The 144,179-nt window shown below is 39.9% G+C and overlaps 1 protein-coding gene and 1 long non-coding RNA gene across 2 annotated transcripts; one reads left to right on the forward strand and one right to left on the reverse strand.

The window, feature by feature from the left end:
* The first annotated feature begins 10,921 nt into the window (after positions 1-10,921).
* OXCT1 (3-oxoacid CoA-transferase 1) lies at positions 10,922-94,865 on the forward strand. Its single transcript, XM_054652687.2, has 17 exons — positions 10,922-11,167; positions 14,664-14,772; positions 16,102-16,192; positions 27,674-27,809; positions 31,953-32,102; positions 33,804-33,910; positions 39,911-39,971; positions 55,578-55,685; positions 58,248-58,359; positions 58,722-58,816; positions 59,477-59,525; positions 62,703-62,775; positions 63,544-63,619; positions 77,900-77,989; positions 82,710-82,790; positions 84,815-84,916; positions 91,114-94,865. Exons 1-17 carry the CDS (start codon positions 11,096-11,098, stop codon positions 91,147-91,149), a joined length of 1,548 nt encoding a protein of 515 aa, XP_054508662.1. The 5' UTR covers positions 10,922-11,095; the 3' UTR covers positions 91,150-94,865.
* Positions 94,866-137,814: 42,949 nt separating this feature from the next.
* Positions 137,815-143,993, reverse strand: LOC143692127 (uncharacterized). The gene is made up of 3 exons (XR_013179997.1): positions 143,974-143,993; positions 143,299-143,412; positions 137,815-137,949 (listed from the first exon to the last, which is right to left on the reverse strand). It is a non-coding gene; the product is annotated as an uncharacterized LOC143692127 (long non-coding RNA).
* Between the last annotated feature and the right edge of the window lie 186 nt (positions 143,994-144,179).

Genomic DNA, 144,179 nt, shown 5'->3' on the forward strand with positions numbered 1-144,179 from the left:
TATTTTTCTGAATATTTCTATGTTTAAAAAGAAACTCTGAGTGGCACCATAAATTACATTAAAGCAGAAAAATTGTTCACTTCATATTTTAGGGAACAGTAAAGATAAAATGATCTCTGGTGAGGGAATTCAGGTGGGATTTGTGCTCTTTTAGTGCCTAGCACTACCTGTTTTTAAGGGTACTGTTATCAATATGGATGGGGCAAGGTGTTTGCTATTTAGACATGCTCTGTTCCTAAATTGATGGAAGAACAACAAGAAGACACACTGTTGTTGTGTGTCAACAGTGTGGTTGATGGAAGAGGGAAAGCTAGCATGATTTTGTCCTTCAGGGGCAATTGCCGCTATAGTTCTGATATTTTGGGTTTGTATATAGATTAATCTTTATGTATATGCGCATATATGTATACATGGTGCAAATTAGAGTAGATTCTGTAGATTGCTACATAGGATTCTGTAGCTTCTTTCCTTCCAAACCACATGCTCTTGTCCTTCTGGTGTGTGTGTGTGTAAATGTGTATGGTGCTGGAGAACAGGCTGGTGGTAATGATACACTTGGGAATTATTTTTGTCCTGTGGTATTCCATCAACAATTGCTAACTGCCCTGATGTATGTAACTGTGAAACTGGGCTAGCCCAACATCTCCAAATACCTGAAAACTTGGAACATACTAGGATAAGTAATGTATTGGATATACATAGTTACTCTGCTTCAGTACCTCTAGGACATATATTATTTATATTGCAAGTTAAAGAAACAGTGCTTAAACACAAGAGAGTTGTTCCTTTGTGTATTTAATGTTATTTAAACTAGGGAAATGTCTTTAGCTTTAATAAAAAATACAGTATCATCTAAGAAATGCAGATTTGCAGAGCAGTAATTGATAAATTTTTATCATTATTAGCAGGTTCAAGATCTTTTCAATTGTGCAAATTTTCTTAAACTGTGACCCTTAAAATAGGTAATATTTATAATAACCTAAGGCTGGAAGGAACTCATAAGGATCAGCAAGTCCAGCTCCCTAATGTCCAACCTGAACTTCCCCTGGTGCAGCTTCATTCCATTTCCTCATGTCGTGATGCAGGTCACCAGAGAGGGGAGATCAGCACCTTCCCCTCCCTGGTTAGGAGGGAGCAGATTCCTGTGAGTCACCCCTTCTGACTGCTGACCGTTTTGCTCTCTGGAAAAAAAAGCCAATTTGTTTCCACAAACTAGTCCTCTGACCAGAGGTTACAAAGCCTGATGATCACTGGATTCCTTACTGCTTGCTGTGATCATGAATTGACCTGTGGAAACCCAGGGCACCAGGAGTATTTCTCTGTCTGCTCTGGGGTGCCCTGACCCCAGGGGAGCACTGACTTTGACCCTCATTCATGGAGAAAGTTTCCTAGACTTCAAGATAGATTAGAATCCACAAAAGTGTGAAATAGATTATAGAGAGTAGTGTAGGTCTATCACTTGGTGAGAAATTTAGGTTTTGGGATTTTTAGTACATTGTGGATGGAAGCAAGATGGAGGGCACAGGGTGTCGTCCTGGGTTTCTTCTTCATGCTTCTTATTCCTTCTTCTTCTTGGGTTTGGGTGGCATTTTGTAATTGGGCAGAAAAGTCTGCATTGTGGGCTCTGTGGGAGCAGTTATTGGGTTAAAAGGGAAAATAATCCAGGTGTCAGTTCTTAATTGGATAGTTTAGTCTTAAAAGACCTTGTAACAAGAGATTGTTAGCCATTTTGTGCCTTCTAATGAAAAGCTGCCAAACTCACAGTAGTGAGACTGTTTTACTGATAAGAAATAATAAACACCTGAGTCCGAACATGAATTACTGTCTCAAGTGCCTTCAATCCAGAAAAAGAGAAACCTACAGCTGGTACCGCCACAGACTCCTAATGTTAAGAAAAAAAAAAAAAAAAAAAAGAGAAAAGAGAAAAAAAAAGATTGTGTGGAGATGGATGTAATTAGAAAAAAAACAGTGGAATTAGAAAGATAGAAAGATTAGATCAGACCTGATCATACAAGACTCAGAAGTTTTAGATTTATTCCTTAACTAGCAGATTCCTGACAGTTTTAGAGTATGTGGTCAAAGATGTGTTTTAAACTATAAGGAGAGTATCATGGGTGTTAATACAGATGTATTTGGCTAGTTTGAGTTTGTAGCAAATAAAGCAGCATAGCATGCTTCAAGTCCTGTAGAAAATGGCAGAAGTTATAAGAGGGTACAGCATCTTAGAATGGCACGGAATTACTGTGATTTCAAAAATAAATATTTTCCCTTATTTTGCAAGCATGAATAATTAGTTGAGGAGTACAAGAAGATTTGGTTAGAAAAATACTTGAGTAAAGCTAAATTTATTAAAATGTGTTGCAGAATATTTGGTCCACCACTTGTCTTTCCTCACTGTATTATTTGAAGTAGATATTTCTCTTACTGAATATAAGCAAAATAAATATTTGCTTTTATGCCCAGAAAATATGAAACAGAGGTCTTTATTTACCGTATGTTATCTTCATGTGTTTCATGTAAATAATAATATCTCTAATAATATCTGATGGTCAATAGTACGGTAATTGCCTTTAACACTCTTCAAGTTCAAAAAAGAAACTTTTTTCCTTTTCAAAAAAGGAACTTTTGCTTCATGGCTTTGAAATCACCAGGGAAGGGGAGTAAAACTGGAATTTATTCAGAATAATGCTAAGGAAGTGGAAAATCATTACTAAATATTTCATGTTTGTGGGATTAAGGACTATGAAATGATTTCCAGAATCTAGAGTCATATGGAATAATATCATGGGATTATTCATAATGTCATTATTCATGACATTATAAAGGGCAGTATCAAATTCAGTCATCCCTCTTAAAACTAGGCTGTGTAGTCTGAAGTATATCCGGGTGAAAGCATTTGACATTCATATTGTCCATGCCAAACAAAAAATCAGAGAATAAGGGTGATCTATAATGGAATTTTACCTTTGTGTCAGTAGATGTGAAATATATTTATTTTGGACAGGCATATGAATGCCAATGATTAGAAATTGCAGGTGTGTCATATTTCTGTTTACCTGATCTTATATGGCTATTCTTTGTTCTACCTGCTTTCTATTTTATTTATAGTTCAGGTGGTGCCCTGACAAAATATGAACCCGCTGCTTTCTTACAGCCTGCCACTGGAGCAATGTGGTACTGGATTTGAAATAGGTTCTGAACATAGAAAGTAATTTATCAGTTTGATATCTGGTTGTTAGAGTGGCATGCACTGAACTTTGATGTTGGAACTGCTGTCTTTTAAAGTGACCTTCCTAGAAGAGGGCAGCATTAGAGACTGACATATAGGAACTTGCTGTTTGAGAGAGATCTGAAGAAATTTCTTTTTAAAAAGAAATCATAAATCTTCTGTACAAGAAGATCTATAAGTAATGAAATGGTTTATTTTCAGCAGGCAGGGAAACCTGGGTTTGTCTATTACATGGTTAATGAACAAAGAATGGTGTGTACACTGTAGGCCTTCATCCAGCAGAATGGTGTGCCTGCCACATCTCGTTTATTACCTTCTGTCTGTCAGTGTTGGCCTGGGAGAACTTGCTTACAACAGTCTTTGTCACAGTCTCCAAATGTTACAAATGTTTGTAATTTATGGTATTATTTCACAGTCAACTTAGAGCAAACTCAGAAGTAATGTTCTTTGGTCAAACAGACTCTTGTCAGTTACTACATGTTCCCATCTTTAATTGTATTAATTCTAGTGTGATGGTTTGGTTCAGAGCATCAACTCTCTTGTTTGACTGAATGCTGCCCATTTCTTGCACAGACCTAGTGTGCAGCTGATCTGAATATCTGTAAAATGAGACTGTAGCTTCGTTCTGAAACTGTTATGTGTAGCATCCACAGAGAGAATCTTTATTTGGCATTTACTGAAGTTTTTTTTGCCTTTGTAAGAGGTTTTATACAGTTAATTCCCTTGGATCATAGCAAAATTAAATCCACTAATTGGGGTGTTGTATTAATCTACGTAACACTTAGCACTAAAGCTTTTCTTTTCTTCTGGGGTTTGTCTTGAGGGCAAAAACCCAAACCAACCAATCAACATTTCTGAAAGGATCATGCAGTGGATAAGAATAAATGTACATGAGACAGATGTCATGCCTTAGTCTGGCAAGCATTACTCTTGGAAGAAAATTAGTTTCATCAGCTACTTGGGTCTCTTGACACGTCTTCTCACTTTATATGATACTGACTTTTAAATTGTGCTTACATGATTGCATCTTTCAGATTACTGTGGTTGGAAGGCTCATCCATGTTAAAAGCCTCCTGACCCCTCTTCCAGTACTACAGTTGGATGTTCAGCTATGCAAACTGATGCACTGCCCTTCCTGGTTGGTTTGCTGGAAATCTGCTACCTGTGAGTGGAACTGCCAAGAGTACCCTCTTGAGCCTATGCTCAACTAAATACCCCATCTTCCAAAGTCATGAGAAAATAAATACAAACATACTGAATTTGATGACCTAATCTTGTCAAAGGTAATTCCTCTGTTACAGTGTGCAACTGTTGAAGTGGCAAACTATGATAATGATAGTCAAGGTTTTACCCTGTGAGGTAAACAAAAAATTCAAGATTGTTAACAGATTTTCTGATTCCTGCTGTGCATAACTGGCAAGCTAAGTGAAATTCTTCAAGTGATTGCTTGAACTTATTAATAATACAAATATAGTACAATTGTGCTACAATATAAATGTACTAAACTATCATGTTTATCACTTGGATATATAATCTAGTCATGCGATGATGCATTCTAAAATTATATGGGAGTCTTGAGACCTTTTTGCCATTCCCAGAGCAATTAGTTTCAATCCAATCTTACTGGTTACCATTGCTACTTAATGTTCTCTATGCCAAATTTGCTACAGAAGTAGCACTTCATTGGTGCCTGCTACTGCTAGTCTTAAGTGAGAACTGGCATTGGTACTGAGAAGACAATGTCAAAGACCTCGAAGCCATTTGTGTCAGAGAGTTCAGCAGGATGCCACGGGGTGTCACCAACGCGCTCAGTACAGTCCAGGTTTTAACCAGGACATCTCATGGAATTGATGGCAATGTGAAATGATTGTGTTTACTGAAACTACAAAACTCAAAAACAAGAGCATGGACGTCTTCATCAAAGAAACAAACTGGCCCCAGAAAGAAACTATCTCTGATGAGATGGTCGGATATGCTGAAATTGAGAGCAAGAAGCCCAAGAGCTTCTCAACAAGCAACTGTGTGCTTGTAAATGCAGGGAATCTGCTGCTTAGGCTTAGCAGCCTTCAGAGTTCCTTCTGAGTGTGTACTTGTAGAACCAGTTTTAAGATCAGACAGATTTACTTTACCAAAACACGGGGGTGGCTGAATGAAAACATGGTATTCTAAGACTCAAGGAGTCTAAGAGGCCTTTTAAAAAGATAGAGAAGTGAATTGTAGGAGTTCATTTTAATTCACCTTCCAAAAAATTAACAGTAAAAGTTTCATATTTTTCCATTTATCTTGTGTGCAAGTTGTTATTTTTCTTACTAATTCTGTTAATTTGCTTGTGATGGAGAAATGGGATGTAAAGGGCTGCCTGTTTTTAGACATGCAAGTTTTGGACTGTTGAGAATATGAACCAAGCCATTGATAAGCTGCCCACTCTAAGGGGGAAGCTGTTCTGACCCCTAGACAGCTGCTCTTCTGCAGTTGGATGGACTAGAAGAATTAGGAAAAACAATTAGCATCCAAACCAGTTGGAAGATGGATTGGCGCTTGGTTTTTTCAGTGCATGCATTGAATTGTCTCCCTTGTCAGTAGATGATAAAGTTATTACAAGGGCTTAGACTACACGCGTGAGTTTTCAATATGCATGCTAGATTCTTGTAGACAAGAAATGGTGCTTTCTAATTTAGCTCCACACCCATGAAATAGATGTCAAAGTCCAAGTTTCAAAGAGGAAACCACGGTTGCAGGCAAAACCTGCTGACCAGGCAGGTGTTGCCTTTCTTAATTTACAGCCCTGGCAGCTTGGCCTTGTAGTCTTATTGTATAGCACTAGTGAGGCGTGGGATGGGGTGTGTGCATGTGATCTGTTTACTGTGTATAACCTCTGCAAAAGAGCACTTGCATAATCTTATTAAGGCTCTGTATTCATTTTATATGTTGTGTATCAAATGGAAGGAATAAATTGGTTTACTAGCAGTTTTACAAAGTCTACCTCAGTTCTGTTTATATAGTACATTCCATTGCTCTTGAAGTTTATTTGAAAGAACCCTTTGCAGCTTATTAATGTAACATTGCCTTGCAAAATGCAGAAAAGCCTGTTACAGTAGCACTACCAAACATGAACTGACTTGTCCTGTGAGAGCTGCTCAGGATTCCTGTTTACAGTTTCTTGTTTCTGCAGCTACTTTTGCTGTGTTTACCCTTATAGCACCATTGGTATGGAGCGTAAAAAACCCCATTGTTTCAGTTTGATCAGAGGGTGTGGGTGGAAAGACTTTCCAATTCTGTTGCATTCTGGCACCAGAAAATTCCTGACAAATGTGAAGAGTCAGAGGGTAGTAGCATTTTCTGAATAGGCATTTATACCATCCTCCATAAATATCAAATACACAAACGCACAGAACTTGTACAGCTGATGTCTGCAAATATCTGCTGAATAGACATTTTGAGGTTTCCTCACTCCTGTAAAGGAATGATAAGTCACTTATCCTGTTAGACATACTGACTGTCACGGTAAAAAGGTTATTGTGCTTAACTTATTTAGACAATATTAACACCAGTTACTAAATGAGCAATATATAATTGTGAATAGAAATGCCAAGGATCATGCTGAGTAACAGACTCTGTAGTTCTGTTTAAAGAAAAATGATACCTTAATTTTAAGTGCTGTATAATTAGACCTTGTAAGTACTGTGGTTTTGAATTGAGATGCAGCATTTGCAGTGGGGAGAAAGTTTGAAATTCTGCCATTTTTTAAGACTACCAAATTGCAGTAACTACTTAATTGTTGATTTAACTGCTGATATTTCAGTGGCTACTTCTCAAGTGCTGTCAAGGTTAATAATATGCTGTGGGAACTTAATTCTCAAATTTTGCTGAATATAAAATATTCAGTGGCTTCTAAAAAGTTCTGCATAATTGCTTCTCTTAGCTTGTGATAATGATATGATAGTCTGACAAAATATAGAAGCTTCCGTATAATTTATATGAAAGTAGGGCAAATTTTTACCCAAAATATGAGTCTGGTATAAGGAAATCTGGACAAATATGAAACCAGCAACAAAAAAAAAAAAACCAAAAACCCTAAGACTGCTTTTCATTGCATGGAACTCCTCATACAGTTAGTGGGGTTTTCTGTTTGGTTTGGATTTTTTTAGCTTTATTTTAAATTTTTTAAATTTAAAAAAAGAATCTTAATTAGATGAGCTCTAGTATTCTACTGCAATATTCACTGGAACAAAAATATTTGAGGACTTACTATAATCTGCTAAAGAAGTCCTTCATGGATAAAGAACTGCTCTTGCCCAAGGGGTGTTGGTTCTTCCTTGTTATGTAGTTTCACTATCCTTTAATTATTTGGTATCCCTCTCTACCTTAAGTTTAGGACTATAAAAGGAAAGTTAGCAAAGAGATTCCTCAGGAGGTTCAAGTATTGTTCCCTTCAAAAACCTTGGCTCTCTGCTTCTCTCATTTGCTTTACATTTCCACAACCATCTAGAAAATGCCTTTTAGGGTTTGGAGGGTTTTGTTATTGTTTGTTTGTTTTCCAGTTTAATTTTGTCTTTTGTATTTATCTTTAATTATGTTTGAACTTACATTTGTTTAATCCCTGCTAACTTTTAAAATATATAGTTTTTATTAGACTAGTAAATATTTTTGTATTGATCTTCCTTTCACTGAAATCTTGTAAATAAATTGAATATTTAAGTTCCCATGGCTTCCTAGTGTGATCATTAGTCATGCAGGTAGCAGCCCTTTTGTCTTCCCCTAGTCATATATTCTGTAAGTGCTATGAGTTGATCTTAAAATTGTTGAACGTATTACACAGAGCTCATAAGTATTTTCATATTCTCATCGTATTTGTTATTATTTAATGCTTTTAGGTCAGTATCATGCGGTTTTTTTTTCCTTTCTTTGTTTGTTTTCCCTGTAGCACTCCTTTCTCACAAGAATGTGAGGATGCCATGAAATAATGTTTTGATTTTGTTTACTTGCCATCCCAAGTCAAGGGAATCAAATGACTCAAAGATGAGTTGCAAGTGCTCTTTAATGAATAATATAAATAATACTTTAGTATTTTGAGAAATAATCAAAAGTACTGAAAAACTGAACTCTTGTTTCAGAACTGAGACCTGTTAACATGTTGAAGATAAGTTTAGGTTTTGTCTGTGTGTTCTAGTTGCAGCATAGTTAAATGAGCTTTCCCTTCTCTGTGGCTCCATATATGGCTTTCATGCCTCACTAACTGAATCTTCCTGTCAAGTTCCAGTGGGTCTAAAAGAAAGGTAAATCCCTAAATTTTAATTAACTAAAGCCTGGGTCAAGTATAAATTAATTTAAGAAAAAAAAAAAAAGAAAAATGAAGTTCTTTACCTCAGAATTCCAGTTCTTCCCCCTGTGCAGGTAAATCAAACTTCTGAACTACTTGCTCACTCTTTGATGGCTTCTTTGGACAATAATATTTCACTGTATTGGTATGCTGACTTTGACATCTTATGCTTGGTAGTAGTATAAGTAAGCTGGTGTTATACAGTGTATATAATGATTAACCTGTGGTAGCTCCAGAATGTCTACCTGCTGACTTGTTTTGGGCACCAAGGGTTCAAAACTCTCCTCATTTGTAAATGCTGTTGAATTTGGAAAGTGTTTTGACTCACATTTACTGCTGTCATGTGATTCACTTCACCAAACAAAAATAATATATTGAAAAATTCTTGATCCTTTCAGAGACTTGTTTCACACTGGCTGCTTAGTTGTAGTTCTCATTGTATGAAGAGCTTTCAAGACATCTTAAGTAAAGGTTGATCTACTGTCCTTTCTCAACTACTACAGAAAAAAGAAATTATTTTATCCACTCTTACAGTAATGTTTGGACCTTTTCTAAGCCAAAATAAAATGCTTGCAGTCCAAAGCATGTGAACTTTGCAATTTTTTAGAAAGTGGGTTAACAAAATCTGTATCATCTGATAAGGAAAATTTAGTTAATAAACTAATTTATGTAAGTAGAGCAAGGAGTTTTGCATAATAGATGTTCCAAGGAGGTATTAATACTCATCACTATACCTACTGCATACTGTTAGCCCCTTTCCTTCAATCTGCAAGGAGGAGCACTGTTGGAATCCCAAACAGTGCAAACTCCATGCAAAATAAATGCTAGTTGGGTATATAACAAATACTCAGTGCTGAACACTTTGATAAATTCTACAATGCGCTCTGTTGGTTTAAAGGAAGATTGCTTACTGAACTGAAGAGAATAAACTTTCTTTAGACAAGTTTTTCCATGCTTAGAGAAAGGAAACATGACTTAAGGAATTTACTTGCTTATGTAAGATTTAGGTAGAACCAAGGTTCAGAAATCCAGTGCAACTTTTATATTAATGCTTAGTCCCATAAGAATACAAGCCGTGCTGTTAACTTGGTTTTAGTTTATTATGTCCCTGTAATTTGTAGCTTTTTTCACCGGGCATCATCCCAAACTTAACTGACTAGCTAAATATGGTGAATAACTAGAAAGCTACTGAAAACCTTCACAATAGTGAAGGTGTCCCCACCACTTTTCACTGGTATCTGCAAGGTTTGCCTGTTATGTGAACTGTAAGTACAGGAACCAGCAATTTTCAAAATGCTTATATAAGAGAGTGGCAGGCCACAGGCTAGCAGCAGCAAGGGGAGACCAGTGTTCTGAATAAAATGGATGGGTTCTGCAGGAACATTTTGTAGACCAGCAGCACACTCTGAAGACCTTGTTTTCCTTGTAGCTTATCCTTCCGCATGTTGATTACCACAATGGCAAATTACAGTGACGCTGGCAGCTGCATTGGAAACTGCCTGGAAACAAGACAAGGGTCAGCATGACCTGCCAGAAGTGTGACCTCCCGTCATGTGTGTGAGGAGAATTTCTCTTTTCCTGCCTCTAAACAGCTTCTCACATTTTTTTCTGTGAATCCTTCTGTTGCATTGGACATCTTTAGGGCATGCACTGATCATTAGGGGTATTTTTAGGAAGTGTAAATAATAGCAGAGGCATATTTTGAACTTTCCTTCCAGCAGCAGCAAAAGGGCCAGCAGTTCACATCATGTGGCTGCTGCTTCAACAAGTATACATCTATTCTAGTAACATTTTCCCACCCAAATATAGCGTCCCGGGCTCTGTGAGACAGTGTGCTTTTTGGAGTCTGGGTCACCCTGACACTATGCCCAGGAAACTTAACCATTTAGACTCTGCCCTTTGCTTAAGTCTTGTGCTGCTAGTCCTTGGTCACACCACACAGAAATTTAATCCACCTTAACTTTATGGGGGAAACGGCTGAGATGGCACATCTGAGTTGTCCATCTGTAGTAATCGTGGAAAGGAAAACAGGAAAAGGAAAAGAAAACCAGGAAAAGCTCTTGTTTGCTGAAATGATTGTAGCATTGTAAGACTGGTGTGCCGCTGGCTGATAGAGTTTGCCCACTTGTGTTTTGCGCGGGTTCTGATGGTTTATATGAACAAACTCGCTGATGATGGAGCGGAGGTATCAGTGGAGCTACAGGAGTGGGGGCTGCTCCCTTCCCGTGGGACAGCGCCCGGGTCGGGCTGCCTGTGCTCGGCAGGCGCGGGGCGGCTGGACAGCTCTCCCGGGTCCCGCCGGAGCCGGCGGCAGAGGGGACAACGGAGGCACCCAACCCTCCGGCCCCCCTCGCTCGGCGGCCCCGCCTCGGGCGCACCGACGTCAGCACACGTCAGGGCCGAGCCCCTCGCCCTCCCTCCGCCGCGGGTTCCGCTGTCCCGCCGCTCCTGCTCCCCTCGTCCCGCCTTGGGCTCACGCAGCCGCCGCCCCAGCCCGGCCCGGCTCCCGACCCCGCTCCGCTCCTCGACAGCCGCGCAGCGTGAAGATGGCGGCGTTCAAATTCCTTCTGCCGCCCCTCGGCCGCCGCATCCTCCTCCCCGCCGCACGCAGGGCTGAGGTAAGGGCGAGGGGCGGTGGGGAAGGCGGGTCCGAGCCCCTCCGCCTCGCCCTGCCCGCCGGGTGACCTTGGCGGGCAACGCGCTCGCAGCCGCCCGCTCCGGGGCCGGCGTGTGTGGCGGGGATAGCCGAGTCGCGGGTGGGCGGCCGCCCTGCGGCCCCGGGGAGGCGCTTCCCACCCCGCGGGGGAGCGATGGCTTTGTTCGTGAGGAGCTTGTCCCGCGGCAGCCCCCGCGGGCGGCGGGAGCAGGCGGGAGGGCAGAGCGCGGCCCCGCCGCAGGCCCGGGCCCGGCGGCGGGTGGGGATGCGGTGACCTTGAGACGCTGGCAAGGAGAGTTGGTTTTTTAAGGGTTTTTTGGTCTTGTTTTTACATTTAATTTATTATTATTAATTCAGATCCCCATAATTTCAAAAGGCAGCACAGTTACAGTGTGTTGCTGTGTATTGCCATGTTGCTCTCACCGCCTCCCCTCCCGGAGGTGGGCAGCAGATGCGCACAGCTCGCTGGCAGCCCCGCCATCTACTGCTATCCAGAAACGTGTGCTGTGCAGCCGTGCAGCTCCCTTCCTATGGGAAGCTTCTGCCAAATCTCGCAGATTTAATGGTTTCCAACGCACATGTAACCATAGCAAAGTTATTTTTTTTTGTTTCTTCAGCCAGAACTGTCTCTGTGGCCTTTCTTAATTTATTTTATTTGAAAAAGCTCACCTTCTCATGTGTTTACTACTCCTGATATCCTAATGGACAAATCTTAGCATTTTCAGGTTTTGTTTTACTATGTCATATTTTTGCTTTTCCAGATAATTAAAATCTGATTATTCTAGGAAGGAGCTCATCAGTCCCCATGTTACTTCCTTAAACCTGCCAGAATTGCTGCCAGTTCCTGAGGTTTTAGCTTGCTGCCTCGGTGTGCTGGGAAGCATAGGTGATCGCTGGTGCCTCAAGTCCCTGAAAGCCCATTGCTCTCAAACACCGGGTGGGTAGGAAAGGGATGAGGAGAGGACCATATTTAGGATAGAATAGCAGATACACTCATTGGAGACATCCAACCTGCGAATGCACACTTGTGTAATACATACTTCTCTGTTCACCACTGTGGCACACAGTTGGGAAGATTAAAGAAAAGGTGCCACGTGGCCTCTGAACTACTTTCCTATGCGTGGGTACAGGGACACAGCAGAGGCCTGGCTTCCCTCCAGCCCTGGCCCTCAAGCCCTCTTGCAGCCCTGTTGTACTGGAATTCCTAAAGATGCCAGCTCTTCTTATTCCTCTGGACCTGCTCTGACAGGTCCCTGTTGTTCCTGTTCAGAGGACCCTAGAGCTGGATGCAGTGCTCCAGGTGGGTCTCAGCAGAGCAGAGCAGAGCAGAGCAGAGCAGAGCAGAGCAGAGGGGCAGAATCCCCTCCCTCCCTTGCTGCCTGCAGGGCTCTGCATGCAGCCCAGGACACGTTTGGCTCTCTGGGCTGTGAGTGCCATGGCTGGGCCATGTGCAGCCTCTCACCCACCAGCAGCACCAATTAGTCAATGAGTTCCTCTCCCAGTCTGTACTCAGGCCTGGGGTTTCCCTGATGCAGGTACAACACCAGCATCTGGCTTTTCCAGGTCCCTCTGGATGGCATCATATCCCTCAGGGTTATCAGCTGCGCTGGTTAGCTTGGTTTGCAAAACTGGCTGAGTGTGTAGTTGATCTCTCTTTGTCTTTGATGAAGATATTAAGCAGTCTTGGTCCCAGCATGAACCCCTGAGGAACACCATGTGTCACCAATATCCATCTAAGCCTTTGGCCACTCCCCTCTGGATGTGGCCATCCACCCAATTCCTCATCCCCCAAATCCATGCAATCAAATCCATCTCTCTCTAAATTAGAGACAAGGATGATGTGGGGGACTGTGTCAAAGGCTTTACAGAAGTGCAGATGAATCCATAGCCCTTTCCTTGTCCACTGATGTGGTCACTCCATCACAGAAGGTAACTAGTATGATCAGGCAGGACTTGCCCTCAGTGAAACTGTGCTGGCTGTGCTGAATCAAGTCCCTGTCCTCCTGTGCCTTAGCACAGCTTCCAGGAGGATCTGTGCCATGGCCCTCCCAGGCACAGAGGTGAGGTTGACAGGTTGGTAGCTCCTGGTGTCCTCCTTTTTTATCCTTTTTAAAGGTGGGCACAATGTTTCCGTCAGGGAAGTCTTAAGGGACTGCACCTGACGCTGTGACTTTTCAAGTACCATGGATCAGTGGAGAAACATTCATGGTTTAATTTGGCATGCAGAAGGCTCTTGCAGTTTTTCTCACATGACATTGTTTCTTATGACCCACATACTGATTTTTTTATTGAGCCCATCAAAGCAGAGGAACATCAGGGTCTCCACTGGGAAGGAGGTAAGCTTCCATTCAGATGGGTTTTCTTAATATTCAGTATAAATTCTTGCAGCTTTAATTATAAAAAGAGAACAGCTTGTGTAATATTGAAACTGAGCCAAAATTTGTTGCCCTTGTTATAACTGTAGGTAACTCTTAAGGTAAGAACTCTTCAGGGAAGAACTGGACTATTGTCTTCAAAGTGTTGAGATTACCTTGTTTATTTATTATTTTTTCTCTCTCTTTCACAATATATTTTTTTCACTCCTGCTATCAAGCTAGAATTTGAAACACCAGTAGGTACTACTTTAGCTTCCAGATTTTCTGAATTTATTGAGACTGTTTCAACATAGTGACTTAGGTATCAGTTTTTCTTCTGGTTCTTGAAGAAATACTTGAGTAGTATTAATGCATGGTATTAGTGGTAAATATTAAAGAAAAAGAAAAGGTAACTGTGGTCTTAGTACATAACAGTACATACATAAGTTATGATGACTACTATGTAATGGCTTTGCCCTGTGAGATCCAGGTTTGGGGGTGGGATTTATGTTGATTTCCCTCTTGCCCTCCATATTTCATGCATTTCTTGGAGTCTCCTTGATTATGGACTTATTCAACAACATGAGGATCTCTAAGACCACGTTAGAAAGTTCTAAGACTGCACAAGGAAACTGGGGGAAGGTTCACTCTGTGGAAGGGTGTCCCTGCTTAGCATACTGCTGGTACAGTGCTGTCCTTCCTATTGTTCTGTGGCTTCCACTCAAATTTTGTGGTGGTTTTGTCTTTCTTTCAGCAGTTTCTGATTATGTTTAGTGTCTGGATGCCTTTGAAGCTAATGTAGCAATATATAGGTTTAAGGAGTCTGGGGATGGCTCCAACTTGTGCTGAGGAATTGCATTTGTAAATCTGTTCTCAGAAAGGCACAATTTGTCAGTAGTTCAGGATGGAATTCTCTTGTTTTTGACACCTGCACTTCCCTTCCTTCTCACCCCTGCTCTCCCTCCCCCCCCCCACTCTGCTTTAGTATTTACAGCAGCAATATCTTTTTGTATCTATTTCCCCCTTATCTAGACAGAGGCATGGTCTTCGTTACAAAGCTAATGCCTTTTGTTCATTCACTTGTTTCTTTTATTGTTGTTGCAGATCTGTGGGTGCTATTTTTCTACCAGCTGTCATCGCAACACCAAATTTTACACTGATCCTGTTGAAGCTGTAAAAGATATACCCAATGGGGCAACTATACTTGTTGGTGGTAAATATTTAAATTCTTTATGGTTGCAAGCATCTTATGTTAATGAGATACTTTTTACTCATTTACCTTGTTTCTTTTACTATTAACTAATTTGAGAATCCATGGAATTGCATGATTTTTTAAACAAGTGTTTTCCTACTCTGCTCATGAAGGGCATACTCCTTCAGTGAGAAAATCCAGGTTGTGTCATAGGGAAGGGGAAAAAACCTCAGAAAAACAGGGTTTTTTTCTGACTAGCAAAAACCAAAAACTGGACTCTATTTATTTGGTTGAATCCAGAAAATGACCTTGAGAATTTTCAGGATAGCATTGTCATTGCATGTGGTTTGATTGTTTTATGTTTGCACTCTGTATCCTTTGTCTGCACAGTCTCTGGGTCTCTGTGACCTTCAACAAACTGCCTAACCTGTTTCTGTGTTAGGAAGTGAAGATAATACTTATCTACGTTACACTTAATGCTTATGTGTGGCATTTCCAGAAGAGTCAAGAAGTTGCATCATACTAACTTTCACTGTGACTTGATCTTTTAGATATTGTAGATGCTTTCCACAATTTCATGCTGTTCCATCTGCATTTTTAAAAAAATGATTTAACTATTTCTTAAGTTGTTTTGATATTGCAGAAGGAATGAATGTAAGATTGTAAAACACTTCAATGGAGAGATATAATGAGGCAAAATTCCTTCTGCAGGAATTATGTTTGTTTTTGTTGTTGTTGCTAATTCATGAAGGAAGGAAGATTTAAGGCCAAGATAGGTTGGCCTTGAAGATCTCAGGGGTCTTTTAGAACCTAATTGATTCCGTGATTCTGTGAAAAGGTAGTGCTTGTAGTGTGACATGGTATTTCATTTTAGAGGTGCTGGAGTCTCTCATAATAGGTGGGAATGTGAGGTTCTTGTGCCTTGGTGGAGATCTAGATTTTTGTGATTCCAGGCAGATATCCTCCCAAGGGTGTTCAAACTCCTAGACTTTTTTCACCTAATTACACAGGCTAAGCTATGGGATGTGCAGCAAAGATAGGAAGGTTGAATGGGTAGAAAGAGAAGGAGGAATAATGGGTACTGGGTTGAGGACATACATACGGAGAGCCATGGCCCTGGAGCACTTCCCTAAAAGCCCACTCTGATGGGTAGAGAGCTTTCTCCAAACTGGGAAGTGTCTGCTGAATGGGAGATTCCAGTACTAGAGGGCAAGTCGTCTGGAAATTTGATTTATTTAGTTGACTAAAGAGCTTCTCAGAAAAGATTTTTAATTCCCATACTTCTGACATTCTGTGTTCTTTCAGACACTTGTCACATAATCAATTATTTTTTTTTTTTATTTTGTGTAGGTTTTGGATTGTGTGGGATTCCTGAAAACCTCATTGGGGGTTTACTGAAGACTGGGGTAAAGGGAATAACAGCAGTCAGTAACAATGCAGGGTAGGTATTCATATGTCTGTGGTTTAATAAGTACAGACTAAAAATTCCAATTATGTGAAAAGGCTGATATATATTAAAAACATCTTTCTTTTCACCATCATAATTTTATATTAACCAGACAGCTTGGTTCGAAAGTGTTATTTTTGGAAGGAGCCCAGGAAGCTCAGTACTATGTATATACTTGACTTTGTCAAGGACCAATTGTCATGGTGTAGAGTTGCAGTTATGTTACTATAAATATTTTTTTTATTTAAATTTTTGTATATTTAACTGGTTGACTGTAACTGGAAAGTCTAACTGAGAGGCTTTAAATCTAGTATCAGTGATTTTGTGTGTATGTTTTTTTGTAAAGTTCCAAATAGGTATATATTTTTTAAACTCACTTCGGTGCTTTCTGACCCTCTTACTGTATTTGTTACTTTAAAAAAGATTCCAAGCAACACAAAACCAGCAGAGAATATCTATGATGAATGAATGGAGAGTCTCTTTAATGAGTCTTCAAATTTTTGATTTATTTTTTTAAATGCTTGCCCCTTAATAAATTCATGTGGGGTTGAAATTGAGAATACTTCTTTCTTGTATAATTTCTCATCTTCTCATTCAGGCTAATTTTTACACAAACTGTTCATTATAGTTATATAATAAGCTCCACAATACCTAATACCTTATACCTCCACAATATAGTTATATATAAGCTCCACAATACCTAATGATCCCCATATAGAGAAATAACTACAACCACTTCCGTTGAAGTGCATTGATGAAAATATAAATTAAATTAAATAAAAATATTAATATGTAAAATATTAATTGCACATTTATTGGATAGCAGATTTTTTTTTTGGTATTTGGTACATACACAGTCAAACTTAAGCTCCTTAGAATCTTGTGGGAAACAATTTCTGCTGGATGATAAGAAAGAAAGAAAGAAAGAGAAAGAAAGAAAGAAAGAAAGAAAGAAAGAAAGAAAGAAAGAAAGAAAGAAAGAAAGAAAGAAAGAGAGAGAGAAAGAAAAGAAAGAAAGAAAGAAAGAAAGAAAGAAAGAAAGAAAGAAAGAAAGAAAGAAAGAAAGAAAGAAAGAAAGAAAGAAAGAAAGAAAGAAAGAAAGAAAGAAAGAAAGAAAGAAAATAAATAATTTTGTGTGGAAAGGTCAAGCTCTAGAGTAGAGATCATTAACTTTCCTCATAGTCTTATATTTGAATAACACACATATATTTGCAGATAGAGAGGTTGAACAGATGTTCCTGAAGGGGAGGTGAAAGTCTGAATATGAGAAAAAGATGAGAAAAAGTAGAAAGAGGAACACTGTGCAATAGGATGAAAAGGAAGACATTTTGTATTGCATTCTGAATATAATTGCTGATATTATAGGTTAGAATTAATTTATGTTGAAATAATATTAACTTTCCTGAAAGTTCTTTGGATTTTGAGGTGGAAGTGATTTCTGTAAAAATTTCCACTGGCTGCTGGCAGGAAAGCAAAATTTAATTCCTGTTCTCTTGAAACTAGTTTTGTATAACATTCATGAAAGCCTGGAGAGTTCCTCACAGAGCAGTGTAACAATTTGAAAATTGTTACAAGGGCATCTAGAGTTTTTCTTAAAGTCTAGTTGGTAAAAATACAAGTTTTACTCTTCTGTTGGACAGTATAATTTACTTTGAAATTTAATCAATAATAAAATAACTGTTTAATCTATCTTTGTATTTACTGTATTCCTACTGTGTGGAATTTAGCCTGCTAAAGTATGGTAGTGTTTGGGAACCAGGTTAAAACACAGCTGTTGTCAGAAATGAAGTCAGACTTCTCATAACAGCAATTGATACAATTTCTAATCTTCTAATTAGCCGGTAAAAAAGCATGCTTTTCTAATATCATGCATCTTCTTAGCATCTTCTAATACCATGTCCAAAAGTTTAGTGGATTTATCTATGATCAAATATTGGAACACCAATAAATGCTTTTACAAATGAAGGAGCACAGCAGTCATATACCCTACAGCAGTTGGATTCAAAGGGTCAATTGTTCCTGTAATGTTGAGGTATCAGGCACTTTGTGGAATGAGTAATTTGCCACTTTCAAATTGACATATGGTTTGGTGACCTTGTGTTGCAGTTGATGCCTGGCTGTGTTTCAGTTTCTTGACTGCAGCTGCTTTCTTTTCTCCAGCTCTTCCAGCCAATAGGAGGTAATTGGTTGTGGTAAGGTTTTCTTGTCCTGCAGGGGTTAGCAGGCAGCTTGTAATTGGATCAGGGAAGGAGCCAAGTGCACGGGGACAGACAGCCTGTTCTGGAGAGCAGTGCAGCTGCATGGATTAAGTCACATGCCTTTCAATATGTGAGAACCATGGAATGTTACAGAGCTGTCTGTTTATAACTAAAATAGCAGCAGTAGAGACAGCGATTCGCTTACAGCTAAGGGAAAGCGGTAATTAGAAAGTCGTGAGGTGTTCTTGCCAACTTTTCTAGCTGCAAACAAGGTTCAGCAGAGCCTAGAAATGCTTGGCAATATCTGAAAACAACATTAAAGGAGTAGGATGTTCACAAGTTCACATACTACTTACTGTTCTGTACTGCAGTGTAATTGGGAGGAGATTCCTCCTGCAAAAACTTGTTCAAATCCTGTAATTGCTGGCAAGTGAACTCCTGTTTTTGGCCTCTTTAAAGCTTTTCAATGACAGGTTGTACAGTAGTGTGATGGGGTGCTTGGCTTTCTGTCTGCTGCTGCACATTATGCCCGTGCTCATGCTGTGTGCTGGCCAGCGAAACAGCACCTTTAAGAGCAGTTACTCTTTTGCCAAGCCAAACAAGGCAAAGTGTTTGAAAGTGAAGCAGTTCAAATATCCAGTACCTCTGGTATTTACACAACTTGCTGCAGGGGAAACTGAAGCTTGTGAACCCAGGGCAATAGTGCAAGATAACTGTGACAGATAGGTGTGCTTCTAAAATACATCCTCTCACACCTTCTCCTATAACTTGTTTTCTTTATGTTGTTCATACTGTAAATACTTTATTTACACTGTGTTTTTGTAAGACCTTTAAATTGAGTGTGTTCTGTCTCAGTAGGCTACCAAAATCCATTTTATTACAGATTTTCTTCATTCTTGTTTTAATTTGATTCATCCTACATTTGCCAGTATTAAAATTAATAAAAATATTTTAAAATAGTAAATAAATGAAAGTAAATGAATGGATAAATAAATAAATTTTAAAAATCTCATTTTAAACATTGATTCAGTAAATTCCCAACATAGCTGTGATTAGTATACCTTACCTTTTTGGTTGTTTTTCTCATCTCCATGTAACTTCGTGGTATCTTTTTGCATTCTGATTGGAAGTTGCTTGGAACCTGGGACTTGGATGTTTTGGCTCAGCCAAAATTAGGCTCAGCTTTGGCTCAGCTAAGACTTTCTAATGCAGGCTACCTGTTGTTTCAGGCCCTGTGTTGCAACAAAAACTATAAACATAGCCAAATATTTTAAATGAAAGTTAAAAAAAATGTGCATGAAATTATTATTTTTAATTAATTGTGCTTAATAAAATGGATAAATAATTTTGGCTATAATCACATACTAAAATCAGCATTGTATCTACCACCTGAATAGGCTGAATTTTGCAGATTGAAAATGAAGTCCATTATTTGTGATAACTGTGTGTGTGGTCTGATTGTTTTATCAAATTTTGGTTTTGTCTGTTTTTGAGACTTAAAAATGCATCCTTTTTGAATGCAGTTGTTTTGAATAAAAAAAAAATTTCACTTACACTAAAAATAGAGATGTCACAGTTAAGATCATAATTGCTTATCACCTGGGTGATCATCTGAAAGGAGATTGACAGCATGTGTCAGATTATCACTGGTGCAGATTGTGTTCTTATAAGGCATTATCAGTTTTTTGAACCTTTGGTCTCTGTATTCTTTTTGAAGGTCTTTTAATGTTACAATGTTAGGCATTAGGAAGGAAAAGATGACTTTGAGATAAGCATTTGCACTTTTGAGCATGGTGCCTGAGTGCCATTACTTAGCTCTGTTAAGCACAATACTCTTGTTTTCCTAATGGGTTGGGCTATTTGTGGTTCCCAAATCCTCAAAAGACAGTGTCTGTGGGATCAGATGCAGTGGTAAACTTACTGCACCCCATATTCTAAAGCACAAAATGTATCTTTAAATTCTTTGCAATTAAATAATTTGGATTTAAGACAGGTTTGATAAATGTTCTGTAAGGTAAAGTTTAAAGTTATCTCATTTTTCAGTTGTTGCTTTGAACGGTACATTTCTGTTAAAACCAGAATGTGTCTGTCATCTTCGCTGTGGATTCCCTGGTTTTTCTTGCATGTAACTCATGTGGCTTAATTCCACTGTTACTGTTACTAAAATATCTATCTATCTGTATGTATGTCTGTCTGTCTTAATATTACTTACGCTTATTAAAAACATATTCAAATGTAAATGTATGTAAAAAAATACCATCATGTGGAAATTGCATTTTAAATTCACAGAAGGTTGTGAAGTTTTTTCCATATAGTATTAAATATTGAGTGGTTTTAGTGGGACAAATTAGATAATCTCTTGCTTCAGAAAGTTAAAAGGTAACTGAAAATGTCTGAGGAACAGGCAAGGAGGCTTGTATGTACACAGAGATGGGAACAAGGTGATGCTCAGAGTGTCTTACAGTATGTGTGTCATTTTTGTATATTTATAAGAAATTCTTCAAATATCCCAAATTAGATATATTTTCAGAAATGAAAAAGAAGGCCACCTGTGATTCTTACTTCTCTTGGTAGAGAGAGAAGAGTGGAATTATGTAAAATCCTGCACATGGCAAATTGCCAAAATCAGGAGACTATATATTTTCAGGGAATTTGATTATTTGATTTTTTTTAATTGGCTGCATTCTTTAAAAAGAATCTTATCAGATGCTTTATTACAGCTGTTAAATTGCTGACACTGTTTGAACTGCAAATCCCTGAAAATCTGCCTTAAGTCATCTCGCTAATTTTAGTGTGGAGGTGATCTACGATTTTGGCAGGGCAGATTGTTCTAACTTTGTACTACTTGGAACTATTGAGAAATCAGCTGTGGAGATAGCTTTCTGGTTGTGATGACAAATGAGAAAAAGAATAGATATAGAACTCAGCATGGTTGAGGAATTGGTTGTAGAAATGACAATGAAAATTAAACCTATCTTTTGGCTAGGTGACTTTTGAAGTACGATGCCTCCATGATGAAATTTAAATATTTATCAGATTAATTCTATATGATATACCTTCTCTGTGAAGGAAAAATATGGTACATTTTAGACATTTTGAATAGGGTTGTTCGACTTGTTATTATAAAACACAGTACACCATTTCATACCAGAAAGGAATGTGGAGAGGAGAGACTGCTGCTGGTGTAACCATGCAATCTATGGTATTTCTCCCCTGGAGAAATTATCTCTGCCTTGTATGGACTTGGCCTATATGCCTGCACCCATCACTGTCACAGCAGAAGAGCATCATTTTTGGAGGAGGATGGTGGAGGAACAATACTGCCATTTTGCTGTGAGACTCAAAAGGAAGTTATGAGAGCAGAGAGGACAGAGTTCCCATGAGAATACTTCAGTAGCAGAACGACAAGGGTCCAATGCAGACACTGCAGAGAAGGAGTAGAGGGAGAGTAAGGCTCAGGAATGCCAGTTTGCACACAGGGCTTTGTGATTTTCTACAACCCTGGCCTCCCTCCCTCCTTCCCTCCCTCCTTCCCTCCCTCCTTCCCTCCCTCCTTCTCATAGGCTCCTGAGCAGGACTGCCATAGCATATGGCAGCGCCCGTACTTCTCTCTTCCACCTCTCTTTTCAGTCTACAGAGAGCTTCTTTTTTCTTTCTTCAGAGAGCTTTATCCTCTCTTTTTTGCTTTCCATTTAGCAGTTTGCAATCAGACATACGGGAAAATGTCCTAGGAAAACAAGGTTGCTGAAGACAGTGTGAAGATATTTGGCTAAAGTCAAGAAACAACAAGGCAAATAAGCCTTATATCTCTGAATATTTACCTTTCTGTGAGCTGAATCTGTTTTTCTCTGTCTGTTTGTTAACTCCTATTTCTCACCTTGTTCTCCTCATTCTTGGTACCCTTTGGGAAGTGAGGGATGGAGAAGGGGCCTTACAGATGGGGAAATTATGGTGGGACATAGTGTCATTGTGTCTTACAGTGCCAGCTGTAAGATTGGGGAAGATGAGCTATAAAGAACTGTTACATGATTATCTGCATTAATTTTGCCCTGTGTGCCTGCACTTTTGTTCAGTGTCTTCCAGCAAATACCATGTAGTATACATTTATTAATTTTCTGCACAAAGGCTGTTTAGGATCTTTCTGGTGCAGCCAGGATTATACTTTATTTTTGTGGACCTAAGAATGTGTGTCCCTAAGAATGCGAGTGGTACCTCTGTCCACATAACTTTCTTGTTGGTAAAGTTACATGCTATAGTCAGGCACCCCTGTAAGCCTGAAAGTAGTCTCTGCTACTAAGAAATGCGATGCAGGCAGTGATTGATGCATTCCTTTTAGTTGGGAAGCATATCTGGTCTTCCTTAGGAATTGTGGATCTGTCAGAAGGCATAATTGCATGTAGCTTGGAGCAAATCCTTTTGAAGACTGAAAAGGTGAAGTTGAAAATAAAGTCAGCCTCTCATCTTCTACATGGAGAATGTCAGAGGAAATTGGTTCCTTTCCTCACCCTTAGCCTATTGCCAAGAAAATTTCTAGCTCTAGAACAGGTCCGTCTGTTATCAAGTTTCATGCTTCATTATGTAACACTTGGAGCCGATGAGTACCTAAAAAGCCTGCCTGTCTGTCTCCAGAAGCTGACTGGTATCTTTACATAAAATGTTTTCCTGCAGTAGAAACAGCCATTTATGTGCATTTTTTGGCAGCAACACCTAGTTGCAGAAACTTTGGTTTCTGCCTGAGGTGGAGCCTTGCCACAGGATTCTTATTGCATGCTTTTCCTTCTCAATCTGTAGTTTTCAGGGGTGGTGTAGTTTTACCTTCCTATCTTTCCAGACACCAAATTACGAGAGGAGGAAGATCAGGGGGTGCATCATGTTAGTTCCTTGATCAACACATTTTAATTCTCCAAAACTCGATGTATTCATTTTAATATTTCATAAGTAACAATTTCTGGTCATGTGTAATCTCCCAGGAATATCAGCTTCTGGAGAATCTTTGAACAATTAGTAGAGGAAGCTATCTCTTTAAGAAATCTAGAAGGAGACCCTCATTCTAATTGATGCTGCTTTCCATCCAGTAAAGGCAGCTGGTCTGTTCTGACCACACCCACATGTTTTAGAAACAAATAAATATCTTTACAAAGCAGAGAGAGAGGAGAGTTGTAATTGTCTTGTGATGTTTCCTTTTACACAACCCCCCCAACAATAAGCCATTGTATGTTTTGTGCCAGAGTGTGTGACATTCCAAGTAGCCATTTTTTTTCTGCTTAAGAATGCAAATTTTTATTTCCTGCTTCATCAGGCTGTGTAGGGCTTGTTGGTGTGTGAGGCTTTTTATCAGTTTGGAAACTTAGGTAATGTCTTCTTCCTGTGATGCTGTAGAATGTGTTATGCTTGAGGCACCAAAGAAGAAGGGCTGAGAGCAGCAGATTATTGTTTATCTGCAGTGAAATACCGACATGTTGCCTTTGACTACTTCCAGTACACTGGAGATGTGTAGGCTAGATCTGTCTGGGTGTCATATTTGGTGAATTTTTTAAATTAGAAAAGGCAGACATAGCTTTTTTCAGGAAGTTTTTGTAGGTCTGAGAGGGACAAAACAACTGGAATGAACGCGTTGCTAGACAATCAGAGCTCCTTAATTTTCTTGTCTATATCAATAATTTGGGGTAACTTGGGTCACTGATATACTTAATGAATGCCTAGTTCTCTTTTCCTATATGCATTTCATGTATTCTATTGATTCGCTTTTCATCTTAATACAGAATGGGCAAACTTCTAGAAATCCAAACATATCTGAAGGTGAAAGAATGCATTCAGTGTCTAGCACTAATGTGTACTTTCCCTTTTCTGACTGCACTCATAACAACTGTGTCAACTTCTACCACACCTTCTTCCTTCCTATCTAGGGCAGCATATTTTTATTGCATTTGCCTTTGTTTTCATTTGCAAAGGACTGAATCCGGCTTGTGAAATAGGTGTATGGGGTATATTCTTTTCATGCACTCAGTAAAGATTCTTTTTTTTTTCTTTCTATGGTTGCTGTTTGATAGTGGAGTGTAGCCTGCAAGGCAAATTTTTATAAGGTAACATTTTGAGGGTAAACATAATCAAAGCTGAAAAGTTCAAAAGGCTCTTTGCTTAAAACAACATGATCAAGAAAGCAGCAAAAGACAGTAAGGGCGAACTAATAACTATTCCCATAGAACTGTTATATTGAAAGAAGTATCCATAAACCAGAGGATTTTTGAAAGTTGTAATCTTGGATAGAGATGTCACATGAAAATCAAAGGGAAAATAAGAGTGAGAACAGTGTTTTCTGTGTGAAATGTGTGTTTCTTGAGACATTGACATGTAAGAGAAAAACATAGGAAACATGAAATATGCTGAAGTCTTCAAAATGGGTTTTTGAAGGGACATGAAAACTGATGCATATGAAAGCAAAAGGGTTATTTTAGCTGGAAACCTAAATACAGATTGCATCCTCAAAAGAGATGGATGGCAGTGTATTTTCTTTCAAGAAATATACATCTAAAAAAACCCTATATGAGTAATGGCAACAGGATTTTGTGCTGTTGCTCTGAAGATTAAGTGCATGTGGGAGTTGAAGTAATTTTGTGTTACCAGGCAAGCAGAACCTCCTGGTGCATGACTTCTGAAAGGGGAAATTCCTGTTCTCATTGTGCTAGGGAAATATGATCTTGTTGTACGCTCAATAACAGATCCTCACAGCAATTTTGTTTTTGAACAAATTTGCTACATTTGAGGAGAAGAGTAAGAAAGAGTGACTTAAGAAGTGAAGAACAACTTGGCATGAGTGTGACAGGATAAGCTTTGTACAACTTTCTGTTTAATCTTCATAACTACAGAGTTTCATTTGATAGAAGATACCTCACAGTAGTAGATCAGGAAATCAAGTGTATCCACATGGAATCCTGCAAGATGATATGCAAAATCCTATTAAGGACAATATGCTTCAGTAGCTGCTTCTGAGAATGTAGGAGCAAGGATTATGGATCTTAGTGAAATAAAGGAGAAATTTCTTTAACCATTACAAATCTGCTCCTGGCCCTCTCTTGCCATCCTTTCTTACACCAATGCACACAGTATTTCATTGTCTTCATGCAGAATTTGTTTTTTCTATTTGGTAACTTCCAAGTTTTGTAATGAAAAGAGCAGTGTTAACCACCTGAATGATACACAGAGATTGCAAACTCTGGCTTGCAAGCAGTTCAGGAAGCTTCCTCTTGTTCTTGCACTAGAAAGCACTGTACAGTTTTGTTTCAATTCTGCACTTTTGCTACACAGTGCCATAATTACACCAACCTGTTTAACTGCCATCAGGTGTTGACTGGTCTTTTACATTTGTTTACTACCTTTTACAATGAGATGTAAGGGTTAGATAGTTTTCATGTGAGAGGAATTGTCCTGCTTTGAATTATTCTATACAGGAAATTCTGGCTTTTAAATTTTTTATTTTTTTTTATAATCTCTTTTGCCCACAAGACTCCTCTTTCCTCTCTATTCTTGGCTCTTCTAGTTTCAAGCTGGAGGATTTTTTTCTTGTGGTGGGTTAGAAACACGGGTTGTTTCTAGGCAACGCACATTTTAGTCCTGAGGCTTTGGCACCAGAACATTTTGGAAGTTGCATCATGGTTAGATTTTTAACTTTTTTTTAATCGGTCAGAGTTGGAGAGTGGAGCAAGCTTTTATAATAAATCACATTTTTTTGTATCTAGAGAACATAGAATAAATTCAGAGAACCAGGTCAGAGAAGCTTGTTTCACTTCCTCTCATCCAGTTTCTAAAGTGCTTGAGTATGCACTGAAGTGGGCCACCTCCTAAAATAGTCCTAACCTTAAAATAGTGTTCATGATGCATGCAGTTGCGAAGGCACTGGGGCTGCATGTCTGTCCATGCAGCTCTCTGAGTATTGTGGTGGGAGAGGAAGAGCTGGTGCTGGTCCTGCTCGCTCAGCCCCTCTCCCTTCACCTGCCGCACTGCAGCCTGTGCTATGGCTGGCAAGCATTTCCACTGTTATATTTGAAAATGAATACTGCATAATAGTAAAGTTTTTTAATCTGGTCTTAGTTTGGAGCTCTTCTTCTGGAAGGGTGTTTTCAACAGGATTCATATATTGTAAGCACATGTGTGTTAATAACAAAGTGCTGAATGATTGATAACTTAAAAGATTATTTTAATATTTTTCTGTATTTCTTATCCTGAAATGTCAAGCCATTGTGGATAATTAAGTCATACTGAATTGAGCCAGTTCAGGGCAGATATACATCATTTTTTGTGAAGTAATTCTGCATCATGGCATCTTTTTTGTAGAGGGACTGGAAGGTCTGAGTTCTCTGCTTATATCATTCAGAGACCAACATAAATGTGGAGGAGCTTCACACATGTACCAGTCAGCTGCCATCTTGCATAATGGGCTGGAAAAGTGAAAAAACCCTGTCTTTATAATATCATTTATGTTTATTTCCATATTTTTATGTTAACCTTGTATTTCCTTGAACTGAAGTAGCATTTTTTACAGAGAAACCCTGATTGCAAGAACTCCTGAAAAATGTCTCTATTCCAGAAGTACGCAGTATAGCATACAAACATAATGAAGGATATCAGAATTTTGGAACCACTGGCACAAGAAAAATGTATAGCATCTCTGGCATTCACTTTCAGTTGACATAGACAAGAAGATCTTGTTTTTAGTGCCAAAATCCTTTGATGGAGTAGGTGGTTATTCAGTAAGAGATTTAATTATTTATTATTATAAGAAAATTTAAGTACAAAAATTCTCTTACCTCTTATAGTAACTAGCATTAGAAATATCAATGCGCCTTTCTCCTTGGGCTGCTAAGCAATCACTTGTCTTTTTCCCAGTGAGCAGGAGTGTAAACAAAAATATGTCTTTGTTCACTCAAAGCCATGTCTGACTTTTTAGTAATTTGGTAAGGCTTTTTAAAGGAGCGGATATGTAAAATAACACCACTTGTCAAGCTGGTATTTTTCAGCTGCTAACATGTGAAATTACTTTAACTGGAACTTTTTGGGTGTATTCTGTGCCTTGGAAGACATGAGGTCTGAAAACTGAAATATTAAATTTTAATTGTAGCTGATGCTTTACCCTCTAAAGGCTGGAATTTGTTTTTTGTCTTCAATTTGCTATGTGTGGGGGAGATAACTCTGTCCTTTTTTGTTAAGTCATTACAGCTTATCAAGTGTTTTTTTTACAATAAAACTGTTTTGTCTGGTTTTTTTTTCATTTTCTACACAGTGTTGACAATTTTGGACTTGGTCTTCTGCTTCAGACAAAGCAGATAAAACGCATGGTGTCATCATATGTTGGAGAGAACGCTGAATTTGAACGCCAATATTTATCTGGTGAGCTTGAAGTTGAGCTTACACCACAGGTAAGGAGTGTCTCTAGGAGAGTGGGTTCTTTTAATTTAAAATATTGAGTAGAATAATGCCTAAGTGCTCTTATAAAATTCTTTTGCAATCGAAATGTTTTGCTTGTGTGCAGAAGACGCTTGCCATCTGTGGTGGGCTGACCCTGACTGGATTCCAGGTGCTCACCAAAGCCTCACTCTCAACTCCCCTCAGCTAGACAGGGAGGAGAAAATATAACAAAAGACTCATGGATTGAGATAAGTGAAGAGAGAGGTGCCAGGTGCTCACCAATGCCTCACTCTCAACTCCCCTCAGCTGGACAGGTGTCATAACAAAAGACTCATGGGTTGAGATAAATAAAGAGAGAGATCACTCACCAGTTATGATCTTGGGAACAATAGACTCATCCTGGGGAGCTTAATTTAGTTTATATCAGTCAAATCAGAGTGGGCTAAGAGAAGTAGAACCAAATCTTAACACCGCCTTCCCCTACATACACTTTACGCCAACCCTACCTTCTTCCTGCTCCAATGTGGATTCCCTGCGGAGTCACAAGTCCTGCCAACAAAACTGCTCCAGCGTGAGCTCCTCTTTCCTTGGAGCCACAGGTCCTGCCAGGAGCCTGCTCCAGCATGGGCTTCCCATGGGGTCACAACCTTCTTTCAGGCATTTACCTGCTCGGGTGTGGGATCCTTCAGGGGCTGCAGGTGGATTTTGTGGCCCACCATGGGCTGTACGGGCACAGCTGCCTCACCATGGTCTTGCCACGGGCTGCAGGGGAATCTCTTTCCTGGCACCTGGAGCACCTCCTGACCCTCTTTCTTCACTCACCTTGATGCCTGCAGAGCTGTTCCTCTCAAATATTCTCACTCCTCTCTGCTCTGGATGCAGAGGGAGTGCACACTTACATCTGTGCAAGAGGGTCTCCTTCAATATGCTGTCCCAGAGGCACTACCACTGTTGCTGATGGGCTTAGTCTTGGAACCAGCTTGGCACTGGTTCTGTGGACACTGGAGGAAACTTCTGGCATATTCTCATAGAAACCACCCCTCTAGCTACCACAACCTTGCAAAGCCAATATACCACCTTAGGGTCGTGCATCTGTTAAGAACTGACTGTATGTTATTTGTGTGAATTCCTTTAATGGAATCAATTATTAATAGATTATATTCATATGAAGCTTTAAAATGTATATATGAATATGTATAAATATATACACTCACATATGGAGATGGTAGAAAAAGGCATAAAATACGCTCAGTACTGTGGCCCCATATAAAGGGAAGGAAGTCAAGAAGCTGCTCTGTTCCCATCTTGGCGGCAGGTTTGGGGGATGTTGCATGTGCAATGCCTGCCATCTAGTGGGCAGGAATCAAATACGGAGATTTCATTCATTGTGAGATAAAACCCTTTTTGGCTTGTTCATTAACTCTTGGCAAAATTATTCTTTGTATACTGTTATAAGCAAATTTAAAACTTTACTTTTTAGCACCATATTTTCAATTATTTTAGCACTGCCAAGCTACCCAAATAGCATGAATGCAATGAGATCCTAAAATCATTGATATCAGTTATGTTCTATTGAGATCAGCTTCTGTGAAGTTGGTGTTCTAACTTCAAAGACTACAGCATGTTAGTGTGTGGCATTTTCAGAGCTGACACATAAAATTTGGGCTTTAAACATCTATTTATATAAATGTCTGAGAAAAACAACTGTGTTAAGTTTTTGTTAAGATTGGTATCTTGAGCTCCATCTCTTGTGAATCACAGAATCAGTCAGGCTGGAAGGATCCACAGCAGGTCATCTGGTTCAACCTCTTTGCTCAAGCAGGGTCATCTCAGAGCACATGGCAAAGATTGTGTTCAGATGGTGCTTGAATAGCTCCAGTGAAGGAGACTACATGACCTCTCTGGGCAGCCTGTTCCAGTGTGTGGTCAATGTCACAGTAAAGAATTTCTTCCTCATGTTCAGGTGGAACTTCCTGTGCATCAGCATCTGTCCCTTGTCTCTTGTCCTGTTGCTCAGGACCCCTGAACAGAGCCTGGTCCCTCCTCTTGATACCCCTTCTTCAGATGCTTACAGGCATTGATAAGGTCCCTTCTCAGCTCGAGGCTGAACAGGCCCAACTCCCTCAGCCTTTTCTCGTAAGAGAGATGCTCCATTCCCTTAAGTATCTTTGTTACTCTTCACTCCAGGACCATCTCCAGGAGTTCCCTTTCTCTGTTGTCCTGAGGAGCCCAGAACTGGACACAGCAGTCCAGACATGGCCTCACCAGGGCTCAGTAGAGGGGCAGAGTCAGCTCCCACAATGAAGCTCCCATCTCCTGTTAGGATGCTTTTCTTGATGCACCTCAGTACACCACTGGCCTTGGCCCCAAGGACACACTGCTGGCTCATGGACACCAGGACTCCCAGGTCCTTCTCTGCCAAGCTGCTTCCCAGCAGGCCAGCCCCTGGCCTGTACAGTGCATGGAATCATTCCTCCTCAGGTGCAGGACCCTGGATTTTCCCATGCTGAACTTCAGATTGTTTTTCTCTGCCCATCTCTCCAGCCTGCCAGTGTCCCTCTGAAGGGCTGCAGAGCTCTCTGGGGTATTGGCCACCCCTCCCAGCTTTGTGTCATCAGCAAACTTGTTGAGGAGGCATCTGCCCTTCCTCCAAGCCATTGATGAAAAGTTAAACGATACTGGGCCCTCTATTGACCCCTGGGGGCACCCCAGTAACAGACCTCCAACTAGATCCTGTGCCACTGATTGCAATGTTCTGGGATTGCCATTCAGCCAGTTCTCAATTCATCTCACTGCCCTCTCATCTAGTCCACTCTACCTGAGCTTGCCTATGAGGATGCTGTGAGAGAATGTTTCTTAGAATTACAGACATGAGTGGAACAGTTCCTTTTATACCCAGTCAGCAGACCTGAAAATAGCCATACACTTGTCATGTCTGATGTTTCAAATGTCACAAATCTCACAATGCATTTTTTCCTTCCTATTTAATGTTCAGTACTTTCACCTGGGTGACCATGAACTCCTTAGACATGTAGTTGGCTCTGTGGACTAGAGATAAGTTATGTAGATCCAGCGTGGAAATAATGCGTCTACAGTATATAAGGGGAAACAGTAAGGTGAATTAATTACCTGCTAAGAGATGTGGGGATTTGAAATATTTGTGTCAAGAAAAATAGTCTCTCCTAAAATAGTGTGGTAAACCTTAGGCAAAGTGGGAGACTTGTATTATTGTTGCACAGTAAGGTGCAACACGGTGAGATCTTGAAATGATAAGGCTTCTTAGAACACAGGACTCTGTATCCTTGCATGGCTTGCATCTGCCTCTTAACACCATTTTGAAAGCTAACCAGAGGCCACTGTGCTTCTTGCAGGGTAACTGGGGAAAATAAAATCTATTAAACTGGGTAATTGACCATAATATTTTTGTCTTGCCTTGAATCCAGGAGAATATTAATAAAAAATCTGGGAAATGACACTAATGAAAAGCAAACACACATCTTTGTCCATAAGTCCATAATTAAGGCAAATGAGAAATTTTTGCTGTTAGCATCCTGTACTATAGCTGGACATAGAGAAGAGTGCAGGCGGGGTGGTCAAAGAGAGTATAAAAACTGCTCTGTTAGCTTTTTGGTATTCTTGGCACGGGCAACCCAAATTACTGGACTCCCTCTTTCTTTCTCAATCTGCCATGCTTGGCTGTTTGCTAGGAATGGGTTCTGAAGTTTTTCTTAGAATGTTGAAGAATGTACATCTGTTAGAGAAAAAAAATCTTCTAGGATATGTAGCTGGGTAGGAAAGAGAAAAATAACTCTGTACTATTATCAAGAATAATTGGTTGGGAAGCAAAGAATAATTGGTTGTGAAAAAAAATGAAAGAGAGGAGACATAGCCAAGTGCTGGCCCTGGCATTTGGGAGGTGGTTGTATGACAGCGTCATCTTGAGCAGCTCATGACTGTGTGTCAAGCATTTCTTTCCATATCCAGTACTAGTCCCACATGGGAAAGCTAAAATGTGAGGAAGAAATAGGTGATCACACCTGTCTACTTTGTGCAGAAGGAATGAACAGGATATAAAATAAAGTTAATGCAAGCCATTCATCAAAATTTGATTTGTTGTTCCCAAATGACGATTTCTTAAATGTGTTTTCCCATAGGGTACACTTGCTGAACGTATTAGAGCAGGAGGAGCAGGAATCCCAGCATTTTACACCAGTACTGGCTATGGGACGCTGGTGCAGGAAGGGGGTGCGCCCATCAAGTACAACACAGATGGCACCATTGCCATTGCCAGCCAGCCAAGAGAGGTAAGAGGTTTGATCGCCATTAGGAAGCCTTCAGCATTGAAAAATTAATTTCCAACATATTTACAAGATAAACAGGCGTTTAGGAAGGAGTTAAGTTTAACTTTACTGTACTCATTTAACTGGATGTCTGTGGTACCAGAGACACTAGCTTTGCTTCCATTGCTTACTGGTGTCTTCTGTGATGTGTTGAAGAAGTTTTTACAGTTCTAGAGTGATTTAGCATCAAGACCTGGTCCAAGTGAAAGCCTGCCTTGCTGAGTTACTCTTCACATGACTATTCTTTTGCTGTGTATTCAAACTAAATTCAAAGTAAAACCTGTTAGGTAGGGCAGGTGCTCCTTAAATACTGCACTACGCAGTAAGCAGCCCTGCAGCTGCACATGGAGCTTCAGCCTTAGAAGAAATGGGGCATTCTCATGTTAAATGGCAAGAGCTCAGTTGACACAAATTTCAGGAAATGCATTTCCCAACATTTGAAATGCAATTTAGTCTCAGTTTTTAAAATTGGAAAGAAATAAAAAGACTGTGGCTGTCAAGGGAGAAACAAGGGTTTCAGTTTGAAATTGGATGTAGAATTTGGAGAAAGGAAGAGATGTCTCAGTGTCATAATGTTTCGTGAAGAAATGGGTGGGACTAATATTGTGTGTTCCAATTAGGCTGCATACAGCATTAAATTTCACCTCAAGAGCATTTCTCGGGTAAAGGTAATTCCACCCTAACCTATGGTTTTCATATATTTTATACATGACTACTTACAGTAGCTATACATTGTCTTAATCTTTTATATTCCCGTATTTTTTTTACTGCATACATCATTATGGTGTCTTACCATTTGGAGCAATGTTTTGTTCAATAAACAGCTTATAATTTTAATAACATTTTTCTTATTTTGTTTTGACATTTGTGGGAAAATCTCCCTAACTCTCCTCAGTCTAATAATGATGGAGTGCTAATAACATGACTAGCACGATTTGTTGATTCCATTCTTGACATCCATTTTGCACAGAAGTATCATTTTATAAAGGCTCAGATCTCCTTTTATGGTATTGGCAGACTGACATCTGATACATTTTTCTCATACTTCCCCTTTCAGCAACTTTAAAAAGCTCTCAAGTAATATTTGTGTATACTCTTACCTTCTACATTGTTAACAGAGATGGTCCTTCAACTTTCTTTATAGGATTGAAAGACTAGTTCTGTCCCTCTTCCATATTTTGGCTTCAGGCACAGTATCATTCATTCCAAATATTGGTCATTAATACAGGGAAAACCAAATGAAACTCAGCCTGTTAGATGACATGATTTGAGTAGTCTGTCTTGAATTGACTTAATTTTGGATTTGGTGGTGGGCAGTGCTTTTGACCTTTTTCAGTTATTCTGCTTTAGCACTTCAGTTTTTTATTAGCTGGTAGATGTGCAGGACAAAGCATGTCTAATTCCAGTAGATGGAGCTGGAGGAATATGGATTCTCATGATGTTTCCCTAGAGACACTATGATAAAACTGGGGTTTATAGCCTGTGATAAAACTGGGGTTTCCATGCCTCTCTGTTATCATACAGCCTTTCAGTAAAAACTTCACAGAGTACAAAAAGAAGCTGAAATATAATAGTCTGCAAAATTAACCCCTAAAATAAGTATTATTATACATGTGATATCTGTTGGAAGAAACCTACATCTCAATTTTGGACTTTTCTCTATAGGTGAGGGAGTTTGATGGCCGTCACTTTATTCTAGAGAAATCTATTACAGGAGATTTTGCTCTTGTGAAGGCATGGAAGGCTGATCGTGCAGGCAACATAATTTTCAGGTATGACTTGTTTACTGGTGGGAAAAGATTATTTTACAGTTTAGGTAATGAATGAGAAGGAGAGTCCTGTCTCCTGTGTTATGGCAAAATAATGTTTTACTGATTTCACATTCTTTCATATTGTCTTCCCCTACTGTCAAATTACACTGCTATAAAACACAAAAATGTAATTGCTTTTTCTAATGACTTTTGAGAATTCAAACATAGCTATGAAGTAAAGCATTCATAGTTAAAAATGAGACACAGCAGACTGAAAAACAACTGAAAAATATGTGTATAAATTAACACCCATAAAGTAATGCTTTTCTTTATGCGTGTATATATATATATATATAGAGCCACATAATTAATACTAAACTAAAATACTTGAAAATTAATAAATCAGTTTTTATTTTGCCCAACACTTGGCATCCTGACATGCCCATTGGCAAGACAATATGGTTTCTGATTGAAAGCTGACCTTTCTTGTATGTGTGCAGATGAATTTGACTGCTAAACTGCTCTCCTTAGGGTCTCGTACATTGAATACAGGAAACTCTCTTCCCCCTTGGCCCTGTCTTTGATCCTGAGTCACTACTCTCTGTGCTTTTATCCTGTATCTTTCTACTGATGCACACTGATGCATAGTAGATACCTCTCAAAAGTTCTTTCATTCTCCATGGAAAGACTGGTTGTGTTCTCCTTTTCCCCTCTTCTTTATGTCCTCTTGTTCTCTCTGCCTTTCCTTCTTGCTGTTCCTTTCAGAAGTCTTCGTTATGTCTCCCACATTCACACAATACAGCTGATAACAGATACTACTTCTGTCTGGAGTGAAGAACTAAAAATCTTGACTCCTCCCTTCCACTGTAACTAATTGAAGATGGAAACTGATCATCATCTGGTGTCCTATTCCATACAGAATATTGCTAGCTCAAAGGAACATGTTTATGATAAGCAGTGACCTATTCTGTTTCTGGATGAGACAAGATTATCTGATAACATAGAACAGAGAAACATAGGTTCATCTTATAACTTGCTGTCTGCTATCACTTTCACAGCAGTGTGGTACTATTCATAGTTGTTTCCTGTGACAGTGTGAAGCCAGTAGCAATGGTGTGTCTGCCAAACTGTTAATCACTGTCAAGCTAAGAGCTTTTATAAATTTAGAGGATGTAAGTGTAAGTGTACGTAAGGTACACTTACTTGGACCACAGGCTGGCATTAATTTTTTTCCTATTCTCATACATCAAGCTATGCTGTTTTCTTGGAATTCAGAATGGCACCAACTTCTTTAGAAAGCTGCTTTTAAAACTGTTTGGTTTGTTTTTTTTTTTAAGTTTTACTTCATTGGTCCTAGATCTTTTGTCCCATACAGCATGTTGTGGTGGGTTTCATTTCAGGCATCTTCATGGTGAGTGAGCTATTCTGCACCACTGAACAATGGTTAGCTTTTGTCTAAGAAAGGTCTTAACCTCTCTTGGGGCTCATTAGGGACAGCATCAGGTAGTGCTTCTGTGGATAGTCAGAGAATCCCAGAATGGCCTGGTTTGGAAGGGATCTTAAATATCATCCAGTTCCAGCCTCCAGCTGTGGGCAGGAAGACACTTCACTGAGTTGGGTTGCTTAGAGGTCCATCCAGCCTGCCCTTGAACACTTCTGGGGATGGGGCATCCACAACTTCTCTGGGTAACCTGTTACATTTCCTCACCACCCTCAGTAAAGAATTTCTCTGTCATATCAAAACTAAACCTCCCCTCTTTCAACTTGAAGCCATTTTCCCTTGTTTTGTCACTACGTGGCCTTGTGAAAAGTCCATCTATGTTGATTCCCTTCAGGTACTGGAAGGCTATAATTTGGTCACCCTGAAGCCTTCTCTTTTCCAGGCTTAACAATTCAAATTCTCTTAGCCTTTCCTTGTGTGAGACCTCTGATCATCTTGGTAGCCTCTGGATGGCTCCAGCAGGTCCCTGTCCTCCCTGTTCAGAGGACCCGAGCTCTGGATGCAGTGCTCCAGGTGGGTCTCAGCAGAGCAGAGCAGAGGGGCAGAATCCCCTCCCTGCCCTGCTGCCCACGGGGCTCTGGATGCAGCCCAGGACACGTTTGGCTCTCTGGGCTGTGAGTGCCATGGCTGGGCCATGTGCAGCCTCTCACCCACAGCACCCCCAAGCCCTTCTGGGCAGGGCTGCTCTGGGCTGTTCATGCCCAGCCTGTGCTGCAGGGTTGTCCCAGCCCAGGTGCAGCACCAGCACTTGGCCTTGTTAAACCTCATCATATTCCCATGGACACACTTCTCCAGCTTGTCCAGGTGCCTCTGGATGGTATCTCACTCTTCAGAAGTGTCACCAGCACCACTCAGCTTGGTGTCATCTGCTAATTTGCTGAGGATGCACTTGATTCCTTTGTCTGTGTCATTATTGAAGATATCAAATAACCCTGGTCCCAGTAGAGACCCCTGAGGAACAGCACTTGTCACAGATGTCCACTGGGTCTCTGAGCCATTGATCATTAACCTCTGGGTGTGACTGTTGAACATATTCCTCATCTACCAAACTATGCAGTCGAATCCATCTTTCTCCACATTAGGTACAATGATGTTGTGGGGCTGTAAAGCCATGTCAAAAGCTTTACAGAAGTGCAGATAAATTACATCTATAACCATTTCCCATCCACTGATGTAGTCACTCCATCATACAAGACCACTATATTGGTTAGGCAGGACTTGGCTAACAGAAATGAAGTTTTGCTGGCTGTCCTAAATCATCTCCCTGTCTTCCCTGTCACTTAGCACACGTTCTAGGAGTATGCGCCATGATCTTCCCAGGCACAGAGGTGAGGCTGACGGGTCAGTAGTTCCTGGGGTCCTCCTTTATATAATTTTTAAAGATGCAAATCATCTTTCCCTCTTTCCAGTCACCTGGTACTTCACCTAACTGCCATGACTTTTCAAATATCATGGAGAGTGATTTGTCTGTCTCCTTTGCCTCCCCTCCCTTTTCACCTGGTCCCATTCTGCTAGTTGTTCTAACCCCATGCACCTCGGCTTTACAAGCAAATACGTGGCTTGTTGGTGATGAAAATAGACTACTGACAAAGAAGCGGAAATGTTGAAGGAATGACCTGAGTCAGAGCCTCTTCTGTGAGAGTCATGTCAGGTCATCTCTTCATTCTTCAACTGGTTCTGCAATACCTAAATTCAGCTCATACCTGAGGTGTCTCTGCATCTTCATATCACTGGATACGTAGTGGATGTAGTTTGTTGGTTTAGTCTGCTATGAGCTAGTTTGCTATCTTTTGCCTCTGGGAGAAAAGATGTCATGCCTTTGGGTGACTTAGAAATCCAGTGGAACAATGGAATGTTATGTAGACATTGCTGAATCTAAATGTCCAGAAATTTTTCTTAAAATAAAAATGCAAATTTGTCTAGCTAGTTTTTGAATTTCCTACTGCTATCTCAGTAACATTATTCTGTGTTGGAAAATAAGTGTAGTGTAGTGCTTCTGGTTTTTTTTTTTTCTTCTGGATGATGTGCTCTTTAGAAATAAGGCCTTTGATCCCATAAAACTTCTGGATGGTGTGTTCTTTAGAAATAAAGCCTTTGATCCTGTAAAAGATTGCTGATTCTGAAACAACTTTACCTAACTCAAGAACAGTTTAAATGGCAGAAGCTTTTATAAATTATGTCAGATTAGAGACCATTAGCTCTTCTTAATGTCAAATTAACATTATGAAATGTTTTCTTGTAGTTTTTTCCCTATGTAAAAATAATTTTATATCAGTTTCTTTTACTGGCAAGAGTAGCCCCTACAATCTAGAGAAAGTCTTTGGCTCAGAAAAGTAGTTACATGGGATGAAATATTGAATTGTTAGTTTTGTCATCTTCCTTTCCCCCATCTGTATCCATTTTTTAGCTATTTTAATTCAGTTTTTCTATCTCTATTTTTCTTCTCATTTGCTACTCTGCCTAGTTTAGGGGAGTTTTTCCTGAATCACTACTAACTAGTATTGTTTTCGTCTCTCAGAGGACAGTATAAATTCACACTGTGGGGTATTTTCCTTTTGTTTCTTATTGTTACATACTTCTTTTGGGTCTGTATAGCCACCAAAAAGACCCATGGAAAGAAGATATTCATAGAATCACAGAATATGTTGAGTTGGAAGGGACCTACAAGGATCGTCAAAGTCCAGCCCCTGGCCCTGCACAGCACCATCCCCAGAAGTCACACCCTGTGCCTGGGAGCGGTGTTCAAACACTTCTTGAGCTCTATCAGGTTGTTGCTGTGACCACTGCGCTCTGGGTGAAAAACTTTTTTCAGATGTCCACTTTTTCAGATGTCCAATTCCCTGACTCAGCTTCAGGCCATTCCCTCGGCCGTCACTGTCACCACAGAGCAGAGATCAGTGCCTGCCCCTCCTCTTCCCCTCACAAGGAAGACTGCAGTGAGGTGCCCCCTCAGTCTCCCCCAGGCTGAACAGACCAGGCCCTTCATCATCCTTGTGACCCTCCTTTGCACAATCTGTAACAGTTTAGTATCTTTTTTATGTTGTGGCACCCAAAACTGCCCCCAGCACTTGAGGTGAGGCTGCCCCAGTGCAGAGCAGAGTGGGATAATCCCTGCCTTGCCCGGCTGGTGATGCTGTGCCTGATGCCCCCGGGACAGGGTTGACCCTTTGTTAGAGGCTTCGCAGCTGCTATATATTGCCAATAAAACGGGGTTTGCCCAAGATAGGTGTCTTTGGGTATAGCTGTGATGGTGTCGGTATGTGTGCTGGCATCCCGGCCGAGCTGCCGGCGGTGCCGGGCCTTGGCCGCGTCCCTCGGCGCTGCCCCCGAGCCAGGCGGTGGCAGCAGCGCCCCGAGGCTCGGAGCGGCTGCGGCGCCGGGCACGGTGCTGGCCCCGGGGGAGGAAGGGAGAGAGGCTGGGGGAGAGCCCCTGCAGGCTGGACTCCTTCGTCTTGAGGGCTTTTACCCAGCTTAAGTGATTCTGTGAGGCTATGAGATAAGGATGGTCGGGGGAAAAATGTTTCTGTGGAAAAACGATGTGGGAAAGGAGGTTTTATCTTGTTTTGAAGCCTGGTTTCATGGATTTTGAAGAAAAATTTTCAAGAATTCTGCTTTTTAACATAGAAAAATGCTGAGAAGGTAGCAGTGGAAGGCCACTAAAGCCTTTATAGTATTTCTTAATTATTAAATGTGCCATGCTGCTTTGTTTGTTTTCTGAAAAACACATGGAGTGGCTGACACAAGTCACTTATTTCCCCTGTGCTCCTAGGATCTTGGTGCAGTTGCCAATGAAGGTATACATGTTAAGTGTTGCTTTTATTCTCTAGAGGTTCTTTTTCCTTGGTACAGAAATGCTTTGTGGGAATACTTAGGGTGAATGCCAGGGTCTTAGAGTGAGTGCCAAAATGTGGCAGAGGTTTGGGTTTTTTTATCTTGTTGGGTTTATTGGTGGTTTTCTTTGTTTGGTTCGTTTTTTTGTGGGTTTTGGGTGGTTTTTTTTTTGTTTGTTTGTTTGTTGCTTTTTAATTAAGAAAATTGGATTACATTTACTACCGGGTATAGTGCTATCCGAAATCCTAGTCTGGGTTAGGAAAGTTTACTTGAGAGATTGTTAGGCCTGGTACCGGTCCCCTCTGGAGATTAATTTCATTCTTTGTGCAGTGAAATAATGGCATTGTACAAAGTCCAGCTTGTTGCTGCTTTTGGATCCAATAAATAAAGATATCAGTAACATACCCAATTTCAATTAAACAGTGTGCTGATTTAAAGTTGAAAGAGCTGTAATAAATACTTCCTAATGTAGAAAAATATGACTTCATTTCAGATGCATCTTACACAATTCCACAATACTTTTTTCTCCCTTACACTTTTTTTTATTAGTTCTTCATCTATTTGGCAAAAAGCTTTGTGATGCTTAAAATACAGACATTCCTCTAGTAGCTTATCTCTGAAAAGTCTTTCATTGTACTATTTTGGCCTTAAATATTTATTCATTTGTTTTGTTTTGTTTTGTTTTTCAGGAAAACTGCAAGAAACTTCAACCAACCTATGTGCAAAGCTGCAAAAACCACTGTAGTAGAGGTAGGGAATTGAAATATAGTAAGCCCTATACTGGTATAGTCAACATACCCTTTTATTTTATATGGTATTCTGGAGACAGGCTGGGGGGATTTCAAATCAGGGTCATTGGTCTAACCTCTCCCCTTGGATTGCCTTCTCCTGGCACTGTGCTCTGCTTTGGTGAGCAGTTCCTTTGTTGCTGTACAACTGATGCTGGTCAGGACTTTGTGTTTGCTGTGATCAGCCTTTGAAAGGGAAACAAAGCAAGAGCCTTCAAATTTGTTAAATAAAGTAATACGTGGATGAAAGAGGAAAAGAGTAGGCTTAGGCTTAGGCTTAGAAGATTCACATAAGACTTAATGCAAAAGTTATTGAAAATAAAATCAAGTACATAACAACATAGATTAGGCAAACCACAGAGCTATCACAGTTGTGGTCTCTAAAATGTAATAAATTACATAAATATCAGTCCATAATGAGATACAGACATTTGGCTGTGTCTTGAGAATGAGGATGAGCTAGCTGATCTAGAAGTTTCTTCCAGTCTTTTTGCCCTTCTTCTTTGTCTAAAATGATAATATTTAAAAACATGAAACAGTCTATTCTGAAAAAATATTGGTGCCTGGAGAGTTGCTAAGGCATAGCAATATGTAAAAGATAGACTGCTCTCTTAGCTTTTTCTTCACTCTCTGTTAAATTTTTTTATATGCCTAATAAAAGCTAAATGCAGTTCGGCAGTAAGATCAAGACAAACTCTTCTGGACTATTTCTAGTAAATGGTTTATGGAAGAGGCTGTTATTTCTTCAGGGTTTTTTGTTTGTTTTGTTTGGGGGTTGGCTTGGGGTTTTGTTTGTTTGTTGTTTGTTTGTAAGATGTTATTTGGAAAATATATTTGTTATATAAGCATCTCTGGATAATACATTTGGGAACTTCAGTTATTTCTTTGTGCCTTACAGAACTATCACAAAAAATACCATGATATTTGCCATGACTTAGAGTGCCAATACAGCAAAAGATTCTCATGTTTTGTTTTTAAGAAAGGTTTCAAGTATTTTTCTATCTAAAAATTAAATAAGGAATCTTTTCTTCTAGACACTTGTCCTTTATACCTTGTTCAGTCTAGCATTTAAAGAATTTAAGTAGATCAAAGCCTTCCACCTACATTCCATCTCTTTCTCTCTTTCTGTTCTTCTATCCATGTATGATAGGGTAGAATTTTCTTGTCAGTGAGCAGCTGATGTGACATCGTTCTTGCTGTAATTCCATTTATCAGTTGTTAGTAGATCTGCTGTGAACTGTGTCCACTGTGAGTCTTACTGCATTTTCAATACCATTTAAAAAAAAGGTCAATCTTTTTGCAAGATGCATTATTAATATTACTTTGCAATTCTGTTTTTTATGGACAAATTAGATGAAGATACAAAACCACAGATTTAGGACAAATATTTTGAACCATCCTTGACTTAACTTCTAAATGTCACTCTTTCAAAGTGGAATTCAGAATGTTGTGTTTGGGTGTAAGAGTTAAAACCCAGGGAATCAGAAGGAAATACCTCTGTATGGTGTCTAGTACATCCTCAGTACTGAGCAGTATAAGCTGTCTTAGCTCATCAATAGGGAACTGAGGCAACTAAAAATTTGAGTTTTGCCTGACTCCTTAGTTAAAGTTGGTCAAGGCTGAAGATTGAAATTCTCAAACCCATTTACAGGGAGAAGAAAAGGGTTTGTGAGAGTAGTACTTCAGATACTGTCTTGGCAGGAGGGATTTCCAGATTCTGCTGCTTGTTCCCAGCTCTGTTTCTGTAACTGACTGAACATTTAACTGAATTTAAGCAGACAGTTCTAGTGCCTAGGAGTAGAGACCTGAAGCCAACTCTGCTCCTTTTCATCAAAATAGCTGCAGGTCAGGCTTGTCTTCAAAGATAAAGTGATTAACTGGGGTTTTAGGATTGTTTTCCCACTTGCTGAGATTTACTTTAGTTTCTGATCATTGATACAAATATGGAATGGCATTTGGCATAGTAAGATACTAATGAAATATAAACTACTGGAAATTCAATCTCAATGTATCTGTGAACTTGTTGAAAACAGGAAGTTAACTGGGAATCAATTACATTTGTTAACATGTCCTGCAAAGTTTACCTGGGGAGATGTGAAATCTGACATGCATACACAGTGAGGGACTTTTTTTTCTTTACTTAATGCTGTTCTCTAGTTTTAGTCTGTGTGGTGTTTTACACACTCTTATCTGAAGTACAGACAGACACTTAATAATTGTAACAATTCAGAGGCGGACAAATTCTGTTGATGTGAAGGATAAAAGAAAAGAAAAAGAGATAAGAGATAAAAACCCCCCACTTCTCAGACTCACAGACTGATAGCTATTGTTTGCTTAAAAAGTCTCCTGTATTGTGAGAAGCAAGATTGGCTGCACAGAGAGGTGTCTGAAGAAGGAGGAAGTCAGACTGTTACCTGTTATATTTGGGACACACAGTGAAGAATTACTGATTTTTAAAATGGCAGATAAAACTTTCAGCCTTGTTTATTTTGAATAGGGAAATGGTCAGAAGTAGCCAATCAGTACTCATTTTGGGATCAGAAATACATTGATTGTAAGCTTCTAATTAAATGCAACAAGTGCTTACTGATCTGCACAAATTTTTTGAACTGTTGCATGCATCTCTTTTGTTTATCTAATGAGAGGGAATAGAATCTGCTATCAAGAAAATAAGACGGGTTATATGAGGAACAGGTAACTGTCTATAAAAATGTAACTGTGCCAAGTCCAGTGGAATTTCTACTTTAATTTGAAGGTGACCCATTATTAAAGGTCAAAAAAAATTTCCACTGAATTGCATGATTCCTGTTACTTGGAAGTTAGCCTTTGCAGAGACAAATGCTAAACAATCATGTTGGTAGCATCAGTTATTTTGGCTTTATCTATAAATAAAAGTGAAATGATGCAGGGAGTTCATTGCTTCTCGCTTCAGCTTGCCGAAGTTAAGCATGCAGCCAGACCTGTAGCTTTGTTTGAACCTGAGCTCTCACGCACACACTCAGCCTGAGGCTTTCAGGTTGTTTTTTCAGAGCTATAAACATTTTCCTGCTCCTGTAGCAAAGATGGGAGAGTTGAGAAATTGGCCAATACAAAAAAAACTCAATGGTCAGAAGTTACATACAAGCCACCAGCCCTTGTAAAGACTGAAAGGAAGAGCATGGCCTGTGAAAAAACTTGAGAGGTTGTGTGATGTTATAGATGTGGTAATACTTCCAACACTGTTGAATGAAGGTGAAACTGAATTGAGAAGGTGTCACTGCTGTCAGGACCCTCTACAGAGCCATAGAATTTTGTGTTGGGAGATGAACTGTGAGGCAGCTTGGAGTTGCAGGAAGGCCTCTTGGATGTGTGCCTAGACTCCTGGGATTAGGGCTGTGATAACAGGGTGCTTCTTAACATGTGTATCTCCCTGTAGAGACACATCTGAGCAGAGCCTCACTGGGGCTTTTGGTCATGACACCTCTTTTTTTGGAGGGAATTGGAGCTACCCAAAGCCACATGGTGTGACCTTGCCAGATGTGGTGTCATGATAACATGGGAAAGGGCCAGGCTTGGGCTCTTGCTTTCTGCCACGGAAGAGTACATAAATGTCAGTAACTGTCCCAAATGACCCTGAGCTCTTATCTGTTTTCTTTTTATTCTCTGCTGTGAGACCTACTGAATATTTTTCATTGGTGAAGTGGTTTGAGATCTCAGCCACTGCCACCGTGAAAATGTTTGGTAGTGGTAATGGTCAATATGTTTAGAAATATTTATTGACTGGCTGTTTGAATATCCAGTTTGAATAATTTTCTTGTTCAGATCACAGCAGATGGCTAAATATATCTCCCTGGGTAAATAACATTTACACCTCAAATAATAGCAAGGGAGGGAAAAAAAGAGAGTGTACTTTCTCATAAAAATGCATTAAATAAAAATCATTAAGCCCTGCATTTTATCTCTGGTTGCCTAGTAACAACACAGCCACATCAGTGAGCACCATTTTCTCAGGTACAATGAACTGCATGGCACTAAGGGACAGAATCAGACTGAAATAAGCTATTTGTATCATGTTATCTGTGCTAAATCATGGCATTTGGTTTTATTGAGGAAACTTGAAATGAACCTTTTTTTGTGTGTATGTCTGTACCTCCAAATGCTTTAACAATGGCAAAACTTCCCTCACATGCACAGCCCTTTTCTGAAAAATTCTTCAAGATTTTTGCGCAGTGACAGTTAGTACTACAAAAAACCTATAAGTACCACGTTAAAGTGAAGCAATCATCTAGTAGAAACTTTTTGTTACCTGGATGCTTCAGCCATGGAACTCAAAAGTGAAGCCTGGTAGAGGATGGCTTTGGGACAGGCACAGACTTTACATTAGTGTGTGTTTCTGTCAAACCACAGATCAGACATAGAATGGAATGAAATAGAAATAAGTAGACACAGATGTAGAATTAAAGTCCTTCTATAGCCACTGAGCTTTTGTGTTGCTATAGCTTTTGTTGCTATTATTTAACTGCTCAATGATGAGTCTGTGTGTGCTTAAGCAATGGTTGTGAGGGAGGGTCCCATGGATCTGCAGTGGGAGAAAGGCTTTTTTTGAGAATCCCATTTGTCACAGGATGGACACTGACCTTCTTAGTCCTGCCACATTACCAGCTAGTTTTAGCACAAGTGACAGTAGAATTCTAGTTGCCATAATATGCTCCTATAATACATTATATATATAAGTGTGTGTGTACATATATATGTATGTGTGTGTGTATAAAATAAACATAGAAAACTTTGTATCTTGAATATGTAGGTAGTTAGTTGGGGCTTTTGACTGCATAAGTGTATTTACCTGCCTAGGCCTTGGCTAAATCCTGAGTCAGGGATGCCTGTGGATCTAAATTTAGATAACCCAAATACTATGTATAGACATTACAATAACCTTTCCCGGAGGAATCTTAGTTGAAAGATTTGAGTGAACATTTGTGGGAGTGCAACTTTGAAATACAAGCTAATGATTCTTCAAAAATATAGAAGGGAAAATAGCAAAATATCAGGAATGTCTCTTAGGAGGACTGATTTCATAGACTTGGATTGATGAAACCTTCTGGGAGGTATAGCAAAGAAGAAATGACGTTAGGGAAAGACTATGTTAATGAGCTTGAGAATAAAATTTTCCAATGCGGAGGAAGTATTGGAAGAGCAGTAGGAGTTTAACCTTGATCACAATCACTGTAATCTCAAACACAGAAAAGAAACATGATAGAAAGTGAGATCCAAGCTCAGATGTCTGAGGCTAAGCATTACAAAGCCAAAGCAAACCAAGAAGCTTAAGCTTCTAAGAAATATCCTGCCCAATACAAAATAAAGAATACTTGAAAGTAGCAAGAAATCTTTATAAGAATACATGCATAGTTGACTGGGACACCAAGAATACTTCACCACTCAATGAAGGGACTAAAATTATCTGTGCAGATTACAATGAAGGCTGAAGAGCTTAATGCCTTTTCTCCTACAGTACTGAGCAATGTTAACAACCAGTTTGGCAGCTATAACGATGCCAGTCATAGTAAATTAAAGAGCAAATCAGAAAAGGATTGGAGTTGAAATTTCAGGGACTACCAGTATTGTTTTGGAAAATCAGCTCCTAGAAACATTTACACACCATTGCCACAACAATTTTAGTTTCCCAAAAAGAATCCCACTCCCAGACTTGAGTACTCTTTTGTTGGTTTTATTTCTCTTCATTGTATTTTGTTTCTTGCTTCTGTTTTCTGCTTATTAAAAACAGAATAGAACAACAAAACATTTGTACAGCTGTGGCGCAGACCCTTTTATAATTATTAGAAAAGTACTGGAATATAGGTAGTACTGGGCTAGAAGGTAGTTCATATGGTAGTTCTTGTCACGTTTAGCTAACATCTTTCTGATTCATGATGTGATTATTGGAGTGTCTTCTGCCAGGCCAGGAGTTTGACTTGATGATCCTAATGGGTGCTTTCCAACGCAGCCTATTATATTCTGTGACTGTTCTATTCTATGATTTTCAGGGGAATAAACTCCTTTGATATTTAATTTTGCAATGTGGGGTTTGTGGATGTTTTTTGTTTGGATGAGTTTTTGTGTTGGTTTTTTAGCTGTTCTTTTATTTCCTGGTTGTTGGTCTTTTTTCCTACAATTGCTTTTCTTTTATATATAACGTCTAATTAAATGGCTTCAGATTTGGCACTTTGTTGCTCAGGTAGTGAATATTAAGTAGTTAAAATTCGTAGCAGATCAAATTGTTGCTGACTGCTGTTCAGGTAATTTTACCTCCTTATAATATACTGCTGGAAGATTGAATTTGTTTTTTTTTCTTTTATCTGTCTCTTATATTTTATTCCTTTCTAAATTATACTTTCTTGAATGTGTATCATGAATGTGTATCTCAGCATTCAGCTTCATAAGTTCATTGCAGATGTGAATGTATTCTTCAATGAAAAAAATTCCTTTTATCCTTGTCACATATGTTAAGAACAAATATGACATTCAATAAGAACAAGAAAAAGGAAGCTTGCGGTTGATCAGTAGATACTGGAGATTGCCAGGAAATAAGTGTGCTGGAGAAACTGATGGAAAGCCTCTGTTTGCTTCTAAAGCTAAATTTAGAGGGTTTTTCATAACATTTTATGGAAAGCCTCATAGGCTGCATTTGAGGTATATTTCACTAACAGTACTCATGTCTTGTATTATGAGAATTTGAAAATTAAATTTAAAATGCTCTAAATTTTCAGCTCTGCTTTGTGTATAAGATGTGTGAATCAATCAATGACTTAACTGTCTTTGCATTTAAAATCATGCATTATTATAGGACTGAAAATATGGGAGAGTTCTAGGCATGATATAAGGAATTTACAAGCATCTATCCTGGTGTCTTAAAGCATTAATTTGTTTTCTGTGCTATTAACATCTCTGATGAAGATTTCTAGCATAAATGAGAAAGATTTAACATCCAAACTGAAAATCTTCCAAAAAATTGTGTTCTGACATGAAGCAAATGTATCTTTTCAGGTGATCAACATAACGAGATTTGAAAAGCTGCAGCCTCATAACTATTGCTGGAGTGAAAATTTTTGAGTAATTGAATCAGTAGCTCAGGTGTTAGCAGCATCCTTTTAGCTCTTGCAGAATCCATCCCCTGCAAATGCTATTGAATTACTCAATAAAAAAGTGAATATTTAAAGAGAAGTAATGGGTTGAGATACCAAGACTGACTTGACTTAAATCATACTGATTTTTCTGCATGACAATGGTAAAATAATGACTGCAGGCAATGGTAAAAGAATGAACAAGGGCAACAGAGTAGTTTGCCTTTTCTAAACAGTTTCCTAGTCTTCCTGTTTTTTCTTTTTAGTTTCCTCCCCAAAATGTTATTAAATTCTGTTATAGAGAACTTGCACTCAGGGTGTCTGGTGTGTAGAAATGCACTTCCATTTATATTCCCATGAATATAAACTAAGATCCTTAGTTTGCAACTTCTGATTCATCTGGAGTAAGCAATGACTAAACAAATCTTAAAGCAACTCCATGTTTGAACAGGTGTTCCTGGATTTTATTACAGAGAAACAAGCACACTCCTCCTTTTCCTTAACCTTTAGAATAAGTCAAGTGTATTTTATCAGTCTTCTTGTTGCTGAAAGAAGTGGAGAAAGGCAAAGAGTTGTGGATTTGATCCCCGTATGGGCCATTCACTTAAGAGTTTCATTCCATGATTCCTGTGGGTCCCTTCTGACTCAGATGATTCTGTGAAATAATCCCAATTAGAATGGGAAAGGTATATAGCCAATTGGCTCTATTAGCAGTGGGATAAGGGCCACTTGTGCTCAAGACAATTTTTCACCATTTCTAGTGAAATTTGAATTTTCTTGTAAGGCTATGATAAGCAAAAAATTCCATTTTTATAGTTTGAAGGACTGATTTAAATGTTTCTGCCAGCTTCAAATAATAATAAAGTGCTTTTATAAAGTACTTATTCTTAGGGTTTTTTTAATTTCCATATGTGTCTATTGCTCTCTTTTCCAGGCACCTTTTAGGAAGGATAACAATTAAGTGCAAGAAAACTTTAATTCTTAGAATATGTTACTGACATTCTCTTTATATCTATATTTCTGTAGTCTGTTGAAAGTGTCTAAGCCACATCAATTGTCTTCTTTCTTTCAAATTTTTCCCTTGAAAGGTACCCTGACTAACTTCTTCCTCAAAACTGTCGAGAAGTTTATTTATCTTGAGTATAACCTCCCTTTTGGGAGGTTGGGATATCTGCTATGATTCTGAAGGTGAAATGGACCACACTAATTCCTTGTTGAGAAGCAAAGCAGTGGCATGTCAAGTAGCTTCCAGAACTCTTTGAAAATTACCACGGTCTCTAATGAACTTCTGAAAGAAGGAGAACTAGTAGATGTATGCATAGAACACGCCATTTTCGGATGAAGATACCTTTTTGTTACTTTTACTGAAATAGCTGCAGGGCTTCTTTTTCTTAACAGAGAGAAGCAGCAACAGAATTAGCTACAAATCATCTGCTAATGCATTGTTTTATGTTAGTATTATGTTGCTATGTATCTCCTGCTGAGCGTGCTCCTTAGTTAGAGATATTCCTTGAATCTGAGTGAGGTTTGGTTGCACTTAAATAGATTTTAAAGTACAAAACCCACCTTTGATAGTGCAATGAAATCTCTGGGTTTTTTCTTAATTTTTATTTTACTTTTCTACTTTTCACTTCAGTATTTAAATTCCACTTAGTTTATTTTTGAAAGTAAAGCTTAAATCTATCTCCTGACCTTTAAGTTACATTTCTTGGAATGTGTAGGGTATGAGAGCTCTTCTAGTCTCTTTTCATTTGTCATTTCTGTGATGTGAGTAAGAAAATCTTTTGTTGTGATTATGGTTGGGATTTTTTGGGAGTTCAATTATTGCAGGTAAAATGTGATTAATTTTAGTAAAAAAGTAAGTTATTTATTTTTACCTTCTAATAAGTTCAAAGACTGTCAATCTAAAGCAATTTGAAAATAAGTAACAAAGTACAGCAATAATGTATGTAAAGCAACATATGTTTTGTTTGCAAAAATGGTAAATTATATTCCAGTGCAGTTACTATTTGTTAGCAGCTTTTGTGTTCTTGAGTGGAAGTATTTGGGATGGGGTCAGTCCTCTTATTCAGCTGAGTATGGATTAAACAGGTTCTTCTGCTATTGATTGGCCCTTAGCCAATGAAGACCATATTCACAGATTGTGGGAGTTTTGTTTGCTGTCTTCTGGCTCTTCTCCCATTATTTAATTCTATGATTGAAAAATAATTACATAATACATAATCTAAAAAACAATTTTCCAAAATTTCTCTCTCCACATGTGAGATGATTTTGTATATATTCCACATGGATGGTTATGTTTTATTTTGTGTTGAGAACCTAGGTATTGAATACAAATTGGGTGCTTTATCACCTCATTTCATCAAGAAAGGAAAAGTCACAAAATGTGATCACAGCCAGCAGGAGGTTACTGATGACTTATATCAGAGCAACCACAGGGTTTCGGAAAGAATCACTCCCTAGGTGTGCCTGCTGTAGGAGCCTGGTTTGATTGGCAATGCTGGGGCTGCTGGACTGCTGGATCTTAAAGTAATCTCTCATGCTTTCAGTTCAGGTAATTTGACCATAAAATAATATAATAAAATGCAAATGAGTGAATTTAAGGAGGTAAGAAAACAGCTATCTTCATTTTGACTTTTTAGTGGATACAGAATTATATAGACATATTAGTGCAAGTCATCAAACAAGTAAGCCCATCAATTTAATGGAAGAATTTCTTTGAGAAATGTCAGTTTCTTCAGACTTTGAACATGTTCTTGAAAGTTAAGACTATTGCGTATCCTTGCTGTGCTAATATGTGACTAGCTCAAAAATTTCAGAAGTGTAGCTCTATGGGTGTGGGAGAACCTCTACAGAGACTGGTGGTTAAATTTTTCATATTCTTCCAAGCATGCGCACAGCTTTACAAATACATAACCTTTGCAGATAATCAAGCATGCATCCTCTTTTCTTTGTGGTATATATCCTGGAGCTGCTGTCTGTGAGGATCTAGAGCTGGTAATTTACTGCTGTCTGTTTTCTTCTCTGCTGTCAGCAGTACAGCATGGAGGAAGATGTCAAATGCGTGCAATGGGAAGGGGCCGTTGGAGAAAACAGGGAGCAGGTGCAGAGAAGTGTGAGAGGAGATTAAGCCTGAGGCAACTACAAGTGGAGGTGGTAATTGAGGAGATTTAGAGCAGAGAAAACAAATGTGAATTGAGTATATTCTAGCAGGGGCTCCTGATTTAGGAGGATCTGTAGCCACATGACGAAAAACCTGAAGACAAATGTAGGAGATTTATGTCAGTTTTGCTTTCCTAATCATCAGATACAACATACTGGCAACGGATCTCACTGTTTTTCTCTGTGGTGTTTACAGAGGATAACAGTCTACTAGAAAGAAGGAAAACATAAAGGTACATAAGATCTTCAACAGCATGAAACAGACAAATAAACAACTCCTGTGTGCTATTTTTGTATGGCACAGAGAAGGGAGCACACAGTGAAATTACAATAGGTAATAAGAAATGTTTTACATAATAGTCAAATTTAAGAAATGCATCATTAGAGTCTCTTGGGTTTCAAGAGAACAATTAGTTCCTGGCTCATCAGAAGCTATGAAGAAGGTGATGTATGTCCAGCCTCTGACTGAGGACATCCTGCAGTTGACACATTGCTGGCAGCTGGGAGAATATAACCAGAAGTACCACACTGCCTTTTGAGATCCTGTTGCTAAGAAGAAGGGCTATTTGGCTAAGCAGACCTTCAGTGTGGACCTTCAGTGAGACCCAGACCAGGCTCACTGTGTGAAAGATTCTCTGACAAATATGAACTTTACAGGTTTTTACTGTTCCCTGCCCTTCGGTAAGGTTATGAAAACATCTATTTGAAGTCTAATATGACCTTAATGTGGTAATTGTTGATCAAGATGTGCCTTTATAAGGCTATTTGGTAGTTGCTTGATTTTAAAGTTATAAAAGTCTCTTTTGCAGTATGGATATTGACTGGCTGTCATTCCATTACTGTAGGATTTTGACAGTAGAATTTTCACGGTCTATCTGATCTTACAAAAGGAAAGAATTCAACTCAGAAGATCTTCTGTTTCATCTCCCTGCTTGCAGAACTCAGTAGTAACCTGCTTTGCTTTTTTCTGTAGTTAAGAAAGTTTGTATAGTGTGTTCTTAATTTCGAGTGGACTGTCTTCAGAGTATATTTCACAGTTTTAAAATATCAAAGCTATTTGTAAAATTCAGTCTAAACAATTAATATTAACTTTTTCCCCTATTTTTTGTCATTAACCATCATGAATGGTTGGTTGATCACAGTTTTCTGTGATCTTGAATGCAGACACATAAAATTTATTCTTACAGCCCTTACTATGTATTTTAAGTTTTTTTTAATTTTAAGATTTTATAAATGTTACAATGAATTTTTGACATCCTGACTCTTCCAGTAGTGAACTGATGATGTGTACTGATGAGTTTGTCTTGAGCATCTAAGTGGCTAAATTTTCTTTCATTCCTCTTGTTATTTTGGACATTTAACCAATTGTAATGTTTTATTTTACTAATGTTCTGCTAGGAATGATTATTATTTCAGTTTGAAGAACTGAAATGAACTAAGATAATTAGGGTAGTGATAGAGAGACTTAATAAAGTTAGTATAAAAATAAGCTACTTAAAAATGCATAGGTTTGTTAGTCTGTGATTCTCTCCCCATCTCTTTTTTTCTTTCATACGCACATGTTTTTTGATTTTTTTTCTATAGTAAGGAATGAAATTGCAGTTTTTAGTTAAAGCTTAGCTTTAGGAAAACTGAGATTTAAAACCAAACCAGCTGAAAATATTTAACATATCATAAAGTACATAATTAGGCTGCAGAAATAGATAAAAGGCTTTTTTTATTTTTGAGTGTTTTGGCATAAATAGTTTGTCATTATTATTTCCTTATCAACTTTTGGTAAAGAACCATAGTTTTTATTTTTCTTACTTTATTTACTTTTCTTACTTCCATATCTATCAAGGTTCCCTTTTTCTCTCTGTAAGCCTTCAGAAATTCTGGAATAAAACTAGAAGAATAGCTGAATTTCTGTAAGGAAAAGGAATTAAAATTGCTTTACAAGGGAAAAGTAGATGTAAATTACAGAAGGAAGTGATATTGTGAAGCAAAGGACCACTGCCTCTGTGAATGCTGATACAAAAAGGAATGGCAGAAGGCTCTTGTGAATCATAGTGGAAAACAGCTTTTATGTTCTGGGTGTACTTACAGATAAACCAGGGTTTAGGAAGGACTGAATTCATTCATCCTTCTTCCACTGTCAGCAATCAGAGAAGATTTGCAAGAACACTATCCCCAGGAAGAAATCTCCAATACTGTGAAACTCTTGAGGCAATGAAAGGATTTTTGAATCAGGCATCAGAGCCGTCCCAGAAGAGGGAAGTCAGACCTCATGGTCTCTCATAGTTATTTTTTACAAAATGTTTACAAAGATGTAAACATTTTCTGTCTTTTTGTTCATAGATGAAATGAAGATTTAAGATGAACACATGTGATCAAGCCATCTAAATGGTACCAGAGGATTTTGATTTTCTAATTACAAAGAGTACAGGAGGTGGTCTGCCCTGATTAGTTCCCTCTCTGTGCTTTGCCAGAGTTGGTGTCTCTCGGGTGGGGTGACACATAATGATTTTTGATGTTTACAAAGATTCTTCTGTATGTTACAAAATAAAGCCTGAGGCACAGTGAGTACAGAGAAGAAAGAACAGAAGCATAGGTATGATGAGAGCAGAGCAGGAGAAAAACTCACACGCATCCTTTGAATTATTAATATGGATGTGCTCCTGCCTTTCTCTTTGAGGCTTCATCTACAGAGGTGTTACAGAGCCAACTCATAAAGAAATATGAAACCTGAAAGGGAAGTGAATATGCCCAGTGATGGTCCTATTGAATTTGCAGTATCATTCTTCTCTAGGAAGATACTGGGGCAATGCCTTGCAGTGGCCAAAGGCACTAAGGTGCTGATTCCCATAGCCATCAGATACCCTGGTGTCACTTCAGCTGGCTCAGCTTCATCTCTGGCAGTGCTGATGGCAGGCAGCCCATGTATGGTGCCTCATCATTCAGTTCCCTGGGAGAGAGAGCTGGAGCACTCAGATGGCGTTTGTACTTCTTCTGCTTGAATTCTCCCTTTTCTGTGTAACGTGCTGATTATTTCACTTGCAGAACTGGAAGACCTGTTCATTTTTCATATATCACATGCAAATTCTTAATACCTTTTCAAAATTCCTCTTTACTGCTGTGGAGGTATTTGAACATATTTAATTTTAGTTACATTTGATGCTTATTCCACATAGTGGTAGAACATGGAAAGGTGTTCCAGTTGTCAGGGATCCTTAGGCTTATCTGAAATCCCTAGGACAAAATACAGTTTGCAGTGTTGTGTTCATTTAGGATAATGTTTGGAAATATTAGAGGAAAAGCTATCAGGCTGACTGCTGTCTCCCAAGAGACAAAATACAAACCAATTAGCAGAATGGCGTGACTGAAACAAAATCCAACAATTTATTGTTGGATGAATAATTTATTCGGTGTATTCTATGGGGGGAGAAACTCAGTGTGTAAAGTTTTCTGACAGTATAATTCTGTTTGAGTTAGTTGAATTGTGCCAAGATTTTGGCTTTTTAATCTCAGCTGCTGCAGCAAATAAATGTAGTTATTCTGTGAGAAGGTTCAAATCAGGAGCAATTAGTATTCCCTAGGCCTAGTTTTCCATCTGATAAGTGAAGATAAATTTAATTAGAAAGAGTGAATGTGGGAATTCTGCTGGTAGCAGATCATCTGCTTGTCTATTGCTTCAGTGGAAAGTCTTGTCTCCTGCTTCTCCTCTCTTTTGAGGATGTTCTGACAGTAGTCACTACACTAAAAGTGCAGTGTGCTTCAGCTGTGTGCTTCAGGATTTTTTAATTTTACCCGGTGTTTGACTTGGTCTCCATATTAATCTTAAAATGAGTGTATAAAATTAGAAACTTCAAGTGAGATGGATGAAACTTTAGCATTTTTTAATATGAAAAATCAGAATTTTCAAGATTCTGATTTGATTGGCTCTCCTTATCTTGTGGGTGAGGGCTTTCTGGATGTGGGCTCTGTTCTCCTTGAGCACTGAGGCTGGTGTTGCTGTAGCTGTTGTTGCCTTTTGCTTAGGATGTTTGCCTTGCAGATTTCACAGCACATCCTTTCTGTCTCTTTAACCAGGGTTTTTTTTTGGGATCATCTGAACCTGATTTTGTGATCGTTAGTTATTAATTTTTCTTTTCCCTCTCCTGCTTTTAGGGTGGATTGTTTGGTTTCTTTGTTTGTTTATTGTCACATTTCAAGGCACAGTAGGAAGGTAATTTTCTATCAGATGTACTATAGATTTTAGTATTGATCATATTGTCCAGTAGGTTGTCAAACTGAGTTTTAAACACTTTAATGTTGCTTCACTGGTGACAGCTGTTCGGAGATTTATCCTTACCATACCCCAGGTCTTGTTTTGGAGTTATTAAGCTTTGGGCATTCCTAAGAGTTTAATGAATCTCTGGTGATACAGCAGTTTGGAAATTGTCTTTTGATCTTTGAGTACGTTGTTATGTCCTTTGTAGTAGATTGTTGTATGTTATCTTTGACTATTGCGCTAACATCACATGTTTTCTCTGTGGCTGGATGCAACTGCAAACAACACTAACGTTAGGGTCTGTTTTGTGGCAGAGTGAGATGTGCTCTGTGTGCCTCAGACTTGCTAAGGGAAAGCACCAGCCATGGCTGAGAGTCTTTGCTGCAGGTATCTGTCCATAGCAGGGTCTCTAACTAGATCACCCCCAATTCAGGCCTAGAAGGAAGGAAACCCCTATTGTCTGGGCTCCTCCTGATAGGTGACATTTCAAATCTACTACAGGTGGATGAGTGTCATTTTGTGCTGAATCTCTGTTTCACTAACTATAAGGACTTCTAGATCTTCATCTTTTGTCTTCTTTCTTGTAACCCATTATTACAGTTCAAATGTTTTCTATTTCAGTTTTGAGTACACTATGGAAAACTTTTGTTTCAGCTTCTGTTTTTGTATCCTCTAAATTAATACTTCTGCTTTATATTTTTATATTTTGTTAGCAGCATATTGTTCTCCTCTGTTTGGGCAGAAATTTTTGGTAGTTACAAACAACTCTGATGTAACTGATATACACAGTATTATTTCTTCAAGTTGGCCATACAAATGGGCCTGTAAAATTATAAATTACTTTCAACTTTTTATAAAGAAATATACTTTGAAAGAAGAGAGCAGATAAGCATCTAAGTTAACCTGTTCTAAAGACTATATATTTTGTCCCATTCGTTAGTTTTCTTGACATTATTTGTTGTAAATTTAATGTTTCATTTCAAAACTTCATTGGTATTAAAACCTCTCATTGAATATTTTTTTCTAAATATTTTCCCTTTTCTTTTTTACTCTGTAGGTAGAAGAAATTGTTGATATAGGAGCATTTGCCCCAGAAGACATTCATGTTCCCAAAATCTATGTTGATCGTCTGTTACAAGGAGAGAAGTTTGAGAAGAGAATTGAAGTAAGTAGCTGAGCTTCTCAGTCACAACATATTTCAGCTTGGGGTGTATTTAAAATTTGCATGGTGTTTAGTCTAGCCACCAAGTCTTAGCACTGAGAAAATAGTGTGAGAAAGACCCATAAAGTTTTGCTAAAAACTGGAGCTTAGATAGTACTTATGTAATTAAGTGAGAGCCTGAGGATTGAGCCTTCTTTCTTACACTGCAGACTCTCTGGTTCAGTTCCTGAATAATTTAGGGCAACTGCCTGTAGCCCTGGATGACTTTACTGCAGTTGAAAATCTAGTGGAAAATGCTACTAAATTCTCCTTCCCTCTCAGTTCATCTGCTGTAGATATGACAAGGGGAACCCTTAGACAAGGATCTGACTTTCTTTTCCACTGGACAGCTTTTGATGTGGGCATGTAGGGCCAGCCTCAGTCCCTTTTGTGCTGTACATTGAATTATGATATGTTGCAAAGGTCCTGCAAACCTTTGTTCCCTTTTCTTTTTATCAGGGACTTTTCTAACTGGTGGCCTTTCTGGTCTGAATAGAAGATGTCAATAGCTATTAAAATTGCTGCAATAGTACTGCACCACTGAAAACACCCAATAAAATTATGATTATGTAATTGTTCTTTGTTGTTTCTATGACTTTGCCACACTCAGGCTATGTCCCTATATTCATTTTGGTGATGTGACAATGCTTTTAATGTGCAGTTGAAAATTCTGTATTTCTTCTGTGTCTCCGTAGTCTGGAGGTGGGAATTGTTTGTTAGATAAGCTGGTAGAAGGGAAGATCTATGACACAAGGAGAAAAAATCTGTGAGAAAAAAAGTGCAGAAAGGAATTTTAATAATTAAACTTCTGTTATTAAAATCAAAGCACAAGTCCTAGGAAGTAGTACAAGGCCTTTTCTCTGAGCATTCTCTTTTGCGAATGCTAAGGTTAAGAAGCCTTTTTTTAATGCCGTCTGTTCATTCTGCAAAAGCATCTTGCATGTTGTTGAGTAATTGACTGCAAACAGATGTGTCAAACCTTTTTTTTTCCCTCTGGTTGTGTTGGGTCAGATTGCTATTAATGGCCCGTTTTCTTCTTCTGAATGGCTGCATTATCTCCCAGAAAAGCTTTTTACCTTTTATGACAGAAATAATTTTTCATTTATTAAACATTGCTTCTGCTGCATCTTGGCTGCATAAGTGAATATCTATTTAGTCAATACCTACTGAATACCTGGTGAATACCTACCTAGTCATCTGCCCCCTTCCCTATATGCTTCAGGAAAAAAAGGGGGCAGGGGTGAGGGAGAAAGCTATTATAAACTGCCAAGCAAAATTGTAACAGAGATTAATTTTGATTATGCAATTTTGTAATTCTGGCAGTGGTAACTCTTGCTGGGTATAGAAAGGAAATGGCAGATTTATTTACTCTTCTGTTAAATTTTATAAATCAACTGGCTGTATGCAGAAAAGCAGTGGGTATGGTAAGTGGTGAGAGAAGATGAAGAATATAAGAAATAAAGAAACAAAGAGAAGCTAGTCTGTCATAATTCTTACTGGCTTTAAATAGCAGTTCCTGCCTAATATGGCTTAGAAGTGGTTTCTCTAGCACCAGCTGTAATTTCTATCCAGCCTTCTCTTTGCTGTATAGAAACCCTCTGTAATTGTTCCTACTTTATCAATCCACAAGCTAAGCAATTCTAGGGAAAATAGCCAAGGCATAAAAAGGAAGGTGATGGGAAATTCAAAAGGATTTATATTGACTGTTTCTGACTGCCTAAGGAGAAAGTGACTCTGCAAAAATTCTTTAGTGGTGATGAAAAGTAACAGGATAATTTTTTCTGATGTGTTAATTGTAGCCTGAAGTAGGAGAAGATAGGAAGACATATTGGGGTGCAGGACATGATGTTTTCCAGATGAATTTTACATGCATAGGAGAGATGTGCAAAGAACATAATTTATGTAGACAATAATTTAAAAGAAAGATGTTACGAACTTCTTAAATGTCATGGCATTTTCACCTGCATGTGATTTACAAAACATGAACTTAAGATGAGAAAATACTAGGAAACAAATTCATGGGGTGTGCAAGATTATAGAGTGTTATGTTTGAAAATTTTGATTCTTAGCTCCCCAGTATCTTTAGATGAATGGCATTTGTCTGTTTCATCCTTATAAAGCTAGAACAGCTCATTGAATTGAATGAATGCAGAAAGAGAGCAGTATTTGTATTTTTGGCTGGCATTTTACAAATCTATTTAGGTATCTCTGGGTAATGAATCTGAGACTTGCTAGTATTTGCACTAGTGTTTGGTGCCTTCTTCGCCACTTCTCTATGTATCAGGCTTGGCAATACAGACAAAGAAATAATATTTTGCTCTAAGGCTGTCACTGGCAATATTTGATGACTCCATTGGCTTAGCTAAGCTTGAATGCATAAAATAAAAGGTCAGTTTTTTTGTAGAAGATGAATAAATAACTTTATTCTTAGATCAAGTATCTCAGTGCAATCACAAATCAAGCTTTTGTGTCTTGAGAAACAAGAATCTGGATTCCAATCTTTACTTATGATTACTTATTTTGCAGCGCTTATCAATCCGAAAGCCTGAAGACTCAACAGCCAAACAAAAAAAAGGAGACAATGTAAGGGAGAGGATCATCAAACGGGCTGCATTAGAGTTTGAGGATGGCATGTATGGTATCCTTCAGATGTGCTATAGGTTGAAGTGATTGCTGACTAGAATAAGAAACCCATCTGGTTTGTTTAGAACAGGTTGATTAATGTGCTCGTTGTCTTTACCGGACTCTGAGGTGCTCTCATTTTATTAATACCCAATTGAAGTAGAAGTTGCACATTGATATTTTTATCATATATAGGATTTGACAGAATGCAATTAGACAGTCCAAATGGCAAAATAATTCATCACAAATATGAGGTATTTAAGTAAAAACAAAAGTGCTTGTGAGTGGAACAGTTCTAATCTACTATAGTATAGTAGTAATTTTTTTAAAATTTACTAGTTTGCAATAAGTGTTTCTGCCTTAACCACCTTTTTTCAGCTAATCTGGGTATTGGAATCCCACTGTTGGCCAGTAATTTCATCAGTCCAGACATAACTGTTCACTTACAGAGTGAAAATGGAGTCCTGGGTTTGGTAAGAATATATCTTGATCAGTTATTATAGTGTTTTTATTTTGCTGTGGCTGGGTTTTATTTCCTGTGCGCCTCCAACTTGATTATGATATTGCTAAAAATATATATGCTATATTATGTCATCATATAATTCTCACTCTCCTGCAGAGAAGTTTTCTAGGAAATGCTCATTTTATGTTTATGGTGCTACTTTGCTAAGGATGTCCTTAAGTTTCTGGACTCAAACCATCAGGAATTTGCAAGACTAAGCATTATAAACCTTAGCAAACATATTTTTAAATAAAGCTTAAAGTGAATATTATTTTTACTGTCATATAACTTTATGAAGTTGCAGTTATGACCTTTTTTTGAAAAATGTCTGTGACTTTGATTAAGAACAAAAAGAAACCCAAATCAAACAAACCTCTCACTTCATGATTGTTTTGTTATGCTAACATCCTTGAACAATAAGTCCAAAGGACCTGATATGTTACTTGATATAAACTGTGGCTTGTAATGTCAGGATGTTTTTCTGGTAAAAAATAGAATTCTGATTTAATAAGATTAAAAAATGCATGTCTACCCTGATCTGGTTTTGGTAAGCATTGGAAATAATATGGCAATTATTGTATTTTAGACATATTTTATTCTAAAGCTTAACATACATCTGTGTTGTTGTCAGGGTCCCTATCCACTTGAAAATGAAGTAGATCCAGATCTGATTAATGCAGGTAAATACTTCAATTAAATTTAATTAATGGAAAAAGAATAACCATGTTAATTTAAAATTTTTCTTTTGATACAGTATTTGAATCTAGAGACCTGTTTTTTTTGATAATAAATATTAATGCATTTGTCTTGTTTTAAGTGATAGTCTTCTTCTTTGGGGAGAGTCTGTCTTCCAGGCCCATCAGTAAATGGTTAAATCATCCTTTTCAGAAGTGAGACTGTTTTGAGCAGCCTGTAAGGGAATATGGGTTTATTTTCCTGCTGCTTTTCCTTGAGTCTTCTAGAAAATGGTTTTCAATGATTTATGTTTGGGACATGTTTTAAAACATCCTGTGTATAATGGCTTGGTTTATTCCCAGCCAGGAATATAAGTCATTTGCATTCAAAGAGGGAGTGGTAGCCAAGGCAGGGGGAAAGAGCTGCCCAGCTGGCATCTGGCACACCAAGGGCACTGCTGTGGGCAGCTGCTTTTGCCACTTTTAGCAGGGAATGGCAATTCTCACATACTGTTGTTGCCCAGCTGCTTTAGGGCATTTCACCTCAGAAGATGCTATTCAATATAAAAATGTAAGTTTCTTATAATTTAGTGGACCCATCTGATTTCTATTTTATTCATGGAAAAGTTGTGCCTGTGTACATTTTCTGTCTCCATGTAAAAATACACTTAAATATTGCATTGTGACAAACAGAAATAGGCCTTGTGACTTTGTCATTGATATTAATGGTATTGGTTGTAGACCTGACATTTTAGACTTGTTTTTTCATATGGAAAAGATACACATTTCATTTTTTTTTATTCAAATATACACATGCATACATACAAATACATGTATGGGTGTCTACATATGTATTTATACAGAGAGTACTTTTCTCAATGGCTGTTAGCAAGTACAATTAAACTCTGAAAAGTCAAAGGAGATAAAGCACTGACATAAAATAATTTTAATTTCATATCAGTCCAGCAGTTGTTCACTGACTTGAAACATTTGCTGCTTGGCTCAGCTAAATGATGCTTATCATAGCACTAGGTAATTGCCTCTGTTACTGTATTTTAAATGTGGAGTTATCTGAGGCCATTTTCTGGTTTGAAATAAAAAATTATTTAAGAAATTGAGTCCAGCATTTCACCTGTATATATGTAATTGTTTCAAGAACTACATGAAGGAATATGTCAGAGGATTCACTGGAAGAAAAAAAAAATTAGAAGAAAAAAATACTGTGAGTGAAATTATATGCATGCATATTAGAACTTAAGTTTTAATATGGGTTCATATGAAAAATGAACATATTAACAGAGTGACAGTGAAAAAATATCCAAGAACTTAATAAATTCTCTGAAAAAATTTTTGCTTTAACATGGAAATTGAGATGGTCTTGAATTGTTATTTATAGTTGATAAATATTTTTTAAGATTCAATCTGGAAGACATGAAGCTAACATAACAGGTCAGAAAGCAACAAGAAAATTAGATTATTGTACTATTGTTAATTTGATGTTAAGCAGCTTCACATGTCCCTCTGAAGCTGCAGTAAACAGGACATGGGATAGACAAACATCAGACCTACCACCAATATAATTATTTCTATAATTGCTGAAACATTCACATGGTTGGATTAGGACCATTCTAGGTGCTTTCCAATCAAATTTGTAAAACCATGTGAAGAAAACAGAAGCTGAATTGCATAGAATTAGAAATTAATCTTGTTCTTATTCATTAACTGGAATGATCCCTCAGCCCCAAAGTCCAGTTCATAGTTTTTTAAAACATATACCTGTTTTGGGCTTTTGCCAAATTTCTCTCTGCAAATGTAATTGTAATGCTCTGAAATATGTGTGGGTTTTCTGTTTGTTTCATTTTTTTAATGTCTCACATGAAGGATATCTTGACTGCAACTGAAAGGTAGACTACTGTATTACAGCAGAAATATTTTAAAGTACTGACCTCCTGAGAGCATTTTAAGAAGTGGGTAATGTGGTGCTCTTTTTACATTATTCTGTGGTTCTAAGCCTGCGTGTCTTTCTTCTCATCTTTACCTTGTCACTTTATCCTGGGCTTCTCTCTCCATGTCGCTGCCTGGAAACCCTATTTTCTCTCTCACTGCTTTGGGTGGGTGTCCTGTAGGGAAAGATAATTCAGGCTGTCTCAGCAGGTCTGAGTGTTAGCATGGTGAATTGCTGAGAAGTGTGCATGACCACTTGTATGACCTTAATTCTATACTATTCCATTTAATTTCCATACAAATGGCATAAAATATGCCTCAGATGAGTTCAGTAATTAAAGCACATATCTTAGATCTCTAATTAAAGTTTTATGCACAGTTTCTTTCCCTTTTCCCATTCTCTTAGTTAATCTCATTGTCTTTTTTCCTCTGTTTTCTGGAAACTGTTTAATGATGCATCATTCCCCTTCCCCTTTGGTGTTACAGTATGTCACATCTTGCTAAAATATTTTGTTTTGTTTTTTTTTTTTCTCTCTCAAGTTTACCATGCTTCTTTTATAATTTCATTTTCATCTGTGTTTCTTCTGCCTTATCAGAGGCACCCTCTGTAAATGTTTGTTGCTTAGACTGATTCAAAGAGCAGGCAGAAGAGGAAGAGAAGGGCTCTGAACAGAGTCAAAATAAAGACACTTCCAGGTGTGCTCCATTGCTTGCATCAAGCATTGTTCAGAGCACAGTACAGAACACAGAAGCACATTTTCTTGTGCCCTTTAAAAAAAGCAAGAATAGACTAGACCTGTCATTTATTTTTTTGTATTTTTCATCATTAGTACTATAAACAGTTCAATCTGATCTGCTTGCTTTTCTTTACAGCCTCTCTGTGTCCTGAAGGCTTTATCTTCCTCTGTTTCAAAAGACAGTTACTTCTCACTTTTTCTGTAAATGGAGCAGAAAGCTAAAGTCCATAGATATTTCCTACATTCTGGTGTTCCTACATTCTGGTGCTTGCCTGGAACTGCTGGTGGTCAAACAGCAGGCAAGCCTATCATTAGAAACTAACAAACTGCTTCACAATTCAATAGGATTGATTAGGTTTACATGGGATGTTGTAAGTGTAATCAGGCTGTAGCTGTACTGAATCCAAAGGAATTTTATCAAAACCTCTTATTTCTTGGTAAATAGCTGTGACTTCATTTGTAAAAGAAACAAAATGCATACTGTATCTTGTTTCTTTTACAGGTAAGGAGACAGTCACTGTTCTTCCAGGTTCTTCCTATTTCTCTAGCGATGAATCATTTGCAATGATAAGAGGGTATGTAACAACACAAACTCTGATCTTTTTGAAACAGGAAAAGAATAAACTGCATCAGTGGCAGAACTCACAAGTATTTCTTCCAAATGTGGTTAGCATTTAACAACCTGTAAAATTATCATGGACTTAATCAGTTATGGTTTACAGAGGGTTAAATCTAGCTATTGGAAATAAAAAAACACTGCACTAATAGATACCATGGTGATGTTTGTGCCTACCACCACCTGGCCATCTATAAACACATTTGTAATGACATTTTAACTACTATTTTTTGGTCATTTCCAAGTATCTAATCTTTACTTGCACTCAGTGTATTTTCTTTGCTCAGCTTGCAATTGTGATCCTCATTCCACCTCCTTAATGGAAATTCAACATCTGCACCTGTTTTTTGTTTGTTTTTTGGAAAGGAGTTTGGATGCAAACAAACACTAAATCCTAATGGCTCTGAAAAGATAATGGGTGCATGTAAATATGTTAAGGAGTGCACTAAAAAGTACGAGTTCAGAGATGATTGACTGCACATGCAATTAACCAAACCAGACAAAAGTAGGAACATTTCTGAGGCTCAGTAGGCATAAAGAGAGACATTTGCATCAGTGATACATCTAGGGGGAAAAAAAAACCCAACTACATGTGTGACAAACAGTTGCTACATTTGTCAAATGCCACCATTTTAAAATTTATGTAATGAGCATGAACAAAAGCTTGTTAAGATTTGTGGGCTGTTACTTGAACATGATATGCTAATTACACACTTTCTGTTACCAGAGGCCATGTTGATTTGACGATGCTTGGAGCTATGCAGGTGTCTAAGTACGGTGACCTGGCCAACTGGATGATTCCTGTAAGTAGGTTTTTGAACTACTGGCAGTGTACTGTGTTTAGTATAACATAAATGTAGCTGAGGACCAGGCAGAGGAAAAAAGGGCAGAAGTAGAATGGGAGTTGTGAACCTAAAAGTAGTAAAATAGAGGATATGTGTATTTTTCCTGCATACTGCTGGCACCAAGCAGTCATTATCAGAAGTCAGCCTTCTAAAATTATGCTTGTGCATTTTGAAAAGCAAAACATTATTTATGCAAGTCTTTTTTCTGCCTTTTATGTCCATGTCTTTCAAATGTCTCTTTTTTTTGGCTGAGGAGTGATGCCTTCTCTTGACAGTGGCGACTCTTTTATGGTTGTTCCTGGAGCAGTAAGTTGGAGGAAAGTGTAAACCAGGATGTAGTTCATTATAAAATGATAAAAAGAGCCTGCATTATTTTTCTGTATTTCTGTCAAAAGATTGTAGCATTGCCCTTTCAAATACATTAAGGAAAAAGCAATAATACTGTATTTAGCCAAACAGACCTGCAGGTTTCAATGATAGAAATATAAGCTAATTCCAGCATTATTTAAGCAGTGGATAACATTAAGCCATTCTTTGAACTTTATGTTCTAGCATTAAACATTAGTGACTTTCATACTGTTGACAAGTTTGATATTTTCAATGGCTTTCAATATGGTACTTTCAGATATGGTATGTATCAGAGATGTCTAGAAGCAAACTTCCTTATTAGCCTTGTTTAAAGTAATGAAACATATTTCTATCTGCCTGAGCAGTGTTTAGGGCCTTGGGAAACTGAAAGATGATTAAAGGTGGACAAAAACCCAAATGAATGTCCTTGTCTCTTGGAGAAGCATTAGTTGAACCCAGAAGTCTGTGAGCAGACCTTTGAGCATGGAAGTCATGGAGCAGTGGCTGGAGCACAAGGTGCTTTTATTGAGAAGGGATAGTGTCTGACATGAGAGCCATACAAGCAGATGTGGGAGAAAGGGTTATGTGAAGGGCTAATCCAGGTGTCTGTGTGAGTAATTGTGGGGAGTGAGAAAGGTTATGGCTAGGCTGAAATGAGCCTTTCAAGATCTGAACTATCAAATGATGAAGACAGCATTTTGTACTGACAACAAGGTTCATTTACACATGCATTTCTTGAAACACTGAAGCTAAGATTGATTGTAATCCTTCTCAAAATGGTGCAGATTTACATGTTCTTCCCTCAGTGCTTTATGTTCTCTAAAAGATAGTGATTTTAGTTTTGCATTCATATATATCAAAAAGATTGTTTTTTATATCTGGTATTGCTTATCTTACCTATGAAGTTGCCCCTCAGTTCTGTGCAACCCCAAATTTATGAATAACAGGTATGTTTTCAAAACAGGAAAGTATAAAGTGCAACTTTCAAGACTGTTTGACTTTTTGTTACCTTTGAGATGTACCTTGTTATTACATACTACAGCATACATCAGATGGATCCTCGTGACTTTTGCTGTTGTCATTTTCCTCTCTTACTGATCTTTGGCTGTTTGGAAATTCACTCTGCAGTGAGCTGTATTTACTTGTGAGTAAATATGCCAATGACACTTCATAAATCCAACCAGGAGCCTTTCCAAGCAGCAGTAATTTCTCTTTGGTTACTTTTATGGAGATCTGTTGGATGGATGATTCTTAATCTACTTTATTGATGTATTACTGCTATTCTACAGTACAGATTTTAAAAATGGGATTAAACAGCCCATCGATATACAGGTCTCCCTGCTTTTCCTGTAAATAAGATGATATATTATTGTCAGTTAAATTTAATTATGGGCAAGATGTATTCCTTTTTTAGTCACAAGATTTGTGTGTGGATGATACAAAGATTGACTTTGCTGAAAACTCATAGTGTAAGGAAACTTCAAGCTGTATTTTGTTCTAATATTTTTTCACTTTTCACTTCGTTTTGGTTAAATACTTCTTATACACTGTAGTTTTGGATTCTTGTATTGATGATATTTGCCATTATTTCAGAGGCAAGTAATAGCTCTGTATGTTTTGAGCAAGTACCATTATGAAGCAGACCTTTCTGTCCCATAAGAGCTTGATAACACTTGAGGCCTAGTGTGTGCATGTGTGTGTATGTGCACTTACTATTAGGAACTGAGCTGAGGAAGTCTCACTCTAGTAATTATAGCCTTTTCTTTGCTCTTATCTGCTGACTTTTAATGGAGAGAAAAATCCCCTGAGTAAAGGAAGAAGAGGGTGTGAATATTTTAAGCACATGCAGTAAACAATGCTGTTTGCTTAGGCAGAAGTTACTTCCTAAATACTGGCATTTATTGGTAATTTTATTCCATTAAGCACTACTACTTAATGGCTTTTCGTCTTCCTCACTTTGGTATTTCTCCAACTTACAAGAGAGTTTCTGAGGAGGGAAAGGAGGAGGCAAATTTCTGTGAATCCCCTGGGAACAGAATGAATCTGTGTGAGAAGCTGGCCAAGAGAGTTTGAAGAGAAACACGGAGGTCATTATCATGGAGTAGGTCAGGCCAGAACAGATAACCCATGGCTGCTGGTTGTTACTGGATGGAGCCACCTTTCATTACACAAGTGCAGGACACGTGTAGCCTATCTGTGTGTCTCAGTTAATATTGGAAATTGCTGCCAGCAGGGCAGCTTCCCAGCATTTACCGAGCAGCAGCATTAGTGGTCTCACATGTGGTTTTAAAAGCTGTGGCATTGACTGCACATATCCCTGCATGTACTTGCTTCATTTCTGTTCCTTTCAACTAATGTCTTCTTGAAACCCTAAGAACAGAAGCATTCATGAAACAGTTTCTGCTGCCCTTCTGCAAGGGCCAAGTTTACTACAAAGTACTACAGCTGCAGCTTGCACAGAGTAGTGCTATTTTTTCCCCATCCTTCCTAAGAGAACACAAGTAACTCTGATTATTGTTGTGACATGTTGTCAGAGGCTGAGAATAGGTCAAAACAAAACACCAGAACTTCTGCCATGTTCCCTTGTGACACCAAGGCTTCTGTCTTTTTAATATGCATTTCTGAACAACCCATAACATTAAACAACCCTAATATCACTACTGATATAGCTGACACACTGTAGCAACAGAAGAAGTGTTGAAGCAATAGTGGAGGGTCCCTGTAGCTGGAAGTTGATGAATCTGAAAGCACAAAATGGATTAAATGTCCATGACATCATATTTCACTAGGCAGAAACTTGGTGCAGGGGAAAAAGCTAACTATTCAGTAAATCATTAATGCGAACGTAGCACACTCAGCAGGACTACAAGGATGTCATGAGGTTATGTAGGGAGAGTATCAGAAGAGCCAAAGTCCAACTTGGTTTGGCTGCTGCCACAGAAGACAGTAAACAGTGCTTCTATAAATACATTGATAACGAAAGGAGGGCTAAGGAAGTTGTCCATCCTTCTTTGGAGGCAGGGGAAAACATAGTGACAAAAGACATGAAAAACGCTGAAGTACATAATATCTTCTTTGCCTTAGTCTTTTATGGTCAGACCAGTTGTTCCCCAGGTACTGAGCACTCTGAGCTGGAAAACAAATGACATGAAGCAGTATAAAGCCTCTACATTTTGGGGGAGCTGGTCACCAGTAGAGCTGCCACACTACTTGGACACACACAGTTGTATGGGATCAGATGGGAGCCATCCCAAGGTATTGAGAGAACTGGTGAATGTGCTCACTGAGACTTTCCATCATTTTCCAGCAGTCCTGGTTAACCTGGGAGGTACCAGGTGACTGGAGGTTTGTAGGTGTGATGGCTGTCTACAAAAGGGCCAGAAGGAGGATCCAGGGAATTGCAGGTCTGTCAGCAAAGGTCAGCAACACTGACCTTCCCTGTTAGTGTTAGGGAAAGTCATGGAATAGATCATCCTGACTGCCATCATGCAGGGCATACAGGACAACCAGGGCATCAGATAGATGGGTTTGGGAAAGGCAGTTCCTGCTTGAGAACCTGATCTTCTTTCATGACAGGGTGTCCAGCTTAGTGAATGGTGGAAAGGCTGTGTATGTTGTCTACCTGGACTTCAGTAAAGCTTTTGACATAATTTCTGACAACATAATTATGGGCAAACTGGCTGCTCAGGGCTTGGATGGAGGGACACTTGGCTGGGTAAAGAACTGTGGGTGGCTGGGCCAAGGGAGTGGTGCTGAAAAGAGTTATGTCCATCTGAGGCTGGTCACTGCTTAAATTCCTCAAGGCTCAGTGTAGGGGCCAGCCCTGATTAGTATCTTTATTGATGATCTGGATGAGGGCATTGAGTGCACCCTCAGTCAGTTTGCAGGTGACACCAAGCTGAGTGACAGTATTGATCTGCTGGAGGGCAGGAAGGCTCTGCAGAGGGATCTGGACAGGCTGTGTTGATGGACCAAAGCCAATGGTGTGAAGTTCAACAAGGCCAAGTGCTGGGTCCTGCCCTTGGGTCACAACAACCCCAGGCGGTGCCACAGGCTGGGACAGAGTGGCTGGAAAGCTGCCCAGTTCTGGAAGGACTTTGCGGTGCTGGAGCATGTCCACAAAAGGGCAACAAAACTGGTAAAAGGTCTGGAGCACAAGGCTTGTGATGGGTAGCTGAGGGAGCTGGGGGTGTTTAGCCTGGAGAAAAAGAAGCTCAGGGAACATCTTAACGCTCTCTGCAATTCCCTGAAAGGAGATTGTAGCTAAGTAGGATCAGCCCCTTCTCCCAGCAACTGGTAGTACAAGACAAAACAGCCTCAAGGGTTTTCAGGGCAGGTTTAGACTGAATATTAGGAATGCTTTCCTCAGCAAAAAGGTTGTCCAGCATTGGACCAGATTCTCCAGGGAAGTGGTGGAGTCAGCATCCCTGGAGGTATTTGGAAAATGTGTAGATATAGCACATAGTACCCACCATCAAAGAGGAATGAGGAGTGGTTAATAGACTGGACTTGTGTAAATTCACAAGGGCAGACAGAATACATCCAAAAGAAGCTGGCCATTTCCTAAGGCAGCAGGCTCAAAGCCTAGTGTCCAGAAATTAACAAGCAGCCTCAGAGATGATACAGGACCTGACATTATTTAGCATCCCTATTCTCTACAAACAATACAAACCAGGAAAATAAACTTTAGCTTTGTATATTCTTCAACTGGAAAATTAAAAATTAATTTTTAGATTGCTAAGGTAGTGCAGTTAGCTAAGGTAGCATTAAGAAAAGAAGAGAGTGATGTAATTTGTGCAGGGGGTGAAGTTTGGATACATATATCTGTACCATTCTTTGGGAAAAAAATCCTTAAATTTTAGATTCAGCAGCCTGAGATCTTAATGCTCTAATTTGGAGTAGCCAAACCTAAAGGATTAAAACATTAAGAATTAAATAAAATTACAAAAAAATTCTAAGCTTTATCAAAGATTATCTGAAAAGAAGAAATGAGGAAACCCATTCAAATGCAATAATAAATCCTTTAATGTACAGTCTGTAGAGGTTAGTATAACCTAAGACATTAGGAATATGATTTTATACATTATTGGTAGCTTTTCTACAGAGCCTCAAAGTACATATTTTGCACAGTTTTGGACACTCAGACCTCATTAGTAAAGATGTTTTTTAATGTAAAGGTAAATTGGCAGAGACCAGCCAGCTCTGTGTCTGCATGAGGGTTTTTTGGTTTTATTTTCCCCTTTAGCTATTTGTAGTGGCAAACCTGGAAATGGAGGTCTCCACACCAAGAGTTTTTCTTATACAAAATTATGTTTTTTAATGCTGGAAGAAAAAACACCTATGCCTGATTGTGTCCCTGACTGCCTGAGAGTGCTGTAGGTCTTCTCTGAGGAGCCCTACTGCAGCCTGTTCATCACTTTGCTCGGGTAGGAATGTCTTGCATAGGGCATATTTTCATTTTGAATCCAAACACATTGTCTAGTTACTCTCCTAGTTCTCCTAGTATATCTGTGGCATTGAATGCATTAAACTCAGTGTTTTGTTTCAAGATGTACAGCATTGCAAGTACTTTACCTATTAACTGGGAAATGTGTGAAGGACTAAAAATGGGCTAAAATCTGTATTAATAGAAAGTATGCAGATTAAATATGCTTAATGATTGTTTTCTTTTAGTATTAATACCAAGTTTCTCTTAGTAATGCTATCAAGTTGTCTGATGTCTAGGACATGAGTAGGGCTACATCAGTATTTCAACAGAGGAGAAGGATGGGACTTTCAGTGAGCCAGAGACTTCTTGGAAATCTACTTTTCAACAGGACATTGAAAGGGGTTTAGTATCAAGATGTATTAGGTTTTTGCAGACACACATCTTGAAATTACACCTACAGTAATATACCAGTTTACTGCTTATCTCCCAACAAACATGTGCCTGAAAGCCCTGCAGAGCCTTTGCAACACAAAATTATCACTATTGCAAAAGTCCTGCAGCCAAAGAGAAGAAACAGAGTGTATTGTGTTGGCTCTACTTCTTCCACAGTTTTGATGGCTTTTTCTATCAATTTTCTTCATGCTTATTTCTCTTCAGACTGCATAGAAGGAATGTAGGAGCTCCCTATTGGTATTTTATTCATACTCCTAAATTTTCAGTATGGGAATTGGCAGCTCTGCTTTCTGGATAATGAGAGCAGCTGAAGAAATTCTGCCTGTCTCAAAAATACAAGCATATGTCAAAGGACTTCTGATCTGTGGGTTAGTGGTGAGAACTGTTACTATGATATTGGGCCATCACTTTCAAGTGAGACTAGTATTATGTTGGCAGTAAAATTTAATTATTGGATGCTATGCTATGTGTTTTGGAAATGGTATGCAAAGGTAAATGGACAGCTTAATTGTCCCATTACTCTGAAATAACATTCATCACTGTAAAGCAAATCCATTTCAATGAAGCGTGTCACAGACTGTTTTGCATTGCTCCTGAGATGCAGCTTCTCAGTGTATTCATTTGAATTTTACTCTGTCATTCAAATCTGTTACCACTGTTTATTTCAAGTTAGGTTTAGGGGAGAATAAAGGAATTAAATTTGCCCAACTTTCTTTGCATGTGTTTCATGCAGCCCTAATTTTCTGATTATAGAAAATAAAAATAAAATATAAATGCAATTAGTGCATGTATTTGTGTATGTTAAATTTTAGGGTAGAGTTATTATTACATTTTGCTAAGAAAAAGAAGTCATTCAAGAACTTATACTCCATTCTTTCAGAAATTAGACTTACTTTTTGATTTTATTTTTCACTGTGTGTTTGTGTATGTGCAAGGAGATACCTGGTTAACATTCTTCAAAACCAGGCTATTTCTTGTATGGCAAAACCATACAACTAGGGTTTTTTTAGTATCTTAAAAAAATACATTTACCCTGTTGTGCATGTAGAGTGTGCTTCGTTTTGTTGTATTCTGCCAGTATCAACTTATTGTTGTGTTGTTGCATTACCCACTCTTCTGAATGAAAAATCCTCTTAATGACTTCCCACTGTTTTTTTTTTTTCCTCAGAGTAAGATCTAATCTAGCTGTCCTAGTTGACAGTATAATTACAATAATTCTGTAAGAGGGACATATGTAAGGACATAAAATCAGTGTAAAATAGAACAAGGAAATATAGTTCAGAATGCTTGAGCTTTATCCATCTTTTTTTTCATACAATCTTCATGCAGTCTTTTTCACTGGAAAAATGGAAAGTGAGATCTGAAGAGTTGTGACTTTCATTTTAGAATCAACTACAAATATACCTGTCCTTTAAATACAGGACAGGACTGTTACCAAGGGGCAAAGGAGACATCTACATTTTTATGAAGCTAGAGTAGATTTATGCATCTGTATTTCTTTAACATTACCTTCTGATTGTTTTGTGGTTTTTTTTTCCTAAAACAAAGTTTTGAGCTAATACATGCTTTCCCAAACCAACCAGGTGTAACCCCACAACTGATGAGATCATTAGGTATGGATCTGACGACCTCCTTTGCTGTGCTGTGCTGTTTGATGCTGACACATCAGTGCTGGCAGACAGTGTCCATGCAGAGAGGGAGACCTGTGTGACTGATGTGTGTTAGCAGTACTGCAGAGAGGGGCAGAGCAGAGATCTTTGAAGGGGCCTTCAGTTTATCCTTTTGACTGCGTCATTACCACAGTTGATGGTTGTGATGGCAGTACCATGTAGCCACTACATTACCTTAGCTTTTGCTTTTCTCTGTGAATCTTATACTGTTCCAGTTGCTCTGAATTTTAGTGTCTGTCCCTGGCATGATACAATAATTTCCTTTGACAAGGATGCCTTCCATAGCTTTTTTCCTTTCATATCTGACACCTCATATGTGTCTGTGGCCAGGAGAGACAATGCTGACATCTTTGCTCTCTCCTCCTATGCATCTTGTTCAGTCTTCAGGGGGATGCCTGAAAATTGAGGTTAAATCGGAAGCTTGCAGTGTGAACTAGAAGCACTTGTTATCTTCTGTAAGACTTTTTGAAACAGCAGTTTCACTAACTTTGAGCATAGTGTGAGGCATGTGTACTCTTTTATCTAATGGAAGGAAAGAGAAATTTCAGACTGAATGTTATTTGTTAATACAGTATTAGGGCAGTTGGAAACATGGGCAAGGACTCTTAGGAGAGAAGTGGCTTGATTCCTTTCCAAGCAAGGGTACATTTTTACTGTGCTTTGATATTCAATTTTGAATGGAATTATTCAAGATGCATTTAACAAGTTTTCATTGTTTCTTGAACTCATCATTAGCATCTGCTCTGCTGTACTGTTGATGCAATACCTGTTCATCTCAAAAGATCACATTATTTTAACTTAAGCAAACAGTTCAGGTGTATTTTTTCATATAATGTTGGGAGCAGTTATAAAATTCAGTTACAGAAGAAAAGTCCGTCCCCCAGGAATGTAGAGGAAGGTTTTAAGGCACCAGCGTGGATTCAAGACCTTAAGAGTATTAGAAGGCTCCTGAATTTTTCTCTTTTTTCTCATCCAGCTCTTCTTCAGCTGTTTATCTGCTTGAATTTTCTTATTAATTGTTTCCTGCTTGTTGTAGCACCTTTCTAACTTGTTTGAAATAGCATTTAGGCAAAATTTCACATTCTCTTGAAAAATATCTTCATTGTCTGGCCCACATTGGAGTACTCACAAGTTTCCATTGGAATGCCAGGTTATCTTGGGCGGCATAGGTGAGCAAACAAACAGGAAGGTTCCTGTTTAGGAATGACTATTAGGCTAAATCAATTCCTCACGCTCTTTCATGTTGTATTTTGACCACTCAAATAATGTTCAGATGTAAATGCAATAGATGAGAAAATACATACCTTTCTCTCTTTTTCTTAAAGATGCCCCATTACCACAATAACAAAACAGTTCATTTTGCAATAAGTAGTCATTATAAGAAATTTCACTAATACTGTGTACATTTATGTAGGTCTACACAAAGAAGGCAGGACAGCTGATGATGTCTATTAGAACCCAAAGTATCAGGTCCAAAATTTCCATGTCTTGCACTCTAGTATTATTTGGACTGAGACTTAGAGGAAACTGCTGATGAAAACACAATGGGAAAAGGAGAATTCCCAACTTGTATTGTAACAGAGAAGTTGCAAGGAAATTGTCAGCTTGTGTCTGTTCTCTACCCAACTCTCTGTATAAATAACTGCAAACACTGGACCTCTCAGAAGTGCATGGCTAATCCAAAAATCTTTTATTTTTACTTCAAGCTCTGTCTGATGAAATGGGTTTTATAAAAGTGCTTCAAATTACCAGTGCTTTACGACACCACTCTTTCCTTCTGAATGGTTTCTTAAGCTAGCAACACCGTTGTAATTAAAAACTAACAAAAATCGTCTTAAATAAATTAATTGAGGGAGCAGGATAGGGCAAAAATGAGTGAAGTGTCTTTTTGGAACCATTTTTTAGCCTTGAATATTTTAATTCAAATTTAGCATGTGGCTGTCCCCTTTTCCAGTGTGGTGTGTGGGGAAATGGGGGAAAATGCAAATTATGGTAGTGTTTTGGTTTGAAAGCAAAACCAGTGAGAGGCTCCAAGTCAGAAATACAATTTATTAGGAAAAGGAAAATAAATCAAAACCAAAATACATGCAATAATACAAAAGAAAAACTATTGACAGAGTCAGAATACAACCTGACACTCTCTTGGTCAGGGTGTTGTTCCAGTCCAGTTGGATTGGTGGCTGCAGTCCTCCTGGAGTGGCAGATGTGGTTCTGTTGGAGCAGTGATCCTGTAGAAGGATGTAGTCTTCCTCTGAAAATCCAGTGGAAAAAGGCAGCTGTTCCTCTGAAAATCCAGTGGAAAGACAGCTTGTTCTGTCCCAAACCCCAGATTATATCCAGGTGGGGATGCTTCGCTCCTTGCCCCTGGGCGGAGCATCTCACAGTGGGCTGGTATCATTCTGTGAGTCATGTGGTGGGTCCACTAAACAGAAACAGCTCCCAGAGGGAGTAATCTCTGAGTCATGTAGAAAGGCATTGATGGGCCCATTAACAGGAGATAAGGAAAAAACAATGTCCATCGTGGTTTCAGCAGCTCTTGAAGACAGACTGTAACCTAGGACAGATAGTTTGGTAGGTGCACTGAGAGCAATGTAAGTCTCTTACGCTTTGGATCTTCCTCAAAATAAAAGCATGTAATTACTTGGCTAGTTGCATTTAATGCTGAATCGATTTGCTTTACTAGGCACCACCCTGTAGTGGTGAATATGTTTTCCTAAAGAGGAGGAGTAGATGAAGCAATTTAAAATCCTGAAGTCCTTCTCTTCAGCTTGCATTTTCCTCTTTCTTCACACACAAAGGGATAATGTCTCTTCTCTCAGTTCTGTATGATGGTTTCTTCAGCAGTACATTTGTTGTTGACCTTCATCAGCACTTAGTTCCTCTGGAATTTACTTATCACTGTGAGTCTTTTGTAGTTAATAGAATGAAAAGGCCTGGAAAATGAGCTGATAGCATTGTCAGGATAGATGTATTGATAGCCTGATCCTCAATGCAAACATATTCTGAGTAACTGTGGAGATAATATCTAATCTTCAAATATTCTGCATTATCTTGTCATGGAGTTTCTGGCAGGCAGGTTGGAGGTCACTCCAGTCTCTGTGAGAGCTATGTTTTTCCAGGCAGGATAGAGAATGATCTGAGCAGTGTCAGGAAGTTAAGGACGGAGATAAATCCTTTCCAGATTTCTATTTGCAAAGAAATGTTTAGTAGCAATGATAATTTATGTGATAAATATATTAGTCTGACTGAACAGTGCCAAAGGGCTTGTTTATAGATTTAGGGAGATGTGATTTGTTCCTCACTATGCCAACAGCAGGGAAATGGGAATATTTTTGTGTGTGTGTGTGTAAGTACTTTTGTTGTGGTTTGACACTGGCTGAGCACCAGGCACCCACAAGAGCTGCTCGCTCACCTTCCCCTGCTACAGCTGGGCAAAGGAGGGAAAAGGAAAAAAAATTATCACAGTCTTCATGAGTGAAACAAGGACTGGGAGAAATATTTCAAGGACAAAACAGGCTCAACTTTAGTTGCAAAGTGAAATTTATTACTAACAGAATCAGGGGGGATAATGAGAAGTAAAATAAACCCTTAAAACAGCTTTTCCCCCAAGCTCCTTCCTCCTTCTCACTGCCAGGGATACAGGGCAGGGGAGTTTTGGTCAGTTCATCACCAAGACTTCCTTCCACTGCTCCAGGAGAGGAATCCTTCCCCTGTGAGGCCATGGAGTCCCTCCCATGGGAACAGTTCTCTGTGGACTTCTCCAGTGTGGGTTCACTCCCAGGAGCAGCAGCCAGACCACACCTGCTGCACTGTGAGTCCCTCCCACGGGCAGAAACTCCTCCCAAAACTCCTGTGGTGTGGTCACTCTTCCATGGGGTGCAGTCTTCCAAGGACAGGCTGCTCCAGCCTGGAAGCTGGGCCCTGTCTCTCCACTGGGTCTCCCATTGGATCACAGCTTCCTCCAGGCACCCACCTGCTCCTGCATGGGCACCTCCCCCATGGGCTAGGGGTGGATCTCTGCATCCCCCATGGATCCCCATGGACTGCAGCTGGATCTCAGCATCCCTATGGATCTCCATGGGCTGGGGGTGGATCTCTGCATCCCCCATGGATTCCTACAGGTTGTGCATGGATCTCTGCATCCCTATGGATCTCCATGGGCTGAGGGTGGATCTCTGCATCCCCATGGATTCCCACAGGTTGTGCATGGATCTCTGCATCCCTATGGATCTCCATGGGCTGGGGGTGGATCTCTGCATCCCTTGTGGATCCCCACAGGCTGCAGAGGCACAGCTGCTTTGCCATGGTCTCATCACGGCCTGCAGAGGAATCTTGGCACCTCCTCCTTCTCCTTCTTCAAAGACCTTGGTGTTTTCCAAGTTGTTTCCCTCACGTGTTCTTACCTCCTTCTCTTCTCTGACTAGAAGCTGAAACCTTATGACTTTGTTTTGATTTTCTTCTTAAATATGTCATCATAGAGGTGTTACTAACCTCTCTCATTGGCCCGGTTTGGCCAGCTTCAGAGCCATCAGGGCTTGGCTCTGCTGGACACGGTGGAAGCTTCTTGCAGCTTCTCACAAGGAACCTTCTTTGTGGACTCCCTGCTACCAAAAACCAGGCCATGCCAAACCAATACAACTGCCTTCATTACATTAGAGACCATAATGATCTAGAGACTAACAAGTAGCTGGCCTGGCAGTTTAATGAGACAAGTCTCTTCCATATGTTTTTTATCATGGACCTTAGGTGCTGATACTTGTAAGGTGTTGGATTACATAGCTGATAAAAGGAAGCACAAGAGAAGAGCTTTGCACTAGGAAGTTTTCCAGGCATTTAATCATAACCACTCAAAAGCAAATGCAAACCATTTGAGGCAGAAATGAATTTATTTTCATCAGAATAAGAATATTATGAGTTTGAAGGGACCCACAAGGATCATCAAAGTCCAACTCCTGGCCCTGCACAGCACCATCCCCAGGAGTCACACCATGTGCCTGAGAGCATTGCCCAAGCACTTCTTCAATCCTGCCAGGCTTGGTGCTGTGACCACTTCCTTGGGAGTCTGCTCCAGTGCCCTGGGTGAAAACCACCCTCTAGGTGAAAAGCCCTTTTCTGATCTCCAACCTAATCCTGCCCTGACACAACTTCAGGCCATTCCCTCACATGCTGTCACAGGTCACCACAGAGAAGAGATCAGTGCCTGCTCCTCCTCTTCCTCTATAAAGACAGTTGTAACTGCAATGTGGTGTCCTCTCCTATTCTCCAGGCTGACCTGATCTCAGCCATTCCTCATATGGCTTCCCCTCAAGGCCCTTCACCATCCTTGTTGCCCTCCTTATGTCATGTTTCCTACTAGCCCCTCTTGCACTCCCCTTTCTCTCCTCCTTGGCAGCTCTGGTTGGCATGTGAGGTTGTTGCCGTCTTTAGTTATTGGGGTCTAGAGCTTTTTCAAAAGTGATTGCTCTGCTAATACTCACAGAGCTTTGTACGTCTGATCATCTCCTGTCAGTAGTGTGTCAGGTCTGGACCTCTTTACCTTCCAAGATCAGATGCATCCAGTTTAAGGTAATGGAAGCAGGCAGGATTAAATGCCATAGCATTACAGAAAGTAAAAATACAGGTAGCTGAACACCACACCACAAGACATCTGCTGGGATAACATGTGCAATTGTATCCCACTTTAACAGAAGAATGAGTCCAGAGGCTGAGAGCATTCCATGTTTTGAGGGACAAACAGAAGCGAATACTGAGCCACATTTATGTATTTACCCATACTCTGAAATGACCTCTACAGACATCTGGAATGGACCAAACCCAATTGGTTTCTGCTGATATAGTGATACAAAGCATGGCTTTCTGAAGTGGCAAGAGACTTTCTAAACTGTGAGGTGGATGTACAGTGTTCAGATGTTCTTGTTGCTGCATTTATAAGTAGAGATTTCTTTTGAGGAAGCAGTAACATTTCCATCAACAGATAGATGTACTCTTTGCTTTCATGGGACGAAACCATTGGAACTAAATTCATTGCTCCTCAGTGTCAGTGCTTTCACTAAGCCGATGATACTACTCAGATTTTGGTTACACTCAAGGAAAGAGCCATGGCAGTGGCTCTCCTTATTCTACTCATCACTCTTCTCCTATATGCATCAAATAGAGCCAAGAATGAGACAGCTCGTTTCCCTCTGTTGGTGTTTGAATACTGTGGCTATGAAATAGGTGGGCTTTCAATGCAGGAAATGTTGACTATCTTGTTCTGTCACTTGCAGGCACAATATTATCTTTAAAAAAAAACTAAAACCAAAAAATAATATTACATTTCCATTAAAAATTTCATTTTAGGGTAAGATGGTGAAAGGAATGGGGGGTGCAATGGACCTGGTATCCAGTGCACAGACCAAAGTGGTTGTCACCATGGAACACTCAGCCAAGGTAAGGCTCTGGCACTTTCTAAATCAGTGTTTTGTGCTGCACAAAAGACAAAAAAATAAACAGGAAAAAAAGGACATATCCATTCTGCTGCTTTGTGAGGATTTGACAGTTTTGCTGTTATTATGGTGATGCAACTGGAGGCTAGGTTAATATGGGTCCTTTCCTCTAGTAAGTGAATCATTCACCATGGGAGAAAAAATGAAATATTAACTTCAAGTTTAAAAGCTGCACACATATTTTTTAGCTACTTCATGCAAATTTAATGGGGATAGCCATTGCCGAAGCTATAGTAGCTGATGCTCTACTCTTTGCCTCAGAATAATTTGAAAAATGAGATTTCCCATGGTTATGATGGAAAGATATTTACCTTTGAAGTTGCCAGTCAAATTGGTACTGACAGCTTAATAGAATATATTTTTTTGGCATGATGAGATGCAGGCTACCTTACATCATGTGTTAAGTGGTTAATCTAGAGACTTCTTTGTGAGGGCATTGATATAGGTATATGCTATAGATAGAAGTGACCCCCAAAAGATCATAGGAAACTTTGCATTTGAAACTTCTAACACAGGAGAAAAATGTACTGAAGGAGAAAAATCTTTACTTTTTTTTTTTTTAATTATTGTGTTTCTCTTATTCCAAAGTTATTATATGTCTGCAACAAGAATTAATTTTTTATTTTCCAAAGTAATATCTCTTGTCAGAATTTGCGTGGTAAACTGTAGTAAATACGTAAATATGAGAGTAAATGTATTAACTGTTCTGTGTTTTTTAAATGAGATTTGAAAAATTAATTTTCACTTAAAAATAAACACAAATATATATTGAAAAATGTTGTAGTTTCACAATTTATACTAAACTGTGATCTCAAGGAGCACATTTTGAGTAACAGGGCTGAGTTTAACCTGTTGTCATGTTCATATGCATATATGAGTAAATGAAAATATTAAATGAATTCATCGTCATGGCTTGCATTACTATCACACAGCCTCCCAAAAACTGTAGCAACATAGGGAGTTATCCATTTGCTTAGACACACACTTTAGGTATTCATGTGATCTGAATAAATATTTATGCTAAATGTCTACTTACTGTGGAATTTGGTTAAGGCTTAGAGTCCACACTCAATATAATCAAACCAGTGTTTCTCCTAAAAGTACTATTGCTAAAATATTTTTCCAAAAGAGTGTTTGGAAATTGTTTGCTGGGTTGTTTTTGTTTTGTCTGTAGGAGTAGTGAAACAAGAAAAGAAGGAAAACAGAGATAGGTTCACTGTTATGAGCAAGTCAGGCATAGAATTATTTATTTTGGTGTATGTATACCTACTTTGTCCACTTTTGTGCATGGTGTGCCTAGCGTGCACTTCTGCAGTTACAGATTTTCATAAATCATTTCTTCAGCTTTTGTGCAAAGGCACTGCCAAATTAACAACATGTGATATTTTTATTTTATTCTTATTTTAAAGTGGCACTTTTTCCTATTACCTAGCCTCCTTCTGGGGTCTTCATATTGATACTTCTTGCTTGCTCAAGTGTGAGGATTATGTCCTATAGAAATCTAGTGTTTAGAGATCAAAACTGCTGTTAGAATTTTCAGGCGCTCTTCCTTTTTTTTTCCTTTTTTTAATAGTCAAATAAGTATAGCACCCATGAAGCCAGTTCTGAAAATCAGAAACCTTTTGTTGGGGGTGACTCCATCTTCCAGAGCTGATTTTCTACTCATGGCTTTTCAATTCTTTACACCCAATATTTTATCAGACTTACTGCCTGTGAATGTCTGCATCAGAGGAGCAATCCTTCATCCTGCTCAAAGCCCAGTGTGCTACTGAGTGAAAGAACAGTTTGCAAGTACTGAGACAGTCTCTTGTGTCTGCTGGCTCTTTAGTAAAGGGACGTTTCTGTAATTTTATTCTCCAAATAAATAAGAACTCTACCATCAGACATTAAAATTTCCTGTAAATCAACAGCAGTCAAGATTTGATGAATGGAAATATGGTGGAAGATATGGGGTATGGGCAGTGCCTTCACTGGACATGTGCAAGACGTGCTGCAAGAGGTAGTTCTTGTGCTAGTTTTGTCTAATTTATGATCTTGTGAAGGACCTTCTAATCCCTTCCAAGTTTGGTTGGTTGTTTTCTTTTGGTAATAATGATGACTTGTTAAACATTAAAGTAAGTTTTTAAAGAGTTTAATAGCCCTTTTCCTTTCAGTAGACATGTTGCAGTTTTTAAACATAGAAATAGGCTGAGTCCTTGCAGCACAGGCAGAATATAATTTACATTGAATCATGATGGTGGAACTAGTAACTGTTTTACCACTCAAATAAATACTCAGAGAATTTTACTCTTTTAAAACTCTGATATGAAGTATGTTAAAAATAAAAACAAATATGCTCAGTCCCAAGTTAATTACATTTTAAATTACATGTAATGAAAACCAAAATGTACAGAAGGTAGATGAGACAACATGAAATCAGCATTGTGGAAGAATCATCAGCTTAAGAACTGCTGTTGAGGAAGGGTAACAGACAAGTACACAAAATGATGACGAAATGGGGTAGGTGGATGCAGAATTGCCACTGCCTCATAAACAATGTAGGGATAACTGACTGAAATTAGTTTAAACAAGAAGAAACACTTTCCACAGCCAGCTAATAAAGTTGTGGATGATAGCAGAATGATGCAAAAATCTCAAGGAATTAAGTCTATATAGAAAGAATTAAACTATTTTATGAGGTTGAGTTCATCAATGGCAATTAAATGCCACTGCCTGGAAACAGTCTCTGCCTCAGAAAATCTGTGCATTACAGCATTATCAGGAACCAAGAGGGCATATTTGCAGAAGGATATTTCAATTTTTGCTCTATATGCTTAGGCCACCGAGAGACACTTGGCAAATGGACCTTTTGTCAAATTCATTAGTTTTTCTTAATGTATTTTTTTCTAAATTACCTCTTCTCTCATAGCCATGAAGAAAAGAATAATATAATATAAGCTTGTTATTTAATGCCAAAACAGTCCCTGTGCATTTATGTCTAATTTGCTAAGTACTGCCTGAGAGAATTAGAAGTCAAGTCCTTACCCCCATACCATCATTGACATGTTTTGCAAAACACAGTAGTGTAAAGGCTGGTAATTGTTCCATGTTGTGAAATGAGTTGCCTACACTGTTCAGAAAAACAGAATGGAGACTGGTTTTAAGCACTTGATTTGGGCATGACTGAAATGTAGAACACTGAATTGAAAATACCTTTCTGTGAAAAGTTCTGATTTTAACGTGTTGTGGAAGACTAAGGACATTTTTGTTCTTCAACAACAGAATTTTTTATTTAAAGCAGATTGGAACACCTAAGGTTTTATGTATCTACACAATAGTCTTTCCCTTTATCTGAACAAATCCTGAATAAATCTGAATAAATTCAGATGGTAAAAATCATGCAGTTCCATTTAATTTGCTCTTCTTACAGTGCCCTGATGGATGTATTCCAAAAGTCACAGAATCATTTAGGTTGAAAAAGGCCTCCAAGATCATTGAGTCTAACCTTTGAAAAGATCAGGAAATGCATTTCATCTTTAAGGCTAGCTGGTGATACAATAATCTTCAGCTCAAGTGTTAAGAAGCTCAAATGTATCAGTTCTCAGGGTCACAGGAGCCATTCAGGCTGTCACCTCCATAAGTCCATGCCTTTCAATCTCAATTAGGTACCATGAGGAGACACTTCATTTCACATGGCTGAAAAGTGTATCTGATATGTTGATGAAGATATTACAAATAGCACAGATTCATCTTGGCTCTTAGGCAGATTGCACAAGGACATTCCCAAGATGGACAGGATATAAAAGTAGATCAATTGAAGGTAACTGGAATGAAGAAATAGTTCCTCATAGTGAAAGATAAATTCAAAAACATATGGATTGCTCATTGTGTTATCACCCAGGAGTCAAACTGGCTGCGAGATGGCCCTTGATTAAGCCTTAAGGTAAACTGATGATTCTAAATGGTTAAATGAGGCATGTTATACTCTGAGACTTTTGAAACGCATAACTGAAAATTGATAATTAGACAAAAAGTTAAAAGCATGGGGTAATGAGAGAAGTGTGCACTTAATGTTACTTCTGTAAAACACAAATACTGACCAAAAAAGTAATGATCCATCTACCTTGCATCCATTCATGGCTCTTGCAGCCTACATTAACTTAGTATGATCAAGAGACATTTTATTAACTATTATTTTTTTTAAATGAAGAAGAAGAATGGAAAAAAAACCCAAGGACTTTCCCAGAGACAATATGAATAAATAAACTGGATTTACTATTTTGACAGCATGACTCTGCACTTGAACTCTGGGGATCTGAAGTTCCTCTGTGTGTGGCTGATCCTGCACATACCATTTGTGATAAAGGATAAGACAGGGAAATATGTTGCCCATAGTGTTCTTCCCTAATTTTTGTTCTCACATCAGTGAGGTTCCAAATATCTCTTGTTCCATATCTCATCGTAGCAGCAAGGGCAGATTATTAAGCAGCAGTGTGCAGGACTTTTAAATTCAGGAGTCCACTCAGTGGTACAGTAAGATTCTTACTAGTCAGCCATTGAAGTGAATTTGAAGAGTGTTCTGAGCACATTGAGTATTAAAATAGCACTGAATGGCGACGGCTGTGATTTTCATGAACATATTTGAGTTTTTTAAAAAACTGATATATGTATATTGTTAAACACAGGGAAATGTCCATAAAATCCTGGAGAAATGCAGTTTACCACTTACTGGGAAGCAATGTGTTGACCGCATCATTACAGAAAAGGTAAAGTACTTTTCTTGACTCCTTGTTAATAATTTCCTCCTCTATCCCTAATAACAATAGCAAAGCTTAGCAAAACTGAAGAATATTTTCAATATCTGTTGCCTCGAAGTGAAAAGATGGCCTTGGGGTTCCGATACAGAGGTCTTGGGGCTCATATTTTTCTTTTTAAAGTTTTGACATCTAGCATACTGAACTGTACCCTAATATGCCTTCAGAACAAAGATGCCACATATGACAGGCATGAAAAGTGTTCATCTCCTGGTTTTCCCCCAAAATATTTCTGAAAATTTGCTGTGACATGCCAGTTTTCTAATATGGCTGTAATCACAGCTTGGGAGGCAAAGGTGCATTGTTGTTTGCTTTTGTTAGGTTTTTGTTTAGTTTGTTTTTGTCCTTTTGTTTTGTTTGTTGTTTTTTGGTTTTTTTTCCAGCAGAGCAGACATAGCTTGGACAATTGGCAACTTCTTTCATGTATACTACATACTGTTTCAGAGAAACCTGTGGCTGTAGCAGAGATTTAGTTCTTTTGTCCTTACTTGATTCCATTTGTGAAGCAATTTATTCTGGAAAGTATAAGTGGAAGTACATACGAGCATCTCATACTGCTGCTGCTCAAAGTACACTAGTGGATCTTTTCAGCAAAGGATAAGTGACTTAAGGTTTTTTGCTGTAATCATGCATTTTATTTTTGGTGTTTACATTTTTAAGGACTTAGAGTAGTCCCTCTGTGAGCCATCTGTCATGTCAAGTACAATGCATCAAAGGTGCTGATGAAGAATTTGCTTTCTCATGGTGGTATATTGCTATATCTAAAGGATTTTTCTTCACGAAGTAAAGGAAAATTTATTAAAATATGGAAGTTTTCTTTTTTTAAAATTATTCTTCTACCAACTGGCCACATACAAATGTAAGGTACAAAGAAAATGAGAAGGAACAAGGACTAACAGAAAATAAACAAGTCAAAATGTCTCTAATATTTATCAATTACCAGATCTTGTGGCTTTATTAGGAAATGATATAATGTGCAACAACATTTGGATAGTGTTGCAAATTCTGTTTCCACATTAGCATCCTGGAGTGTTCCTTATGCCCTGCGTTTCTTTTAGGACTTAAAGAAGCTGTCTTTTTCCAGTCCTATAAAAAGCAGTTTCAGTTGGGTCCCAAAGGACCACTAGGCTTCAGGACACTTCTGTGACAAGTTTACGACTTCACTTTCATTTCAAGTTGAAGCTTTGCTGGTGATTTGCTACTAAACTTTTATTTTTAAGGAAAATTACTTTAGACCTTATGGTTTCCCTGGCAACTAGATTGCAACCTGTGCATGTCCCTCTGGTAGGCACTATTAAAGTGCACGTTGTTTTACAGGTATTTTTATTTGATATACTTGTAAGTCTCAGAGGTGGAGTGCATATCTTATAAAGACATCAGACAGAGCAGCCTTTGCTCCTTCAGCCTCTTCCTCTCAGGCTTTCTTTTAAAAATACGACGGGGCATCTTTTCTTTCATTGCTAGCTTCTAAGAATTCTAGCATTTGTATTGAGTATGCAGTAGCTGTTGGAGAAACTTATAGTCAGACAAAGATGATCTCTCTACTGGCCATGAAATGAAATAAAACAATGGGAGGACATTCTCTGCCCTGTTTCTTTTGTGGTCTCTTGGTGTACATATTCTTACAGCAAAGAACATCTCAGCCCTTTCCTTTGAACCTCCCATTCTCACCAGTTTGGAGCAGCAGGCATGGTCCACATTTCCTGCAGTGATGAACAGTTGCACTTTTTCCCCCACAAAACTACTACATACTAGCTTCTAGATATTCTAAGACATTCTAGATTCTCTTTCTCAGTACAAATAAATGTAGCAGAAACCTGTATTAGTCAGTTATGAAAGTGAAAAGTAGCATCTTATGTTACTGAAGGAATGCTATCTACTTCAGCACACCATTTAGTTCAGTGTTACTGCATTTACATCCTCATTTTCTCTTTTAATAATAATTAAAAAAATTATGTGCTTTTTTAACTTAATAGGCAGTGTTTGATGTGGACAAGAAGAAGGGATTGACCCTCATAGAAATCTGGGAAGGACTGACAGTAGATGATATCAAGAAAAGCACTGGCTGTGACTTCGCAGTAAGTAATTTTACAAACTGGTACAGTTTGGAGTCAGAACAAATATTCTCCACAAATACTTATCACTTGAAGGCTTGTAGTTGAAGTAAGTTTCTTCTTTATACGTGAGGACTGAATAGATTACATGTGGGATTTACAATGAAAGATAATTTGGAGCTAATATAGTGTGATGATGTCAGAAGCATCAGAAGCTAGGAAAACCAGGAGAGATGGAGAAATAAAGTTAAATTAGAGTAAAGTTTAAAAAGTTAAATAAAGTTTAAATTAGAGTAAAAAGACAAGTGTAAAGGAAATTTCTTTGCTTTGAAGATGGGAATTGATTCATCTCTAAAAGATGGATAAATATTTATTTTTTCACTGTATAAGCTAGTTTACCTAACTCTCTGTAGCTGACTTTCCATGCTATCTTTAGGTGGAGTTGTGAGTCTTCTTGACAGAAGTGACTACAGTTTTCCCCTCTGTTTTAGTAGTGCCAATCAATGAACTGCCTTGTACAAATTGAACTTATGCTCTGCATTAATCCAGAAAACCTCTGCCTTTTGCAATTCACATTCATTCTTAAGTCTTACTTAATGAAAACACAAAACTACGTAATTAATGGAAAGCTGTAGCACTCTAGAGTGTAACTGAATGCATGTGTGGTTGATAATATAGTTTCTTCTTGGCCTGTCCCTACATCAGCATTTCAAATTTTCAAAATACAGCATCTTTTCCTCTGTGTTGTGAAGTCTTTTGGGGAAATTCAGCCCTCCTTTGGCAGGGGCAGCAAATATGAGAGTGTAAAAATTGTGCTGTAAAAATAGTTCAGGAATATTTAGTAATGAAGTAAAATACTCCTTTTTGCAGAGTTTCATAGCATGGCTATGGCACTTTATTGAGAGACTGCAGAGCATTTAGTATGTGTGAGAGTTTCTTATTAAGGCTTTGAGCATATTCTTGGTAGTAAGGAAACTTGCTGAGCAATGAACCTGTGAAATTTCATTTATTTCCTGTGTTCATAAGAGAGTATTTCTGATAACTAAATATGATTGTGTGTGTTTCTCCTTAGATATTTTAAATAAAGGTCTGTTAACTACTGAAAATACCTTTAATTATCTGAGAAAAAGATGCTGGATTTAAAGACTCGTAGCCTGCAACTGCAGAGTGCAGGAAGGTGCTACAGAATCACTTTGCTGAACATAACAATGCTACGTTACTAGCTTTCCATGTCATATTTTAGGGAAGTCATTATTATTTCTTAATTTAAAGTGGAAGCAACCTTCCATATACAGCAGTTCTGTGTGGAAATGAAATGATTCAATCAGCTTCTGACTTTGCTCTAGTAAAAAATTATCCATTTTTTAAAACTTTGATAATGCCAGGACTTCTTTTTCTTGGCCTGATCTGTCTGTCAAGCAGCTAGCATCCAGAAGTAAAACATAAAAATGATCTTTATATGTATTTATCTATCTCAGTCAGTCACTTTGCTTTGTTCTTTTGGATTTAATTTGGGGAGTAACTTCATGATGAATTTGAAAGTGCAATTTTTAGTAAGCTTTTAAATAGATGTGAACTACAGCAAAGGACTTCTGTTTGCAGAAGTCACTGAAAACACTCCTTACTTGTTCCAATCTGCTTGTTTGAAAAGACCTGGGGTTTTTTTTGGTTGAAATGACCAAGAGATATCTATTCAATTAAGTGGTGTTTCCCAAAGTAAAGGCTAGCTGCCTATGCTCAAGGCAGTGAAAGCAGAAGCAAGCAAAAAATTCAGAGAAAGAAGTGATAAGATTCAACTGTTGGGCCATGAGATTAAGCTTTGCAGCAGGTATCACAGGGCAAGGCAGTTAGGTCCAAAGAAAAGATTAACACCACCCACTGTTCCTTGGTGCTTTCCTGGAAATGTTTCAAACAAGTGATATAAACTTAAACTCTTTAGTGTAGCCTGAAGTTAGGAGTTGATGAGAGGTATTGGAACAATTCACTGTCTGGTTCTCTGGGATGTCTCTCTAAGATCAGGAAGGGACAATTCACAGGCATCATTTCCTAATTCTCCAGAAAGCAAACTCCAGCACAGTCTGCTTTGTTTGGCTGCTGCAGTCATGCATGAAATCACGAGCTGTGGGCATAAAAAATGTAGATGCTTCTTGGTTTATGCATTTACATGTACTTACCTTGAAAGCTTGCATAAATGCTTGCAAAGCAATGCTTGTTTGCAAAGCATGTACCTCTGCCAGAGCACGTGCAGGTGTTGGTGTGATTTACTTATGGCTCCTTACAAAAGTGCCCGCAGTCCGTACAGCACTGCAGATTGAAAGCATGACACAAACCTCAATTATTTGTTTATTAAACCTGTGGCATGGAAGTGCACTAGCCCTTTCTTTCCTTTTTTCCTCCCCATCCTGTAAAGAATGTTTCCAGGTCATAGTGTCCCAGTCCTGCTGTCATTGAAATCCTTACCAAATCTTCTGTGGAAATCTTTGACAGCAAGACTGCGTTGCTGTTGTGTAATACTGGACCCTTGATGGCCTGAATTACATATATAGCAAACAGCTACAGGTTCTTTGCTTAGTTTTGAATTTCAGAAAATAGGAATTTGAGGATAGTGTTTGGCAGTTACTCAGAATGCAGCATCCTTGGTCCTTTTTTTTCACATTTCAAAACTCTGCCTCAGGCTTTCTTGCAAGAGTAACAGTTGTGCTTGTGATTATTTATGTTCACTGAATGAGACATCTTGGGTTTATTTATATCGGTAACAGGAGCTTTAGTGATACTGTATTGCCACAGTAAAAGCAGGATCATATATTTTACTAGTTTGAAACAGAGCTAATCAGGGGAAAATGAGGAGCTGACCCCTTTTTCTAGTAGCTTTTTTTTCAGTAGATGCCATGTATGATCTGAACTAAAACAAATGTCTCTCTGAGTTCACTAGAAATGAGATTTTAAGAGATGGGTATATCTTTATATGTAACTGTCTTAGCCCATGTAGACTACTCCTGTTTGGAGAGGAGAAATTCATAGTCTATATGGCCATATTCAAGACACATTTGACTATACAGTTCCATTTCACAGCCTGCTTACTTACTTGGAAAAACATCTCCTAAAGAACATTTGCAAAACAAAATGTCAAAGGAAACATGATTTAGAGTCAACAATCTTCATTATTGACTGGCATCATGTAAAAAATAAACAATTCGCCCTCGATTTTACTGTGCTGTGAAGACAAAATGTTGGCTTATCTTGCATGCTTAAATAAGATCTGCTGTAGCCTAGCATATAGATCACCTTGGCAGGCAATCTGTTTGGGCTTGTACTGCCTTTTACCATTGATGAGACCATGACAGAACATACTTTTGCAGATGTATTTAATTATAAAAATAATCAGGATAAATCACAAATCCCCATCACAACCTTTTTTTTCCCCCTTAATCTTAAAGCTTGTTTTTTCAAAATGTTCAAAGCTAATGTATAGAAAAAGTATCTGCCACGTCTTGCGTATGTTTAAAAAGGAATTGTCTGTCCAAGTTCAACCACTGAGTTAAAAATTATACAGGATATAGATTTTATATTCTGGAAGTATGTTTTCTTTTGAGGAACATTTTCTTTTGAGCCTGTTGCAAGATTGAGTAGATTATTACATGGAAGCTGTGGGGTTTTTTTCCCTGATCAATCACCGCTGCTGCAAAAACCATTAAGTAGAGATTTTTGTATCGTATATATACAAATATATATTTGATGTTAGAATTGTGGTTTGCATTTCTCTGAACTAAAAAATAGGTGTTATAAGATATAAGCAACTTTTATTAATTTAACAAATAGGCACTTTTTTTTTTGCTTTTTGTTTTTTAAAGGCTTGTTTTAAATTTTTGAACACTAACTTGGAACTTAACAGGATTCAGCCTTATTCAGAATCAGAACCTGAAGTAGTGCTTGCTTCATGGAAATTCAATGAAATAAGCATAGGGCTGTTTGTGTAGCTGAAAAGGGTACTTTGGGGTTGGAAATCAGAGATTTAACAGACTTGAACTGTAACAAGCCCCAGAGCCCATGTGTCTTACCAGCTGAGAGGCCACATACTGGACTACACAGGCAAACTCCTCCTAGAACACCTACCTGTTCAACATTAACAAAGTATTTGAAGCTTCCAAGATCAGGTGTTCTTCCTGTGAGTGAAATAATATTAAGACTGTGTTGCTTAGGAGGTACCATAGAAAGTAGCAATTCAGAAGCTGTGCACTGTGAATATGGTCTGCATTAAGCCCCTTTAGCCCTTACTAAATGCTGACCTCTTAGCACAGAGTGATACTGGATTGACTGTATCTAGTGGACTCAGGGAGTCCTGAAATGGTTTCTACATTTCAGTCTTGAATTCTTGTTTTCCAAGCACAAACCATCTGTTTTGTTTCATTGGCATTTTTCTGCTTATTTAATCCCATTTTAGTTAGAGAAAAAGTTGTGTTTGGGTCCAGTTCTGAGTGGTGCTGGGCTCTCACCACCTTCCTTATCCTGAGCAGACATTATGGCACATCAGACCCATCTGAAGTGGATAGTGGTATGCACAAATGACAGCTGTTAGCGTCAGATGTGCAGACAACACATTTAATGGAATATGCTCATCAAATGTAAAACACTTGATGGTACTGAAATCAACAACATCAGAAAAAATAGAAATCTCTACAGTAATTGCCTTTGTTGTTGTTTGCAGAATACAGATTTTAGTGCTTCTATCTTCATCCTCCAGTGTTTAGCTTTACTTGAATGGAACTGTCCCTGTCTGGCACAAATAAGCCCAAATAAAGTGGGCCACATAGCAACTTGGACTCTGAAATGTTGAAACATTTCTGGAACTAATACAGGAATGCTGATGCATTGTACATATTACATCTATTTATTATCCTAGTTCACACACAACTTGGAAAAAAATCAATGAATTGTTGCTATCCACTGAAAACATTTCATTAGCATTTGATACAGTAAACAAATTCTTCATGAACTAAGTTTTCCTCAGTGGCTAGTCTCATAAGGTTATAAATGATGATACATGGTGGCTGGAGGAAAGATCATGTAGAAATCTAAGTGGCACAGAAAATACAGCCCTGTACCTCTAAAAGAAAGAGGCATTAATGTTTGAAAAGGCATTTATATATTATTCTTTCATGAGTTAGTTTCTTGAGTACTGTTAGCTGAAAAAGATGGGTTAAGGAGGCAGGAGGATGCTGTAGGTGATGCTTCCATGGGGCGCATTTATCAGCTAGGAGCCAGATTACCCACAGAACTGTTTTTCATCCTGAAAAAGTAAGATCACATGAGTTATTTCTGATCTTCATCCTGGGGCATCAGGCTGGAAACAGGAGATAATTAAAGAGGCTTGGACCTTCTGTGGAGACCTATTCCTCAGAGATTTTGTGTAGACCTGAGTGAGAGTTCAAGCAAATGTTAACACTGCTGCTATAGAAAGTATTGTTATTATTTACACCTTCTTTCCTCATCTACCTTCCTATTTAGGCTTACTGTGTTTTATTTTTGGCCTGCTGTACATCCTATAATATCACTAATTGAATTTTGTGAGTAAATGAATTAAATGAATTAAAATAATAGAATACATAAATGTGTCATTACACAAAAATTACTGTGAATGGGAAAATGCAAGGTTTTTTAAAAAAAAGCAAAATTGGAATTAATTAACTATATAATCATTGAGCAAATAAAATTGAATGTGAATTGAAGAAGGACATTTAAAAATAGGAAATATAAATTTGATATGGTATTATATCATCATAAAACAATCCCATCAAATGTATCCATATACAATATTTGCAGAGTGTTTTTGCATATGTGTACCTTTCATTGCATATCTCCTGCTCGCATGCATCTTCCAAAAGATTGACATTACTGCACAGAAGACTCTGCAGGGGGCAAGTACAGGTTCATCTGCCCAAGTTTAATATGCTTGCATCCTTACACCAATAACCTATCTCAAAATAAATGAAGCTGCGAGTCTGGATACTAGCACCATACATATCTTGTATTCTTGCATCAGAAAATTTAGTTGTGGTGGTGTTTATCTCTAATATATGCAAATATGGCAGGTTAAATAAGTACAGTGCCTCAAGTCTTTAGTGGTACATAGTAGATACAGGTGGAAGTGAATGGTGGGTTGTACTGCTAGATCTTACCTGTATGACAACTTTTGTGAGTTTTTTTCCCCTTCTTTTTGCTAGGTTTCACCGAAACTAATACCAATGAGGCAGATTTAACTGCGAATTACAGACTGGGCTAAATTCGCCAGAAGGCCTGTTTCCAAAAGGAATAAATTGATGACCGTCTTGCAATGTTACTTTTTTTTTTTCTTTTTTTTTTTTTTTAAGGGCTCTCTAAGTAGTTTCCAGATAGTTAAACTCAGGCTTGACTAAATGTTTAATTGTATTCTGCTTTCATAACATTACCAGCTTTAATGGAATGGTGAATATATTCTCTAAGTTTTGAATCATGTTATAGTGAAATGTTAATGATTGTTGTAAAAAAGAAAAAAAAATGCCTTGTAGTCTCTCTGCCAAATGCTAGGGGTTTTTTACACAGAATTAGAAAAAAAAACATGCAAAACTTATGATTGCCTCTTTGTTTGATGATATCTTTTGCTCTGGAACTATAGCACTTACCACGTCCATTCTCCTGTAAAGGTGTGGGTCTTTCTTTGCTGGAGTGGTCTATAACAAATATATGTATCTGTAGAGAGATATTGGGAGTATGGACATTCCTTTTCCTGAACCTTTTCATCAGTCTGTAACAAAATTGTTTAAACCAGTGGAAATAATTGGGACCTAAATATATCTGCTGTTTCCACAGTGTGTGTCTGTTGGTACTGAGAGGTCTACACCTCCCAAAGTCCAACTGTGACCCTTCATATTTCAGTCATACAAACTAGAATGGGGCTAGTATGAAGGAGGAAGATGAAAAAGTGTCTGTCCTCATGGAGGCAACTGGTAGCTGCACAATTTCCCAGATGAACTGCTCTTGTTCTCCAGATATAATGCTTCTCCTCAGCTCCCAGTCAAAGGCAAATGAATATAGTTTCTGGAGTCAGGTCTGTCCTCTCAGTACCTCATAGAGAAACAGGGGAAGAGAAGGTTTGGACATTTTGAAGAGTCTTCTGAAGGGAATACAGATGGTTAAGGGTAAAAGCAATATGCACCACTTCAGTCAAGGCACCAGAAAAATCTAAAGAGTTTGGAACCCAATTTCATCATATCTTGAGACAATCAAAATGAAAAGACATTATCTCAGAGTCATTTTGATGAAGGCCTTATTTTCCCTGTTAATTACAAAATCATTTTTATATTTTGTTACTTTTGCAAACAGATAATATGACAGCTTTGGATCTCACATACCAAATCAGTACAATATGTATTTGTTATACAGAGCATGAATTGACTGGAAATCAACATCTACTAAAATACAATATTCTCTCCAATATAATGGTTTCTGTCATTTCTGTCATTTATATAAATAGGAACATGTAAAACACTTCAGTTAAAATAATTCCTGACATAATGTGTGACATCAGGACTGGAGCATATTAAGTGACTGAAAAACAAGTAAAATGTAGATACACAAGAAGTTGGTATTATGCCTATCATGCATGTAATAAGCATGTTTAGCACACGACATAGAAAAGCATTCTAATACTAAGTGAATAAGGGATTCACCATAGTCAATGTGTGTAATGGAAGGAATGTAACACACTTCTTGGGCAAGCTAAATTGTGCAATATTTAGCTCTTGTACTAGCCTTCGTACATCATTTTCCCATTCTAAAATATTAATTGCTTCTCTTTCATAGAAGCAGCTACAAAATTGGTTTTGATCCATACATGGGTTTTACAGCAATAAAACTGTTTCAATTGGAGGTATTATGTTGTATAGTTGCATTTACCCTAAACAGTTCTTCAATAATCTCTTGTCAATACCTTAACAAACTACCCTTCATCCCAGAAAGAAATGAACAAAATGCCTTTGTAAACACCATTATGCCAGTACAAAAGTACTCCCATAATACTAAACTGTGACTTGAACTCGTGGCTGCTGGTGGGTAGTAGGCCATTGTGTAGCCTGAATCTATAGGCAAGACCTGATGCTGGGCCTGTGGGAAAAAAGTGTGTTGTACAAAGACCAGTGCTAATTTTCATGACTAATGTAAACAAGTGATTTGGTTGATAGGTAATTTTCATCGAAGACTTGAAACTACATTTATTGTAGTGCTCCAAGATATCTTAACACAGCATGATAATTTTCACGTTTTCTCTATTTAGGCTATTTAGGTGTATTCCCTGTGTTACTCACTCATTCCACATAAGTTAAGTTTCACCATTTTTTCTTCTGTGGAGATAGACTCAAGTTCTGCTCACAGAGGTTTTGAAGATTAAAAATCTATATATAATAAAACCTGACTATTTCAGCTCACTGTAAACAGTTTCACTTTTGAATAGAGCAGACCACAGGCCTCTTCCCTATTCTATGAAGACAATTCAGTGACAGTTCTGACCCTTGTGGTGGTGTGTACACAGCAAAAGGTGCCTGTCTTTGCCTTCTGAAGAGCTACTCTGAGGGAATGGATGTAGTCCCTGAAGGTGTTTTGTTCATCTTCACTCAAAGCTCTTGTATATAGTACCCAAAATGGATGATGGTTTTAGGGGAGAATTATAAAAACTATTGTACAGGGAAGGGCAGTTACTGTTAACTTATCCAGAGGAAAATAACCCCACAAAACCAAAAAGACCAAAGAACACAAACATTTAAATAGATGGGCGAGTCTTAAAGAAAATCTATAAATGAAAATGTTGCTCTATTGCAATTACCTATGCTACATTAGTTGTAGGACTGATTAGTTAATTCCAGTGAACATTTACACATCTATGAAGTGCAGGAGAAGTGTCTGAGGGCAGGATCAGGTGTACACTGCTTCTGCCATAGAACTTTCCTTTGCTGGTACACGCACAGAAGCTATTGTTGTCGTTTATACATGGCTATAAAATGACTAATGACCTGTTAATGTCTGGGAGTTTAGCACCTTGGTTTCTGAATCAAAGAATTAGGACCCAAGAACTCCTGATTTCCAGCTTTTCTGGTTCTCCACTAAATGCCTTGTGGAATGACAGCTGTGTTCTCTGCCTTGTCTCCTGTTGCTGGAAAAGGGGATGTTTTTCTTCCTACCTCACAGGGATGTTGTGAGGAATAAGAAGCTAAGGTCTGTGCAAGAGGTTGTTTCTCTTCAGCTTGGGGATCACACTTGATCAAGAGTGTGGAAGAGTACTTGAAGACTGTCATATGTGCTGTACATTTGAGTTCTGTGTCTTATTTGTGTCAGTGTTAATGCAAGAGAGCGAAAGTACATGGTGCTGAAAATTGGGGATAAAAGGAGAACAGGCTCTCTCCATATACAGCAGTGATGCTGTAGCAACAGGAGACAAGATATGTATGTCACACATGAATTTTTGTATCTTGAGGACAAAAGATTGTATTAAAATATTGGTATTGTTATGAAAATGTCATGAGTTCGCACAAGATAATTGCAACAAGCTTTGAATCCACTTTTAAAATTCATTTGTTAAGCAAAAATTAAAGCACTCCTAAGTATTTCCCTCTCTGTGGGCACAGGTGTGGTTCACAGGTAAGGTATACTCTGAGCAGTAGTTGCAATAGTTGGCATTGCAGGGATTAAGGTTTATTGGGACTGACATCATTCCCTGCTTGACAGCACATCACAGACAAGGACAGTTGATACTCTTTGTCCTGCAGAAGATGATGATTCTACTATATTATCACATTGGACTCCACTTTATATTTTACTGATTTTTTGTCCGTGAAAAAAGGAAAAAAATGTAGAAAACATAGCTGTGCTGTAAACTCTGCAAACTAAACATCAAAGTCCTTCCTATGTGCAAAAACAATCAATATAATAAAGGTTTAAAATCGCAGGTTTTGTCTGTTAATTTTTCTGTTACCATTTTTTGTGGTGTTCTGTTCTGCTTTTGGGAGAAATAAAAGTTTAGCTTGTGTTCACATCAGCACATAGCAAAACCTCAAGGTCTTGTCTGAATGTGGATGGGTTTGATAAACAGAAATAATGAAGCTCAAAAATCAGTTAACAGCTGGATTCTACATATTCTCTCTTCTCACTGGTGTCTCTGTTGGGTCAATCTCAAACATAATTATCACATTCATTTTCAAAATGACTTGTTTTTCAATCAAGTTAAATAATGGACTGCATATGTAGTCCTTAGAGAAGAGATTTTTTACCTTTTGATTAAAACTACTGTAGAACTGATCGCATTTGAGATGTTAATCATCGATGTTAGCGTGTGGCTGCACTCTGAAAATTGTACTAGATGACACATGAAGACAAATTCCATTAACCACCTACTGAATGATAAAGTAGATGATTGCAAAGGGATGGAAAATGTCTGTGTGTAGTGGGGTCATCCTTCCATACCTGCCATAAGGTCATGCATAAATGTGTCATAGAATCGTTTTCTCTTCAGTATCATCAGAAAGCAGGTTGATAAATGTGAAGAAAAATGTTTTGAGTCATAAAAAAAGACCCTGATGTTTTTCTCTGAAATGAAACTCTTCAGTAATTTATATGCATGGTCAAAATCCAACATCCCTGTGAAGGGGGCTACAAGGTAATTGCCAAACCCCCAGAGATAATACAGCAATCTTGCAGCTCTGAAATCCACTCATACAAATGTGGAAGGTTATGTTTTCCTCTGACAAAAAGGGAAAACATAACCTGAGAAGTTTTGTGGTACCTTGTATGTCTTCCATTTTGCCTATTGTGCTGGTTTGGGTTTGGGTAGAGTTAGTTTTGTTCACAGTAGCTGGTATGGGGTTTTGTTTTGCATTTGTGCTGAACACAGGGTTGGTAACTCAGGGATGTCTCCCTTGCCCTGAGCAGTGCTTGCTCAGAGCCAAGGCCTTTTCAGCTCCTATCCCACCCTACCAGTGAGGAGGCTGGGGATCCCAGGAATTGGGAGGGGACTTGGCCAGGACATAATTTCTTTGCTGCACAGCAGTATTCTTCTGAGAGCAGAACCCTTCTTCTGCACACTGCCATCTGCTTCTGGAGACCGGGGATCTTAACATACCCATTCCACAGTGTGTTTGGCAGCTTTAAACAGAAGAATTTCAGAGAACAACAGGATGGGGAAGGAATTACTTTTCTCAAGGTATTTACATAACATCAGGTTTTGAGGCTCCAGCAAAGATAAAAGTAGCTATTGTGTTTGTGTTATGAAAACTTGCTGTGTCTGGTCCACATGTTTATGTACATATTTAGAAGAAGTAAGGGCAGGGGAGAAATCCTTGCCTTCAAGATGATTGGATTCTCCATCTGCCTCCCATGATACTTCCTACTGATTGTATTTTACTGGTGTAATGGCTTGCAGAAGCAAGCAGAACATGACTTATTTGTGGGAGCAGTAGAGTCTAAAAATAGAACTTTTATTTCCATGTTCTTAAAACTGTCTCCTGAGCATGTAATCCAGTGAAAAACTGTTTAATTTGTGTCAATCTTGGATAGATTATTAGACTGCAGGTGCTGTAGTGCTTTTGGGCATTGCCCCTGGGGCTGTTACACAGGTGAGAAATGCTGCCCTTGGTGCAGTGCAGATCATCATGCTTCTCTCAAACCTGTGCCCCTGTGAGGGCTACAAGCCAGTGTCCACCCACCTGGCAGCTTAAGGGGCTCACCTTGAATGTAGGTTTGTGCTGTTTTCAACATGGAATTGGCACAGCCCCAGCTCCTTTGAAAAATTGTGATGATGTTTCTTTCCCTGTATTGACTTGGCAGAGAGAGTTTTTGCAAAGGTTCAGCTCCTAACCCTGACCAGTAGGATTCAAAATACATCTTTCTTGCCCCAGGAGAACACCTAACCAGCCATTGCTGCTCAGGGAGCTGGGTGAGAGAGCTGCTCCAGGGAATAATGTCTTTAGCAGAAAGGATGGCAAAAGCCACAAGGCTGTGAATGAAGTCAAGAAGGAGCAGGAGATGTTCATGCAGTGTGCATTCGCCCAGCAGTGGCAAGACTTGAACTGTCCTTCAGAGGATGGCTCTTCTTTTAATAACATGTGCTTTCAAATGTGTAAGCAACTCACTTCCCCTCCTTTCTGTCTGTCCCATGTGTAGGAACCTACCTGCAAGGTGTTTCAGGGCAACCAACAAAACTGGCAAGTCTCTTAAAGAACAGGCAGGTCAAGCAATATACTGCTATGGCACCTTAGTAAAGTACACAGAGGGATTTTCCCTTTTAAGATTGATTCCTCTAAATGAATCAAATTTTTTTGTAGATTCCCATGCTAATTACTTTTATTATTTGAATAAAATTCTAAATATTCCCTTTGGTTCTCTAGCTGGAAACTAGTAGAAAAGGGAACTGAAAACTTCTCTAAATGCAGGGAAAACATGTTTCAAGAAGAGAAAAAACTGCAGCCAGGAGGAGAATTAATTTGCAGAAACTGAACAAAAAACAACATGAAAAGCAAACTTTCATGTTACCACCCAAAAAGCAAAGGCAAGCCACAGAAGGAACACATTCATGCCACTTAAGAAAGTATACATTAATGTAATACAAATTCAATCTCATCTGTTTAAGCAATGAGTGAATAAAGACTATGAATTGGATCCAATGCCTATATTCTGGAAAATCACGTTTCCCCCACCCATTTAGAAAAATTGGCTGTATGAGCAATTAACACTATCACTCAGATTTGTCCAAAAAACAAGACAAGCTATGCTATATAGCAGGCAAGGCTGTCATGTCCAATAATATCCCTAAAAACACAAACTTTAATCAATCACTCTGGCTTGCCCCTCATTTTTAATTCCATCTTGCATTCGTTCCAATCAAACCCATCACCCATGCTTTCCTCTTTCTGGCACCCTACTAATCCTAAACAAGTAGCTCCCTCTGCTCAAGGAAGACTGCTCAAAATTTCATCAGTTTTCCTGCTTGCCTGGACTTGTTCTTAGGAGGAGGAGAGGGGGTAGAAGTGTGTGTGCCTGTGTTCTGCTGAGCCATGCCAGCAGGGGAACTGAGACCAGAATAGCAGAGCAGACATCACGGGCAGAGATGGTGCTGGGGAATGGTGTTAGAGAGCCACTGCTGAGCACCAGCACTTCTGGTGTTCTGGCCAGTTTCTAAACTGCCTCTCACACATCTCCTGTAAGAAAAAAACACAGATGCACGGTACGTTCTTCTCTCTGTTTTTACTTTTATTTCAACTTGGAGAACACATGGCTGCTCTGTTTGAAAAATTAAAATAATAAACTCAAATGAAGAGGATGAATCTGAGTGAAGAGCCAGGGGCTTGGCCACCCAAGCCCTGGGCATTTTACTGACTGCAGTGCTCACTGGGGCAAGAAGGAAAACATCAGGCTTGGACATGGCTCTTCTCAGATCATAGATGCTTGTCCTGTGGGCTGTGTGTATACAGTGGTGGGGGACGGGGCTGAGAAAGGCTCAGGACTTCTTTGGAACAGAAGGCAGGAGCTGATATCTTGGACTGAAATGGCACAAACTCAGTTTCTGTCCTGCATCGTGGAACTCTCAGTTCCACCAGGGGATGCTTCTCATTGTAGTGCTAATACTTCTTCAGGATTACAGGCTGATATTGCTGATTTTCTGCTGCTGTATTGATTACACCAACATTTTCAGATTCCTGTCTTCTTCAGGCAACCTTTGGCCCGGAAAAGGAGAAAAATAAAAAAAGGCAACTGCATCAATCTGCTAACTATAAAATTGAAGGATGGTGAATTATTCTGCAACAGCATATCCATATTCTCATTAGAGCAATTCAGCATTTTCTAGGATATGTTAACTGCTGCAGCAAGAAGAAGAAGCTGCAGATCAATATAAAATAAACCACAGCTTCACAAAAGCCAATTTATAATTTCCAAAGTACTTTTCCTCCGTTGTGCAGGAAAGTCATTGCTGGTACACCAGTGGGACAAAGTTACAGAGAAAGACTCGGACCACTTTGGATGTGGAGCTGCAAAACTCATCCAGTCTGAGAAAAACATCACCATATTGTAATGACAAAAACCTGGAGGTAACCTCTCACAGAGAAACTGAGAAAGGGGTATAATCACTGATCACTTCAAAAGTGGAGAGGTTATGGCTGGTAATTAATTTTCCAAATTGCCCCTGAGTACATCTCTTCTGAACAATCTATCTGACCTATTGCAAAACAATCCCTCTGAGAAAGCAACAACACGAGACCTTTTTTCCATGGGGATTTTAACTTTGCAACAGACTGTTTTCACAGTGGAGCTGAAAGGGGTAGAGAGACCAGGGAGCAGCACCATCACATCATGGCACTGCTGGTGCTGGGGCAGCAAACCCACCCACCAAGGTCATTTGGGTTATCTAATAATAATACAATCTGAAATAATCTAATAATAACAATACATATACAACTAGATTTAATGCAACAAGTTCTGTAAAAATCTAATGAATGAAGAGGGTAGGAAGAGAACGGCTTTCCTGTGAATTTCTTGCCACTCATCACTCCAAATTTTGTATATTCACACAGTGGTTCACACCTTAGGGGAACTTTGTCAAATCAAACCCAGCAGCAGACATTCATCTTCATAATTACTGGGGCCAGAGAAGAGGAAGCAAGCGCTAATTTTACCACCACTATCCGCAGGTGAAGCCTCTAGTAATAAAAATGAATACAGCTGGAGTCCCACTAGTTGCACAGAATCTTTAAGGTGGGAAATGAAAAAAGGTAACTGGGTTTGCTGAATAAATCAGCACTGCCATCCCTGCTGGGGAATGTGGTTACGTGTGTCACAGCAGGAGGAGGTCAGCGTCCTGCACAATTACCCGGGGAGTGGTGGGGCTGCGGCTGGAAGTGGTGCACTCAGCACATCCTCATCCACAGAGGGATAATACCCAAATGCACTGAAATGACAGGAGGAAAGATCAATTCTTAACTGGTTTCTGGCACTAAGCTGCAGAGGACTGCAGAGAAGGAAAGCTGCTCTGTTCTCTTAGGTGAGTTAAGCTGGTGGTCTAGCATGAGCATTAATTCCTCTGCAAAGCATGATTTGCTGGGGTGGTGTGAGCCCCAGGGTTTGATTGCTGCCTCAGCTGTGAGGCTCTGGGTGGCAGGGTGCCAGCCAGCCCCCACTAGCACCTTCTGCCAGCTTTGTTGCTGTTACTAATTTTTAAGGCATCACAAAACATTAGAGGTCCTTAAGCATGACATGGAGCTGTGGCTGAGATATTATTCAAAAAGAGAGCTCTTTTAAATTGCTATTTGAGTGTTCACAGTAAGATTGCAGAGGTATTTGCTAACCCTAGTAAACAAAAAATCCTGGCAGCTAAGAACCATCTCCAGAAAGCACAGGCAGGGTTGTCTCTCCCACGTTGTTCCTCCACTGTTTTTCTTTCCCTCCAGTCATGTACAAACACAGCATTTTTCACCCTTTTCCCTGTGTGGAGAAAATAAATTAAATTTTTTCTTATAACAAGAGTTTTAAAAAATACTTCTTCCACATGATCCTAACAGAATCCTCAGCATGTGCACATCTATATGAGTGTAAGATAAAGGGGGAGAAGATGGTAGGCAAACATGTTACACTGATATTAAGTGGCATGGGACTAGAAATCCCACAGGATCATTTGAGGATAATTTAAAACCTCTTTTCCCAAGTCACCGTCTTGTTGCCTGTCCTGGAAAAGCCACTGTGCATCTTATTAAAAGCTGTAGTGCCTGAAAATCCTGTGGCCACTTAAAATGAGGGAAGAGTGAGACAGCAAGTAGGTGAAAGTTCAGCTTTCAGAGTCTGAGAGCTTTTTAGATGACTGAAGAGCATAAAGTTTACCAATTTGTATTTTGGGCAGTGTTAGAACTGACAAAGCTCATGAAGTGCTGGCAGAGCAAGGTCTGTAGTAGATCATCTCCTCAGTAGTGGAGATGTGTATTACTTCCCATGGATTACTCTTGGACAGGTGGAAACAAATATCTCTGATTACAAAATGGGAAATGTGTGCGGTGCCAGAGCCAGGGTTCCAATGTGAGCCCTGCTGCACTTGGGGCAGCTGAGCCTCTGGGCAAGGATCTGCTGGGGACCAGGGCTTGGGATAAGGATGCTCTGAGTGTGCTCAGTTTGGACTCTGGCTTTTAATCAGGCCCTGGAATAGTCCCCAGAGGATCTTGGTACAATGAAAGACAAAAGAAAAGATAAGACTATGTAGAAGAACCAGCTAATTTTAAAATTAACAAGTTTTGTAGAGGAGCACTTGCTGTTCTCCCAAGCACAGGAGAACAGCAACTTTGTTCCTTGTCTCTGCCCATGGCTGGGAAAAGTCTTGTAAAACTTGTTTTAAACAGCAACTTTTGGCCAATAGTGGTAGTTTTCCTCTTAACAGAAAAGTTATTATTTTTCCTTCCATCTGACAGCACCATTAGAAACTCATCCTTTCCCTTAACCTTCACATCAGCTGTTACTGAGTAAAAAGCAGGTTTGGCCATCTGTACGCTCCCCCTATTAAATGCCCTTTTCATAACTAATTATACAGTAACTCTCCCAGGGTGGTAAGTCTGGCAAATAATGGTGTATTTCAATGCAAACATTATTTTGATGAGGGTGAACCTGCTCCAAGAGAGCAGGCACAAGGGACAGTGCAACCTCCACCCACGCCCTACAATGGGGTTGTTTCTCTGACGTTTGTGGCGAAAGGGAATTACAGGATACTGTTGTTCAAGGCAGTTTCCCAGGTTGCTCACAATGGAAGTCCTCAAGTAACCCTAGAAAAAGATGAGGGTATTACATGACTATTTCTTGGGATTTGTCATGCTGTGTGTACAGTATTGCAGGGTCAGGGAGAAGTGCTGCATGGAACACGGGGAGAGGCGCGTGTTCCTGAATTATCAGCAGGGCAGGTTTCCTGCTCTGCCATAAGATAACATGAAAGTGCTTTAGTCTGGCAAACGAGACTGCTCTCAGCAGGAAAGGCAAAAAAATCACGATTTTTTTCCTTTTATCAAAGCTGAAAGGTTTGCTGCTGAAGCTGTGCTGCCTGGTTTCGGGTACCCACCCACCTCAGCATGCCTCTGGCCCCTCCACCCTCGCATCTCACGCCACTCCAGCCAACACTTCAGCAAAAGAAATGTTCCCCCTCAGGGAAGCTGCAGCACTGGCAAAAGCCTGGGAACAAGAACTGAAGGCAAACAAATGGGATTTCAGACTGGTTTTTTTCCCTTTAAGTAAGGGTCACTGGAGTGGCTGAGCACCCTCCCACCAACTTTCAGAGCAGCTGGTCCAGGACCCTCCTCCATCACCCTCAGCAGGGCTTCACCCTTGTTCACTTCCGCCCTCGTACCACAATGGTGCTGGTTTCAATTTTTTCTCTTGGCAGCCTTTCATGAAATTATATTATTTATAGTCCTGTGTCCATTCACATCATCATTACTCTCTAACAATAAACTTAATAATGCCTCTGCAAGCCTTTGTTATTTGCTGAATGCTGTGGGGTGCTGTGTTTCAGAGCTATCGTGCACTTTACAGAGGCTATGATTTGTCTCTCAGGTATGTTATCTTGCTATTAGCTGTAAATATGGATCTAGATAATGTTTTACATCTGTACCATTAAGAAGCAACAAATTAGACTCTTCCCTAGCCTCCTCTGCTAGCTCACTAATCTTTGTTAACTTCAGGAAAATGGGGGAAAAAAAATCACTGTTTGTAAAGATACTGAGAAAACTCCACAATTCATATGCTTGCTACTGTAACAATTGAGATTTTTTTACCAGATCTGGTTGAAATTCAATGCTCCTTTTCCTGGGAAAGCCACAGATTGTTGCTATTTGTTTTCACAGCAAAATGAAAAGGAAGCCCAAAGCGTGAAATTTCCTTTACAGAATGAGATAAATATTAATTCCAAATCCACTATTTAGAACATTTTGTTTCCATGAAATGCAAAATAAAACAGTTCAGAATAAAAATCCACTTAAAAAAGAAAAAGATAAAAATATCCCTTCTTAGTGCAACAGAAGCATTTGTTTTCAATGTATTTGCAAAATAAAATAAGCAGCTTTTACATGTTCTCTGGGAAGTTGTTTTCAAGGCTGACCAGACAACAGCTTTCAAGATGAAGATAACTGAGAAAAAATGCTGAAGTTGTCCATCCCCAGTGCTGGCAAGGTTTTGAGCAACTCCTACAAGTTAGGGGAACAAATGCTTTTCAAAAGTTTCTTTCCACATTAACAAAGAGCCAGCCTTTTGGTTTTTGAAAGTAATGATTCAGTAAGCTGAAGTTTTGAAGCTTAAAGAGCAGCTTAGTTTTGGATGAAGGAGCTTTCCAGATGGACAGCCTGTGCTGGACAGTGGAGGAGATGGTAGGACGGACAAACTGCCTGGGTCCCTGCTGGCCCCTTGCCCTCCTGCCTGCTTTGCCTGGACTCTCCTTCAAGGGTGCATCCTACTCAGTACAACATTTCCAAAAGTGACGTGTTCAGAGGTTTGAGGTCCTGGCTGAACACTCTGAAACAGTTTAAACACCTTGTTTAATGTTTAGACACCCAAAGGGTCAACATTAACACCCCACAGGCAGGCTTTTGCCTTTTTCTTACACACTTGATATGCCATCTTGAGTTTTTCCTTCCTGGGAGCACCGTCAGCACCTGACACTAATGGAATAGAGCTCGGGAATTCACGGCCATCCCAAATGCATGAGGAGACCACTGGAGTGCACAGGTGTTGGTTTCTTCACCAAACTCATGTTTTTCCACCTCTTGACATATTAACCAGCCTCATGAGCCAGCCTCTCTGCTTACAGAAACAGAGTGACTTGTTTTGTTGGAAACCATCACCAGGATGGAGAGCAGACTTGTCCACAGCTGGGCAGGCAATGATCCCTGTGAATACCTCATTTGTGGGTGGTGTTTGGAGTAAAAGAAAACCTTTTTATTACAGGATCATTGAAGTAATATGAGCAGGGCTGTGATTGCCTGATGAAGCTTAGTGCACTTTCACAAGATCAAAGTAGTCCAGCTTAAGACTTGGGGAAGCATGGAGTTTGGGAGGGATGTGGGTGCTGATGGGCACCATGAGATATAAAACTCTGAGAACACTGTTCTCCTGATTACTCATGTGAAGGTATATGGGGTTCAGCACAGCTTATCAGCACCTCACAGTGGTAGGCACTGTCCTGCAGTAATGCATGTTACAGACAGAGCACCAAAAACATCATCTGGTGACGTGTAAGATGGCATCCACTGTAACAATGACTGATGGAAGCAAATCAAAGTTTTATGGAATATTCATGGCTTTCTCAGCTGCTCCCTTTCTACCTTGAAGTGATCTCCTGACACACAGGGCTAATTTTGCAGTGTTGGTTTCACTCCTTTTCAGTTCTCACTGCTGAATTTCACCTGCTCTTCTCACTCTGACTCCACAGCTGGGCAGTGATCCTGGCCCCAGGGTACAACATCCCAGGCACCTGGTGAAGGTAACTGGCTGCTTCTCTCTGAATACTTGCTAAGGGAGACTCACCCCCTCTTCTTTACATTCTCAGTCTTCATTTATCTTTGGGGTGGCAGCTGATTTTGACTACTTGGTTTTCAGTTCATAAAAGCCAGCAGTTGGAAGGGTTATCTGTGATTTCACTCCCTTCAAATGCTCAGAAGTGTTTCTAAGAGAACCAAGCTAACGTTATAGTGTTACATATCTGCAGCAATAACAAAAAGAAATTTTTCTTATTTTTCTTCACAGAAATATGGGCTCATAAAGATCCACAAAGGTGAGTTGCTGCACAGACTTGTGGAAACAGGTTTGCAAATGTGGAAACTGAAACCATAAGTTTTAGATACTAGAGGATCTCAAGCCCAGCTCTGGATGTCAGCCTGTAATTAGTGGATGTGTAAGAGAGGAGGGACTGGGCAAATGCTTCCTTAATTTTAATATTTAATACATCCAGATATATTTAATACATCCAAAGAGCCTTCTTCAAAGGGATACCACAGAACATCCCTGAGGGAAACAGGAGAGGTACATTAGTAACTTGAGGGCCAGGTACCAGGCATTGTCCTGGTATGTTCAGATTAAGAGACATAAATTCTTTCTGTCCCTTGTCTCTTTGTGTGTTGTCCCCTGCCACTTTTACTCTTCATCCCATCTGGTAAGGAATTAAAATAATCCTGGTACATCAGGGGAGCAAGTAAAACCACAGGAAAGTTTAAGGCATCAGCTGGAGGCTGAATTGGGGTCTAGTGGAGGTGCTGCCTTGCCTCAGCCTCAGTGGCCTGTGAAGAGAGGCAAAATGCCTTAGATTTCACTGCTCCCCACCAGCCTCTACCCCCCAGTCCCTGGAAGGGAGTGCTTGGCAAGCCAAAACAGCAGGAGCTGCCCCAGGGAAACAGATATTTCCAGGTCTTGCAGGGGTCCCTTGCAGAAGACATCTGCTGTAAGGCAGAAAAAAGATCCTTCTTTAAACTTAGACCTAAACCTCATCAGCTTTATTATTCAAATCAGGAGTTGCATACTCCTGCACATCCAGGAGTGGTGAAACAGCAAGGAGATGGTGCTGCTCCCTGGTGTACTCCTAAAGGGGCTCACAGGTGCACCCAGGCAGTTAGACAGTGTTATTAGTGAAACAAATGAACCCCGAAGGGGATTTCAAGCAGACCAGCTGTAAAACATGAGGGTAGTGATGACACTGAGTGGGTGCAGTAGGGCTAATTTGGAATGGCCCCAGGGGAGGCAAAAGATGAATGGGTCAAGCCCTGCTGTATTTCCTTCCTCACATTCCTTCCTCTGCAGGTGAAAAAGCCAAGGAAAGTGAAGTAAAGACTAACCTAAAGTCATCATCTGGGGGGCTTGCCTTTACTGCACAGCACACATTGCCAGGGCCATGCCCAGACTGTGCACTCACATGCAGGCTGCAAACCTCCTGGATTGCACCATCCAAGCAGCTGCTCCCAAGGGCTGAGCTGGTAGGAATGGGGCACCATGGCAGGCACCTGCTGGGACCAGTGTTAGATGCCTGTCCCAGTGTCTGGGAGAATGCTGCTGCAGCAAACTCTGAAATCTCAGCCAGTGGTTCCCCATGGGGCTGTGTGGCACCAGGGACAGTGGGGTGCTGTGGGGAAGCTCACAGGCTTTGTTTCACTGCTGGCACAGGGTTACTGGGGAGCACAATGAGGCTGCAGCCATCAAGGACACTGCCAGCAGTGGCAATGGAATGGAGCAGTGCTTGTGCTCCTGCTGGCCCCTGGTGTGGAAAGGCACCCTACAGTGCAGGTCAGCTGGCTAGCTGGTTCTCTGTGCCTGGTATCCTGGCAAGGGCTTGCTGGCATTGAAGTCCTCACTGTAAGATAATTCACAGGGGGATCAATATTTGGAAAGAGCAAGCTTGAGCAAAAAGACAAGGTGTTGTGTGTATAGTCTGCTAATAAACCGACAACCAGAATCTCAGCTGGTCAGGATGAGGTGCTCAGGCACTGCAGAGCCTGCACAGGCAAAGGCAGCCTTCCCTTCTTGCTCTGGGCTCTGGCACAGGTGTCAAATGCTGCTGAAAGTATCTTCACACCAGAGGAATTGTGGATTGCTCACAGCAATGGGCACTTTCTAGTTATTTGTAGTCTTTCATCCATGCCTCTTATGGTTGGACTCAATGATCCTAAAGATCTTTTCCAAACTGGATGTTTCTCTGATTCACTAGTTTAGTGGGAAATATATTTGACTGGACATATCTGAAGTTGGTGGAAACCAACTTTTATAGTTGTGCTAAGCATGAGCTGAGAGAGAAACTACTTTCTACATTGCCACATGTTAGAAAAGCTGAAACTGAAATACTTATGATGGTGATAGCATGCCTGTCAGCTCCTTCCTCATGCCTTGGGCAGCCCAGAGAGGGTGTGCAGTCTCCATCCCTGAGGAGGCTCAACACTTGAGTGGATGCTGCTCTGAGCAACCTGCCCTGGGTGACTTGCTTGAGCAGGGGGCTTAGACAAGATGACCTCCAGAGATGCCTTTCCAAGTCACACAGCCTGTAATATTACAAATCATGAGCTTTTAGAACCTTTTGCATTCTTTCTATTTCTTAAGGTGATTCATATTGCCTTTGAATGAAAATGGAATGGTCTCTGGAGAGATCCCCCTTTCCTGATGGGCTCCAGCCAGTGCCAGCTCTGAGGGCAGCTGCAGCACCCTTCCCTTGTCACAGTTGCCAAGGACACCAAAAGGCTTTGAACCCCAGGGCAGAACAGCAAAATGAGAGATTGATGAAAAACCTCAAAGTGAGACAGAATAGAAATGAGGATTTAGAAGAAAAAACAAACAAAACCACCTCCACCAAAATCCCTTTAGTCCCTGCTGCACCCCGCAGTCCAGTCCTTCCTTCCAAGGCTCTGCTCACTCTGTGGTGGCTTTGCTGGTTTTCCACAACCTCTCATGCTCCTGAGTGATGGCCACATCCCAAATGTGGCCTGCCCTCGCCTTTGATGGGATGTGATCAGCTTGACAAGAACTTTTCTACTGAGGACAGGACTCTGCAGATAAACTCAGCTGTTTGGAAATGGGCAAAACTGCAGCAGTATTCCTGTCTGGCAGGATGTCTGCCTTTGCACATGGACTGCAGGGAAGCTGTTTCCATTAATCACTTTTCTGTCTCTCACCCACAGCTTGCAGGCATGTTCATGGGCAGGTGCTGCAGGAGGGTGCTCATGACAGGAAACCTACAAAAAACAGGGGAAAGGGGCAAAGGAGACCTGCCTTCTGGAGCAGCATTTGCTGCAAAAATCAGGTTATCCTATCTAAGGGCTTATCTGATTTAAAAAGAAAACAAAAATCTTAAGAAAATAGATGCATTAAAGACTAAAATATTGACAGTAGGGAAAATTAACCTTCAATCCTTCAGAGGAAAGAAATGTAACAATTTGGGTCTGTCCTGCTTTAATATTGTTTTAGATCACCTATTTGGAAAATAAATTCATGTATTGCAATTTCCCCACAATGTGTGGCACTGCTGGAAAAATTCTTTGCTGAAGGGAAGGATGTCATTAATGTGTACAGAGAAAACAGTTTGATTGATTTTTTTTATAGAGCCTGTTTTAACATGTCTAAATTACAGTGTTTTCTGGTAGTTTCTGTAATTTCTTAGATGACGACCATCAACTGACATTTTTAATCATTGATTTTTTGCCTAAGCTGCCTGCTTATGAAAACCCTGCTTTTAACCGGAATTTGCTTTGAATAATATGGAGCTTTAGCCTGTTTTCTCTAAATAATATATCAAAATTTTTCTTGGCATCATCACATGGTGTAGCACCTCTCTTAGATAAATCCCTTTGTGGCTGAATAAAAAAAGCAAATAATCTTTTTTGCTACTCCAGGATATTTCCTCAGAGATTCAGGAGCTGCATAAAATTACAGGCTCCTCCAACTGCAAGGTCTTGGTTGGTGTTTCCCACTGCTGTTAGGTTCTTTTTCAGCAGGAGTGAAGGGGATAAGAATCATCCTCAGCCACACAGTGAATGGTGCATGTGAAACTCTTGCATGTGTTCTTGTGCTGTGTCTGGCAGACTTGGGCTGCTCCTGTTGTGATGAGGTGCTGGGAGGCTGCACACAGCTGAGATCATGACTGGGGACCTGGTGGTGTTCAGTGGCTGGAGCTACACATGCTGATAGTGTATGTCTTGAGTCCACATTTAAAAATCCTGAAATGGAAAATATAATTCAATGCCAACAGTAAAAATGAGGCAAAAGGAAGGAAGAGTTTTTTCCCTTTTAGAAAACAATTTATTTTCTCAATTTGTTAGCTTATCCCTGACTTGCCATTTGAATTTTTAATGCATTAATTGTGCTGTGTATATTGTTGGAGACTTCGGTAAATGTCAGTGAAATTAGATTATGATTTGAACAGAACATAAAGGCTAATTTAATTTAAAATCATATCATCTTCAAACTGAAGTCCTGTGTCCAGGTCATATCCTGTTACTACTCATTGCTTATCCTGTCAAGGTGCCTTGGAGCCCAAATCCTCACTGGGTGAAGGACTTTGGGAAAAGGGTTCTCTGTGCCTCTCTCTCCCCATCTCTTTCTCAAGGACCTGTGTTTCCTTTTGCCTATGCAGGATTTATGGGCAATACAGACATCTCATCAGCTGGAGGCAGGATTAATCCAGTAAGGAAAGAGCTGCAAGCACGTATCCCACATCATACAGGCCAAAGAGGCTGAAAGAGTTGGGGGTTTCCAGCCTGGAGAAGAAAAGGCTCTGAGGTGACTATAGAGCACTTCCAGTATCTGTGGGGGTCATCTACAGGAAAGCTGGAGAGGGAATTTTTACAGGGGCATGCAGTGATAGGAGTCAAGGGGATGGCTTTAAACTCAAAGGAGCTAAGTTTAGATTAGATATTAGGAAGAAATCCTTCACCGTGAGGTTGATGAGTCACTGGAACAGGTTGCCCAGAGGAGCTATGGGTGCTCCATCCCTCTCAATGTCCAAATGATGCTGGATGGGGCTCTGAGAAACCTGGTCAGGTAGAAGGTTCCCTGCCCATGGCAAGAGGGTTGGAACTAGATAATCTTTAAGGCCTCCTACCAACCAAACTATTCAGTGAGTGTATGATGAGTGACCAAAGCCTGGTCCTGGCATGTCCTCCTGGGCAGACCTAGTACAAATTTCCTGGGCTGTCCCCTTCCCAGGGACATGCTACACATCAGCTTAGGCAGCATGCTACAGTGAGCCACCTCTACTTGTCTGCACAGCCCCCTTCAGCCATGTGGTGACATTTGCATCTTCATCTATCACTCAGTAAATGAAAATACTGCGTTTGTTTTGCTGCAACACTTCTCTTCCATGATTGTCTTGACATTTATATACCACCAAGAGACTTTGCATTATGTCAGGATTTTATTCTTGTGACATTATCTACACTAATTAAAGCTGTCACTACATGGCTGAGGCAGGTAGGAAAGTAATGAAGTTGCTTGAATTTCTGATTCTATTGCAGTTTCAATGAAGGAGGCAGCTGATGCCATGGGGATGGGCACCACATCCCTGCAGTCTGCCTCAAACCCTGCACAATGCCTTGGCATGCAGCAAAGTGCTCCTTCATGTGTTCAGAGCAAACCCGTGTCCTCAGCCCTGGCTGGCATCAAGGCTGTGTCCAGAGCTCCAGCACTGGAACAGGCACTACTCCTGAGCACATGTGCATCTCCTTCATAGATCAGCTACTATAAACCAAAAGAATCATGCTTTCTGGAAAGCTAGGAGAGACCAGGCTTAAATCATCCTGAGGAAGGGAGAAGCACTTACCATACAGATGAATGAGGGCAGTATCCATGAGTACACAAGCCTTTTTTTTTTTTTTTGTCCTCTATCTCCCTTTTCTGGAGTGTAGCCTGGGCAGGCAGAGGGGCAGGTAATCAATGAGGCAGCTCTGTGGGGATGCCCTAGGCTCCTGTGTGATTCAAGTGGCTCAGCTACTCCTGCAGACATCCTAATTGTCATCTGGAGCCATTTATTCACATCCAGCTTCTGCCAGGAACTTTAAGCTGTGTCCTTTCTTGTAGCCTTCCTGAGATGTACCAGGACTGGGCCAGAGGCCCATAAGGCCATGTGGAGGATGTAAGCTCTGGTTTGCCATCAAATAGCTGTGGTATTCCATTAGCATGTTTTTGCTCATGGATGAAAATGTAACAGCTTGGGAAAAACTAACTACAGATGAGAAAGAGAAGTAATCTCCTACAGCTTTTACAAGCTTTATCAGACCGTAGGGCAAAGATATTTTTCTTCCTCTACACAAATGGAAGCAGTTTCTGTAGCATTTATAGAAGAAACATTGTTCTGGCTTTGACTGGGATAATTTTTCTTTATAGTTGGTACAGTGCTGTGTTTTGGATTCAGTATGAGAATCATGTTGGAGGCACAGTGGTGTTTTGATTGTTGCTAATTAATGCTTACCCTGTGTCACGGGCATTTCAGTGTCCCATGCTCTGCATTGCTCAGGTGCCCCAGAGGCTGGGGGAGCATGGCCAGGAGAGCTGACCCGACCTGGCCAAAGGGATGTGCCATACAAAGACTGACGTGGCCAGCACACAAACACTGGGAATTACCAGAAAAAGGGTCAGTCAGGTATTGGAGACAGGGTTTGGCATCGGTCAGCAGGTGGTGAACAATTTATTGTGCATCACTGGCTTTCTTCTTGAGTTTTATCTCATTTTATTATTATTGTTATATTTTTCTCTTTTTAAGTTATCTCAGCTTACAAGTTTTACTTTTGATTCTCCTTCCCATTCCACCAGGGAGGGGCTGGGGTGTGGAGGGTAGGGAGTGGCTGTGTGGTGCTTAGTTGCCAGGTGGGCTTAACCCACCACAGGATTTCACACAGACACATACTATCTATCTGCATATAATTCATTTTTTGGACACATAGAGATGTTCTAGGACTCACCATGATTTAAGCACGGTGAGACAGAGAGGACAGAGGGTTCAGCAGCTGATTAATTCTTGCTGGAGTGAGTCTGTATTAGTGATGTGCCCATCACTTCTGCAGGACTCTAATTTGAACAAGGAGGCAAATGTCTCCAGGGTGTCCTTCCAGGGCACCTCCTCCCAGGTGTTGGTGACCAGTGCCATGTCCCAGGCATAGCTTCATGTCCAATTAGTTGAGCCACTGACTTCTTGGAGGAGACTGTCATTTAAATCAGGATCTTTTTTCTTGCTGTTCTTTCTTGGAAATTGAGTGTTTGGCATATGGACTGCTGCTGGTTTAATGACAGGCCCCTTCCCCAGGGTGGGGTCAGATTTCCCAGTTAATTTTTAGCTGCCATACAACTTCTGACACTTTCAAGTACAAACATAAGTGTCCTAAAATCACAACTTGCATAAAGAGAAGAAATCGGGGGTTGTTTTTTTATTTCAAAAAAGATTGAAAAGAAACTCAGTTGGACATAAAGCCAAGTGGGTCCATTAGTGAATTTGTTTTCTAAGTGGAAAACAAATTCACTAATAACCTATGAAAAAGTGCTCCTTTTGCTGGCACAGCCAGCATTCTGCCTCTTGTTACAGCTCATGCATGCAATGCCTGTGCCATGGCTGGAGGTGCCTCCTGAGATCCATGCTGGCAAAGACCAGAAGATGTGCAAAGAGCTGCTCCAGCTGGAGGCTGGCTGAATACTGGACACATTTCAGATTGTGAAGTGTAAAGTCAATTATCTTTATCCTTAGTAGAAGATTTGTTAATTTCTGTGTCTCATGGGGAAACACGTATTTGGGAAATTAATGATTGTCTCCAGCTAAAACCTCTAAGGCACCTTCCCATTTTAATTGTTACAACTGAAGTCCCCTGACTTTGTAGTCTCTCTATTCTCTCTTGTTAGCAGAACTGGTAATTGTATTTTAAAATAATTACAACATTTCCTCTGATGAGCTTAGCTCCTTTAGCCAGGTCAAACAAAGGTCGGGGGAGATATAATATCTCATAATAAATATGCTGGGAGGTAAATGCTGAGGAGAGGAGAAAAGCTTTTTGAGCTGAAACATATTATTAGCTGAGGATCAAATGTGTTGGTTATGGATAAATTTATACTTTCATATGGAAGACAATTTATGGGTATCTGAAGAGGCAAGTTGTGAAGAGCTCATTTGGTCACAGAAGTGGAGGGTTTGGGTTTGTTTTAAGGTGAAGCATCACGACCCTGTGTGAGGGGCAGAACAGGTGAAGGGAGGAACTCTCAGAGAAAAGGGATGAGGTTTGTGCCTCTGCAGACACAGGTTCTGTACTGTCATTACTTGTGCTGGAGCTCTCTGGGGTTCTGGGAAGGAGGTTTCTCTTTGGCTTTAGCCAAGACAGTGACTGGTGAACCAGGGCAGTGGTAACGTGCACTGCTGCTGCTGGGGCATTCAAAGGGGTCTCAGTGCATGTGTCCTTGTCTTGCTCTGCCTGAACCTCTGTGGTGGTTTAGACAGCAGCAGGAAATAGTAATGGCTGCAATAGCACATCAATTTGCAATTACTGGAGAGCTCCTGATGTCCCCAGTCTCTCCTGTTCTCTTCCTATGGATGAATCTTGGTTTATCATCATATGCTCTGAGTTTGCTGAGTTTATGGCCTGAGAATGACTTGCAGAAGGTGATGTCCTGGGATCTCTCTAAATTCGACACTTGCTGCCTGGCACTTGGTCATCATGACAGTCCCCCTGGCTTGGCATTCCTGCCTGAACTGAGCACCACCATCCATTGCCCTGCCAATACCCCTGAAAAGCAGGAGATGCTACTTTGTAAGGCTTTTATTCCAGGCTGAATCTTCACAAAATTATCATTACTGAAATTACCCTCCTGTATCCATCTGCTGTACACTTTTTTCCAGCCTTCCTTCTTGAAACCACAAAGTTCTATTTAAGTGAAGTTTTTTTTGCTTAGAAAAACTTTCTCTTCAAACATGCTAACTCTCATCAACCATACCTGTGATAGCCCAAAATATAACTTCCACCAAGTGGGAAATTTTTGCAAAAAAGCTTTTTGTTCAACTGTCTCTCTGACGTCCAGCAGTGTGTTGCCTTTGCCTGGAACAGAATTCTGGATTTTAGACTTCTCCCACAGTAAGTCATGGGACCTGCTGGGTGCAGTGTGTGTAGCATTAACTGTGGGAGCTCAGTCCTTGGGAACAGAAAAACTAGTTTTAGCCATCTTCTTCTGTTATATTCTTCAAGGGTAGGCAACACTGAATAAACAATTTTGCTAAAAAAAAGAGAAAAATTGGTAATTTTGACAGAATTGTGTACACACTAAAACAATGTTGGATTTTTTGAGAATTAAGGGTTTCTGAGAGAATGTGATGCAGCATTGCCTAAGAGTATGGTCTGTTCTAAAAAAGCATGTTCTTTTTGTTTCCTTCTGCACTAACTGTTTGAATGTCTTCTGAAAACTTCAAAAATAACCCATTACAGACTGGGAGCAAAATCTCAACTGGGGTGCAGCATCTACAACTTCTAGGACTATGAAGGAAGGTGAATGAGGCAGCAAGTTCATTTTCCTACTACTCATGCTGCTGCTGCATATGCTTTGCTTGCTCTGCATGGAAAGCAGACACAGGGAAGCTGTGAGGCTTCCCATGTGGCATTGGAAGCATGCAACCCTGCTTTTTTTTCTGGTTTTTGGTTTGGTTTTTTTGGTTTGTTTTGGGTTTTTTTTGTCCATGGTAGGAGGATGAAAAGAAAAGCTTAACTGTGAGGAAAAATATTGCGAAAGCATTGATTCAGTACCAGAATCTCAGGTCAGTCTGTAGGTCTCCAGCTCCTCACTGCCTAGCTCTTTCTTCCCCTGTTGCAGCAGGGTATTCTAGTGATCAGTTTTGGTTAATAGAAGATGAAAGACCAAACTAGTTCATCTGTCAGGGAGATTTCTTTTGGAAATGCCAGCAGGGTCAGACAGAAAGTGAGAGCAATGGCCCAGCAAGGAGACAAGTCTCTGGGCAATTCCAAAGCCTGGAACTGAACAAACATGTCTGTGTACGTGCAGGCAGGTAGATGCGATGTGTCAGTGGCAGCAGTTGTCCTTTTTTTCAGAACAGTACTTCCTACTGACATTTTTATCTTTTAGTAGGGAATTTTTGTTTTTATTTGAAAAACACAGTTCAGAAATAAATGTATTCACTTTACATTACATTTTTGGTTTTAAGCACTTTACCATGGGTAAGCTAGTAAAATAATCATAGCTAACTTAATAAAGAAATCCAAAAGGTCAATAAATTGTTCATAAGTATGGCAAATAATTATCTATAATCACAGATGTCCATAGGACCATTGCTAATGGTAGCCATGGCACATTGTTTAGGGATCCTTTACAAAGAGTCTGCATAGAAATTGTGACCAAGGATTATTAAAAGCTGCCCATTTCACAGCCTGCCACCTCCTGAAACGAGAAGCATGTGGACCTGTAATATCAGAATCTTCTGCAGGGGTGCACCACACTTCCATGTGTGTGTTGGACTCTTGTGTCTTGAAACAGCAGGAATTGATGTGTTAAATGAGGTTTTCTGGACAGCTTTGTCATTGTCCACAAGCAAAATCAAACCAGTCTGAATTGTTAGGAACATTTTTGTCACTCTTCCCAGTTTGCAGAAATCCTGCACATTCAGGCCCTGCAAGAACAATAATTGCCTTGTCCTTTGAGGGCAGCCTTTCATTACACAGGAGCTAAGGTGTGTATGCTCAGAACCCCTGAGATGTAATTCCCTCTTGCTACTCACAACGTGCAGCAGTCATGCTGATAGTGAGGAACACGATCAGGGCCATCACTCAAAGTGAAAAATCAAGGCTTCCCTGGACTATCCAGGCAGAAAATGCACCCAGTGTTACTTGTTTATTATTCAAAATAATGCATTGTTCATGGATGTTTAGTCTCTCATACACTAGTCATGCATGAATGCATATACTCTCTGCTGCTGATGCTTTTAAGCCCTAGAGACCATGCCTGAGCAACAGCTTTCTGCCTTGTTACAAAGCTCCAGGTTTTGCTGGTCCTATTGAACACCCAACCCTTTGTGGACACCAATGCAGCAAAATCCATGTGGTGCCCAGTGCTGGGCCAAAGCAGGCTGTGGGGACAGTGCTATGAGACACCAGCAGGTTCTTCCAGTGATCTGGCTGCAAGGATATTTCAGAAAGCCCTTGAGTCTACCAGGTTGGACTGCTTTGTACAAGAAACAGCAGGCTTGTAAATTATTCTCTTATAGTATTAATGACACTAAACAATATTTCCCATATGATCTGAACAGACATTGTTTTTTCTCTCACCAAATTTAGATTTACACCAAAGAACGAACTTCAGAAGCAATAAACTACATAAAGAAATTAACAGTGTGCCCCTGCAGAGGCTCTAATGCATAGTATTAACCTCTCACTTCCATGTATGCATTTCTAATCAGAATGGTACAGATTTTACACAGGCTTTTACAGAACCCCCATCAGTGTAGTATTTGAAAGGTTTCCATGGTGCTTCAGCCAGGTATGGACCATTCTGTAGTATGTCAGAGACAAAAATGTAGTTGCAGAAAAGTGTTTTACTTCATTTAGGCTTGAACCATTTTGAGTTTTGGATTCTATTAATGGGTACAGTTCTGGTAGCCTTAATGAAAAGCTGTGAAACTGAATCTGAGTCACATGTGATGATGGGAATGAACCTCTTGCAGAGACAACAAGGATAAAAGCACCATTCTTTCACGCCACCCAGCACCAGCACCATGAAAAACAGAGCAAGCTTCAGACAGAACTCTGCCTGCCTGCAGATGCGCAAATAGAAATCAAACCTTCCCGAGCTATCAAATGTAGTCTCCCACTATCCCTGTCTGACACTTCTTGTTTTCCTATTCACATGTCTACCAAGCCCACTTCTGCATGTCATCTTGCCTGTTGTCCAGGCTGAGGGACTTCTCCAGAGACTCTTGTGGCTTTCCACTGTCCTCCCACTTCCAGCCTGACACTATCATTGGCAGTTTGCACCTTTTGCTGTGGTGCCAAAGACACACCTTAAAAATCCTTCCTTCTGTTGTTTAGTTTATCCATACTGTATTTCAAGAGAAAAATTCCACTGCTGTTTGCCAATAGTTTCCAATGGCTAAATGCTCCAGGATGTTTCATACTCTCACAGGAACCGGCCACCCATTTTGATGTGTTCTTACTGTAATCCACATTAATTCCACACTAATTTGTACTGTGGAGAAATTGCTTTCATTGTAATCAAATTAAAACAAAACAAAACCAAAAAAAAAAGAAAAAAAGAAAAGAGAAAAGTTAAATTCAGATTATTTTTCTATTTGTAATAATATTTGTAATTTATTTTTCTTTTGTAATAATATTGTTTAATATTAAGCCCTGGAAGAGGTAAGACCATTACCCAACAGATGTGAGCTCCAACCACACTTCTAAGCATGGCTATGCTCACCTTCTCCCCACCCTCAGGAGTGTTTCATTATCCTTACAAAGTGGTGTTCCAAGGGAGCCCACAGCTGGTGGCTTGGGCACTCAGGCAGGTACTGTGTGCTCACACCCTTCTAGGGGAGGTTTCCTGGTGCTATGGGGATCTGGGCAGGCCCTTGGAGTCCACAGGATCCTTACAGCTGACAGTAGGGACACAAACTGCTGTTGGCCAAATATGGCAGGTGAGGAGGGAATCTGCATCCTGGAGTGGCGACTGGGAAGTTTTAGAGCTCCAGTGATGCCTTGAGCCATTCCTGGGGCTTGTGGACACCAGGCAAGCCATAGTGACCTGAGCACCATCACCCACCTCTTCTGCAAAATGGCAGAGTGCAAGGAGCTCAGCCTGTGGCTCCCTGACATGGAATGGACAATCTCCAGTTGAAAGGCAGGGATGCCAGGGCAAGGATTTTTGTTGCACCATTGTCATCAGGAGAGGGAATATCACTGAAACAGGATGAGCAAGTGGTTTGATGTTACCTGGAATATTTTTGTAGAAACCATGGAAACAGACTTTCTCAAAATTAACAGCAGTTTTGCTGTCTGGGAGCTCATTCTGCACCTGCTTAAGCTGCTACTGGTTGCAAATCCCTTTCCTGTGGTAAGGCTGCCTGAGCAGGTGAAGCCAAGCATCTGAGTGCTTCTCTGAGTTTGGTGATTCCACCACTATGGCTTCAGAGGAACAGCAATTTTGTCAGTGAAATCTCTGTGTATACTATGAGTGTGTGTGTAAGTTCCAACCAGATAATTTTAATTTATTCATGCATAAAAGCTTTCATAGTTTGCTGTTTGTCCTGCATTGTTCTTGTACACAGACAAATCGCTCTTCAGTGCTGTGTCAGAAAAAATTATTTATGGCCTGGTGAAGGTCTCATTTTTCATTACATTTTATCATTCTGCTTCATACTAATTACAAACTGGAACTGTTTATTTACTCAAACCACAGGGGCTCAGCAGTATTGCTAGGTACTCTGCATGGCAATGTGAAATGCAAAGAAGAGAGTTGCTCTCTGAGTGGGCTTGTTTTCCCCATGCACAGGCTGCCAGCATTACAGATGCACAGTGGAACCCACACTTCACTTATTCTGCCAACTTGTGTGTATTAGTGCTATTTAATATTCACTGTGAGGAGGGCATTTTGGAGGACTTCTAGGGATCAGTTTAGTCTCAGAGCTGTTTTATTTGATGAGGTCTGGTTTGCTGTGGTTTTTTTTGGATGGGTTTGGTAAATAGCATCTTATCAGAAGCTCTTTCAAGAGCTTCTCTTCTTGTACCCCGGGGCTGTTTTGTACCTTGTGGGCTGTGGCAGAGCATATGCTGCTGCATGGTGCTGCCAGGCAGATGTGTGGGGGAGCTGGGCAGTGCTGTGACAGCTCCTATTTTGTCACCCAGCTCACACAGCAGGACCAAGTGCAAGGAGAAGCCACTGGGTGAGAGGCTATGATATTTCTGCCTTACTTTGCTGCAACTTCCCAGGCAGCTGATCTGCTCTGCTAGCCTGAGGGTGAGTAACAGTAATTGCCATAATATGACACTTTTCCCAGAGATTCCTGAACTGTACTATCATAACCAAATGGGAGAATAATTAATTAAAAAAAAAATAAATCCAAGCATTGAAAGCCTATAGCTCTTGAGGATTTTTTTATTAACACGAATCACTGAACACTGTTATTAAAATAAAAACCATTGTCCTAGCTGTTGCAAACAGAGCCAATGTTTTATGGTGGAAGTTCTTTTAGCTGCAGCTGCATAGAGTCTGATGCTTTTTATTGAGTCAGAGAGAGAAAGAATTTGAACAATACATTAGAGCAAAAGGAAAATATCATAGTTTTGTGGCTTGATATGGTGATCCATCTGTAATTCAATATCAGTCATATATCAGATGGTAATAAAATCACTGTGAGACATGGTCCAAATCTGATGGTTATTTTTTTTTAAACTGAATGGAGGCCTTTTCCACCTTTTTTAAGGGGCTCTCCCTGCTAAGAGTACAGAAATTGCTTTTACTTGATCCAATTTCTCATTACTACAAAAAGTAAATTTCATGCTACATTTCATTTTCAGATGTAGGATATAAAATCATGAGCTACAAAAGAAAGTCGTGTACTGCTCCTATCCTCTGTCTCATAATAAAACAAATAAACAAACAAAAAGCATGGAGACAAACAGAGAGTTTTCTAAGGAAAAAAGCCCTACCACACAGGGGCGAAATCAGGATCCTGTGTACCTTCCTGTACAATATGTTATGGCTTTATTTATTTAAGGGGCAGTGATTTGCACAGTAGAAGGAGTTCATATGTCCTGCCTGCCTTAGTTCCTGCCTCTGGCTCTCACTGAATGTATGATCTGTCATTCACTCCTCTGGTCAGCTGATTAATCAATATAAATGCTGGAAGACTCCCTTGGTTACTTCGTCTGACCCATATGCCACATGCTATAAAGCTTCACCCTGACCCATTGATCTGTGTATGATTTAACTTCCAGAAAAATACCCAGTCTTGATTTAGAGAGGCCAAGTGATGGCTGAACATCAGTGTCTTGGTGCTTTGTTCCAGCTGCCAGTGTCCTCACTTGCCAGACTTGGGGTCCTCATCTTTCTAAGATGGAGATGTCAGCCAACTATTCTTGTTCTACTCTTGTCTGTGACAGAGATGGCTTGCCTTCACGGATGGCTGTGTTTCAGCAGGTGGCAAAGGGAGCCCTTAGGCACCTTCTGAGCTCTAAATTTCTGTGAAACCTTCTGAGCTCTAAATTTCTGCGAAACCCTACATTGTTTGATCTAGCCCAAAAATACATAGCCATTTTTAAATTATATAATTAATATATTATGCTAAGACAATCCAGCTGTGATCAGAAGTTTGCCCCTTATTTTTGGCTGAAACTTAAACCTCAGTAGCAGATCTATCACCTAGTAAAGGACAAATCAGATGGGTGGCCTTTTACTTGAAAGTCTTGAGACAGCATTTTGAAGGAAAAGCATAATCTGAGAATTTTCAAATAACACAGAAGAAAATTCGCTACCAGAGAGATTAACATGTTGATACACTGAGGAAATACCACATTACCTGTCCATGTCAGATCAAACCCAGCTGCATTTCTTCATGTATTGGTTTTGCACAGCCTTGTTTTGTTGAGGGATGGGGGTGGGGAGGAAGGGGGAAGCAGAGAGGTGCCTTCTGTGAGAAGTTGCCAGAAGCTTCCACCATGTCCAGCAGAGCCAGCTCGTGGTTAGGTGCAAAGATGGATGTGCCACTAACCAAGGCTGGGCCAATCACAATGAGTGGTATAGTGGTAATGATTCTGTGAGATGTATTTAAGAAGAAATCAAACCAAAATGTTGCACAGTTTTAATTTCAGCAAGAGCAGAGTGAGGTGAGAAGTTGTGAGGAGAAAAGCCCTGCAGACGCAGGGTCAGTGAAGCAGGAGGGGCAGGAGCTGCTGCAGGCCCCAGAGCAGAGATTCCCCTGCAGCCCCTGGCGCAGCCCTGGGTGAGGCAGCTGTGGCCCTGCAGCACAGGGAGGTGCACAGGAAAGCAGAGATTCCCCTGCAGCCCCTGGAGGAGCCTGTGAGAAATGCATGGAGAGAGGGCCCTGCCCCCAGGAGAAGCAGCCTGTCCCTGAAGGACTGCACCCCATGGAATAGTGACCCAGTGCTGCAGCAGTCTGAGGGGAGCTGTTGCCCATGGGAGGGACTCACACTGGAGAAGTTCATGGGAGGGACCCCATGGCGCAGCAGGGGAGTGATTCCTCTCCCTCAGCAGTGAGAGAAGCCCCGGGTAATGAACTGACCACAACCCCCATTACCTGTCTCCTTGCACTGCTGGGGTAGGAGGTACAGCTGGGAAGGGGGGAATAGGGTGGGGAAGCTGTTTGTAAGGGTTTATTTTACTTCTCATTATCCTGCTCTGATATTGTGGAAAATTCACTTCATATCTCTAAGTTGAGCCTGTTTTGTGATGGTATTGATGAATGATCTCTCTTGGTCCTTATCTCAACTCATGAACCCTTCTCTCCCCTGTCCAGCTGCAGTGGGGAGTGAGAGAGTGGCTTTGTTGGGGTTCTGGCATCTGCCCAGGTGCCATGGTTTGACACTGGCCAAACACCAGGCACCCATGAAAGCTGCTCATTCACCCTCTCCTGTTACAGCTGGGCAGAGCAAAGAAAGTTTAATGAGGGGTTCACAAGTTGAGATAAGGGAGAAAACACCCCAAAGGCAAACCAGGTGCGACTTAAGAGATATTAAGTGAATTTATTACTAACAAAATCAGAGCAGAATAATGTGAAGTAAAATAAGCCCTTAAAAACCACCTTTTTTCTCCCCAGACCCTCCCTCCATCTCACCAACAGCTATGGGAGACAGGGGTGGGGATTTTGGTCAGTTTGTCACCCAAGCTTTTCTTCCACTCACAGCCTCCTCCAGGCCTCCACCCACTCCAGCATGGGCACCTCCTCCATGGGCTACAGATGGATCTTTGCAATCCCAGAGCCTCCAAGGGCTGCAGGGGCTCAGCTGTTCACCATGGTCATCACCAGCCTCCAGAGGAATCTGGGCTCTAGTGCCTGGAGCGCCTCCTCCCCCTACTTCTCCACTGACTTTGGTGTCTCCATGTTGTTCTCCTCACATGTTCTCACCTCCTCCTCTTCTCTGGCTTCTAGAATTAAAACTGTGCCACAAACTTTGTTTTGATTTCTTCTTAAATATATTATCACAGAGGTGTAACCACCATCTCTAATTGGCCCAGCCCTGGCCAGTGGCACATCCATCCTCAGAGCCACCTGGGACTGGTCCTGCCAGACATGGTGGAAGCTTCTGGCAACTTCTCACAGGAGCCACCTCTGTGGTCCTCCCTCTACCAAAAGCAGGCCGTGCAAAACCAACAACCCACAACAGTTTTTTTGGTGGAGAATGCAGGCAAGCATGAGAATTTTAAGATAAGGATACTAACTGGGAGAAGTAACAGACAGACAAGTACTGAATAGAGTTATAGAATAAAATGATAGTGGGGAATTTTTGTTGTTATTATGGTAAAGGGTCAAGGGATGGATTTTGTGTAAAGAGTTAATTTTTTGTTCTGTGTTGTGATGTTACTTTAGTTTTGGTGTAAGAATTTTTTTCCTTTTGTTTAGTTTAATTGTTTTTGTTGTTTTAAGTGAAGCTTATGTGATGATTGTGGGTTTTAATAGCTCACAGAGGGGAGGGGTGGAATGTATTAGCTTTGCCTGGTTTTGGTAGTGCACAGGGACTACAGGGGATCGATCACCAGGGTCACCGTTCTGTGGGCACTGGGGGGGTTTGATGCTGATGGGGGGTCCATGGTGGTCTCCAGGGATGCTGGGGTCCCCATTCTGTGGCCACAAGAACTCCAGAGGAAGCTGCTGATAAAGACCTGCAAGTTCTGAGCCTCATCTATGTCCAAGGGCACTGTGATTTTGGGGCTGTAGTGAAATGTTGGGGCCACAGTGAAACGCTGGTGGATGGGTGCCATCCTTGTGCTCCTCATTCCATTCCCACCTTTCCTGCAGTCTCTGACAGCTCCATCCACCTTGGCTTTGGCCTCATCCAGGCCCTTGATGATGCCCTGGGCCTTTTCCTGTATCTCCAGCTGCCACATTTTGATCTGCTCCAGGCACTCAAGGCTGCAGCCTAGCAGGTTCTCAGCCCCACCAGATCTCAGCACTTGGAGCAGATCCTGGATGAACTCTTCCAGCTCCTCTGTAGCTGTTGAGACAGTCACAACACACAGAAGTACACCATACATTTCAGAAGGCTTCTTTCTGTTTATTTTAACAGCATGCTGTCTTTTTATACCTTCTTACAAAGTTTATACCTATTCATTGGCTGCAATAAATCAACATAATGTTCATTGGTGGAGGGCAGTCTCCATCACTGTTTTCCACCACCATCTGACTGCAATCCCCCCATTTATCTTTCCTTCCTCTTGGTTTCCATGTCGACGGCCTTGGTAGAACTCCTTTCAGGGGCAAAGGTGACTCTTATCAGGATCTCTTCTTCAACTAACTCTGTCTGGCTTACAGACCAGCTGTCATCCCCTTCCACATTCCTCCATCCATGGGGAAGCCTTTGCCAGTCCTGGTTCCAGCACCTATCCAGCTGATGGGATGCTGATCCTGGTTCCAGTGCGGATCCAGCTGCGTTGATCTGGGTGATGAGATGTTCAGGGTCCTGGGGATGCAGAGATCTACCTGTAGGCCTTAGAGGAGACCTACACCAAGCAGGTGGATACCTGGAGGAGGCAGGGAGCCTGTGGAAGACCCGTGGAGAGACAAGCCCAGCTCCCATTTTGGAGCAGGCTGTCCCTGAAGGACTGCACCTATGGAAGAATGACCCAGTGCAGCTGTTTGAGGGGGGCTTCTGCCTGTGGGATGGACTCACATTGCAGTAGTTTGCAGGGAGCTGTTGCCCATGGGATGGACTCACACTGGAGAAGTTAATGGAGCAGTGCAGCAGGGGAATGACTCCCCTTCCTCAGCAGGGAGAGGAGCCCCAGGTGATAAACTGACCACAGCCCCCATTCCCTGTCTTCTTGCACTGCTGGGGTAGGAGGTAGAACTGGGAAGGAGGGAATAGGGTGGGGAAGCTGTTTTTAAGGGTTCATTTTACTTCTCACTATCCTGCTCTGATTTTGACTTCATACTCTAAGCTGAGCCTGTTTTACCTCTGATGGCATTTGGTGAGTGATCTCTCCCAGTCCTTATCTCAACCTGTGCACCCTTCATTAAGTTTTCGCTCCCCTGTTCCGCTGCAGAGGGGGTGAGTGAGCAGCTTTGGTGGGGGCCTGGCATCTGCCCAAGTTAATCCACTGCACTTCAATGGCTCCACACTTCTTCATTGTTTTGTTATAAATATATTAAAACTAGGGGGCAAAAAACATCAGAGATCAGCATCCCTGAAGAAAAGTCATTCTGACTCAAAATAAGCACAGGTGATAACTCTTTATGTCTTTCTGTGTTGCCATTGCAACAGGTATATAAATAATCTCTCTCTCAGGCACAACTGTATCAGGCAAATCCTAACTACTCTAACAGCTCTGTGTGGCACACAGAGAGTGATTAGTCCTGCCTGACAGTTGTGCTGTCAGGTTTCTCTTTTTTCTAAGGCAAAATTATAGTGATTTTTGCCTAGACCTAACAAACTCAAGAAATGGCCTTACTGAAGCTTAGATCTGCCCTCTCCCAACAGAAATGCAGAAGGCTGTTCTTGGTCTGCTGAATCTCTGTCCATAGCATGGGAGATAAAAGAGTATCTGCATCTCTGTGGAATGCTGTGCCTGACCCGCCATCTGCCACCCTGTAATACCAAGGTGTGTAATAGACCGTAGGTGAGGACTTGAAAATCTCCATGCACAGAGAGAAAACTTTCTTGATCCTGGTTAGACAGACACTTCTGTTTATGTAGGTTTGTATATTAGTGAGTCACCCAGGCTCTATTTTCCCCACTTTGTTCCCTCCCTCCCACTGTGCATCCTGAGGGATATGAAGCAAGACATTTATGCCATGCTTCTGTAGAGATGACAAATAGTTTTCCATCCTTTCCTTTTGGCAGAAACCAAAGATCTTGGAAATTCAAAACCTATGGGCAGAGACCAGCTGGTGGAGCTTTTACCTAGACAAGACCTACAGAGGCATTAGTAGTTTTGTACCAGTGCTAGGAAACACTTAGGGATCCAAATTAATCTTTTTGTCTCATGAGTATTTTGAGCAGCTCAAAACAGGCTAGCAAAGTAAGTACAGCATTGTGTTCATGTTTTGGTCAGGAAGTTTTTATTTTGTTTTTCCAGCAAAGGAACATCTCTATTGATCCTTATTTCTGTCAAGTCTAGTATAGGTTCTCACAACTCCTTTTTCCCCTGTCTTAATATGAATGCTGTGAGAAGCCTATGCAGCTAACGTGTCTCAAAAACAATGACATCCAATTTGAGCAATTCAATTTCATATCAGAATTCAAAAATCCTCATCTTCAGTGATAAAGTCACTGCCAGAGTAATTAAGGGCTTTCTGCTTGAGGGACTTCTCTATCATCCAGAAAGTTCCATGCTCCAGGCAAGATAATGCTTCTGGGACAGGTTCTTGAGGCACGCAGGGAATCTTCAGTTGAGTACCCCTGTAGAAGAGGGAGGTGTGGGCTGAACATGAGCCTTACTGTGGAGTATATAGCACATTTTTCTTTAAGCCCAAGGATTGGTATTAAAACCAATACCATGGCAGAGGGGTTGGAACTACATCATCTCTAGGACTGCTTCCAACCCAAACCATTCTGTGGTTATAGCACATACAAAAAAACCCACCAAAAAAGCAAAACCAAACCAAAACCAAGACACCAAGCCTCTTTCTCTGTATGTTCACACCCTGCAGTAGGCAAGGAAACAGGCCAGGCAAGCAGGAAGCAGATCTTGTGATCAAGTTTCTGTCCCCAGGCTCTTCTTGTCCATTTTTTAATTCTTTCTGGACCTTGCTATCTCATTTGTAAAATTACGGCTTGAAATATTGCTTTTGTCTTTTATTCACAGGAAATTAAATTATGTCAATGAATGATTGTTAGGGACTGGGATAACATAATGATGGGAAAAATACTACTAGCTTTTGAATCTACAGTCTGCTTAGATAAAATCAAACTTAATGCGTGAATATAAAAGATTGTTTTCTAAAATTACAAATGTTGGACAAGTAAAAAATTCAAGATATATTTAATTAAACCCCTTGGAGCACCTTGGCTGAACATCACCATAGAATTGTTCATTCTCATATTTCTATGCTAGATTAGGGAGTAGCAGCTTTCCCATTTTTATCATTCTACCTTTTTCAAGAAGGTGTGTTCAATGCTTTGATACTGTTTCTTTCATAAATGATAAGATGATTGTTTCCAAAAATGGCACAAGTCCAGAGCATATGTTCCACTTGTGTTTGTCTGAAAAGTTACCACAATGGTATGTGTCCCACTGTGCTGACAAATGTGACCCAGCTATTGCTGCCCATAGCAGTCCATGTCTTGGTTAAACCTCCAGCAATAACTGCTGCTGAAAAATGCAGAGCTGAAGAAACCACATGCTAAAGCTACTTGTCACAAAACAAGTCACTAGCTCTAGTTTTAGATGTAATAGCACTAGAAATGTATTTCAAGTCTAGGAATATGTTCAGCTCCTTTCTTTTTGTCTTGGAAAACCATGTTGCAAGAAATTACTTAGTCTAGCTGAGATTTAACAAAGCACTTCTATTACATTTTGTGTTGTGGAAAATCATGTTGAAGGAAAAACATGTTCAGCAGGAAAGCTGAATTCAGCTGTGCCCTTCCCTAATGCTTGCTTCCCTCAGGAAAGAGGCTGTTGACTGCAGGGACTTGCCATTCCACAGCTCTCCAGGAACTTTGGGATCATGGTTCTAATTGCTGTTAATTAATGGGAGACACTCCTCTCTGTGAAAGCAAGTCCTGCTGGCAGCAGAAAAAATTCAGCTACTTCCTTTTTTGCTCTTTCCCTCTTCAAAGTTTTTTTAATTTTGTGAATGACTGCAATTACTATTTTGAAATCAGTAAGCACCAGAGATTTCAGGTTTCATATAGACCACTGTTATTAAAAAAAAAAGACTGTAATAAGTACAGTGGTGTGAAATGAAATCAGTCGTGTTACTACTGGAAAATCTGTAGTGATTATCAAGCAACTAGAATGTCTGGGGATTATTCTCAATTAATCTGACATATATAACATTTGACATACACAATATTTGACATACATGGCATTCATTCCCTTTGCTGTACACACAGCTATTTCCACAGTAGCCAATAAAATTAAGCTGCCCATACACCTCCAGGCTCTGCTCTCATATGCAGTTTAATTTGCCAATAAAAATAATGCAGTTTTCTGAGGATGAATGACTCAGGGCTTGCTGGGTCAAGGTGTGCAGAGACAAAATCACACCCTTCTGGTCATTACTCACTGGGATCAGCATGTTCTGGTTATTACTGTGTAATTAGTTAATAAGGCCCCTTTCAAAGTGGAAGAGAACTGCTTTCTCTGAGCACAATGTGCACTGCATCTATCATGGGTGTATTCATTCTGGGTGAATCTGATTCTCATTTCAGAAGATGTATTCTGGGAACGTAATATCTCTATTGTAATGTTTCTTTTTTAATGTTTCTTTTTTCTTTTAATTTAATGTTTCTTTTTTCTTTTAATTTTTTTTTATTTTTGACATGTTGTTTCCAACATGTCAAAAATAAAAGATGGTTACAATTGTCAATTACTTTAATCTGAAGCAAATTTTTAAGAAGCAACTTACATTGGGACCAGTGTTTTGGCTTGAGCATAAAAAAGGAGAGGTGAAAGAGAAAATTGATATTTCAGAGTAAGAGATTTGCATGTGTGGCTTGGAGAAAATTACGTATATTCAGAACAATTTTCACTTTCTGTTGTCCAGAAATGGAGATCTACTTGATTTAGTATCTACTATTAAATTCCTATTTACTATTAAATATATTTTTGAAATAATTGCTTTGATGAGTAGGTATTCCTGAAAAGCAATTTTCTTGAGTTGTTCTAATATAATGCATATGTTGAATGGCATTTAAGTCTAAGTTGCCAGGTGAAGGGTTTTGCAACTCAAAGCACCTTAAAATCAGTGCTTTTCTTGTTAGACCACAGAGTAAAAGAATGAATAATAGAGTAAATTAACAGAGTAAATGAACATAATACTCACAAATATTGTATTTATTAATGAGACCCCATTGTGATCAGGTGAAATTATTGCACAATCTTACATCTTACAATCTTACAATGATTTTTTAGACTTCAGGTAACGTTCACACATAGGGTGGAGGTGGTGGTTGTTTTTGGTTGTTTGTTTTGTTTTACTGGGGTGTTCTCTTCCTCAGCAGTACTTGGCCTAGATTAACTGATCAACTTCCCAAATTACAAAATAAATTTTACTCATTACTCTGAAAAAGTTTGATGAATTTATGTCCTGTCCAGCCTAAATTGCCTCTATCCATAACTAGTACCAGCCCAACCTTTTTCATTATTAAAAGGATCTTTTACAAGATACCAAGACCAACAATTGTCAGCGTGCTGAAATGGAAATTATTATTTCCTTACTGATATTGCCTGACCAATGGAGCTGTTACAGGTTTGTATAAGCAATGAACACAATATCTCTCTCCTAATACTATCAGATCAACAGTAGTCTATTTTAAATTATAAATCTCTGAAATTAATGGGAGAATCTTTTTGACTTTTTATGGAATAACACAACCTGAAGAAGAGGTTGAGTAGGTAGAGTGAGCCTGGCAAGGGGAGCCTGACAGAGAGCACTGCTTCTTGCTGGAGAAGGGAGGGCACCTGAGAGCCCCCTTCTGCCTCTGGGCAGGTCGCTGAGAAGATGGAGCCATGCTTTCTGCCACAGTGCAGGGCAGCAGGGTGAGAGAGGGCGTGTCTAAGCTGAAACAGGAGGAGTCCACATTATATACAAAGGGAAACCCTTTTCCCCGTAGGGACAATCCAGTGTAGAGCAGGTTGCTAAGAGAGGCAGTGGGGTCCGTGTTCTTGGAGCTTTCAGGATTGGTCTGGAGAAAGCTCCAGGCCACATGATCTGACCTCCTTGCTGCTGCCGTTTGAGCAGATGGCTGCACTGGGTACTGTCATCTCTTCCAGACTGGGTTACAAAAGCTCTTTAGAAAAGAGACCAAGGACACCTCTGTGCTGTGGGATCTCAGCACATCGTTCCCGATGTCCAGAGATGCCAGGAGAACCCTTGGGGGTCTCGAAAACCCTGGAATGTTGCCAAGAGTGCTTGGTGGCTTGATTTTGATCCATCCACAGAAGTAACAAGAGTCTGAGGACGAGAGAATCACTTTAGAGTAAAAGGTGTAAAAGAGACACATTTAGAGGGTGAGATATAGACTTTAAGGTTTTTGGTACAGGGGGGTTATGGAGACAAGATGGAGAGATCGGGGCGTGTCTTGTCCTTCTTCTTTCTTCTTCTTGTCCTCCATCTCCTGTGATGATGTTGGCACTTAGAGATTGGTTTCTAGTGAAGGTGCACTTGCCAACATGGGCGAAAAGCATTGGGAAATAAAGGTAAATATTGTATACGTAGGTTTTAGTATAAAAAGACATGACCGCCCCGTGGGTGGTCAGAGAGTGCCTGTGACTGCCTGCAGATCAGACCTCTGTTGGGCAGACAGAAAATTTTTGTAGATAAGAAATAATAAACAACCTGAAGACCGAAAGCTGAAGAGTCCAGACTCGTCCTTTGCATCGCGCCCACCAGAGAACCACTCTACCCGTGTCGGGGCAGAGACAGACAGCCGGACCCGACACTGTGCCATGACTATTTGCAGTCTCTTCCAGTCCTATCCATATAAGATTCTTTTTCTATTTATTCAATCTGTTTTTTAAACCAATTCATAGTATGAAAATCCTTGCTAGCCCACTTTCCACTCAATGTCTGACTCATGCTGTGACACACTCGTGTCATACTTTTTGGTATCTCAGAACTTCCTGAAGAAGCATTTCTTTCTCAAAACCTCCTGAAGAAACATTTCATTCTCAAAACCTAAGAAGCTCAAGATGTTCCATCAGGTCCTGCAAACAGTCTTTCTTTTACATATACATGTACATACACATACACACACACACACATGCACACATATACACACACCCCTCTGACATGATTGGTCTTCAAAACTCAACTGGATCCCTGGGTGCCATACAGCTCATACTGTAAGATTGGTGCAGTATGTATTTGAATTTGTAGTTAGGTCAAAAGAGTGTTTCTTCTATGATTGAATTTTCACGGTTTGGGCATTACCTCAGTGAGGATTCTGCTGTGCATTTCTGCTTTCTGCTGATTTCTCAAATGCACTGTATCTTGTTGACAGTCTTCTGCTGCTATCATGCAAACTTACTCTGTAATTGAGTCTGTTTCATGTTTTAGCTCATTGCTTAGGTTACAAGGAAGCTGCTGTGCACTGGAGCTCTAGCAACTGCAGCTGATGATGATTTTTTAGACTTCAGGTAACATTTTTCCTATAATCTTAGAAGAACTATTCCAACACATAGCCAGCACTTTGAAGATATCTTAGAACACTAATTTTTCACTTGTGACTTTACAAAGAAGAGCCAAGCACAATTTACCACCACCATTCAAGACTTCAAGTTATCTTTACCTTCTGCCACTCACTAATTAAATCCACCATCTGGCAAAACTTGTTTTCCAAGTTCAATGGGTAAGCTGTTTCTCCAGCTAAATCTAAAGAGCATTGACTCTGGAAAATGAAAGAAAGAGAGAAAGGAACATGGAGAATACAGAAAGCTGGGGGTAACACCACAAAGACCTTAGCCTTTGAGATTAGCTGTATCTTCTTGTCTGCAAAGCAAAAAACCTTCACTGAGCATTTAGGCAGATTAAAGAACAGCAGTGGCAGATGTGTTGCCATGGTAGATGCAAGATGGCTCATTTTCTGTCGGCTGAATCTCCTACAATTGATTATTTGATTTTCCACTATTTTGCCTGAGATTGCTATCAAATTAAGCCACCATCTGTCATTCTGTTTGCTCCGGCTCAAGTGTGGACAATGTTGCAGATCTTCCAGGCATCAGACATTTTCTCTGGCCTCTGCTAGAACTTATTTTCTATACAAAATCAACTGTCTAGAACATTCTACAGAAAATTCACTTCATGACTTGGGAAAAAGTTACATGGCCCTGTTGTCTCAAGTGTTTATCTGCTATAAGATTAGTGTGCTTCTTCTTCTGCCGGCCTTTTCATCTTTGTCAGGAAAATACTTCAAGTATCTCATCTTGCCTTTTTCCAGATACAAAGTAGCAATTTTTAAAAATAAATATTGCTCCTAATGAAATAGAAAGAGGCATTCATTAAACAGGTGCCCATTCTTTATTTAATTTTTTTTTCTTAAAACATTAAATTGAAGTTGTTTTGTTCTTTGCCAAGCCTGCCATAAACCTTTATGTAACATATTAACTTCCCTTATTACACCTTCCTATACTCTGAGCTAGACAACATATTAATTGTCCCTATTCCTCCTTGTCTCTTTTTTTGTATACAGAACTTCTATCTGGTCTGTATTTATTTAAAAGGAACATTTGACCAAAAAAATTTCTCTGCCTTAATTGTAGCTTTTTGACCATATAAAACTTTTCTCAAAGAATGACAATATCCATTCTTGTTCCTTCTCTTTTGACTGGTCCTCTCTTTCAAATGAAACTGCCTAAAACCATCCTCATATGCAACAGAAGAACTGTCTCCTTTTTATCACTGTCACTGTCACTAATCCCTGAATTTTACCTTTCAAGAGTCAGAAAGAGCTAGAACAGTTAAAACTGTTTGACCTTGAAGATTTCCAAGTGGAATGTATACAATGAAACTTTAGGGAGAAAAAACCCAACTTTTTCTAAGTTACCTTTTAACACAAAATAAAGTGTGTTTACATTTACAGAAAGCTGAACACCACCACCCCCCACCAAAAAGAAAAACAACCCAAACGAAACCCAAATCAAAACCCAAACAAACCCAGGGAAATACTGCTTTGCAATCTGAAGGGATGAACAGATGGGATAGGAACACAACAGACAGGATCCAGGGGCATCAGGTAGCATTAAAGTTGAAGATGCCAATTTCAGAATAGCAACCTAAAACAAGCCTTATTGTCTATATAGGTACTCTTCTTGTTGGTTTGCAACATTCAGTCTTCTCGTAGTGTCAAACATGGAAAAAATAGCTAAAAAAGGAAAGCCAAACCAATTCATAGGTGATATAACTAATGTTCAGTCTTTGTGTGTGTGTCTGTGTGTGTGTGTGTGCACTCTGGACTGTAGTTTAAAGTGTCTAAGGTGAGCAATGCCTCCTGTGACACATGCTGTAATTGTTGCACTTGTGTTATACCAGTTTTATTTCTCTTAACCACATTAAAAGCAATTCCTTTAACATTGTAGACATGCAATTTCTCCCACTAGTTTTCTGCAATGTCAATTAAGTGTTTTCTCTAAAATAAGAAATTTCCAATTCTTTTTGCTTCTTGCTGCGATTTCTATCAATTGGAAAGCTATTTCTTTGCACTTTTTCTGTCATTGTAGGTCAATTTGTTTGTGATTTGCTGAGGTAATGTCTGTGTTATATTTGTCTCATTTACATATTCCTATTTTTAAACCACCTCCTTCCTTAGTGCTCCACTTCCCTCCATTCCCAATAATTACTGCTGCAACACAGGAAATACTGTTTATCCAGTCTTTAAAAAAATCCTTCTGTTGGGACTCTGGAAAGACCCATTTCAGTCTATTAATAAGACTAATGATGTGTCACCATTATTTCTATCATGTTGCTGTCTCTCTCTTGGGGACAGAAAACATGGAGCCAAGTTTTTTCTCCCATCTGTCTAGTTTGGTTTGATATTGTATTGATCCCAGAGTGGACCATCACTAGTGGTGTTTTTCTGGAAGTCTTCATAATACTGTCTAGTTCCTGGAGCTCAAGTAAGAGTCAGCATTTGTGCTTTTCTCCTCCAAAGAGACTGCATACACTATGCTATTCTTGAGCCACTGAGAGGAAAGGATGCCCATTAGGTAGTGTCCTGAGTTGTTCACTGAGTTTTACTTCCTCACAGACATGCTTCTTGGCAGTTGGCTTACCAACAGCCTGGTAACCACATAATTTCTCCAGCCACATTGAAAACTGTTTCTACTTCTCATCTTTTCTAGGCGTCTCTGGTCTGGACTGTACATGACTACAAGTACTGGGGCATGTCAGAGAAGAGGGTGGTTTTCATCCAGTCTTTTGGAAATTTTTGAATATCACCAAGAACTTGAAGTGACTTTGTTCTGACATTTAAATCTGTTGGGTTTTGAAAGGGTTATTTGGTCTGGACCTACACTGCCACCTACCTAGCTTTGTAGCGTGAAGGATTCTTTAAGGCCAATAAAGGTCTTAGCTGCAGCTCCCTTGGTTGTATGGTTGAGGACAAGAAGGTCACAATTTTTTCCTACAGCTTGAGAAACATAAGGTGCCAGTGGGGGTTCCCACATGAAACTGCAGAGAACATTTTTGTTATTTATGCATAAGCAAACACAGAGATGCTAGCAGAGTTAAAAATCAAATCATAAGATGCTATAGTGATATTTTGTTCTTAATATTTTATCCCTCTTGACAGGGCATAAACCACTGTAATAAAAGGCATGAGAAATGTTGTGAGTTCCTATATTTGGACAATGACTGCTAAATAACCTTTAGAGAAATTACTTCCTTCAGATGAGGGGACTTCAATAATTGCTTTTAAGATCCATGCATAGCAATTCTGATTTTAGTTAATCTGATGACACCTTCATTGAATTCTGAGCTGCATCTGAGTTAATGAGGAAAGGCTGGAACCATGATTATTTTGCAAGCAAATGGTAATGTTGCAGAACTATTTGTGAATTGCGGTCTTGAGCAGCAGAGAAGTGAAAGGGACAGAATAGAGCATAAATGAGTATAAAATAGGAAGAGCCAGAAAACTACACCATGAAGTTACATGTCAAATGTGCAAGTCAGTGCCACATATTTTGAGTGATAGGCTGCATCCCCTTTCACATAGGGGAAGGGAGCATGTACACCTGATGCTGTAACTACTCTAAACTCAACATCACCTTCTTGAGCTACGCTGCTGTTCTGCCAGCTTCAAAGTTCCCAAAAGTGTTTGGGGAAAGTGGAGGAAAGATGAGAGGAGAGGGACAAGGAGAAGGAAGAGGAGAGGAGTAGGTAAAGATGCAGGAACTCTCTAGGGGCTTGAAGCTTATCCCCAAATGCTGGTGTGAAGATTTCCTCGGGGGCTTGTTTAGGAACAGATTACAAAGCAGCCTTTGCCCAGCCTGGGGTCCCTCCTGGACCTCAAAGCTGGAGTGAGTCACATCCCTGCGCCTCAGGGCACCTGGCAAGCCCTCGATACTGGAGCAGAGGTGGGTGCCCCAGCGGGACACAGTGGAGCCGTGGCCCAGAGGAGCCCTGACGGCGCAGGGACCGCACAGGGACAGTGCAGGGACCCGCACAAACACCGCAGGGCATGGAACAGCGTGAGTGCCACGGCCAGAGGGTGTGCAGGGCCCCAGCACTGAGCTCGGATGGTGGTCCAGCACCGCTCAAGGAGCTCAGACTTGGTTTCCACTTGTCAAAACTCCACGAGTCCAAATCCATCCATTTTCCAGAAGTCACATCCCCCTGGGTTATAAATGATCAATCGTGAGCCAAGTTATCAAAAATTTCAAAAAGATTTATTAATCTTTCTGTGCGAATGAATTACCGTCTCCAAAACCACCACAGCCAAAGAGGCAGCGTCGAGCCCAGGATTGGCGCTGGGTGAAGCTGGACCTGACCTCTACCATGTCAGAATCCCCCTCGTTCACAAATGCCGCTTCTTGAGGCGAGGTTTTATACAGTTTATTATGCCCGAGGCGAAGGAGTTTTTTTGTAACTCTTCACATTCATCGCTGTTCTTTTCAGTGTGCAGAGCTGGACAAAGATCAGTGCCAGGTGCGTAGTCAGTGTTGATGGGTTCCGGGGAAGCAATGCATTCAGATATATAATTCTGGCTTCGCTGGCTATCTTGATTGATGCAATTGGCAAGGCAATGATCGCTCTTAGGCGGTTTCCTATGACTCGAGATACTGGTGATCATCGCCCTGGAAGTGTCAATTCTTACGCTAAAGCATTGATCATTATTTTAGCTGTGTCCGGGAATTCGTTGGAATCTGAATAGACATCTCCTCTCAGGCCAGGGTGGTCAGAGATGCATTTTTGGATTTTACAATCTTTATATAACGTACATTCTTCAATAGCATGAATTATTTCTACCATATATTACCCCTGCGTGCACCAGAAAGGACGGAGTGAGCACCTGTGAACGTGTGCGGGGCTCTGGTCTCAGTGCAGGGAGTGCCAGAGCCTGGCACTGCTCAAAAGAGCAAAAAGTGCCGGAGCCTGCCGGCTGCAGAGACACCAGCCGTGTGAGGTGTGACCAGATGGACCATCTGCTCAGGCTGGTGCCAGAGCTGAGGGGAGAAGTAGAAAGGCCAAGAAGTTTTAAAAGGGAGCCTTGAGAAGGAGACTGGCTGGTGGAGCCAGACTGTAGCATTCCTAGACAGGCACACCCACCATCCACATCTCAAGAAGGGATGGATCTCCTACCCTGTCACCATCAAGATGAAGGAGGGGAACTCAGAGAAATTTATTGGTTCTAAACTTTTGGAAGACATAGTCACCAGGAACAATCTGTTCAGTTCATAGTATTTCATAATAAATCAGTTTTTAATGTGGAATATTATTTTATAAGCTATTTTTTCCTTTGTGCCCAGCATATTCAAGGTAATTTATCAAATAAAACTAGTCTTAAATTCTTCTACATGTAATTTATCTGATTTCCCATTTCCATTTAAATATTGCTTTGACATTAAAAAACCCCAAGTTTCTTAGAGACAGGGCACATGGTGTTTACATTTGTGCAGGCAGCTATTGAACTAGCTTAGCACAGTTAAGTGGCCTTATTTAATCTTGTGAAGACATTGTATAGATCCTTGTGTTATCAAGAATTATAAAATCTAGTGAGGGAACTAGAGAAGTGAAAGACCTATAGCAGATGAAAATCCACATATAATTATAGCTTCACAACATAAGTCAACTTTTCATTAGCAAAACAAAAAGAGAACAAGAATAAAATGCATAACAACATGAATGAATAGTTCTTTTGTGGTGTTGGTATGGTATTTTATATAAATTCATCCTGAACATACCATGTAGATCAGGCTTTTGACTCGGTCTGGTGTAATTTGAGCATTATGGAGTGTTGTATACAATAATACTGTCATGGTGGGGTGTGTCTTTGCCTTCAGTAAGTAGCAGGGAAACGCACTTAACCCTCCTGAGCAGCCAGAGCTCCGCATTGGAAGTTGCGGGAAGAAAGGTATGAATGGAGCTTGAGTGCATGTCTATTTTCCCCAGGACGTCCCACATCAGGGATCTGCTCCTCCCAGCCACGGCACAGCAAGAGCAGCACTCGTAGCCGTGCGGCAGTGGGACGGTGTGTGCAGCTCCTGAGCAGCGTGGGTCACCGCTGTGCTGGAAACCACTGCAGGAAGGAGCCCACAATGATACCAAACTGCTTGGAACAAGCAGTTCTAAAACTGAATAAACTTTAACCTGCATCTCTGATTGAGCCTGTTCTGAGAAAGTATGAATGTAAAAGTAGCTGTAACCCTGAGGTGGCAGAGTCGGTGCAGCCCCCAAGCAGTGATGCAGGGGATGGGCCAGCAGCCCTCCCCTTGCCTGCCTTTGAGTTTTAATACTTCAGGGCTGACTTGGGCCAGGGAGCAGCACCAGGAATTCTGTAACATATAGAGCTTGTTGTAATATTTCTGACAGAGAGTGTACTCTGACTGCTGTTGTTTCATCTGGGGTGAAATAAATAGGGCAGGAGATCTTGCTCCTTTTTAATGCCTTTATTAAAAATCAGCTCGGGTGGGAAGAACTGACAGGTCGCACTCATGCTCCCACTGCTTCCAGGAGTGGCGTGGAAGAGGAGGAAAAGTGCAGCTGTGTCCACTGGTCTGCAGGCAGAGTAGGGGCTTCCGTCCTCATGAGAGCATCACAAGATTCCCCCCTTTTTAGTTTGATGTTCATGCTGCTCTTTCTAGCTAACATCTTTAGGTTAGGGTGAAAGATAAAAAGGGTCTTAGCAGATACTGGATTCTGTTCCTCATGTCTAGACATCACTTTGATCCCTCAATTCCATGTTGGCTCATTTGTTTTTAGGGGGTTTTTTTAGGTTTGGTGAGGGGCTTCTTCATTTGCATGCCAACCCCGATGCCCCCTCCTCTTCACCCTCCCGGGTGCCATCCTCCAGGAAGCAGCAGGGTGCCATTCGACAAAAGGGGGAATTCTTAACCATCAACAACAGGTAGTTAACGAAAACGACAGGTGATTACAATAACAAACAGAACTCACCCTGGCAGCAACTAGCCCAACCTGTGAACTCTGCAACCTTTTAAAAAAATGGGCAACTTTTCCACTCATAACATGGGGAGTTGGATGTAAGTGGCTTAACTCTGGGGTCTCTGGCGCTAAAGCTGTCTCTCACTCCAGGGAGAACTCCTGCTTCCAGAAGGGTGCCTTTCTGGCCTTTTCTAACATTACAACACTGCTCCCATTGCAATGGGATTAGCCTGATTCTGATTAGGTTCCCATAGTAATATCAGCAGTCAAAAAACCAGAACACAATATAGGGGAGAAAAGGAAAAGAAAGAAAACCTATCAGAGTTCCTACCACTATATTTTTCCTATCTTTATCCATTTATCGCACTATGGCTTTCCAGCAAGGTTACCAGGTGAAAGGAGGAGTTTGGCACTCAGTTTTGTTGCTGGCACTGAGGGCTGTGCCCTGCTGTAGGGCAGTTCACTGTTGCATCACGACTCTCTTTGTTAGTCCCTGCCAGAGAGTTCAAGAAATGAGGGGAATCATGGGCCACATGCTGGGAGGATGGCAAATGCCTTCACTCAGCCTCTTCATGTCCTCAGCTGGAGAAAATCACAGGTAGGATGTCTACACCTGAATCTTTCAATGAAATGTTGTAGCATTAAAGCATGAGAATATTGCACTTGAGACCCAACTCTTCTTTAATTACAAAAATCCCCAGTGAATCTGTTCAGACGTAAGTAGAAACATCCAATGAGCAGTGTTTTAAAGTGTTACAGAAACCTATGCAAAATATATTTGCATGCATCTTCTGTTTTCCTTTTCATCCATTTACCTTTCCAAATCAGAATGAAAACATTTCCCCTGTATTGTGAAAGCACAACAGCCTCATGCTGCAAGACAAAGTGTGCTAGGACAATCTTTGAGGTAATTATTTTAGAGAAGCTCTTTGCTTCTGCCTTTGGGTTGATTGCAGAACAGGTGTTTCAAGGCAGGGATCAGTGCTTGGGTTTAGGCAGCTGGTGAAGATTGTAGAGAGGGACAATGTAGAGAAGGGATGTCTTGAGATAAGTTGTGCAGAGAGCAAAGTGGCTCACCTCTTTTTAGTTTCTGTAAAAGAAACACTAAAGTTTCTTAATTATATGAGTAGGGGTATGCATATCCATAAGTAAGTACATAAATAAAAGTCTTAAAACATTCTTAAAACCCTTTCTCAGGGAAGAAGGACTTAACTGGAAGTTACTGGAAATTAAGAGGACAGAAAGTTACCCAGGCTGTCTAAAATCCTAAATCTCATTTATGGCCCCTTTTAAAACAGGCTGATTGAATATGTGAGTTTTCCTCATAATAAATAGATATATTTTGTTGTGCTGATTATCTCATGGGAAAGATAGCAGAATCTTAAAAGCAATCACAATCTGGTTATCAGTTGCAAACTCTATTGATTTATTTTTTAAATGAAAATGTAACTGGAAAGGTACAATATTTGCTTTTAAAAGATGACAATTTTACTGTCTTGTGTGGGCTGAGAATAAAAGAGGCAGCTGATGGAAAGTCTGCAGATCTGATTGAAGAATCAAACAGAAAATTATTCCTACATGAGCTGAAGCATAGACAAATAGCCCAGTTTGCTGTGTTTATGATGGCTGTTAGTTGATCTGGGATGAGAGAGGGAGCAGGGATTAATAATGTTTTATTGCTGGTTAGGGAAATTTTAAATGGAGCCATTGTGATCCTTTACTGGTTAAAGCTTCATCAGGGAATGAGAAATGACTCTTTAGACAGTGAGTAAAGAAGCAAGAGCTTGAAGATGGGTTTTGTGTATCAGCTGGGAATTGGTACCTTGAGGGCTAACGTGTGTTTATGGTGCAGGCACAGAAGACCATTTCATTAGGCACTTTTTCAAGTCACATATACTGGAGAAAAATGTTCAGGAAAGAATGTGTCTGTCATTGAGAGAAATTTGCAAATCTACAGCACAGTTCAATAGAAGTTAAAAAAAAAGAAAAAACCAAACCAATCCCAAATCTTCTCCCCCCTCTTTCCTCCAAACTGCCAGATACACACTTAATGCTGCTACAAGAGCTGCAAACTCATCTCAGAAATATCAAGCACAGACATTTCACAGATGCTTTTTCATATCTATGACAATGGGAAAGGAAGGAAAGGCAAAAAGTGTAGATTTTGGGACATAAAGAGTCCAATTTTGAGCTGCCCTGAAGGGTTCAGAAGCAGAGCTTGTTTACTGTTTCTTTCCTGGGGGTACTGAGTGACTCTGCGAGGGGGAATGCTTGTCTGCCATCATCCCATCTGACCTTTTTGGTCCAACAAAGAGAGGGGACATACGACAGCGCTCTTCTCTTGACCTCTCCCCTCATGACAAACCATAGCTTTGTGGATTTACAGGGAGGGGAGGTGCCTGGTGGACCTTAAGTATGCGAGAGGAGAGGAGAGGAGAGGAGAGGAGAGGAGAGGAGAGGAGAGGAGAGGAGAGGAGAGGAGAGGAGAGGGATGAGGAGAGGGATGAGGAGAGGGATGTGGAGAATAGGCATCCACCAATCTGGAGTTGCTGGCTGGTGCTTGGGTCCCCTGATGCTGCTGTCCAGACTTGTGGACCACAATTTCCATACAGACCTCGTGGCTGTGTCTGGGTTGCTTTAAACTCATCTTCCTCCCAGGCTTCTCAGATTCAGTCATGACTCTTTTGCACCAACTTGCTCCTAGAACTGTGGTGATATTGCAGCATTCTGATGTAAAAGACTATCTCCAACTCTTCTAAGAGAACTGCAACATGCAGACTTGCTGACAACCTGTTTCATCTCTAAATTTAATTAGTTCTACAAGGACTGGTATAAGGCAGTGTAGAAATCAGTCTTCTAATATCCCATAGTCAGATTTCTGGATATGCAGCACTAAACATAGACTGAAAAGCCTCACTAGGATGCTAAAGAAATTGGTACTTATGAACAAATGAAAAGGTAAAAATTAAGATAAAAAACTTAGCTCTAACAATTGCAGGGTGCTTATTTTACTTAAAATAATGAACAAATACAAAGATATGCCATTTAAAATGAGCTTCCTAGAAGCAAACAAGTGCAGATGAGACATAATAACTAATGAAAAGGATAGCCTGTTGATGAATAATAAAAATTTTGGCACTTCTAAGTCATCCTTTAAATACACCTGTAGGAGGGATTATCAAAGCAAAAAAAGCCCCAGCCATATAAACTAAAAATCAGGTATCTTGAGGCACTTTTAAATTCTTTTAAGTAAAAGAAACTGCAATTCAGAGAAAGCATAAAATAGAGTTTTATTTCCATTTTGGTACTTTCACACTTCATATTAAAAGTATATAATTTTTTTAAAAAATACATATACAAATAATAAGCAGATAATTATTAAAACATTTGAAATGGATTTGCATTTTCTACAGGTCTGGTTCTCCTTTCAGAGAGGTTTTATACTAAAAAACCATATTCATATCCATGTATTTGTACATTCAAGAAGGGCATTCACAATTTTGAATTGAAGGACCTAAAGACACTTTGAGGACCGTTTGGGAGACCCAGGTAGCATTTCCTTGTGTTTTAGAGAGAATTGGCTTCTCAATTCTCTCACCTTGTGCCATTTTACAATGGGAAGCAGCCTGCCTCACCACAGAGAGTAGGAGACAGCTGCATCCTATAAAACAGAATCAGAATTTCCGTCTCAAATTAAAGAAAAAGTTATTTGAGCTTTTTGACAGGACCAGATATGGAGATAGTTCCATAGATTTGGTGATAGGAATCATATGATTAATTTTTTTTTGTGGCTCACAAAAGAAATTAGACTCATGTTTATTAGTTTTTTAGAGATAGGGCCAGGTAGCATTTCTTGAAGCTCCTAGGGATTTCTTTTTTCTGTAAAATTCTGTGCTTGATTACACTGGGTAAAAAAAAGGGAATGGGAGAATATGGAATATTAATCCCAATATTACCAGGTGGGACGTGCCTGGCTTTGTCTAGCCCTTGCTGCTGGACCAAAGGCGGCAGCTGTGGTGTTTCACCTCAGAGACACCTTTGGCTGGCTGGATGCTGCAGCTGGGCACTCGGAACAAATCCAGGCATAGTAGGAACTCAGTTTACCTCTGGTGGAAAAGGTTCAGGTGACAGTGAAGAGAAAAGGAGAGGATTCTATCGTAGAGTTTTAATCCAGAGTTTTATTTTGGGATGGTAGACCTCTGAATCTTGTAACAGCTCCCACCAGAATCCCAACTGCATGGTCCCATCTCCTTTTAAGCCCGGGGACAGGGGGAGGGGAAGGGACAGGTGAGGGCCAACCAGGTGTGAGGATGGGAAGGCTCAGGGGATATAAAGACACTTGGACAGGCCAATGAACCCAGACCTGAGGGGCACCTTTTGAACTTCTGCCAACCACACCACGACCCTGCTGGAATGTTGAGATTGATGGACAGCTCTCAGCAGGAGGGCAAAGGGGGAGGGGAAAGGAGAGGTTGGCACACCTGGGGGGTTGGGATAGGTGAAACAGGAAATGGTGTCACACTGCAACAGGAGAACAAGCCTGATTTCGGTAGTGTATCATGTCTCAAAGATGTAGTATATTTTCTTTTTAAATATTGAAACTTGCAGTGAGACCTGATCTACAAACAGTGTCAATGGGAGTGTGTATGTGCAGACAGCTAGAAAATCCTTAATGTTTTTTTCATCCAATATTCAGCATAAATCCAGACTGATGTACAATCTATCACTTCAGGTCAAAATGTTATTAAAAAAAAAAAATCAACATTATGCATTACAGCTTTATGCTCTTTTTAAATTAAGGAACAGCTGCCCGATGATGAAAATTTTGGTAGAGTATCATAAAAATGTTTCAGTGAGAGCTCTTCTAGAGAAGGTCTGCAGAAACATGACATTTAAATTCAGGACAAATATATGAGGTAAAGGGGGATGGTCTAAAAGTAGGAAATGCTCTAAATGTTCTGCTGTAAGACTGCTGTTCCTTTTCCTAAAGGATGAGGCCCAATAACAAGTCAAAAAAAAATAAACACAAACAAAAACAAAGAAAACCATGCCAAAAAAATCCCCAAACCAAAACAAACAAAAAAAAAAAAAAAAAGGAGAAAAAGGAGGAAAAAACCATTTAGCACAAACATATTGAAAAAAAAAACCAAGCAATTTTCACAAATATAAGGTAAGGTGGCTATTGCCTAATGTGCTGTAATTAGGGAAGTTGGCTTCAGAGCACAACTGCTTAGGTAGATGCCCAGGAACTGAAAACTTGAAAGTTTGAAGGATGACGGTAAATTGATTTCTGCCTGGGAAGGGCAGAAACTGCAGTTAATTGGTTACCAGGCTGGGATGAACCCTGACCAGCGCTACCAGAAGCAGTGATACAAACCTGGCCCCAGCAATCTGGTTCTTAAGAGATCTTTGTGCCATTTTGAAGCTGGCCCCTAAAAATGAGGGCTGGTCTAGTGGTCTTTACAAAGCCTTTCCCGTCTGCTTGCTGGTATTGCAAGCCATGGATCTGGTGTTGCATCCAACAATGAGTGGAAGGCCCTGGTCTGTGGGTATTTTCCATTTCTCAAAGGCTGAAAGAACAGAGTAAGTTCACACTGACATGGCAGAGAAACTCCAGGGAGGGGTGATGCCTACTCTTCTGCATTCGGGCTGGCATGGACAGAATGTGCCCAGGGGTGTGAAACATGGGTGCACTGATTCCATCACCGGGGAAATCCCTGCATTTCAGAGGTTTTATGGATTTCCAGTATGAGTAAGATAGCAGTGGGGATGAAATGTTTATACAAGGGAGGGTTGCTTGCTTTCTTGCTTTCACGCCCAGGTCCTAGCTCTGCACCTGACAAGCATCTAAAAGGTATTGACTTGTGGAGACTGATGCACAAACTGCAGCTTTTGCTCATAAAACCTCACATTCCAAAGCAAATTTCACCTTAATGAAAACTGTAATTTTTTTCAGGGAAATAGTGTTATCTGTCATGATTGCATTTGGGAAGCCTCACTAGCTTTAAAGTTGCTATTTAGAGACACAGTGTTTGCCAACATTATACAATTGTAGATGCAGGCCTCTTGACTTCAAAGAGGAAACAGCTTTGAAATGGCAAATTAAGTTTGTCAAATTTTGGCAACTACTTTAACAGTGAATTATTACTGATTTTTTTCCCATGCAATTACTCTGTTTTTCACAAGAGCTCTTGCTGTGCAGAGACTCTGAGAAGCCTCCTCTGAGCTCAGAGACAGCAAACACAGCGGTACCACTTTCATAAACTAAGTCAAAACCTTGGTAAAGTGTTAAGACACCTCTACAGCTGTCTCCTAAACACAGACTGATTTAAAATAGGTTCCTCTTTGCACACTGGGCATTTGTCAGGCTGATCTGATATGTTTAGAATATTGGATTAATTTTTTTTTCTAGGAAAACTACATGTTTGTTCAGTCTTACCTCCTGTTTGATGCCAGGGATAGGTATACAAGCTCCAAAGTTTTCCCTCAGTCCCCTCCATACATTGTGCTTACAAGAGTTGGCATTGCAGTTTGTTTTGTTGCTTGGAGACAGCTGCAGGAACACACAGTGGCATAAATCACACCTGACTCTGTTGCTAAGGAAATAAGACCATCTCTTGTTTTTTTCTTCAAACCTAATAGTAAGTGAGGAAAGAGAAATTTATATTCAGGCTATTTAAAATATTGCTTTAATTTAACAAAAGGAAAAAAGGAAACTATGTAATGCAATCCGTAACAGCTTTCCTGGGGAAAAATACAGAATTTTGATTCTTCTGGAGGTGATTACTGGAAGCATAGAATTTGAGCAGGTTGTGTGATAGAGGAAAATAATTAGACACAATCTGGATTTGGGGCATAAAAACTCCATAAACTTTTTTTGGAAGGCTTTTAAAATTGCAGAGCAGTGCCTGCTGCTCACCCTAATGTTTATGGAGTTTCAAAGGAAGGAAAAACCAGTTTTTGCTACACAAAACTTGACTTTGGCAAAAATTGAACTTAAACCAGTTGTAATCAATGGGGTTCACTGACTAGCCCCCCTGGATGGATCTTTGTCTACTGTGTCATTTGCCTGCCCCTCAAGTTTCAGAGCCTTATACCAATGGTTTTAGTGTACCTGGGAAGGCAAGGAAGGCTAGAAGGGATTTGTCTGTTTCCCCCAAGCACCAGGACAATCCATTAATAAAGTCAATTTCTTTCTTGCTTCAGTAAATGATGGTGCAGTCACCCTCTTGCCTCTGTAGTTGTAAACAGAGATATATTATGCTTCAATTATAAACTGAAGGAAAATTTGATCGGGTTACCAGATTTTATTTTTTTAAG

The sequence above is a fragment of the Agelaius phoeniceus genome, chromosome Z (assembly GCF_051311805.1).
Source record: "Agelaius phoeniceus isolate bAgePho1 chromosome Z, bAgePho1.hap1, whole genome shotgun sequence".
Lineage (NCBI taxonomy): Eukaryota > Metazoa > Chordata > Aves > Passeriformes > Icteridae > Agelaius > Agelaius phoeniceus.

Bases quoted from the DNA above. Each gene is read 5' to 3' on its own strand.
- OXCT1 (XM_054652687.2), top strand. From the start codon at position 11,096: ATGGCGGCGTTCAAATTCCTTCTGCCGCCCCTCGGCCGCCGCATCCTC. The intron at 59,526-62,702 runs GTAAATACTTCA...TTTCTTTTACAG, and splicing joins TCCAGATCTGATTAATGCAG to GTAAGGAGACAGTCACTGTT. The intron at 63,620-77,899 runs GTAAGTAGGTTT...ATTTCATTTTAG, and splicing joins TGGCCAACTGGATGATTCCT to GGTAAGATGGTGAAAGGAAT.